The sequence below is a fragment of the Neolamprologus multifasciatus genome, chromosome 6 (genome assembly GCF_963576455.1).
Source record: "Neolamprologus multifasciatus chromosome 6, fNeoMul1.2, whole genome shotgun sequence".
Classification (NCBI taxonomy): Eukaryota; Metazoa; Chordata; class Actinopteri; order Cichliformes; family Cichlidae; genus Neolamprologus; species Neolamprologus multifasciatus.
This window is the reverse complement of record NC_140444.1, coordinates 30,714,341-30,836,028: the sequence shown is the minus strand read 5'-3', so window position 1 is coordinate 30,836,028 and position 121,688 is coordinate 30,714,341. Positions and strand designations below refer to the sequence as shown.

The 121,688-nt window shown below is 41.1% G+C and overlaps 7 protein-coding genes and 2 long non-coding RNA genes across 15 annotated transcripts; 6 read left to right on the top strand and 3 right to left on the bottom strand.

Annotated features, from left to right (window-relative positions):
* The first annotated feature begins 1,901 nt into the window (after positions 1-1,901).
* Positions 1,902-6,429, top strand: LOC146517322 (uncharacterized). The gene is made up of 2 exons (XR_014874498.1): positions 1,902-1,996; positions 2,088-6,429. It is a non-coding gene; the product is annotated as an uncharacterized LOC146517322 (long non-coding RNA).
* A 573-nt stretch (positions 6,430-7,002) lies between these two features.
* On the bottom strand, positions 7,003-16,155 carry LOC146517321 (uncharacterized). The gene is made up of 8 exons (XM_085162276.1): positions 15,704-16,155; positions 14,069-14,143; positions 13,478-13,603; positions 13,272-13,402; positions 12,097-12,158; positions 10,894-10,957; positions 10,339-10,620; positions 7,003-10,172 (listed from the first exon to the last, which is right to left on the bottom strand). The coding sequence occupies exons 1-8, from the start codon at positions 16,018-16,020 to the stop codon at positions 9,550-9,552; spliced, it is 1,680 nt and encodes a 559-aa protein (XP_085018402.1). The 5' UTR covers positions 16,021-16,155; the 3' UTR covers positions 7,003-9,549.
* A 104-nt stretch (positions 16,156-16,259) lies between these two features.
* LOC146517320 (uncharacterized) lies at positions 16,260-31,407 on the bottom strand. Of its 3 annotated transcripts, none has more exons than XM_085162263.1 (12): positions 30,675-31,407; positions 26,969-27,131; positions 26,440-26,867; positions 22,945-23,146; positions 22,604-22,656; positions 22,167-22,317; positions 21,996-22,079; positions 21,820-21,894; positions 21,621-21,707; positions 21,462-21,539; positions 18,644-18,886; positions 16,260-18,221 (listed from the first exon to the last, which is right to left on the bottom strand). In XM_085162263.1, exons 1-12 carry the CDS (start codon positions 30,681-30,683, stop codon positions 17,437-17,439), a joined length of 2,358 nt encoding a protein of 785 aa, XP_085018389.1. In that variant the 5' UTR covers positions 30,684-31,407; the 3' UTR covers positions 16,260-17,436. The 3 variants fall into 3 exon arrangements, with proteins under 3 accessions (XP_085018389.1, XP_085018390.1, XP_085018388.1); XM_085162264.1 differs by having other exon boundaries at positions 21,996-22,082; positions 22,604-22,653; XM_085162262.1 differs by having other exon boundaries at positions 21,996-22,082; positions 30,675-31,405.
* A 2,379-nt stretch (positions 31,408-33,786) lies between these two features.
* LOC146517319 (bifunctional apoptosis regulator-like) lies at positions 33,787-42,878 on the top strand. 3 transcript variants are annotated; one of them, XM_085162283.1, is made up of 9 exons: positions 33,787-34,001; positions 35,418-35,727; positions 36,625-36,723; positions 38,067-38,160; positions 39,157-39,329; positions 39,411-39,555; positions 39,724-39,903; positions 40,185-40,381; positions 41,808-42,878. In XM_085162283.1, the coding sequence occupies exons 2-9, from the start codon at positions 35,426-35,428 to the stop codon at positions 41,998-42,000; spliced, it is 1,383 nt and encodes a 460-aa protein (XP_085018409.1). In that variant the 5' UTR covers positions 33,787-34,001; positions 35,418-35,425; the 3' UTR covers positions 42,001-42,878. The 3 variants fall into 3 exon arrangements, with proteins under 3 accessions (XP_085018409.1, XP_085018411.1, XP_085018408.1); XM_085162285.1 differs by having other exon boundaries at positions 33,787-34,014; XM_085162282.1 differs by lacking the exon at positions 33,787-34,001 and adding an exon at positions 34,022-34,274.
* Positions 42,879-42,991: 113 nt separating this feature from the next.
* Positions 42,992-56,629, top strand: txndc11 (thioredoxin domain containing 11). Of its 3 annotated transcripts, XM_085162260.1 has the most exons (14): positions 42,992-45,536; positions 45,650-45,840; positions 46,952-47,048; positions 47,242-47,361; positions 47,785-47,882; positions 48,606-48,735; positions 48,809-48,902; positions 49,106-49,218; positions 49,337-49,540; positions 50,141-50,834; positions 52,623-52,810; positions 53,039-53,151; positions 53,471-53,551; positions 54,032-56,629. In XM_085162260.1, exons 2-14 carry the CDS (start codon positions 45,716-45,718, stop codon positions 54,549-54,551), a joined length of 2,577 nt encoding a protein of 858 aa, XP_085018386.1. In that variant the 5' UTR covers positions 42,992-45,536; positions 45,650-45,715; the 3' UTR covers positions 54,552-56,629. The 3 variants fall into 3 exon arrangements, with proteins under 3 accessions (XP_085018386.1, XP_085018385.1, XP_085018387.1); XM_085162259.1 differs by having other exon boundaries at positions 42,992-45,840; XM_085162261.1 differs by lacking the exons at positions 42,992-45,536; positions 45,650-45,840 and adding an exon at positions 45,849-46,510.
* Positions 55,049-120,047, bottom strand: mslnb (mesothelin b). The gene is made up of 96 exons (XM_085162255.1): positions 117,380-120,047; positions 115,955-115,973; positions 115,810-115,843; positions 109,818-109,940; positions 109,392-109,591; positions 109,205-109,308; positions 105,560-105,672; positions 105,175-105,402; positions 104,976-105,050; positions 104,634-104,872; positions 103,864-103,948; positions 103,583-103,726; positions 103,264-103,466; positions 103,064-103,173; positions 102,851-102,969; positions 102,575-102,751; positions 102,192-102,223; positions 101,485-101,582; positions 101,330-101,349; positions 101,137-101,158; positions 101,018-101,045; positions 100,848-100,926; positions 100,610-100,756; positions 100,267-100,475; positions 98,724-98,824; positions 98,504-98,622; positions 98,230-98,400; positions 98,107-98,138; positions 97,909-98,006; positions 97,662-97,681; positions 97,549-97,570; positions 97,439-97,466; positions 97,255-97,339; positions 96,063-96,209; positions 95,738-95,949; positions 95,532-95,635; positions 95,169-95,287; positions 94,898-95,053; positions 94,445-94,659; positions 94,274-94,359; positions 93,801-93,937; positions 93,593-93,718; positions 93,319-93,509; positions 93,145-93,239; positions 90,981-91,108; positions 90,728-90,855; positions 90,525-90,642; positions 89,871-90,089; positions 89,602-89,772; positions 89,123-89,272; positions 88,967-89,031; positions 88,695-88,824; positions 88,207-88,286; positions 87,996-88,125; positions 87,659-87,849; positions 87,439-87,529; positions 87,193-87,316; positions 86,911-87,098; positions 85,978-86,139; positions 85,756-85,892; positions 85,352-85,488; positions 85,171-85,265; positions 84,614-84,920; positions 84,302-84,329; positions 84,118-84,202; positions 83,880-84,026; positions 83,555-83,766; positions 83,349-83,452; positions 82,986-83,104; positions 82,715-82,870; positions 82,261-82,475; positions 82,091-82,176; positions 80,598-80,734; positions 80,390-80,515; positions 80,116-80,306; positions 79,942-80,036; positions 78,103-78,230; positions 77,871-77,998; positions 77,668-77,785; positions 72,640-72,858; positions 72,371-72,541; positions 72,096-72,245; positions 71,940-72,004; positions 71,711-71,840; positions 70,897-70,976; positions 70,686-70,815; positions 70,349-70,539; positions 70,129-70,219; positions 69,886-70,015; positions 64,692-64,879; positions 63,758-63,919; positions 63,536-63,672; positions 63,126-63,268; positions 62,945-63,039; positions 62,424-62,694; positions 55,049-61,313 (listed from the first exon to the last, which is right to left on the bottom strand). The coding sequence occupies exons 1-96, from the start codon at positions 117,513-117,515 to the stop codon at positions 61,228-61,230; spliced, it is 12,273 nt and encodes a 4,090-aa protein (XP_085018381.1). The 5' UTR covers positions 117,516-120,047; the 3' UTR covers positions 55,049-61,227.
* LOC146517317 (LITAF domain-containing protein-like) lies at positions 59,106-61,184 on the top strand (the record flags this gene model as incomplete). Its single annotated transcript, XM_085162291.1, has 2 exons — positions 59,106-59,317; positions 60,458-61,184. Coding segments are annotated over 2 exons (321 nt in total), but the record flags the coding sequence as incomplete, so codon positions are not given.
* LOC146517316 (uncharacterized) lies at positions 112,402-114,512 on the top strand. Its single transcript, XM_085163052.1, has 3 exons — positions 112,402-112,650; positions 112,729-114,071; positions 114,131-114,512. The coding sequence occupies exons 2-3, from the start codon at positions 113,047-113,049 to the stop codon at positions 114,510-114,512; spliced, it is 1,407 nt and encodes a 468-aa protein (XP_085019178.1). The 5' UTR covers positions 112,402-112,650; positions 112,729-113,046.
* On the top strand, positions 114,599-115,564 carry LOC146517315 (uncharacterized). The gene is made up of 2 exons (XR_014874497.1): positions 114,599-115,381; positions 115,460-115,564. It is a non-coding gene; the product is annotated as an uncharacterized LOC146517315 (long non-coding RNA).
* Positions 120,048-121,688: the final 1,641 nt, after the last annotated feature.

The window sequence follows — 121,688 nt, the reverse complement described above, 5'->3', positions numbered from 1 at the left end:
GGTCACAGCTGTGTTCCCCAAGAAAAGGAACAGAAAGGTGTTCTCCTTATGACCAACAGCCTCTCGAACGTCGTTGGTGTGGTGTTCCTGGATTTCCGTCAACCCCTTCATGATTATTGCTGTGTTCATGGGATCCATCCTTTTGAGGTGACTAACTGGAGCCCAAAATGCCATGACACTTGAACCCAGTTGATGTTTCCGCAGTCACCGTATCTGTCTCTGCTGCCAAGGATCCTCGTATATCTGTGACCTCGTCTGGTGTCTGTTCCTTTCTCTGTAAGAGACAGAAAACCAAAACACCTCTCTTCCTAGCTCTAACAATCTAATGTTGCTGTCTACTGATCTTTTGGTGATTCAGAATTGGTTTAGAACATTCAGAATGTCCCAAGGACTTATCCTAATTTAGTGTATGTGTGTGTAAGCGTGTTTGCATTTAGCCCGCTGCACTCAAGGCATTTCCTACACTTTATCAGTCCGGACTATCGCCGAACGAAGCTTATGACCTTCAAAAAACCGAGTGCCAACTCATTATAAGCACATTTGCAAGATATGTATAAAAATGATTAAAACCACTCATTCTAATAAAAGACATAAACAAATTAGCCATTTCTAATTCTAACATGTGTCCATTCAATGAAGCTAGAAAATTAAAAGAAAAGGTTAGTGACCTTATATCTTAGAAAGTATCAGACTTTCTCCTATCCAATGTCGTTGCTCCAGTCTGGTTATCCTGTGTTAGGGAATGAAATCAATTTAATTGTCATGTTAGATCTGTTCAACACCTGGCTCCGCCCAGAGCCTGCGTCTTCACAATCGTCTACAAACAAAACCTGTATTAATATGAACTTCACTTCAATATGAACTTGTTGACTACTTTTGACACCTGTAGATAGAAGATTAACATGGGGTTATAACAATCACTGTAATACAAATGTTAATATGTCAATAGCTTCAATAAATGTTCAATGCAATGCTTGTTATATGATTCTGATGTAACAATAATACTGATGCTAAAATAACAGTAAAACACACCCTTTTTTATCCCTTACTGACCACAGCAGGGGCCTCTATGTTTTAATTCAGCCATGAAGCTCACCTGATTCATCACTGAGCCCCACCGGCACTGGCATCTGACAGGGTGGTGCTGCATATTCTTCCTTTAATGTCACTATTTTCAATCTGTTAATTAGAGTGCTTAAACATGAAGTAGACTACGTCCACAACAAGTCAATACAACTGTGAATGTGGCCAATTATCAATCTATTTACCAATCAATAACAAAAAATAGCTTTTATTTTATGCATGCTTTTAGTCAACCACTCACCCACAGGATCTCCAATCCCAGAAAATTCCTTCTCCTCATTTAATGAGTCTGTCCTCCTTCCATGCCCTGGTAACTGGTCCATCCAGAGCTATATCATTATCAAATATACATACAACAAGCCAAACCACACCTTGGTCACACCAACCCTTTTCCGCCCTGAAGATGTCCAACGCCATCTTAGTCTGGACTGTCAAAGGTGATTTTAACGCTAATTGTTCCGACAATCCATTTATAACATTTCCTGGTCAGATTAGCCAATCCCTGCACACTGGAATAAACATAATCAACATGATCAACATTTTTCCTGCGTGTTTTTTGACCATCTTATTGATTCCAATGCTCCATCCTTATGTGGTTTGCTACATTATGTTTATCTAGAACTCCACTCTGTCTCTAAATGTTTGAAGAATTTTTCATGTTTGGGGTCAAGTTTTAAGAATTTGACCATTCGTGAAATTAATGGTGTTATTGTAACATGGTAGACTAGTGTGCCTGTGTTAATTCAGCTCCATATTATTGTGTGAAGTTGCACTGGGTTGGGAGTGGTTTTTTGTGTGTGTGTCACATTTTTGGTTAGCCAATGGCTGGAATGGGGTTGGACTAATTAGAGGCAGGTGTACTTGATTGCACTGATACACTGGTCTACTTATAGCCCACACTACAAACACTGCTGTGTCATTTTGTCTCTCTGTGCATGTATGTAATGTGATAATCTGATATGTTTGGGATGGATGGGTTTTGCACTATGAATTTTATACTGAAGGTGTCATTTTGTCTCTCTGTGCAGGCCAGGGCCTATTATATGCCACAGCCTAAAGGCAGCATAGTTGCACAGGTTGGAGTGATCACTGGCTATATGCTTGCAGGGTGGTGGGTCTCCAAGGACAACTTCTACCCCTGTTAAAGGCAACATGTGGAGTGCAACTGGCCGTGTGGCATAGCTGGCTCTGACCTTGGGACTGTGTGTTTTTATTTGATTCATGAATAGGACACTGGACTGTTTTATCTTTTATCTCTTGATATTTTTTGTCACTAAATTATCTTTTAGAATTTTATTGACTGTCATCGTTTTGCCCACGACTGAGACGGTTGGTCAGACCTAAAATCTTTCTTTGGGTGTGTTACATTATCACCCCCATCGGGGCTTACCTTTCCCACTTCTGATGATATTCCTCCCTATTCTTTGCAAGTACCCGCTTTTGGTGGCGAGAAACTGTTGGTGTGGTCAAGTGGGCGCTGTAAAAACAAAAGCTCAGGACAGAACAGTTATCAGTCACGTACTTCATACAAAATTAGCATATATTGAATTTCATATTGATCCTCTGAGTGTAATGGTACATTTTAATTTTTCTTTATTTTGCTCTTATTCTTGTGCAGCACCACATGCCCCTGTCTGTCGGTTCTATCTTACTTTTCTAAATTATTGACTATTTCAATGGAGAACCTAAATGACGTGGACCAGTGTTTGTCATTACATATCTATATTTTGAATGTGACAAGTCTATCATTCCCCTGTTATTCATAGACATCAGTAGAGTTTTTGACTTTTTCTATCTAAATTAATTGGCTTTTTTTTTTTTTTTACAGTGGCCTGCTATGGTTAATAATAACATGTTCAGTCTTGAGTGAAATCAAAGCTTCTCTTCACTTTAGCATTTAACATTCCCAACAATATAATGTGCTGCATTAATCGAAACACAGCTAATAAAACCCAATTTTCTTAATGGAAACATCAGTAGCTCAAAATTAGCAACCAAAGGGTTAAGTCTGCAGTTCACACTCATGTGACGCTGCAGCCTCCCCCCTTAGCCTCTGTCCTCCTACTCCTGCAAAAACAAAACAAAGCGAGACAAAACATCCACCCTTCTTTTACAGGCGAGGTGAATTGTTTGTAGACATGTACTAATCCTAAAGTCGGTATCGTTTTTGTCTCAGTATCAAGTCAGTTAAAACTTTTAGTCGTCAGTCCATCACAGTCCAGTCACATGCATACATTCACACACATTCATACCAGATATTGCTGATAATGGAGTCTCACGCGGAACCTATTCGAGGCTCCATCACCAGCAAGATGACGTCATCATTTTAAAGGAAAAACAGTTCCTTGTTTTTTGGACTGGATTGACTCGCTGCAATCCTTTTAGGCTCAGGACTTCTCATGTGATCAATGTCCCATATAAGTGAATTTCTCCAGAGCCCATTATAATCATGGAGAAAAATACTTTGCGACTGTTTCTAGTAATCATGTTTTATAGCGCTTTAAAGTTCAATCTCTCAGGCCTGGATTAAAGAGCTGATTTGTTAAATCAGAAACTCACAAAATACCAAAATATCACCACCGGTGGATCACTCCTCTCAGATGTTCTTATTTCAGTGCACTGTGACAAAAGCAAAGACAAACGTAACCAATAAAATACTCATATAATAACAAATACTGGGGCCCGTTGGAAACATGTCCAAGCATAAAACCATCTTTCTCTCTCTTAGAGGAAGAAAACAATCCAAACCTCACTGATAAAATCAACCTAGTGTTAAGCAAAACCCAAAATCAACCAAAACTTCACCAGAAAGTTTTTCTCCGTCCCGGGACAATATTGTGTAAGCATACAGGTACCGTAACTTCTTTTTGCACTGACAAAAACGTGTTGGACTTATTTGATTCAATAGTGGACACTAGTTGCACACAAATGTTTTGCTTTGGTAGAAACTTAAACAACTGAGTTAAATCAACACAACCTTTTCATTTTCAGTTAACCTGTGTATTTTGAGTTCATATTACACGATTAAAACATGTTCAGATGGAGTAAGTTGAGCTCCTGGAATATTTTAATCCTTCACAATTCTGTCCTTTTATTTCAACACTATTCAATAACTTTTATCCAAATTCTACTTGGTCCCTTAAATACTACATGTTGTCTTCATATTGCCTACGGTTCAACAAAGTCTAAATTCTGGTTACCATAAAAATTAAATGGGTCTACAACAACTACCATCCTCCTATCTTTATCCTAATTGCACGAGGGCTGGGAAATAACTCTAAAGTGATAGGTTACGAGGCAGGGTGCACCCCGAACCGGTCACCAGTCTATCACCTAGAAACAAACAACCATTTACACTTACATTCACGGATAATTTAGAATCATCAATTAACCTAACTCTAACAGCTGCATGACTTTTCACTGTGGCAGGAAACCAGAATACCCAGAGAGAAACCACTGCAAACTAGCCAGACTGTGGACTTGCACCCAGGACCTTCTTACTGTGGAGCAAAAGCACTCACCAGCATGCCAACAATGTAGGAAATACAGGGAAGCTATGATTTCCTGTTGAATTTTGTACAAATCTTTAAAGCCTGAGGCAATTGTGTTAAATACATGTAGGATGCTTACATAAATCCGAGGGCTGGCCCCCTTTTCTTCTTTTTATTTTATATTTTATTATTGTTATTATTTTTATTTTTATTTATTTATTTTTAGTGTGTTCCTCCTTCAATTAAATCTCAATCACAAAAATGTGGCGCTCCGAAATAAGGCTCACACCGTTAATTCATCATTTTCACTCTGTACCACTGCTCCTTATCAGGCTGTGTGAAGCACAGTAAACAATTCAGTCGAGGCCTTGAGCCATAAACAGACATCACTCACAGACATTGTTTTCATAACCAAACTGCTCTAGACCCTGTCCCCTAAATCTGCACAAATGCCCTCTGGGTGACATGAAATGCATTTAACCAATTAAACAATCAATGGCTTCTTGTTGTTGTAACAAATTCTGTATTTGGACGTTTGTGTGCAGCATTTTGCGTATCAGCATAGCATTTGTTAGTAAAGCATTCTTCATTGCAGCAGCGTGTGTGTATCACTCTTCATTGCACAAACATGTGTGTGTGTGTGTGTGTGTGTGTGTGTGGATCACTTCTCAGTGAATTGAATCAGCATTTCGATTTGTGTGCGTGTGTGTGTGTCATCTCTCTGTCAATCAACAAGTGCATATGTGTTCATATGTGTGTTTCTCTTGCTTCTGAGTCAGTGTATGTAGATGTGTGTGTTTGTGTGTGTGTGTGTTTGTGTTCATCACCTTCCTGTTCTGGTATTCTGGGTAAACCACGGCCTGAAGCGTACCCTGGGGTCCTGCTCTCCTCCTTTTCAGTCCGTTTGGGTCCATTGGTGCTGCTGCCCAAAGTTCTCTCCATACTGGTTCTGGCCCCAATTGAGGCAGTCCTTTTCTCCAGTTTCCTGCATCTTCTCCTTGTCCAGCTCCTCCTTAACTTGACCCTTTTTGCTTCTGTAGGTCCTTCAGGGTTTGCTCCTGGTGTTGGAGCTTCTCGTCAGGTTTGACAACCTCCTGCTCCAGCAAGCTCCGGCCTGATTTAAAGTCCTGTATCTGGGACTCCAAGCCTGACTGATGGGTTCGATTAGCAGCCAGCTCCTCCTGAGGCATGCTCAGTTTCTGCTCTGATGTCTTGAGCTCTCACTGAGGGCAGAAACCTCAGAGTCTTTTCCGTACACGTCAGATTGAAGTTTTTTGATGTTTTCCTTGCTTTGCTCCACGGCCTTCTGCAGCTCTGCTGTTCGGCTCTTCTCAGAGGTCAGCTCCTGGCTGAACCCCGACACCTGTGCCTTCAGCTTATGTTCTTCTGCTGCTTTTGTCCAATCTGAGGTGCCTTCTGACCTCAGTCACTCCTCGTGTCTCTGGCACGCCCTTTTTGCTGCCCGATCCTCCGTGTTGGTCCATCACTGTCCTGCACAGTTTTAATGCAGAGTTGTTAAGGTCAGCATTCTTTTGCTCGGCCTCACTTATCATCAGGGCTTAATAGGCGTCTCGTCACAGCTCTGTCAGCTGAAGCTGTCTGGAAATCTCCCCCGTGTAGTGAAACGGGCCTTGGATTTAACGTTCTCCGTCTCCGCTGCATGAGATCTCTTTCCTGCAGCACTGTTGACATTCTCAGGCTGTTGTTGTGAGTCCAGCTGCTGTAGCATTTGGTCAGGGTCACATCAAAGATGGTAGAGGGGAGAGCAGGAGTCCAGGTCAGCCTCGGCTTTCAGGGCCGACAAAGCAGCCTGTAATTAAGCATAAAGAGAAAAAACAAAAACAAAACAAAAACAGACGAACAGGAAAATGATGTTGTTTGAAAATAATGTTGTTTTGGCTATGTTATTCAGAGAGGGGCCAGGCCCTGTGTCAGCCTTCTCCCCCCCTTTTTTTTGTTTTTTTTCTCACTATATAATCAACTCATAACCCACCAAGTTGACAGGACAACACAGGTACACGTTAAAATTCTTAAGATCATGTTTAATAATTCAAAAAAGGAATTTTATTTTATTCAGTAATCTCTTGTATTAATCAATCACAGGAACACATGTCACAATTTGACTCTTTTAACCACTAAATTTGTTGTTTCATCACTGGTTTGTGATTTACCAGTGTCTGTCTTTTTGAAGTCAAGTTGTTGTCCTGCAACCCAGAGAGTTTATTTGTTAGTAGTGGATAGACTTTATCATTTAACATCAGGTGTATGTTAAGTTTTGCTGCTTTAACCTTGCTGGAAAATTTTCACGTGTTCATGAGTGTAAGCTGTTTCTTCATTGCGTGTATGTGCGTTTGTGGGTGGGTTATTTTAACTTTTTTCTCAAACAAGGCATTTCTCTAATTGTGTATGTTTTTAATTTTGTTTCCCAAATTTTGATTTCCCACCTTAAATAACAGCATTCCATGTCTTCAGCCAGGAATTAGAGCTTGCTTGTGAGATTCAGGGACACATGGTGCCAAAAACAATTCAGTGAAAAACTTGCCTGAAAATTTCCAGTGATGGTAGCCGATAACTGGAGGAGAAGATGTCCTTTAAGCTTCTTTTTTGGGTGGGGACAAAGTGAGAGGTCAAACTGTAAAATTTTGAGCCAGAGCTTGGCCTGTGTGTCGTCCCAATTTTGTTAATCTATCCTTTTGCTGCTGTACTCAGGTTTCCAGGTTGAGAGAAATCCACCTGTATTAAGAGACTAAAACATTCATTTACTATTTTTCTGAAAACATCCACTTACTATTTCTTTTCTGAAAACATTCACTTACTATTTCTTTTCTGAAAACATTCACTTACTCTTTCTTTTCTGAAAACATTCACTTACTCTTTCTTTTCTGAAAACATTCACTTACTCTTTCTTTTCTGAAAACATTCCTTCGCTTCATCTGCCTAGATTTTACTCTCTCTCTTGGTGCATAGTTCACACAGTCAGGCAGTTGCCTTCTATGGGCATGCAAGTTTCCGGTCACTCACCCCCAGCAGCTGCGAAGCCGTCTCTCCCATATCAAAACTCAGCCAAACATTAAACATTCACCGTAGTGATTTAAAACTTTATTTGTAATATTATAATCAACAAAATCAGCGTTTTAATTACAGGCATGTATCATTGTTTGCAAATCATATTTATAAAACTCAATAACACGCTAAACAGGAAGTCCTCTGTGGGCTTCACAGCAACCACCTCATTTGCATGTTCACACACTATCTAAAAATAGCTCGCAGCACACTGTCGTCACACACAGCCTCGTTTCACACTCAACTCTATATTATATTACAAAGACGTCTTATATTTACAATCACTCTCAGGCCTGAAAGTTTTAGCGCCTACACAATTTTGACAAATTTAAGATAACGGGTCCAACCGAAGAAAGTCCAACTTTTTTGTAATCAATTAACCAGTATCAGACTCGAACTGTATCTGGCCTCATCTCTAAAGTCCCTACGTCAATTTACAGTGCCCAAAAAAGCGCAGATAAGGAGACTCGAACTCCTAGTTATTCTGGAGTGCCCCAAGCTCCACAGTGACCAACTGAACTAACCCTGTTCGCCGACAGGTCAAGGTCGCGCGTCCGCGGCCAGGAGGGAGCGTAACCTCCGGGCTATGCGCCTCTTAGTGGACTCTAACCACCGTTCTAACAAAATTTATAATACTTTTAAACCGCCGTCAACCCTCTAAAACAAGAGTATGACCGACGCAGATGCAACGTTATGGACAATGGAGCCTCTAACTCTCAACATGGCCAACACAGATGCAATCCTTTAAACCAATGGAGACTCTAACTCACAAAATGACCAATTCCCTATCCAACTACCTGAGACTCTAACTCAGTATTATTTTCCTTTACCTTGGGACTCTAACCCAGTATTATTACCTTTACCTGAGACTCTAACTCAGTATTATTACTTTATCTTGGGACTCTAACCCAGTATTATTACTTGTAACCTTACTTCAAGTTTCAAAACTCATGAGATTTTTCATCAAAATCAAAACAGACACTCACCGGCAACTTTTACTGAATAGACATTTAATTTTATCGTCCAATTCAGCACACTTCGGATAAAATCAACAGGCCTGTGCCTACCTCTTTTATAAAGGCGCCTGTCCACTCAGTTCGATTGCCGGATAATGTCTGCCCGTCTGACCACCTCGGACCGTCCAAGCCTCCAAAACTTCCATCCCAATACCACAGGACGAGCCCCCAAAACTGTTACGGATTCAAATATTGGGAATGGATACAAGAGGAAAACCAAAATAACCACACTGGTCCGGCCGGGTCAAGTCAAACGATGATTTAATGAACACACGCGTGGGAGATGGACACCATACAGCAGACAGCATCAGATCTCAAAATGGTGGAGCCTTGATCAAACTCTTATAGCCTCTAGTGGCCCCCACCTAATCATAAAAGCCTAAACATTCACATTCTTTCTCTCACACAGCGCCTAAGCTACAACCTTGGCTCCCTGTTTATCTGCTCCTGCTGATGGGGCAGAATGCTCTGTTCTCTTCTAATCAGACAAATGAGACGATGACTTTCTGTGAACAATATTTTCTTATAACTCAGCAGTATAATGCATCACAAAACAATATCATTCATTCACAATAAATCAACAGTCTAATATAATGCAAATCAGTTTACCAAATGTAATAGTTATCACCTTCTTCTAATTCAGGAGCATAATGCAAACTAAAACTACATAATAATTCACAATCTTTAATTAGGGGTCTAACATGGCATAAAATAATATCATAATCCCACAGGATTTATTGTCTTCACAGTTCTAGTCACATAACAGCAACTGTGCTTAAAAAACACATAACATTTACACTGCTTTTCCAACCACTTCAGAAATTTCTCTGTGGAGAGTTAAAGGTATATTATATAACAAAAATAATTTAATATTTTCTTATCTTTCTAAATTCCCATTATTGATTATTTACCACTATCAGCTGTTGTTTTGGTCTTCCAAGAGGTCTTGTAGCTTTTTTGGGCTTCTTGTTATGAGTCTTCACATGTGCTTGATAACCCTGATAATAATAGAAACACTTCCCGCACATCTTACACGTGTACGGGTTCTCTCCAGTGTGAACTCTCAGGTGGGCTTTAAGAGTATCTGCTCTGGAGTAACGTTTACCACAGATCGAGCACAGGTGAGGTCGCTCTCCGGTGTGAGTTCTGAGGTGCAACTTTAGATAGGAAGACCGTGAAAACGCCCTCCCACACTGATCGCAATGGTAATTCTTTTCTCCGGTGTGAGTGAGCATATGTATTTTAAGCATTTTAGCCGTAGTGCAGTGTTTCCCACAGGCGGAACAGAAGAAAAGGGAATCTCCTGAGTGGAGGCGCATGTGGATTTTAACGCCATTTTCCTGTTTGAATCTCTTGCCGCAGTCGGGACATGCGTAGGGTTTCTTGTGAGTCTCACGGTGTTCCTCTAGCTGATGTTTCTCAGGGAAGTCCATTCCACACTCCCCACACACGTGAACTGTAGCAGGCGATTCTTTGGGCTCGCTCTTCTTTTGAACTAAGGTCCACTTTGGAAGCTCACCTGTGAGGAGGAACAAATACAGTGACCGATGGGCAATTAAATAAAGAAGAAACACCGTGATACACAAGAAGAGAAACTCGACAGATGCTTTCATGAGCACAACTGACTTAATCACATGACTGCTTGTGGTTAAAGTGTCCTGAGCACAGCGGGAGGTTCCTCTCACCTCTGTGAACTTTCATGTGTGTTTTGAGGTTTCCACTCTGGGTGAATCCTCTCCCACATATGAAGCATTTGAAAGGTCTTTTTCCCGAGTGAATCACAAGGTGGCGCTGCAGTGCATTGTACCGAGGGAACACTCTACTACAGGTCTGACACTTGTAGATCTTCTTCGGTCTGCGAAGCGCCTGCGGCGGTTTTATCTCTTCGGTCTTGTAAGCGAGGCCAGTGTGCTCACTGGTGGATTCTGGACTCGCACCTAAAAATTCTCCTGAACAAAAATAAATACCTGAAAATAATAATAATAATAATATTCAGAACATTAGTGTGAATATGGAAGGCATCGAGCAGAAGCAGCAAAACTCTGTTTAGATTACTGCTGCATTAAAGAGATAAAAACATTCTTCTGATTCAATCACGCTTATATGCAAAAATTGAAACATCAAGAGATTTTTCTGCGACCTTAAAAATCTTTTATGGCCAGCAGAGGATTTTTTTATGTCTTGTGGATCGGATCTTATAAAAAGAAAATATGACATCAAAATAAAATAGTCTAACTTACCTGTAGGTGCTGCTCTATGATCCTGCTCCCGTGTTTCAGCTCTGTGGCCTTCCTCTGTTTTCCACTGTGAACACATGAAGTTTGAAACTGTCAGCATTTGCCTGAGCAAAGGCTCCACAGTGGAGTGGTTATCACATTTGCCCAAAAAACAAACGATGTCAGGAGGACTCACAGATCCTTTTGAGGTTGTGCATTTGGTATAAAAGCTTCAACATGTAGAACTACTCGCTGTGGTGCGCTGCATGTTGAAGTTGCGGTACTTCAACATGTGGGTGTTTCCGAAAGGCACAATTCATTCTGGGTGATACATCTGGGTTTTGAACCGACATGCTCTCATATTTGTACAATACTCCAGGGTCTCCTCCCATTAGGAGATACCCAAACCACTTTAACTGGCTCCTTTCTATGTGGAGGAGTAGCAGTATTGACTGACCGAGCTCCTTGCCCTACCTCTAAGGAAGAACCCAGCCAGTCTTCAAAGGAAACTCATTGTGAAATGAGTTTAAATCAACACCTTTGCTTTTACTTTCAGCTCTCTCCAATCTATCTGTGAACTGGTTCCAGAGCCCGAGCTATGGACTGAGGTGAGCTTGACTACATCTAGTCGGTATCTCACAAAAGCGCCGGCTCCTTCCCCACCAGAGAGATCACGTGCCACGTATCAGATTTGTAAGCCAAGGATCAGAAAGCCAGGGCCTCCGCCTCTGACTGCCACAGATCACCGAACACCTATGGCCTGCTCTGTGAGTTGTGGGCCCATAAGAGGATGGACCCACATCATCCTTTTTCAGGTTGAGCTACCAAATGCTTATCCCCAAGCCTATACCCTGAGTCTGGCTCCAGGTAAGACTTCAGTAAACCTGTCCCGGGTACTCTGTCAACTATCGATTTATTTTTCTGTAAAGGGGTCCATTATGGAACAAACAAAATGGAGTGAAGGGCTGCAAGGTAAAGTATAAAATAACGGGGATTATTTTGAACCATGAATCATTCCAAACTGTTCTATGAGAGTCCAATAATAAAACTTTGGAGCTTGTAATCACTGATAATAGTGTAGGTCCCTTTAAAAAGGTCCATCCTCTGAAGGTTTTTAATGCATGTAGTTTTTCTGTGTAGCCCTGAATCACACCCCGCCTCCTTAAATAGGTGCACAGCTATCAACAGTTTAAGAAGTCCTAATCTATAAGGTGTAAATTTGCTCACTTGGAGGTGTTTGTTGGCAGCATTCATTTCCTGGTTTCCAAGCTGATGATGAGGCCTGTTTCCTGTGGGAACAAATGACACAAAAATCAGCATAACATTATAGATACCAAGTTACAGAGAAAATAATGACAACTTCGGTGTTTAACTTTTCTCCAGTGACTTGTGGGGATGTGTTGCCATCGTAACAAAGAAAACCTCAGGAGGATAGCACATGTCAACTTTTTTTTTTTTTTTTGAGAAATCCACTATCAGCGCTGTTAAAACTACAACTTCTTTAAACTACAGCATATTTACAAAAAACGATTTGCTATAGTAATATTGTTTTACTCAACACTTCAAGCAAACAAATTTTAAAAAGAAAAATTAAAGATGTGTAAAAAACTTTGTCAGGTTACATTAACTCAAGGCCTACTTGCCTTTCCTGTGTAAAAGTGTTCAATAACATTTTTAAAATACTGGCTTGAACTCTGTTGTGAATAAAGAGGCTGAACCAACATGGCCACAGTGTTTTTAATTCAGAAGCAGCATTACATGACAGAAAGTTGAAAATAATCCCCATTTATTGCGTACTAGGACCCGGTTCACCCACTCAGCCCAGTGACTCTCTGAAACTGTAACTTCCTTCCTTTAAAAATCTGTTAAATATTCTTTTAATTTTGAGAAAACTTCATGGGGCGATCTCGATATGGCGTCTTAAAAAGCTAAATTTTGACCCACTGCATGTGCTTGAAAGGCTTGTAACTCAGACTTTTTTCATATTGTCAAAGTAACACTTATGCCAAAGTTAAAAGACAGAGTTGTCGGTGATTTACATAATCAGTGTGATCTTCTTGACTTTGTTCACTGTCTTATTTCAGAGTTGCTGCCAACTTTGAAACGACAAATTTACATTGTGGTTGCTAGGCAACAGCCAAAATGACCTGGGCACTCACATGCTAACAGCAGGTATAAGTAAGACTAGGTTTGTTTGGTGAATGCTGTACACAATAACTATCCTACAAATTGGTCCAAACAAAAACCAAGTTATCAGTGAAGACCAGGCTTCATAACGATCTGTTGATACACTCGACCCAGAGACATTTATATAAAATCCTTCTAATCTCACACAACTGCTGCTGGTGTTTAAAGCAGTCAGCAGTAAATAATAGATGCAGGATAACCAGTTTTGTCCTCACTCTGGACTTTCGTTTTTTCCATGCCCCCTGGCAGCTGCTCCGTTGGCTCTGCAGTTTCATGTGAAGCGTCCCCTTTGCTGATAGACTCTGGAGCATCCGACTGCATTTTAGTTTTACTGGCACTGCCACCGCTGGAGGAACAGGGAAGACAGTGAGAAAAATGAAACAACTTTTCATGAACCTGAACTTTTAAATGAAGGGCTTACTGAATGTATACTGGAGGGATGTAGTCCTCATCCTTATTGTCACTGACGCCATCCTCATCCTCTGATGTTGAAACGTCTCCTTTGTCCTCGCCCGGAGAACACACCCAGTCCTCTGCACGGTCAACACTACAGCGAAGGAAAACGAACATTATTGCAATGACTTATAAGTTGATGTAAATATTATGTGTATGGGAATTACAATGAAATTGAAGTCATCATCAAGTTTGAGGGATGACAAATAGCTTTGCAGTTTTATGCATACTTGTTTTGGACAAGTTGATTTTTCACTCATTAAAAATAAGCATTCCATTTACGGTAGTGTGAATTTGTCCAATTACATATGAGACCTTGAAAAATACAAGACTGTATAGAAAAACTTCTGCAATTCTGCTAATGTACTACTTTTTAAAAAAACATAAAAGTCTGCAATTCATTCAGATTATGACTGTTTTATTGAACTTTGTCTGTCAATACAGGATCTAACTGTACAAGGTATGCATATATGTCTGACCTAGAAATGATTATCTGTTACAACAGTATAATTAATTTAAAAAAAACCCTTATAAATACTATTAATAAAAAAACATATACCTTGACATTGAAACCTGAGCAGAAGGTTTTTCTGCTTCACTGAAACTCAGCTCTTCCTTTTCAAAGTCAGCATCTCTGCAGAAAATCAATTCATGGAGGTCAAACTAAAATCCAGAAAAATTACATCTGGTTACTAATTATTTAAATAATTGCACAAAAGCATAGTATGCAAGAGCTAACTCATAACATGGAAAACAAAAACATTATAACCTGACGTTTTGACATTTTTTCCCTTCCTGGTAAACTCTCTCTTCTAAATTCTAAATTTTCAATCACTCAGCATTTTACTTATTAGGGTGATCACTGTCACACTACACGCTGAGGAAGGACAACTGTGTAGGAGGGATACCCACAATCCTTCACTTTGCATAGATAAATGCCCACAAATGGGGTCAGTTGATGTATTTTGAATTCTGCTTTACATAATGATGGCCAAAGCGTTAACGTTGAGGCTTCAAAATGCAGTGTTCCAGAGCACTCGGTGATGTGCTTACATCCATCTTTGATATACAGTCAAGGGTTACAAACAATTACCATATTACAGATTAAGTGTGGGAAAAATATTTATTTGAATAACAAACATTTGCACAATTAATCAAATGTATTGCGGTTAATGAAATATTTACTTTTGTGTGCCATTAATTTGAGTATGATGTCAACAACTCAAAAACTTTCTTAGACTTTATGATGTTTTTCCAACTTGATTAGGGCGTTTATGTTCTTTTTCCTTTTTCCATTTATTGAAACACAACGTGAGTGCATAAGCCAGTGTACACCGGTCCCAAGCCTGGATAAAGGAGGAGGGTTACATCAGAAAGGGCTTTCGGCCAAATCCAACATACAGATAATAAAGAATGAGATTTCCATACAGAGGAGGATGCTAAGGTGAGATGGAGGGAGATGATCCACTGTGGCGACCCCTAAAGGGTGCAGACGAAAGAAGGGGGTCTTTTTGAATGCAAAGGAGACTATTAGGGCTGGATATCGTCACTGATTTCTAGAATCGATTCGATTCCGATTCACAAGGTCCCAAATTGATTCGATCCACAATTTGATTCAATTCTATTTTGCCTCAGACAGTCAGAAATATTATAATTCTGATCAGTACATTTACATATTTTTGTATCTATAAAAAGGAAGCTGACACTCGCAAGACTTTATCAAAGGTGTGAGCATCACAGCAGATGCCTTTGTGTCAAATTAGCTGAAGATAAAACACAGAAAAACATGAAGGTGATTTTCCTGGCCTGGGATTTTATAAAAATATTCTGCAGTACATCAAAAACGAAAGAAAACCATTAATCAACACATGAACATTACCTCAGCTTTAGCTCAGTGAACCTATTTCTAAAGCTCATGCTGCTCTTTATTCACATCTTGTAGCTCCACATGTATGATTTGGCAGTTTTGTTTTGTTTGTTTGTTTTTTTTTACACCGGATGTCCTTCCTGACACAACCCCTCACACTCACGCGCTCATCACAAACCTCAGTACTGGGAACAAGCTAGCATTAGCCCAACGCAACATCCCTCACAAGATATGCGTCATTTCAGCCAGTATGTTGTGTTTTATCTGAAGCAAAACGAAATGAAGCTGTGCTATTATTATTACCATTATATTTAGGGGTATTATTACCTGTCCAGCAGAAATGTCGCGAACTCTGCATCAGTTTTGAACCCTTTCAGTTCCCGTATCTCCCTCCACCTCTGAAAAGCGGCTCCGATGTTTATCCTGGCTTCATCTGACACTCCCTCCTCAACCCGCTCTTTGTCTGCGACCTTTTTCCTCTTATTTTGCTGTGCCGTGTTTGATGTTATGAGGAACAGAGGAACGGGCTCTTCGTTTGATGTCTGAGCTTGCTCCTCAGCCATTGTGTTTGTAAACTTTTGTAAACCTGACGGTGCGATTAAAGAGAGCATGCGCGGAGAACAGGGGCTGCGCAGCGCGTTCATGATCAGCGTCTTCCTCGAGTGCGATATAAATGTTTTTTTTTCTTTTTTAAAGTTCTAATATCTTTGTAATTACATGGATTTGATGGATTTAATTTTATGCAGTTATGTAGTTTTGTTTTTGTATTTAGTGAATAAATTAATAACGTTAGAGAGCTAAAATTGGGCAGTTTTTCTATTAATAAGAAGTGCATCATTATCCTGGAATGTTTTAAGCCAAATCAGAGATGGTGAGGCTGGGAAAATTTTTTTTTAGCTGGTATGAAATGAGTCTGTGTTAAGCTGAGTCTGTGTTTTATTTATGTGGATAAGTGTGTGTGCGTTCTCAGAATATTTATTGCATTCCTGTTGCTGACAATAAGACACCAAAAGTATAACTGTGTGGTGATTGCACTGTAAAAGTAATAATCATAAAACGCAATTAGCCAATCATGTCGCCACAACTTGCATTTAAGCATGTACACATCATGAGGAAGAAAGGTGATTTAAGTGACTTTGAACCTGGTAAGATTGTTGGGGCCAGACATACTAGTCTCAGTAAAAACTATTCATCTACTGAGATTTCCCAAACAGCTATCTCTAGGGTTTACAAAGAATGGTCAACTAAAGAGAAAACATTCAGTGACCAGCAGTTCTCTGACTGAAACTATTGTGTTGATGTCAAAGCTCAGAGGAGAATGGTCATACTGATTCAAGCTGGTGGGAAGGCAACAGTAATTAAAATAACCACAAATTACAACCAAGGTATGCAGAAGAGCATCCCTGAACCTTGACGCACAAGGGCTACAGAAGCAGAAGACCACAATGAGTGCCAGTCCTGCCAGCTAAGAGCAGAAACTGAGACTACAGTCCAAAGAGGCTTCCCAAAATTGGACAATAGAAGACTGGGAAATGTTGCCAAGTTTAATGAGTCATAGCTTCTGTTAACTCATCCCAGGCTCACCCACTGAGCCAGACCGGCACCCTGGCTGGTGGAGCTTTTGAGAGAAACCATCTGTCAAATTCAGCCTGTAGTCTGATATGAAGATGCCATATCAAATACAGAAAACAAACAATCTCTGTTTCTTAAAAATGTCTGTATTCCATCAACATGGATTTTAAAATATCAAGGATATAGTGCATGATCTTTTTTTTTAAAACATTAATTAGTATTTGGCATGCAGGTTACAAAGGCACTCAAATTTACACAGATGAGCTACAAGTGGCGGTAAATAAAAACATGAATAGAAAACATGGATAGAAGAAAAACCACACAACAAACTGTCAAACTCTTGGCAACCCACAGGAAGTCTGGTGTACATTTTTTAGACACAGTAATCATCTTTTCTGCAGCTGTGAGGAATGGAAGGAAGAAAAACACAATTTACTGCAATACTTTAAAACACAGTTAACAACAAAAATTCATCGATAGATTAAGTGTTAGATGTCAAGCCTGGCCTGCTGTTTTGGTCTACCAAGCTGTCTGGTTGGCCCGATGCGTCTTCCAGCATGTGTGCGCTGATGCTGCCGAAGGCCCTGACGATAAATGAAACTCTTCCCACAATCCCCGCACTCGTAGGGTCTCTCTCCGGTATGAAGTCTGTGGTGCACCTTTAATTCCTCTGCTCTGGAGTAGCCTTTCCCACAAATGCTACAAATGAATGGCCTGTCTTTAATGTGGGTCTGGTAATGCGCTGTTAGGTAAGAGTTAATCCGAAATGTCTTCCCACAAATGGAACATGCAAACGGTCTCTCCCCGGAGTGCTGCATTTCATGCAGCTTGAGGGAGGAGGCGGTATGGAATCCTTTGCCGCACTGAGAGCAGAGGAACGGTTTCTCCCCAGTATGGATGCGCTGATGGATTTGAATGTAGCTCTCATTAATGAACCTCTTGCCACAGTCGGGACAGGAGTAGGGCTTCTCCTTGATGTGGGTCTTCATGTGTTCTTCCAGCTTTTCTTTTTCACTAAACTGAATGCCACAGCGTCGGCAGAAGAGAAGAGGTGGTGCACCGGGCTTGACGGGGCCCGATTCAGAGGCTGTCTGAGTGTGTGAAGTGATGTGGTGTGCTTGCAAAGCTGAATGACTGTCACAGTCTTTTCCACATTCCAGGCAACGGAGGGATGATCGAATCCTGGACTCGCCAGGCAGGGATTTTAAATATTCAGAGAGTTCTGACGCTATGGGATTCACCTCATCGTCAAAATCCACAGCACCCTTACGACCTACAGAGAAGTGGAAGATTCAAACCATGTTTTACTCTTTTGCTTTGAGGTATAACAACCTTTGCAGTTCATAGACGTTTAGGCTTACCTCAATTTTACATTGGGGTAAAAGTGCAAATAACTCAGGTCATAGGATTAACAGGTAGGAGATCAAAACTTAAATTGGTTAATTATTATATACTAATCATTACAATTTTCCTAGTTAATGACCAAGACAAATCTATCAGCAGTATACATGGCAAATGCTGCTCTGAAAAACTATAAATCATGCATTTTCAGTTCCAAGATAAAATGCATTTGGAGCAAATAAAACACAGTGCCAATGTTAAAAGTAGTGAAAGATGCCACCATTGCATTGCAACAGTGCAATGCAATGCTTCTGGCTTATCAAGTATTATATTTGCATTGTTAGCAGCTCTCACCTAAGTGGACTTTGTAGTGCGTTTTGAGATTTCCCTTCTGGTTAAAACCACGGCCACAGATGGAGCAGCAGTACGGTTTCTCTCCTGTGTGGATCAGCTCATGCCGCTCTAGTTTGTAGGCATGTGGGAATTCTTTGCCACACACTGAGCAGTGGTACTCAATTTTTTCTTTGGGTTTCTTCAGGAGCTCAGGAGGTATTTCAATTGGTACACAGATCATCTTTCTGCCAGGGCGCTTCTTGCCTATGGAGATGGAAAACAAGAGGAAATTACAAGGTTAGGCCTCTATTTTAAAGCTCAAACATGACGTGTAGCTCACAAACTGAAGTCTTCTTCAAAACGATCTGTTCAAAGTCAAACCAATCCTACATATCTGACACCTACAGGAATGAAAAACAGAAGCAGCAACATTTTGGCCCGAAGACATTTATATACAGATCTCATTACCCCTACACTCATTAAGCATATAAAGAAAGAGTAGAGACTCTAAAGGCCTGTTTCTGTTGCATGTTGAAGACATGTTCAGACAATATTCTGTCTTTAAATGCTTCCAAACTGTTTACACTGAAATTATCATTAGAAAAGCGCTTATACTCTATACACTTGCCAGACGCTTTGTTTGATACATCTGTTCAACTGCTCCTTAATGCAAATATCTAATCAGCCAATCACATGGCAACAATTCAATGCATTTAAGCATGTAGACATCATCAAGAAGCCTTGCTGAAGCTTAAACAAAGTATCAGAATGGGGAAGAAAGGTCATTTAAGTGATTTTGAATGTGGCATGGTTGCTGGTGCCAGACTGAGTATTTCACAAGATCCTGATCGACTGGGATTTTCCCAGAGAACCATCTCTAAGGTTTACAGAGGAAGTCTTGTAAGCATTAACCTGCTTAGCATAAGGATGACAGCTAAAGACACTTTGTGTGTTTTCTCGGTGGAAGCACACCAATAACACAGGATACAGTACAACACTAAGTATGACTGGTTTGGGTATGTTCACAATTGAAATATATATAGTACTTGTACAAACCCAATTCCAAAACAGTTGGTGTGGAAATAAAAACTGAATGCAATGATTTGCAATTCCCATAAGTCCATATTATATTCTCAACAGAACATAGAAAACATTAGGGCTGTGCGATATGACCAAAATCTCATATCCCGATATAAGACATCTATCGTCCGATAACGATATAAATCACAAAAATCGAACATTTTCTGTAAATTCTGTGAATCTCGGGCAGCTCGACTTGCGTGAAGTGTTTCCAGCTGGTCGTCATGTACCTGGAGTCGAGTGTTTTAACTCAGCGGTCCCCAACCCCCGGGCCTCGGACCGGTACCGGTCCGTGAGTCGTTTGGTACCAGGCCGCGAGAGTTGAGGCTCAGGTGTGAAATATATGGTTTTCAGGGTTTTTATCGGTTTTCAGCGTTATTTTGTTATCGTTTTTATCGTTAACTCAGTTTTCCTTGGTCTTTTCACATGTTGTTATGAATAAACCTTCTTTTTTTCGGTACCGGTACTAGTTTTATTTTGTTGTATTTATCCGCGACACCTTAAAGGTCGGTCCGTGAAAATATTGTCGGGCATAAACCGGTCCGTGGCGCAAAAAAGGTTGGGGACCGCTGTTTTAACCGATGCATGAAACGATACATTTTTAGACATAAGTTGTAAGGGCCGCCGTTTTCTTTGTGAGTATTTATTACACGGCGTGCTGCGGGGAAAAGCCTGTTCTAACGTTTGAGTCTAAGGTTTATTTTTTAGCACCTAGCGGCTCTTTTTTGCTTCTCATCTGTAAACACTCTGCATCCTCTTTCACGTGATTCAGTTTATTTTGAAAAATCTCAACAGGATCTTGAGCTTTATTGTGAAAGGTTTATGTGGAAAATAAACAAGTGGACACGCGATGGTTTTACCGTCGTTGTTGCTAACGACAACGCATAAAAACAGGCACTTGTCTGTCAGTAGTGTGGTTATATTAAATATAAGAGAAAGAGAGAACTTTAGGAAATTAATTTAGCCACTACAGTGACCATCAAAACCATGAAAAAATATTGCTGTAAACGGTTTATTTTGACACCACGAAACAAACGATAGCGTAAAATGAAACGATAGATGTTTTTATATCGTCAGCCGATATATATCGTTAAATCGAACAGCCCTAGAAAACATATCAAATGTCTCGAACTAAGGAAATGTATCATGTCAAGAAACATATTTCTTGAAATGATACAGTGGGAAACAGGGCTGTTTTTCCCACTGTGTATCATTCTCTCTTCTTTTAACAGTGTCTGGGAGCATGTGGGACCAATTACTGGACTTTTGGGAATACTGTCCCAATCTAGTCTCTACTAATGAAGCCATGGTGTTGTAATAGATGCAGTATACAGTTTAGTACCGTCTTGGTGAAATATGCAAGGCCTTCCCTCAAAACGATTTCTGAATGGGAGCGTATGTTGCTCTAAAGCCTGTTTATACCTTTCAGCACTGATGGTGCCCTTCCAGATGCACAAACTGACAATTCAACAGGTACTAATGCAGCCACATAGCATCACAGCAGGCTTTAAAACTGAGAGCTGATAACAAGCTGCCCGGTCCCTTTCCCTTAGTCCAAAGGACGTGGCATCTATATTTTCCAAAAGAACTTCAAATTTCAATTTGCCTGACCACTAAATTTTCCACTTTTCCTCAGTCTTTTTTTAAATGAGCATTGAGCCAGAAAAGCTTTTCTGGGTTTTCAGAAAACACCATTTTAGTACCTCAGCTGAACACTGAGCTGGTTATTCACTGATTAGGTCATTTTATTATTTCTTACCTGGTGAAACAGCCATGTTCTCTCCTTCTGCTTCACCAGATGTTTTGGTATCTTTCCTTCGTCTATACGGTCGCTTTGCTGTTGAAAAAATTAAGTCATAGATTTTAAGAATCACAGCATATAAGCAAATATCTGAAGCTTATTTTTTTCTTTTCTTACCGGCAGCATGGCGGGCAGTTTTTGAGTTTAATTCTTCCGGTTCTGCCGCTGCATGCAAATTTCTCTTTCTTCGGGTACGCTGTGATACTTTAAGATAAAGAAAAAGACTAATTATGACTTATGAAGTCATAATAACGTAACTTCAGAGTAGTTAACATACGTTAAGCTGCAGTAGAAAACACAAGAATCACTCACTGACCTCCTGCATCTGTCTCTGAGTCTTCAGCTGGCAACAGTGGAGTTCGAGAAATCTTTCTTCTGCCTCTTCGTTTTGCTTTCGGATGAAGAACAAAGTAGAAAAGAAATCTATTACACTGATGGTCTCCTTCCATCTCTTCTGCTACGAGTGCTACCTTTTTACTTTATGTCACTCACCAGCATTTGCAGGAACATCTAGCTCTGTGTCTGAGTTCTCCACATACACTACTGGAACCTTTTTAGTTCTTCTTGGTCTTTTTTCTGCTAACAAGTGCAAAACAAAATAACCTCAGGACCAAATGTGATGATTATTTAACAGTTTTTTGGTTTTCCTTCACTTGTGTTTACCACAGTATGAGGGGGAGGCAGCATTCATCTTTGCCCCTATAGTTCTTTCCTCTGCGTCCTCCCTTTCTTCATCTTCCCCCACAGAAACAACCTCCATGATGAGCGTCGGGCTGCTGCTGTCTCTCTGGCTTTGGCCTCGCAGCAGAGACTCCTGCATGATCACAATCATTAAAAAACATCAGGAGCCCACCTGTAAAATCTTCCCTGACAGTCAGTTTTTAAACTACTGTATGTACAACATCCCAACTATTCAGTGGCAGTAGGTTTGTGTAGGGCAGGAGGCAAAGAGTGGTGCTGCAGATGCAAATGAGCAATTTTGATTTGATTTATGACACCAACAGTTGACACTACAAGACTAAGCACTCCCGTGGTGACTGAGATGCAGTAATTACCCAATCTTAGACATTAAACTGATAAACTGTGTTAAAATGAATTACCTTGCTAGGTGGAGGACCTGCTGAGCAATCAGAGCCTCGGTCAGAGCTGCCTGCTGTAAAAATCAAAACAGTTACCTCAGGCTAAAGAAAAAACTGACAGTCTGCAATCCAGACAAAGAAGGAATGTCAATGTAGTGATAAACTAAATGCAAACTATGAGTGCTGTGAGTATCTGGGAAAGATTATAAATGCATTTCTTCTGTTATTTAAGATATTCTTTAGCCAATAAGCTTACAAATTCACATGAGAAACAGAATCAAGGAAGCACCCTTGTGTAAATAAATGAGTATTGTTTGCAGAAGTCGTGGGTTTTCATTAAAACTGCGGTGCTGATAACTCACCAGAATCCCATTCAACCACTTCTCCATCAGAGTTGATTAATCCTCCAAACTCTTCATCTTGTTCCTCTTCTTCTTCCTCGCCCACCTCCTCCTCCTCCTCCCCTGCATGCAGTCTTACAGTCAAATGTAGCGTTTGGTCGTTTAAGTTTTCAGATGCCATCTTGAGCTCGCGTGACTTCGGGTGCTTACGTTTAGGAGAATTCTAAAAACAGAAAACAGAGCTAAAAGGAATTCACGACATCAGAGCACATCTGTCGAAAGGAAGTGAAGAAGCTACTGAATGACAAAGTTATCTGCAGGTTCTGGACAATGAAACAGTTTTTGTCATGTTTACTCGTTACACCACTACTGGTGGATTTCAACTGAAACAATCAAGACTGAAGTACAGACCTGCAGCTTTAATTCAGGGGGTTTAAACCAAAGCATTGCATTAACCATATAGAAATTATAGCCATCCAATTTTATACATTGTTTCCCATTTTCAGAATCTAAGAGTAAAAGGTCCATTATGTTGTTATTCTATGACAAATTAGGCAGATGAAGTATCTGGAGTTGTTTATCATTGTTGAATTTGTATTTGCTATCCTTTTATTTGAGTCCAAAAGGGGAAAAAAATGCTGGCAGTGGCCAGCGCTACGCCTCGGCCTCCTGGTAGATACACTTATGTGTCATGGTCCCTATGCCCCGACCCGACCTTTTGTGTTTAGATCGTTTTTGGAACCGGATTCTGAGAGGAGTGACTGAGGAGGAGCCTTTTGTACAGAAAGTGTGGAGCACCTTTTCCCCTAACCCTGTTTCCCACGGACCCTGGCGACCCGGACCCGTTTCCCCTGCACGTTGTATATAGCCACTTGGTGATTGTGTTCACTGTGAATAAACGCACTGTTCTTCGCTTAAAGGAATACCCTGGCCTGCACCTGAGTCTCTTTCGGAAACCATATCATTATGAGACGAATCCTTTCCTTGGTTAAGGCAAACAGCTTCTGCCTACATGAATGCAGTGCAGAGGGTTTACAGAAAGGTGCAAACCACTGGTTACACTCAAGAACAGGAAAACGAAATCAGCCAGAAAACATCAAAATGAGTCTCCACAGTTCAGAAAAAAAAGCTTTGAGTGAAACTTAGCTCAACTTGTACCAGAATGATAGGAAGAGAAAAGTATGGAAGAGAGAAACATCTCATGATCTGAAGCATACCACATCATCTATCAAACAATGATAATGATGGAGACAATATTATGGCATTAACCAATGTAAGCAGGTGATTACTGATAATGTGACCGCTGACAGAAGGGGCAGGATGAATTGTGATGTGTGCAGGGCTACACTGTCTGCTCAGATTCACCCACATGCTGCAAAACTGACTGGTGTCGGATTATAATATTATTTTATGCCATGTTAGACCCCTAATTAAAGATTGTGAATTATTATGTAGTTTTAGTTTGCATTATGCTCCTGAATTAGAAGAAGGTGATAACTATTACATTTGGTAAACTGATTTGCATTACATTAGACTGCTGATTTATTGTGAATGAATGATATTGTTTTATGATGCATTATACTGCTGAGTTATAAGAAATATTGTTCACAGAAAGTCATCACCTTATTTGTCTGATTAGAAGAGAACAGAGCATACTGCCCCATCTCACTAGGAGCAGATAAACAGCGAGCCAAGGTCGTAGCTTAGGCGCTGTGTGAGAAAGAATGTGAATGTTTAGGCTTTTATGATTAGGTGGGGGCCACTAGAGGCTATAAGAGTTTGATCAAGGCTCCACCATTTTGAGATCTGATGCTGTCTGCTGTATGGTGTCCATCTCCCACGCGTGTGTTCATTAAATCATCGTTTGACTTGACCCGGCCGGACCAGTGTGGTTATTTTTGGTTTTCCTCTTGTATCCATCCCCAATATTTGAATCCGTAACACTGGACAGTGCTTTACGGTGTAAATCATTAATACTCAAAGCAAACTGCAAAAGCAACCCAAATGTTTCTCAATGCAAATAAATGAAACATTCCTCAATGACCAGATTGAAAACAAAGAGACCCACAAACAACCAACACCCGTAGGTGTCTGCAGTAAAGACCAAGCAGAGCATCTCAAGGAGGAAACACAGCATTTGATGATGTCCGTGGCTGCCAGACTTCAGGCAGTCATGACTGCAAAGAATTGTTATCCAAGTATTAAAAACAACCATTAAATTTAGGATTATGTTAGTTTGTCAAATGATTTTAAGCCTGCATTTCTTAATGTTAAAGACATAATTTTGTTAAACTTCTTGAATTAAAGCTAAAACTCTGCACTTCAATCACATATTGAATCCTTGATTTCAAATCCAAAGGCAAAACTGCAAAGAATGTGTCACTGTCCAAAAACACCGGACCTCACTGGACCAACTGAAACAAAGGGCCTCACACAAAAACAACTTCCTATTCTCATCCTCTGCCCAAACGCATGTGACATTTCAAATTGGAGCCATCAAACATTCAACTGCAAAAATGCCAAGATTAATGAAGCCTCTTAGAGAGTAGCTGCATATTCGTGGAAAGTCATCATTAGTATTTTGAACCCAAAGGGCCAGATTTATGAGCGTGTTACGTCAGCGTGAGCTGGGTTTTGGAATAAAAAGAAAGTGTTCAAGTGTTCTCTGTATTTACACACAGTGCAGTGACAATACTGCATGTAAGAGGTGGGAGTTAATTTCCAAACGTGCAAAACATAGCAAGAAGAATATAAGCGCACAGATTTTCCAGCATTACCACTAATTTAAATATAACAAAATGCATGTCTTATTTATACAACTAGCCACACTTATCACTGCTGTTTTCTCCCATCCCCATCTCCCAGAGAATTAAAACTGAAGAAAACACTGAGGATTTCTTCTAGTAACATTTTTTTGTACTTAATACAGCAGAGCTGGACCACTCTTGGTAAGGGAAAATTAAAAGCTACATTCTTTGAGTCAGTCTTAAAACAACATGTCATTCCTTTAGTATGCACCACACAAAAACATCCCTTCCTAAACTGTTTATAATGTAAGCAATGTTACAAAGTCCTCGTCTTATCATCGTCCCTCCACTGCAGTCAAAATAGCAAAATATGGATTTCTTCCAGTTAAAAGGGAGTTTTTACTCCTGACTGTCACCATGTGATCGTGTCTAGCAGATTGTCAGATCTAAACCTGTGAGATCTAAACTGATTTGAGACGCACAGCACAAGGACCGATTCTGTACTCATATTCAAAAACAACAGAATGTGATCTTTTAATGGGCAGCATGAACACGAGGGATGAGTTTTAATGGTCACATGACTTTTAAGACCTGATCTTTAAGAACAAACGTGTACACCTTCCTGCACGAGGCCGACTGGGACATTATAAATGCATTCACGAATAACACATAAATAAAATTCACTAAACTAGATGACTAAAAAAAACAAACAATGAAAACTTCATGTGTTGATCTTTTCATAATATCTACAAAATCTAAAACAACATACAGTTTGGCAAGGTGCTGACGTTTCGGTCTGCTGTAGCTCTTCTTCTGTGTGTAAAGATGCTCTCTGGTCTCGGTCCCAGCGCTGCTGATGGGATTTCACGTTCCTTTTGTGACTGGGGGTCATGTCCCGTCCTGGACAGGAGAGGGGTTTCTCTCCTGTGTTATTGCACTGATGTACAGTCACGTTTCCTGATGCCTTCCCACATTTGTAGGAAATCTGCGGTTTCTCATCGGAGCTCACGAGCTTGTGTCTCTGCAGGCTCTCTGTGTCAGGGCAAGGCTTCTCAAACCGTTTCTCCGCTGCACATCTTCTCTGGGGTTTCTTCACGCCATATGAAGCAGAGCTCTCCACGCCACTCGCTTTCTGGTGGGGAAGGCAGGCGTCTACAGAAGCACCCTCTTTTTTTCTCTCTGAGCTGAGGCTCTCATCTGCGTTTAATATATAAAAATAAAAAGTGAAAAATCACCAAGAGCAACGATGTGTGTATCATGTAGTGAAGAGAAGCTATAATTCAAGATTCTCCACTCACTATTCTCACTCACACTCCAGCCATCCTCTTCCTCTTTGATGATTACTCGGATCTCTGGAATCTCACAGGTGTAGTCGGGGCTTGCCGGTGCTTTTTTGGGGGAAGACTGGTCACTGCCGTTTTCATTCAGACTCAGTGATAAAGGACCTTGAAGTTCAGGATCCTATTAAGATATCAAACAGAAGGAAAAACAGGTCATCTACTCTACAACAGCTCAAGTTTCACACAAGAAAAAAGAGCTGCTATATAAAGCCATCAGAAGCTACTGTTTATTTTTATATTACAATAACTTAATCATTTTGAATACTTTTACTTGACATAATACAGCAGTTAAACATCCATTTTGGTCAATTATAAAACAGATAACAACTTTATACTTTCATCAATAAAGTGCAACTTGTACATTTTGTAATATCCATCCATCCGCTTATCCTTTTCAGGGTCGTGGGGGGCGCTGGAGCCTATCCCAGCTGTCATAGGGCGAGAAGCAGGGTACAACCTGGACAGGTCGCCAGTCTGTCGCAGGGCCAACACACAGAGACAGACAACCATTCGCACTCACATTCACATTCTATAGGCAATTTGGATTAATCAATTAACCTATCCCCACAAGCCGCATGTCTTTGGACGGTGGGAGGAAGCCGGAGTACCCGGAGGGAACCCACGCAAACACGGGGAGAACATGCAAACTCCACACAGAAAGACCCCGGCCTGATGGTGGAATTGAACTCAGGACCTTCTTGCTGTGCTGCCCCATTTTGTAACAGGCTCTACAATACAAACATTAGAAGAGAGAGCGATGACACTCAAACAAACCTAGATTAAAAAGTCAGCGAACATTTTGAGCAGCTTTTATCAAATTTCATAGTTGACCTTATATCTGCTTTTATGGCTAACTGACCACTGAAATGAGGTTAATTTAATTTAGGTAATGCTTCAAAATATCTGCCCAAATAGATACCCAGAAGCATTTGAAGATGACTGTAATGTAAGTGATATTGCATTTTGTCAAGTGATTACATAATATGGCGTTACATCCTAGACTCGAGAGTTCAGGTTAAACAAGTAAAACTACTTAGATTAATGACGGCAAGAATAAAAAAAAAAACTCTTATCACTCTTACAACATGGATGCATCTAATTTAATACGCCATACGCCAGTTTTAGCAAATTTACACTGGTTCCCTGTAAAATATCGTATTGATTTTAAGATTCTTTTACTTACTTTTAAAGTTTTAAATAATATGGCGCCTAGTTATTTAAACAAACTCCTCAACATGTATGACCCCAAAAGAGCACTGAGATCATCTAGCCAGTTGCTCTTAGCACAACCAAGGTCTCGATTGAAGCATAGAGGAGATCAGGCCTTCGCAGTAGCAGCACCCAGACTCTGGAATAATCTGCCAGAGGAGATTCGTACTTCAGAGTCTATTCCATAGGTGTCAAACTCTGGCCCGCGGGCCAAATTTGGCCCGCAGCCTAATTACACTTGGCCCGCGAAGCCATACCAAATTACTATTAGAGCTGGCCTACTGGTATTATACAGCAAATATATATATATTGTTTAGTATTAAGCTTTGCTTGTTCCATATTCAGTTTTTCAGCAAAACTTATTTGAGTCCATAAGAAAAGATTGATTCTTATATCTAGAGGAAGATTTTTTTTTTCAATAAATATTAATGTTAGCCCGCGACTTTGTTCCAGGTTTGAATTTTGGCCCACTGTGTATTTGAGTTTGACACCCCTGGTCTATTCAGTCATTTAAAACGCATCTTAAAACTCACTTTTTTCGTTTGGCTTTTAATTCGAGTTCAGTATGAGTACCATCAGGCCTGTTTTATGTTTTTATTGTTAATTCACTGTCTTCTTATTTATCTGTATTTGTTTCTAATTTATCTGTATTTGTTTCTCTATTGTTTTCTCTTGTTTTTAACCGATTGTGATACACTTTGGTCAACTCTGTTGTTTTTAAATGTGCTATACAAATAAATTTTGTATTGAATTGAATAAACATCTGATATAATATTTTCTAGAGCCCGACTGATTTTTTAAGACCAATACAGAAGCCGATTTTTGGTGCTTTTAAAAATCTGATATAAAAGCTGCTTTTTCTGTCAGACAGATGAAACACTGAGATTATATGTTGTGGTTTGTTATTTATGAGTCCTTACTAACATAACCATCTTGTTTTATTGTTATAACAAGTCGTGGATAACTCGATCTGCTTGGATCAGCTGGCTGCCGTTCCAAACACGTTACCAACATGGACGTTTCAGAGTGCCCCCTGGTGGACAAATTATGCAACATCAACAGTAACAACATAACTGAAATATGTCTCTTCTTTAACTTGTATACTCGTTAAGTGCAATACTGATATACTGGTACTCATACTGTGTAATGTAAGCATTATATAATTTCATTATAATTAATATAATTACTTATATAATATAAAGAAATAATACACCTGAGCCACAGGCTGTAACCGCACACATCACGAAAAGGAAATCACCTCAAACATAAACTCTAAAAGTTCACTTTTTGTTTTTTGAACACAGAGGATGAGTACACAGCCTCGATATGACAATGTTAGAGTACATTTAGCAGATATATTATGAAACATGTTAAAACTGGCCTAAAATCAACCAACCATCATCAACGAAACAACCATCAGTGAATCCCACTTAACTAGTTACCTTACTAATTTAACGTTTATGTCTTTAACAACCATACCAACCAACAAAATGTCAAGAAACGTATTAAATATGCATTAAAATGACCAAATAAACTCGAGCATTAACTTGAACTGATTTGTATCCCAGCCTAAAACGTTTAACTGACCCGTTTAACTGGACGTATGAACGACTTCAAGAATCTGCTGTTACAGTTCAACGTAACCCAACTTAAATACTGTATGCTCCAAATATTACCTTTTCCCCCTTCCTTCTCAATTCATTTAGGCTGATGAGGCTAACAAGTGGACTGCACACACATAATTCCCGACAACCCGGACCAACTCACATAAATGTAATGTGGTCTATATTATTCCACCCTGGTAAAATTATAACCTTTCCTACCATAAAGCATTCCTGCAGGATAATGTTAAACTTCTGTTTTAAGTGCTGCAGAATATTTTCTAACACAGTCTGAAACGTGGCCAAAAATTAACCTGGATTTATTCTGATAGTTATATATTAGTGTCCGGGAAAAGAAAAACGCTTTCTTCTTAGATTTAGTTTAATAGTTTAGCAGCAAGTTCTGTGTAGACCTTTCTTGGGCTCCAAGAGTCAGCAACCTGGACAGCCTTTCAAAATAAACTTGTTTTGTCTCGTTTGCTTGCGTTATCCACTGCAGGAAAATATTCTTGACTATTTCACTTGGACGCTGAATATATGCCTCCACCAGTCAGTCGCAGTGTATAAGTCATTATACTATCTTAATGAATGCAGCTCTGCCTTTTTTAATAACAATTACCGTTTGCTAACAAGCTAGCTTTAAAGCTATAATGACATAATTGGTTCTGTGCATGAACGTAAGAAGGTTAACATCAAGTCCACACCGGTGCACTCTCAACTAATACGGTGTCCCTGACCTATGAGGATAACCTGTTTACGACGTGCATTTACCTAACTGGTTAACTACACCAGCTACAGCAAACTGCAGCCAGCTGCACAGTAACAGCCTGAAAGCAGCTGCGCTGTCACGTTACCTCAAACATAGTGCGAGGTCGGAGCCGACTGTGAAGGATGTCATAGGAGAAACAGGGCGAGCTACACACGGGGTTAAGTACAAGCGTTATTCCGGATCGGAGCAGCTGTCATGAACTAACCGTGCACTCTGTGCTAGCTAAACTGTGTTGCGCCACCACTTTTTTCCTTTTTTTTTTTTTTTTAAACAGCGGTTCTTCTTCTACTCCGCCTCCTCCTCTTCTTCTTCGACGCTGAAATTGCTGCTGCTGAATTACTGCCTCCCCGTGATTACAAGGTGTGCATCTCTACAGACAGATGACAAAATTAAATATCCATTTTCTGCCCTCCACTTTTTCAGACATCTTTCCCATTCTCATTCTTCTTCCGGCTGCTTCCTTTAGGGGTCGCCACAGCGGATCATCTGCCTCCATCTCACCCTATCCCCAGCATCCTCCTCTGTCACATCTGATATACACCAACCCTTCACTACATCCTTCTTTTTATTCCTCCTGACTGCAGCTCCATCTTCAGCATCCACTATCCCTCCTGTGCGCATGTCCAAACCTTGCCATCCTTGCGTCTCTAACTTTTCCCCCAAACCGCTCAGCCTGAGCTGTCCCTCTGATGTCTAATCCTGCCTATCCTCATCACTCCCAGTAACAATTCGTGCACCTTCAACTCTGCCACCACCAGCTTCACCTACTGCTTTTTTGTCAATGTCTCCAAACCATATATCATAGCAGGTCTCATTACCATCTTAAAAACCTTCCTTTTCACTCTTTCACTTCTGCTCCCTACTCACTATAGATCACAATGTTGTCTGCAAACATCACAGTCTATGGAAACTCCTGCCTGATCTCATCTACCTGTCCATTACCATAAGCAGTCACACTGAAAGTGAAATAGCTATATGTAAATATGCATATTTACTACTTTCCTGATAATTTATTACTATTATTTCCTGCTGCACACTTGCAGACTGAAATGTAGCCTGTTGAAATATGTGAGGTAAAATCCTTTCCCTGGTTCACTGACGAACAATATTTCCGAGTGTTTCCAAAAGCTTTGCTACTTGACAATAATATTTTATGACCCCCAATTCCCAAAAGGCTGGGATGCTGGGTCAAATGTAAATAAAAACAGAACGCAAAGATTTGAGAAATCCTATACATCCATATCTTCTTCATCAGAGAACATTGAAAACATTAGCATTTCATTTGTAATCTGATAGCAGACTTTGGGCATGTTGGTGAAAAAACACGTTTATGCCCCTCAAACTACCATCTTTTGTGTTTTTTGTAGATTTGACTAAAGAAATTGCAACAAATGATGTGTTTTTCGTTTTGCTTTGTTTCTTGCGGTTGCAATACTTCAGCATCTAGCTAGGACTACAGAAGACGAGGAGCATAAAGGGAGTGACTTTTTTTAAGTGTCAGGTGATTTTAAATGCAGTGTTTCTATCAGGTCAATAAACATCAGCAAACATACTAACTGTTTGTGTGCAGCGTGTTGCTAGCTAAAGGTCCAGCTGTATTTCACAGGATATTTCACTCAGAGATGGAGAAAGATAAGAGAAACAGGACAGGAGAGGAAGATAAGAAGTTACATTTAAAGGTAGAGAAATTAAAAACTTAAAGTCCTCATGTGTCTAAACCAGTTACTGGGTCTGTACATGGGACAATATGCTGCAAAACAAACTGAGGTACACTAACTGTGATATTTAAAGGCTACATGAAAATCCTCTGCAGGTTAGTGTAGGATAAACAGGTTAGTTTTTTGTACTGTGATGGGTTTAACGTAAAGAACAGTGTCTGTGACTGATGCGCAGTGGTCGTGGTTTCATGGTCAGAGTTAAGTTACATCAAGTGTAGCAGAGTATCATTGATATGAATTTTAAATGATGTTGCTGAGATCCGCTGAGATCCACTAACATCTGCTGACATCTGGTTGAACATCTACAAAGAGGAGCAGATCAGCTGGTCACAGCCTGTACAATAAGAAAATCTACTTGAGCTCTCAATAGAAATGATTGTGATTTGTGATTCCCCCCCCCCCCCCCCCCCACACACTGAGTCATTACATCCCTCCACCTGCTGAATCCCACTTTAACTCCTGACTGTACACATTTTCCTGTTTAGAGGCAAAACCACCCTCTACAATGTAGACAACTGAAAATAGAGCTGTATTTTTTATTTTCCTTCTTTTTCTTCAGATTCAAGCTGAGTATAATTAGAATTAAAATAAAAGTTAGACTAGAGTTTGTATTCCCATCAACTGGTATTATTTTATCATTATGCTAATACAGTATTTCAGATTTTTTCCGGGAGTAGCTGGAATAAACTTAAGCATCCATTATTGAAAATGTCTCAGATCTCAAACAAAGTCAAATAGTATTCAAATCAGTTTGGAAGCTAAAATGAAATAAGACAAATTTTGATGAGAAAAAACTATGGGACAGGAAAAAAGATTATTCACGAGAGATTACATTGCCTAGAAAAAATAAACATGCATTTGCTTCCGCACATGATCACAATGTCGAAATAAAACTCTCACAATTGATGACTGAAGTAAAAGCACAAAAAGAAGGTAGTTACTGACTAATACTCAAAGTAGCAAGTAAAGGCTGTGACTAATTTGAAGTACTTTACGCGCGGATTGGGTTCGAGTTATAAACCTTATTCGCCGTCTGATTATATTCACTATTATTCATATTAATCTGCAAAATACCAGTGTTTCCAGGGAATAGAAGCACATTTATTTCCGGTTACTGTAGTAAAGCAGAAGAGTGAAAGCAGCCTAAAATGAACTGATTACACTGTGCCAGGTACTTTCTGCCACTCTGCCATCAGGATGGTGATTTAGGATAATATAAAGAAGCATAACTCACTGTAAACCCGACAGGGTCTCTGTAAAAAGCTAGTGTGTATTTTAATGTTATAATGTGGTGCTGAGGAATAATACAAATAAGCCTCAGGATCTGATCTGCGCTGAACTGACGCAGGTGTTAAAAAAAGTCACGTCCGCTGGATTGAGCTCTGACTCTACCTAGGAGGAGGACACCGGACCTCTTCGTCTTATAGGTGAGAGCGTGACCGGTGACGACATTGTGAGGTAGGCGGGTGGCAGGTACGCATTCAGGCGCGTGCGTGGTTGTGGTTGCTTGCATGTGGGGGTTTCCACTGCAGGAGGAGGCTGTGAGAGAGCAGAACTGCTCGAGAACTGCTACTGTGTGTGTGTGTGTGTGTGGATACGTTGAGTTCTACTCGCGAAATGAGCCTGTAATCTAGTTATTAGCCGGATAGTCATGCCACCCTGCAGTCGGTCACCTGTCAGAGACTAGTCCTGAGGCGAGTAACAACTGTAGGTTAGCCAACTGAACCACACCAGTTAGCAGTTAGTAACTTAGCAATCAGCGCGTACTGTTGAGCTAAGTTAGGCTTACTAGCATGTAAGCCTTGAAGCTAATGATAGCGCAGTTTGGTACTAATAATTGTAGTTAACCAATGTTTACAGATCAGCAGTAACCGATGTGCAACTAGCGCATAGCTAGCAACTAGCTAGCTAATCAGAGAGTGAAGCTAACGTCTAGGGCAGTTAAACTGTACCTGCGTGCTGTCACAGTAAGTGAGCAAACTGTCTGTTTTGTTTATGTATTCAGACTCGGTAATGGTTCACCCTTTGTTATTTGAAAATCAAATAAGTTGCACTGTTTGACCGAGTGCTGTCACGAGCCCCTGTTTGTATACGGAAATCAAGTGACTTTTAAGTACTTGTCATATTTAGCTGCCTTTAAGTCAGAAATCGCACTTTAATTGCTTGCTGACATCCTATCCCAAGTACCATAGTTTTGAATTAATTTCAATCATAGTTCCTCAGCCATAACTAATTCTGGTTATGATGTTTGCTTTTAAATGCTTGCAGTATTACTTTAGATTTCAGATGTGTGGTGATATATTTATTTGTAGCCATTTACTGAGTTTTCAAGTTCACTTTTTTTTGCAAGAGTTTAAAAAAGTGATATGGAAATGAAACGAAAGCTGTCAAATCCAGTGAAAATGCCAACTTCTTTCTGTTTTCAGTTTGTACAGTGTTTTGAGTTTCAAGATGTCATGTCAGAAAAACAGATTCTCGTACATAAAATATTTGTTTACTGAGCAAAAACATAACTGGTCGCTTTACCCCTTAAATCAAGCAGGAGCAAAGCACAGGGCCTTCCAGTTATGCAGTTTTGAAATGTTAAAAGAACTGTTGTTGGCAAATATATTTGGATTGTAGTGCCGAGGATAGGCTTGGTGGAAGTATTGCTATCTCTTTTTCTTTATTTTTTTTTTTAAAGTAAACATTTTTCTACGTGAAGCATTTAGAGCATGGGTCTGAAACTTAAATGAGCTGTGGGTCACTGCTGGCACTGTCATCTCATTGGAGGGCCACTTTGGTGCTCAAGTAGTACGAACAAGAAAACAACGACACCTATTTCCAAAAAGTAGTGTTTAATGCAGACATAAGTGTACACATTAGTGTTTGACTGCTAGTGAAAATTGTTTTCTTTACAAATAACTCTCTCACTGAACTAACACAGCCAATCCAACATGTTTGTACATGTTTATACAACTCAGTCCTCCCTAACAAAAAAACGTAACTTCAAGGGCACAATATATTTCTTGAGTTCGAAACCCCTGATTTACAGCTTGCACCCATATCCTACTTAAAACCTAAAATGTTATAGTTTCTGATTTTGCTTATTAACCTTGTGTCTCCTTCAGACTTGGATATGTTGCAGCAGATGAAGTTAAATTCAGCAGATGACAGTGTGGAGGAATTAATGGATGAGTCTTCTCTCTTATCCGAGTCTTCCAATCCCCCTCAGTTAAAGTCTTCAGCGAGCGGCATCTCAGAAAATGAATTTTCTTGTCACTGTTGCTATGACATCTTGGTCAACCCTACTACCCTGACCTGCGGTCATAACTTCTGTCGGCACTGTCTCGCTCTATGGTGGGAGTCCTCGCAGAAGAATGAGTGCCCAGAGTGCCGGGAGAAGTGGGAAGGCTTTCCTAAAATCAACATACTGCTGAGGTATGCTTCTCATAGCTGTGCCATATCAGTGGGTTAATGTTTGATATTCTGGCTGCTTGATTCACATCTCACAGAGAATTACTGGCGACTTCTACTAAGCTTGCTTAGTTAGCTTTATTAAGAAATGGAAAGTCTGGATGACCAGTAATGATGTGTGCAGTTACACCAGAAGCAGACATTCATTATTGTTTCACCATAACCTCTTATTGAAGAGTAAAGCACTATATAAGATTGGGAAGAAACTAGCTGATATGTCATTTAGTAAATCCTAAAAATAAATTGAGTACATTAAGCCCAAAGTTTGATGCTTATTCTTAGTGGTAGAAGATCCCCATTTCAGTTCTGGGACAAGACTCTAATCTCTTTAGGATTATGTTTCATGGAGAAAAAAAAGCTTGGTGATGTTTTCACCACAGCGAGCTCCACATTAGAGGTGAACACTTTTACAATAATATCTGTGATTTGTTTCACTTTCACTCTCGCTCATACACGCAGCTCGCAGTCACATGACCTGTCTTTTGTTCTACTGAAAGACACGAGAGCAAATGTTAGACACAAATATTTTGACATGAGAAAACTAGGAACTAATGATCTGTGGTAAGGACGTGCGGTTTATAAGAAATGCATGACAACTGATTGACATACTGATGTTTCAACTTAAGATGTGGAAATGTTCTCGCTCAGATGCAGCTGAAAACAGCTGCCAAGATCGAAGATGTCGTTCAGACACTCGTCTCTCCATTGAATTTAAAAAAAAGAAGTATTCATCAGATTGCCCACAAATTTTCCTTGACATTGCTGTGTCAAAGTGGTTTATCTTCATATGCTCCGCAGAGATAAATTAGTCCTACTTAGGTTGATATAGATATCAAACTGATATAATCATCTTCTTTTTAGGGATGCAACTGACAAACTTTTTGGTGAGGTCATACAGCGGAGGAAAGCGGAAATCCAGGCAAACCCCAAAATCTCCCGGAGCTTGTTGGCTTTCCAGAGGTACTTTGATTCTCAAATATGTTTTGAGATATATATAATATATATTGGTGTAAAGTCCATGAAGACTGTCAATTTAAAAACAAGTCTAGCCATTTAGCAACTAATGTTTCACACCATGGGCAGTCTAACATTGCATGCATGTTGAAAAGCTGGGATTTCCAAAGACTGGGTTCAGTGTCACCTTCCTGTAATCAGAGGAAAGCTGCAAACAAACGTGAAGCATTTGATTCACTAATCCTTTTTGCTGACATCACAGCCTGCTTCAAAGACAGCACCTACAAACTGGTGCACTCCGGAGGCTCAAAGCTAAAGCAGCCCTGAGAGTAAATGTAAATGCAACTCCAAGAAGTACCAATTCTGAATAATTCGTTCATTTACAAAGCTGACATGGCCTGGTGGTGCCAAAAAATCCAAATAAACACTGCCAAGAAAATCCTACAGGGAAGATGATACATCTGGAGGTGTGGACAGTGACCTGGTCTTAATCATGCTCACTGGGAAATCTGACTGGTTTAAATTCAGCTTTCCAGAAGCCCAAAGAGCTAACCCTGAGATGCACACTAGCCACAACTGGCTGTGGAGCAGACTCACTAACTCATCCATGAGTTGTCTGCTGATTCTTTACCAGATACAGTGATTTCATTCCTCCATCCTTCAGTATGATGCTGACTGACCCAAAGGAAGCTCGTACAACAGGAGGTTTAGCCATGGATGATCCATCAGTTTGCTCCTCATACCCTCGTTTCTTAACTAAGTTCCAGATGCTGCAGTTTCATGCGTTACGCTTTGCAAAGAGATCTATTAACCCTGGAAGGAATGAGACTCATGACTGGAATGTTTTGGGATTGAATTTTCAGTGCTGTAGATTTTCCACAGAGAACAAATTTGCCCTAGTGGTTATCACACGGCAAACAGTGTGATAACCACTACATTTCTACATTGTGCACACATACTTATCCACATAATCAGGCTGTGGGTCAGATTGTGTAATGTCACAGAAGGAGTGAGTGCTGCTTCAGCACACAAACCAATCGTAGAAGATGGCTGTGAGCTTGGAAAAATGATTATGTGGAAAAAGAGCTTCCATTAGTCTGTCCTCCTTGTGGTTACCTTGTACTTGAAACATAGCATAGCACACACACCATTGTTTGGCACTGACTTTAAGTAGCTTTAAACTCAATGCTGACCCTTTGCCATACTGATCTTATCTTTGCCAACTTGCCTCACGTCTCCTTCATTTTTCACTTGTATTTATTTGCACGTACTTCATTTATTTTGGGTTTTTAATGAAACTGGGCCAGCTTTACAAAGCCCATCCTTCATGTTTGTCTTCCTCATCTTAGATATGGTGACAACCTGGGTAGATCCAAGACAACCCAGCACAAAGGAGCAGGCTTTTTCTTCTCTGGAGTCCTAACTGCACTCACATGTGTGGCTGTAAGTACACACAATCAGGTTAGAAATGCCTCCTTGCTCTTAAACATTACCTTCTGGATTTGCTTGCAACGGCAATGATGAGTTGCCCATTTTATTAGGATTTGTGGTGATTTCATAAACGGTATGTGTAAGGTAGACACGGCTCCTCGTTTTGAAAGTGCCTTGTGTCTTACTTATACTTTCGTTGAACATGTGTCTCCTAGTACCCTAAGTGACTAGCGGAGGGCATGTCCTCCTCAGTCTCAGTTGCTAGTGCCAAGTTACTTTGAATATAACCTGATTTTCCATCTCTAAATTGTGGACCTCTTTAGAATCAAAACATTACTACATTCCTAACCCTACATGTTGCAACACCTGTAATTTTTAGTTTGTTGTCTTTTAACCAAAGCATCAAAATTATGTAATATTGGGGCACTTGGGAACAACGTCCCCCTGTGTTTTGCCACGTGGCTGAAAATGTATGTCTGAGTGTGTACAGTGCAGGGAATAAGTAAACAGATTACAACATAGTTCTGTTTTTGACCTCAGTTCATGGTGATGATTATTGGGTCGTCTTAGGTGAACTAAGTGTTGTCATTTCTGCAAAGCCTCAGTTTATTTTGGATGCTTTGGGCAATCTGTTGTGGAAATATAGACTGGGCCAACTCAGCTGCAGGTTCAAGTTAAACAAATGTAGCGACATCTAGTGATGTTGGATTATTATTGCAAGGTGAGGTAATGGTTAAACCAGGGGTGGGCAATCTTAGTCCACGAGGGCCGGTGTCCCTGCAGGTTTTAGATCTCACCTTGGGTCATCACACCTGAATCACATGATTAGTTCGTTACCAGGCCTCTGGAGAACTTCAGGACATGTTGAGGAGCTAATTTAGCCATTTAAATCAACTGTGTTGGTTTGAGGACACATCTAAAACCTGCAGGGACACCAGCCCTCGTGGACTGAGATTGCCCACCCCTGGGTTAAACTATTCAGACCAGTGTTTCTGTGTATGTTTGTAGGTGATGGTGTTGGTGTATCACTGGAGCAGTGGTCCAGTGGATCAGCATGACCTGCTGATCACTAAGCCCGTGTCTCACTGGACACCTGAAGAGGTTGTATCCTGGCTCGAAAACCTGGGTCCCTGGGCCCAGCTGTACAAAGAACCCTTCCAGCAGGAGAACGTCAATGGAAGGTGAATTATTATTTATTTATTTTTTAAAGAAATGTATTCATTAATGTTTTTAAAATCAATATGATAATTTCTCTGGTTCAGGCTCCTGTTGATGCTGGGAGAAGACGAGTTGTTGAAATCGCCTTACAGCATTGAAAATCCGGCTCACAGACGGGTTATTCTGGCTGAACTGGAAAGAGTTAAAGCTCTTGGGGTCAAACCTCCCCAGAACCTCTGGGAATACAAGGTGACCACACTTCTGCGTCAGAATGGCGTGATGTTGTTTGCTTCACATGCTGATGCTCAGTATTGACATCTTTACAAGTTGCACATTGTGTTTTGCTGGTAAAGCAGCACATCTGCATTTCCACAGTTAAATAACCGTCTCTTTACTGTTTCTGTCACACTCTGTCAGGCGGCTAATGCGGGGAAGTCTCTGTTCTTGCTGTACGCACTGAAGCGCTCCCCTCGTCTCACAATCTTTTACTTGTATTTGTTCGACTACTCTGAGACCTTCCTGCCCTTCCTGCACACTTGTTGTCCAGCCGTCACAGACAGCGATCAACCAGTGGAGAGCAGTTTTGTCAGCTCACAGGTACCAACCAGACAAACTTCCCACTGAAATGACACATAAATAATAAATTGTAATACACTGTAACGAGCTGAAAATGAAAACACTGGGGACCTTTTATTTATAAATTATATGCTATGATTGCTTCTGGTAATTAGATGAAGACGGCGCTGTGAGCATGAAGATGCTTAGACTTCTTTAAACTTTTCTCCATGTGCAATACATATGACTATTCAGGTTACATGTTTTGTTTTGTTCCTGCCCCCCCCTTTCTTTCTTCTGTTTTTTAAAACTTATTAATTTAGGTGGATCCCAGCTGGCAACAATGGGCAGAGTTTCTTGTGAAATACTGTCTGCTTCCATACCAGCTGATTGCAGAGTTTGCTTGGGACTGGTTGGCTGTTCACTACTGGACATCCCGTTTCATCATTGTTAATGCCATGCTGCTGTCTGTCCTTGAAGGTTGCGCCCTATGGAGGCTGTGGATGAGAGCCAGGATCAGGTAAATGCAGTGTGAGGGTTGGGTGATTTTTCTTTTTGCTCTTGTTGTTTTTATTATGCAAACACTGAAATAGATTTTAAACTGTCTCAATCCAGATGAGAGTTCTGCACAGTTTGATAAATACTCTCTAATAAAAATCTAGTTATTAATACAGTTACGGTCATTGGGTACGTGTGTTATGGCAAAAAGGAAGATCAGATTGTACTTTTGTTATACTAACTTTGAGAAGGAAGTGATAGTTGAAATAAAAGATGTGTATACTGTGGTCACGTGGCATACTTTGGTCATCACAAGGCATATTAGTGTTACTGGGAACATTTTCTGGTGCCAAATTAATGGGTATGTGAACCTAGAGAAAAATGTTTTTACTAGATTTCAGTGACTGATAAGACCCAGACACAGTAAGTGCATATTCCTGCCAGTCAGGAATATAAACACTGAAACTCACTGAACACTGAAGCTCCAAAAGTCAATTTTTAATCCTAAAATGCTGGTTAAGTGTAAATATTATCTATCTGAAAGACATGCAGTCCATCCCGCTGAAGGAAAACAGGACCTGCATAAACATGCCTGCAGTTCTGTGCAAACCATTGTATTAATGTCATGTTTTCTGCATTGTATGCATAGACTGTATAAAAGGTGGATGTAGTGATGGTGACATCACCTATTGGCTAATGAAAACAAATGGAGCACACACAACACTACAAGTCTTTTTGTATCCAGAGTCGCCCCCTGCTGGCTGTTGGAAATATTTATGGCACTTCTGCCTTGGCTTTACATTTCAGACCTAGAGACTATGACCATGTTTTATACTGTCTGTTGTGTATTACCTGGAACTGGATTTAGTATCTCCTGTGCAAGATTTGGGTTGATAGCTGTTGAGTAGTGGTTGTAGTGGTTTTATCAAATTCAAATTTTATTTGTCACATACACAGTACGATATGCAGTGAAATGCTTACACAACTGCTCGTGACCTAAAGAAAAAAGAAAGGCTATGAATAAGATAGGAAATAAATATGAAAATTAAAAAGGGTAAATTTAACTAGGAAGGAATAAAATAAAATATAAAAACTAAAGTTAAAAATGAAATAACTGTACAACACAAATTAGAATGAAGGGTAAATTTAACTGGGAAAGAATAAGATAAAATATATAAATTAAAGTTGAAAATAAAATAACTGTACAACAAAATACACAATACACAGTATAGAAATATATAAGAATGTATGAAGAAATATAAATATATATATATATATATATATATATATATATATATATGTGTATATGTATAAATAAAATAACAGCAGCTGTACAAGTATTAACTGGAAATGAAGAATATGTCCAGTGTTGTGCAATCCACATTTGTAAGTGTCTTGTGCAGTGCAAATATGCTTAAATGACACTTGTTTCCTCCCTCTCTTTGTAGGACTCTTCCACAAATGATGTGGAGCCACTTGTGGAAAATGCTAACTCAGGGATTTGCATTTGCCCTCCTTTGGCCTTTTGTCCCGCAGTTTGTGTGCAACTGCCTCTTCTACTGGGCACTCTACTTCAGTCCCATCATTAATATCGACCTGGTGGTGCAGCAGTTAATGCACCCTGAAACAGTAGCATTGTGACAGACGGCACTGGATGAGGAGGTGCCCAATTGATGTGGGACAATTTGCAGCAAATGAGTTGATGAGAAGTGTTTATTTTTAGCAGTAAACACAAGACTGGCTTTATCTACTGTTGGGGAATTTTATCTTGGTTCTTGATTTGTCTCTCTCTCTGCCGGATGGTTGCCGTGTTGAACAATAGAGGCACCGGACTACTGAAGGAGAAACAAAACCAATGAGATGAGAAACGAGTAACAGTGTCTGACTTGGGTTGATCTTTTTGCATCCACAGTGCATTCACAAACCACGATGCCTAAACGGTCCGGGGTGGTAAGCGGAATGATAAGACGTGTTTAAACACTCACTGGAGTAAAGATTGGAATCACGACGCGGTGCTGAAAGCTTTGTAGCCCTGGCATAACTGTAGTCCAATAGAACATGCGTTTTTATGCTTATACAGAGTCAGTGAAGTTGGAACAAGACATGTAAGGATACATGTTTTTGCATCTGTTATCAAATATCATTCTGGCATGTGATCTACTTTTAGAAAAAATAACCTCAGGCTGCTTCAGGATTTCCATCCAGAATCTGAAGCAGTATTTATAACTCTGCATAAATTCTGATGCATTTCTTACATTTTCACTGTGAGTGTGATCTCGGTGATCTACAGAGCTGTGTGAGAAGTCATTCTGTGATGTTTGGTAACATGACTGAGTGTCAAGTGAGGCTTGTAGTTCAGCAGTCTGTTTGGCCTCTCAGGCTTTAGCGCCCTTCCAAGTGCAAACAGAGACAGTCTGGCAGAGCAAATGTTCTATGAAGTTTGTTCCAGCGGTTCCAGCATTTGCCTTCACAAGATTTGTGATGCTTAGATTTGACATTTTTAATATTGTGGTTTGTTTTTTTTTTTAAATCTGTTTAGGTAATGCATAAAACTTCTACTTTTTTTAAAAATATTATATATATATTTTGTTTTTATTTGCTCACACTGCTGAGAAATATTGTTGCACTTTTTAAAAATTGTTCAAGTAAATTACAGTATACGTTTCCATTTCATGGGTGGACCAAGCTAATCAGAAATTTGTTTTTTTGTTTTTTTTTTAACATGTTCATTTGCACTGAAAAATCTTACACTGTGATGATCATTATTATTATTATTATTATTTGTGCTCTTTTGTTCTTGAATGAGACTTTACAAAATAAAGATTTATATTAAATCTGAAGGAGTATTCATAGCCACATATACATGACTTTCTAAATTCTGATTCATTCTGATAAAGGAGCCTCAACCAACTGCTGAGTGCATAAAACAACATTTTTAAAGGGTCTGGATTTAAAATCCTTTGCTACCTTAGGAAATATTTTAATAATGTGAGATACAGGTTTATGATTTTCATGAGACATAAGTTAATCAAATATCTAAAAATATTTCTCATCACATGAACAGAATATATCAAAGTGAAGAAATTCACTTTTCAAAAATAAATATATGTATATTTGATGTTTTTGAGTTCAGTGCTTTGTTTTTTCATTTTCTTTTGTTTTAGTCATCAAAGTTCTGATACAGACTGTATCAACAATCAGCTATCAAAAGTCATTGAGTAAAAGCTAATAACTAATGCCATAAATTGGCATTAACATTAGGGGTATAACTGAATTTACAGTACTGTGCAAAAGTTTTGATTCACTCGTGTCTTTATTTTGCTTTCAAGGCACCTTCTTGTAATTTTTAAAGGAACCTTAAGCAGTCATTCACCAGGCTTTCTGAAGATCTTTCAAAAACCTATTTGCAGTCCAGTCAGTGTACCTGATCATTTTCAGAGGAGAATAGATTTTTTTGTTAAACCACTTATGGAACCATTCAAGGATTTAAAATGCATGATGAATCAGTGTTTCGTCTACGAATAAGAGACAACTTAAATTGCGTATGTATGTTTTGGCACTTTGTTACTTCCTGCCTAAAAAAATGTGTACTTTATTTTCCTTTCTTTGCTTGAATCTGTGAAAATGCTTTACAAAACAAAACAAAACAAAACAAAACACTTTGAGAGATATGGAGGAGAGTTGTACATGTGCACCAACTAACTGAATCAAAGAGCTACTAGTTAAATACCTGGCATGTCTTAGCATGGTGTGCTATTGGAGGAAACTGGACAAGTGGAAGACAAAAACAGGAAGTGGCAGGCCTAATAAAATAAAGCAAGTGTGCACAGCCATCAGTAACACGTGGTGGGGCCTCTGTCGTGGTTTGGAGCTGCATTTCAGTCCTTGGTGCTCGGGTTCTTGTCAAAATTGAGTGAATTATGAACACAGAAAACTACCGTTTTGATCCACCATGCAATTCCATCTGGAACAGATCTTAGGAATGCCTTAATTTTTCATGGTGACAATGATCCCACACACAGCTCCAGTGCAGTAAAAGCATACATGGATGGAAAAACACACAATGGAACACCATCAGTCCTCTATTCGTCTTCCCAGAGCCCAGACCTCAACATTATTGAAGCAGTGTGGGATCATCTTTAGCCAGAACAGAACAAGAGACATTGCATTAAAAAAAATCAAGAAGGTCACAGCATTTTTTTTCAAATACATTAGAACTGTACAAACTCTGTTTTTGTTTTATATACTGGATGTTTCAATAAATCACTGTCCCCATTTCCCATTTTCATAGCAAAATATAAAGAAAAGAGTAGTAGCTTGAGATATTTGCACCGTACTCTAGATCCGGATATTCTACAGACATGATATCCCGGATATGAAATGGCAGGCTCACAGCCTGAGAACTGTGATGCTCATGTCCTACGTGTATTGTTTTAGTTGTATTATGAGCATTTGATATTTAAGACAACCAATGTCTTAAAATTATATCACAATAATTAAGAGTAAGTAGTGATAAGGTAATAAAAGGGTCTAACAATTTACAACATTACTATATTTGGATGAATAACACAAGATTAATAAGAAAGTAGCTCTAACACTAAGACAACCCATTTTATCAGGTGGTGTTTTACCTATAGAGACCCTTAAAAAAAAAAATCTTACAAACCCAGTGTTCAGTTATTTTAGGATAAACTGAATCAGTTCGATGCAGTGATTTTTATACGAAGCAAAGTAACACAAGAAAAGAGTTTTCTCCAATCTCACAATCAGTCACAAGTCCCGGGCACTTTAAATAATTCTACTCTAGATGTAAATAAGTGGCATTTAAATAAAGTTTTATCGATTCATTTTTAAAACAACCGCCCCCTAGTGTTTTACGACTGTCGTAGCAGCAGCGGCTGTCGCCATAACAACGTAGGGACGGTCTGAAAAGAGCGCGTTTTGCGCCATACGGAAAAAGGAATAAAATCGCTTACTAAGGACCAGTTTAAATATTGTAATTATTGCGACTAGTGTCGTTCATCTTTAACATCCGGTAAGCTAACTGTCAGTGACATTTTTTAAAAGACAGCCATTAAAGCGTTAAAGGCACTACGCGTTTTATTCGCGTAGAGGATTTTACATCCTGCCCCTGGTGTCGTTGTTGCGGAAGTGAAAAGTCTACGTGTGGAAGAAAGGTTGGCTTGACCGTATTTGAACACCTTACACACCAGCACTGCTCATGTCCAATCCAGGTTAGCTGTTTCCGTCGAACCAGTCTTCCTCGCCCATCCCTCCTCCCCCCCGTTAGGCAAATGGATGCTTTGAGCGGTAGTCGGGGCGTATAAATGGGACGGAGAGGCGACGACAAGCTGTAATGTTGCGCCGGGTGCGGCAGTCTCTCCGGCAGGTGCTGTTTCTGATGGCCCGGAGACCGGATCTGCTCTGCGGGGCTATCGTGCTCGGCGTCCTGCTCGTTTTGGCCGTCAAGTTCAAGTGCAGGTAAACATGGGCACGAGCTTCTGTTTATCCTCTGACAGCGTGAGCTTGCTTGTGTGTGACCAGGCTAACACGAGACCCCTTAAAACACAAAAGCTAAGTGGAATGGTTATTTAGGTGAGCGAAGAGCGGCGTTGTAACACTGTTAGGTCGTGAATGAACTACTCCTCGTTGTCTACAGTAGTTACAAACAAGGGCTTCATTATTAGTGCTGCTAATCTAAAACTGACGTGTACTCTGGACAATTAGATTAACTAAGGACATCGCCTTAATTTTTCAAGGAAATGTTGGGCGTTTTTTACAGTTTTCTCAGATAAAACCCAGAAAATATTGCAGGGAGATCATAATGAGATCATTAATGTTTAAATGGTAATATCTGGTTACAGCCCTGACACACTGTGCTGTCATCATCTTGCAGCTTTGGTCTTTGCAACTTTAAGGTTCTTCAAAGCTTATACCACTTGTCATTCAGTTATGGTGAATAAAAGTGCTGAAATCCTTCAGTTGTGTAAAAGAGTAGCAACTGTTGCTGAACGATTGACTTGTTGGCTAAGTAGTTACTCAGTCGTCCTCTCGAAAACCCAGCTGAGACGATAATTGCCACAAAGACTGAAACTTGAAACCGACTCCACGCAAATTATACCAGGGAAATTCTGCTTCTCGTCATGTTGAGGTAATTTTCTTCCCCCTGTAACGATGTAGAGACATTTTTGCATAGCCTCTGGGGGAGGCAGAATGTTTAACACGGCACAGTTTTTCACATTGCTTTCTGTGGACGCAAACATATAGCCTTTCCTCCCCTCATACATCAGCTTAGCATACCCTCCATTTCCAAATAGCATTGCTTCTACTCTCATTTTCCAAATTTAACACAAGCATATTCCAATATGTGCAACTCAGAGTAGTATGCAAGGCTGGAGGTTGCTGTAGCACTAACATCAACCGATGATGGACACACTGCCATGATCAGCGAATCTCGTGGAAGTGACACAGAGTTATAGCTTATGGATTTAATAACCTGTTTGAATTCTTTACATATGCTGCATATTATCTTATTATGTGACTGTGATCTCTTTGCACCCCTCAGCGTTACTCTTCTCATTTATTTCTGTAGTCGTGCTAAGAATGTGGTGGCAGCAGCTCGGCCTCCGGTGCGTTTCTTTTCTCCTGACGCCCCGGTGGTGGATCTCTACTTGGGTCAGCTTGACCAGGTGAGATTCAAGGATTCAGACTTGATGGCATTCACTGTATTTTCCTTTGTTTGATACTTCATTTGCTCAAATTGTAAAAGAGAACAAATGGAAAGAGCTAAGAGGGTTTCTAAAGCTCCAGTTAAATGTTTTGGCGTTGTTGTCATCAAACTTGTGGTGCTCTGTGAGACTGAAAGGGTTTTTTTCTTCACAGGTGGAGCGTCTCAGGAGTGTGGCCGAGGTGTCCTTTATTTTCTTCTATGCACCATGGTGTGCTCACTCTATGGCTGCGCGACAGGAAGTGCAGCAGGTCGCTAAGAAGCTGGCCAAACAGGTACAAGTGAACGGAACCTCCACCACTCAGGATTGTTTAAACATCAAATATTTAGATGTGTTTTACTTGGGCAAAGACTAAGGAAGCTGGGGATTGTTCTTACGTGGACGCGTGTTATGTTATCGCTTGATACGCAAAGTGTTGGGAAGAGTTTATAGGAGCAGCTTGACAGACTGCAGTAAAGAGTGACTCTGATATAGTTGAGCTAATAAAATCTGTTCCCTTCAGCTTAAATACACACTCACACATTTTTAGCTTGTGTCTCTCTCTCAAACGCAAATTCATAGTCGACTTGTTTTGGGCCTGTTCGTTAAGTACATGAGTCATTACAGTGTGTGATTTTTACACTGTTTTGTGTGTAGTCTACACATCGTTTTGCTTATCTTTGTTTCTTAATGTGTCTCTTCAAACACACAAACACAGGTGCAGTTTGTGGCTGTTAACTGCTGGTGGAGTCAGGGGAAATGCAGGAGGCAAAACCGCTTCTATCACTACCCCGTCATCCATCTGTTTTATAGAAGGTGAGACGGTGGGCTTGTCTTCACTTGTGGTGGGAATTTGCTTTCAACAGCTTTAGCAGACAAAGACGAATTGGGAAGCCCCATAAACGTTAGCTCAGAGAAGACGATGTTTGCATGTGGCTTCTTCTTTGCATGATAGATTCGCTTGCACACAGAGATTTCTCCACATTCTTTGAATCTTTTGAGGGTATCCTGTCCTGCAGAGGGTGGGCTAGTGAAAGTCTTCACAGTATTATGTAGAGAAAAATTATTTCAGAAGTTTTAATAGCATAGGAATAGTAACTCTGCCTCTTTAAGATGCTCTTTCTTTTATACCTAATCATGTTACTGGCCTATTGCAAATTAAGCAGATTACAAAATGTTTTTGTTGTTGTTGGTTTTTTTTAGTACCACTTACTTTTCCAGCTTCTTGTTGACCCCATCCTAACTGATATGAGACCTGTTGCTGCCATCAAATTCAAAATGAGCTCATGTCCAGAAATGATGAAATGTATGAGTTTAAGCAATCAGTATGTTTTGTTTGTTCTTTTATGAATGAAATAATATTTTATTTTCTTTTGTATTTGGCTGTTCATACACAACTTCAGTCATAGACGCGCATATTTAGAGAGGCTAGAGATGTATTTTAATACAAAACTGTGGGAAACACTTTGAATGTTTTGTTTCTTAATTGTAATTTAATTATAATTTGTTGATATTTATTAGCATCTGTGTTTTCCACAGGTTTGGGCCAATAGAGTATAGAGGCCCATTTTTGGCTCCATACATAGAAAGTTTTGTACTCAGAGTCATCACACCACTGACTTACCTCCCATCAAGAGGTCATGTTGAAGAGTTCCTCTCCTATCATGAGGTATATTTGAGCTTTACACTTCTGTCACTGAATCACCCACAGCCAACTGTAATGATCTGCGTCTTGTTTCTAGCCTCGAGTGGTGGGTTTCTTCCAGTTTAACTCTTCCCCCCAGCCGCCAGGATACATCACATTTCTGTCCTCTGCCCTGCAAGTCCTAAAAAGGGGTAAGAAGTAATCACACAGCTTCAAGGCTGATTGTTAACATAATAAACATTTTGGCTTGTCAAGCATGGGATTAGAATTCGAGGAGAGGCTGCTGTTGACGAAAAGATAGCAGTGGTTGAAACGGAGAGAACCCAAATGTGCATTTTACGATAAAGGGAACATAAATGGTTGAAGTCACAAGTTTCTCTTTTTTATGGTGCAGATTTCCGTGGTGTTGTACGTTTTGGGGTCGTGACCAACAAGCAGGTGGCAGGAGCCATCTCACTAACAGAGGATGAAACAGTTTTTCTCCACAGAAGATTTAACTCCTCTTTGGTAAGCAGCGTCAACACATGTTGTAGATGTGGTTCTTCTAGAAGATGCAATTAAACACTAATGACTTTAAAACTGTGGATGTATATGATGCTGTATGTTTATTGATCTGTTGTTTAAGATTTTTCCCAGGAACGACCTTAACTTTACGTCTGAGGCCATTTGTAGATGGGTGTTTGAAAACCGTGAGACGGTCCTCCAGTGGCTACAGCCCCCGGGAACAAAGTCTCGCCTGTTAGAAGAGGAGCTGACTAAAGGCCCTGCACTGCTGCTGTTTGTGCCGCACGATCCTCTGGGATCACAGCCCAGCCCTGCGCTACGGCAGGTGAGCAGAAAAAAATCAGACGAATATCATTTTCGAAATGATAGAAACACTTTATTCTCTTACAGATTTGATTTGCAGCTATACTATTATTATACACTGAGCTAATCTATCTAACTTATCCATCTTCATTTAGCTGCCCTGTATTTAAAAAAAAAACAACAAAAAAAACTGAGACTTAAATAAATATTAAGTACGCTGGTAAAGGGAACTTTTACAGTGTAAGAAGCAGGAAAACGGGCAAGCATAAGGATTTGAGGGAGTTTGAAAGGGTGACATGGTGATGGCTATACGACTGGGTCTAAGCGTCTCGATGGGTCATGGGTTGATTTGGCAGCAGAATGGGGACAAACAAAATATTAGGGAGGTGGCCATGATGTTATGACCCTAACCCTTTGAAGGCTTTTCCAATTGGACATGGCTTACTGAAGGATCTTGCTTTAATTGTGAGCCCTTTAGAGAGACCTCTTCCTCCTCCTCAGGTGCTTTTTATATTAGAACTTATTTTTTATGTGTATATTCTTTAATCGTGTTGTTAAACACTGTATTATTCTCCTTACGTTCTGCAGATTAAATCATTTTTACCCCATTATGTTTTTCTAGGTTGCAGACATTGCCGTGCGTTACCACTCCTGTGACAACAGCCACCACTCCAGCTGGGACAAAAGTTTCTCCTTCCGCTCACTGTGCTGCCAGTCAGTTGTGCTCCCACAGTCGAGCACAAGCGTGTGTGAGGTGTGCCTCAGCCTTTCGTGGCCAAGCTTCGCCACCTCACCTCCGCATTGCTTGTTCCCTCCCTCGATCCAGGGAGGAGACATTTTTCAGACTTATCTCAGACGCTGCTGCCTCCACCAGCTCCCTTCCCCCGTGTCCAATAATAGTGCAACCTCAATGGGCTGTAGCAATTTTCTGGACAGCTACAGCCCATTTAGTCAATACAGTGCCTGCTGCAGAAAAGTAGAACTTCAGCTCAATGAATCACAAGCCAAAGAAGAGTCAGAGATGCAAAGTGTTCCTCCTTCCTTGATCCCTCCATTCTCTGTCCCTCAGCCGGAGGGAGACGGCATCACTGGGCTCCGTTGTCAAACCAACAGGACACTCAGGTTTTATGTGCTGGATGTTGCCCTGAACTGGCCTCTGGCAGTCAGGCTCGGAGCATCAGGCAACAGAAGTGCTTCTCTTGAGCAAGAAGATGATAGGAGCGGTGATGGGTCGTTTGCTGCTATTGTGAACCTGAAGGATGAAGTTCATTATGTTCTTCAGCACACTCCAGCAGCCACACTAACAGAGTCTCTGGGTAAGACATGGACAACTTTCATTCATGTAACACGGGCTGGTTTTGTTTTGTCCCAAAAGCTGGGAGCTCAAACGATTTGCAATTTTTAAGGCATCTGGTGATTTCAAAATCCCATTTTGTGTCTCTTCGGTCTCAGACTAGTGGGTTACTTGTGGTTTCCAGCATATTTAAAAGTAGAATGGGAGGCAAAACCTTCAGTTTTTGGACCCTTCTTTGTGGAACCAGCTCCCACTTTGGATCCAGCCAACAGACACCTTCTCTAATTTTAAGATTAAAAAGGTTTAAAACTTTGATTGTTGATAAAGCACGTAGTTAGACCTTGATCAGGTGACCCTGAATCCTCCCTTAGTTTTTCTCAAACAGGTCTAGGCTGCTGGGGGTTTCCCATGATGCACTGAGTGTTTTTTCTTTACTCACCCTTTTCCACCCACTATGTGTTTATACACCACTCTGCATTCAATCTTTAGTTATTATTAGTCTCCCACTATTGCTAATTGCTTGCTGAAAGTGAGTTGTCTGATTGTTGGGGGTTTCTCTGTGTTATTGTAGGGTCTTTACCTTGCAATAAAAAGCGATTTGAGGTGACTGTTGTTATTTAGCACCATATAAATAAAATTGAATTGTTTTCAGATCACCTGTTTGTTGTGTGTGTTGCCAACAGGGAAGCTGCAGGAGGAGTGCCCTCTGTTAGACAAACTATACAGTGGCAACACTCATAACATGGTTGAAGGTTGTTATTCAAGTCTCCTTGGCGTTTTTAATTTTCATTCATTGGCTGAAAATGAATGAATTTTTATGGCATTTTTTATGAAATTTCATTGGCCGTCACCATTTATGACGGCCAATGAATGAAAATTCATTGGCCGTCATAAATGGTGATACTGACACTGGCAAATAGTTAATATTAGCTGAAAATATCCACCCTCAATATATCAGTCAGGCACTGGTTTCTACAAATGTCTTTAGGGCCTTTGTAAAGACGAGTCATCTGTCCTTGATGACATTGTGATGGTGCATGCACACATCTGGCCAGATACAGTGTGAAGTCGGCATAAAAGTTATAAAAATTATTGAATTCAGGCCGTCTGGTTTGCAGGAAGTTGGCCTGTAACAACGTTTTAATCGTCCAAAAAAAACACTTTCTTTAAAAGATACTCTTCCTTACTCTACTCAAAATAGACTCAAGCGGCTCTCTCACTACAATGTCGGATATTTAGAAATACTGAAAGAAATCACAACAGTCATATTATCTCACATGACAAGTCAGGTTAATGACCAAAAGTCAAACATTTAGTGGCTGATAAATCAAAATTATAATGAGGGCGCTGGGTTGAGTTCCAGCTTCTTCTAGTGAAAATTCAAGTTGGGGAAATAATGTCTGGTTCTCTTGTTGTTTAAGAGAAATGTCATGGTCCACATTGTCACACCTTTCTATTCCTTAGTTCATAGGATTAATTGAGGTTGTGTTCTGGTGAATGGTGGTATCAGCTCTGTTGATGGGGCTTGTCTTATTATACAGACACTTAACTCAGGCTGACCTGTGATTGCACTGATTCTGATCTGCCTTTCAGGAGTTTGGGGGTTTTTGAGTTGATGAAAACAGAGCTTTGTTTGGCCTGCTTTTTTGAACCTTCACCTTATCTGCTGATGTGACATATATGCAAACTTGTCTCCTTTCTGGTTGGTACATTTGTTCCAAAGTCCCTCCATGACAGTCAGATGCATGATGGTGTACTTGAATCGTATTCTTGGGCTAATTCTGTGTTCATGTTGTGCGTTTCATTGCAGAGGCCTTCATCAGGAACTTCAGCGCTCCCTACAGCCTCTTGCAGAGACACTTGGTTGGAGAGGAGGACAGGAAGGGAGCTGAAGAGGAGGCGACGCGTTCAGACGAACACACGCAGTCACCTCCACGCTTCCTCATCACAGAGTTGACCACTTCCTCCTTCCTGCCCTCCGTCATGGACCTTCAAAAGGTGACTAAGCGTTCTGAAACACCCTCAGCAAATCAAGGCAGTTTGTGAAATTCTGAATTTCTGTAAAGCAACTTCCATGCACCTAAAAATAAAAACATTAAAATATAAAAACGGCTGCTTTTTACAGCTGCAAGCGTGATTTTAATGGAGGCTTAGTACGCTGCGTGCTCTACTTATGGAAGCAGGTAGTTTGCTAAACTCCTGATGATGCCAATTTGTGTGTTGTAGGACGTGCTGCTGTTCTACTACACTCAGTGGTGTGGATTTTGCTCTGTTCTCAACCACATCATCATCCAGCTGGCCAGATTATTACAGGGAAATGGCACCATCACCGTGGCCAGGTACAGTTACTGTCTGTTTACGGTTTTTCTGCAGTCCCAGTTGTAAGTGTACCTTTGATGATAGTCTGAGTAAGAATTAAGGCAAGGTGTACCTAATAAAGTGTCAGGTTAGTGTATACTGTGTGATTTGAGGTGTCTGTGTTTTGAAATGTAACAAAAAGCATATTTTAAAAACATTTCGGAAGCCGGATGACCTGAAAACAGTTTCCCATATATTTATTTTATCAAGCGTGTAAAGCATACGAGAGAATATTAGCAGTGTGACCCTCATTTTTGAAGAAAACAAAAGTGATCACAGCTTTGTTTTTCCTTTGCATAGGGTGAATGTTGCACGTAATGACCTCCCCTGGGAGTTCATGGTGGATCATGTTCCCTCTATTCTTTTCTTTCCCAGATACAGGTAAGAATAAATGCAGAGATGTGCACAAACAAGGGTGTGGCCAAAGAATGGGGGGGGGGGTGGATCTCATATTTCTGCAAAAAATAGCTTTGATCTTCACACTGCCTCAGTGGAACTATAACTGCATAATGTTAAATGATACACACTGAAAAGCCAAAGTGTTCATTCTAAATGTAAAACAATACATTTTATTGGAGTCCTACTCATAGTCCACATATGAGTGATTAGGTTCATGGCCTACTACAAGCTAGCTGCTTTACTTTGTAGATCTCTCTGTTAATGTAGCTAGTAATTATTACATTGCAATGAGTTGCCTTTATTTGTTAAACATTCATGCGTTTAAGACCTATTCGAATACCCGTCTGATTCTTAGTCCTTCTTGACACCTCAGTTAAAAAAAAAAAAAAAAAAAAAACCTTTCATCAGTGAATTTCAGCAGAATATTTTTCACTCTTGTGTTCTTTTTCTCTTCCCTTTAAGAAAACACCTGAGTGTGAAGTTTCCTGACAACCTTCCCATCACATTACCCAACCTCCTCCGCTTCATCCTGCAGCACTCTGGCTCTTTGCATCACGCGCACAAACCGTCTGTTGAGACAGAAGGCCCCGGACACAGTCCTTTCCTTGGGTCAGAGTTTCTGACACTCCAGCGTGAAGTTCAAGCCTTGCATCACGCCCGGGAGCGTCTCTCCCAACAGCTCGCGCAACTATGGCGCGACAACCGAAGACTGAAATTCGAGGCCCGCACCTTAGAGACCGAGAACGCCGAGCTGCAGCGAGAGAGGCGGAGCTTAGAGGAGCAGCACCGGGAGAAAAGCCGGCAGCTCAGTGAGGCAGTGAGGCGGCTGCAGGAGCTGGCAGACGCCTCTGAAAATCTGCTGAATGAGAACACACTGCTCAGGGTCCTGCTGAGGGCGCTGACGGACAGGACAGAGGCTAGAGAGGAGGCGGAGGTGGAGAGGAAAGAGACGGAGCAGAAAAGAAGCCATATGGCCTCCTGAGCACAAGCCTGCAGGGAACCCTGAGAATGAGGCAGAGCAGAGAAAAGAGAAAGGAAACCGGGCCAGGAAATGAAGGGAAGGTTAAATTAGAGGCAAGAAAAGCTGTGAGAAAATAAGGCTGACATGAGGAGATCCTCTTCAACTGCAAAAAATTAAATTTTCTCACAAAAATAAAGAAAAGATGACAGTTACCATCTTCCAAGGAACACTGCTGCTCAGTCGGGCAGGAACATAAGGAGAGATGAGTAGGGCAGGTGGGAAGGCAGTGAAAGAAAAAACACACAGCTCTTGTGCTGTGATCATATGAGCTCGTCCAACTCTTTAAAGTTCCGTGCCAACTTTCCAATTCAGACTTCCCAGCTGTGATGCTGCGCTTGCAACGATTTATCGACTGTTTTAATTGTGAAGGAATAACAAGAAAATCTGGACACACCCTGCAGCCAAATAAAGCTTCCTTTAATTACTGTAAACCAAGTGCAAGATAGTTTCTTTATTAAAAAATTAAAAAACACCATGGATGGGCTGGACTCACCCGCACCCTGTAACCAAAAGTCAAGGTTAGTACATTTGAAGAGCAGTGATATACTATGCAGTGTGAGTTTAAGTGATTCACCCATGACGCAGTGTTTCGCATGGAAAACCTCGCTTGGAAAGGAAGGCTACGATACTCTTAATGTGCAAATCCCAGACTTCGTGTCATATGTCTATTTAACCTTTGGGTGCATAAATGGAAATTGTAATCAAACACTGAGGAAGTCTGGACTTGAAAACAAATAAAGCTCTGAAAGAAGGCCCCGGGCACTTTCCAAGAACTCGCAGAATGACCTCACCTGTTGTTCTGTGAGCTGCGAGTCACATGACTAACCTCCTGGAAACGTTCCCCATTAATTCCTAAAATTCAACCAGCATTGGCTCACGTTGATTCATTATAGTTCATATGACACGTTTATGTTCTTGATTTGTTTTCATACTTGTAGTTCTTGTCTTTTTAAGTTGTGTGTGTATATGATGAACAGATTGGCTTCCTTAGTGTTTTATGAAACATCAAAATGATAAAAACATACTGATAGGAATTCCTTTAAAGTACATACTTTTACACTGAATAACAACTCTAGCTCTGAATCTAAATACCTATCTGCAATGGCATTTATAGTTCAGTGCTAGCTGACTTTTAGGAATTTGACTAGCTTTCATCACATTCTCTGGAAATCTGTATAAGACACCTGTTTTTCCTCCATTGTTTACTTTAAAATGCATTTGCAGTACTGGTGGTGCAGAATTTGGCTGCAGGGAGAGAGGGCTACTAATAAAACTGAGAAGTAATTTCATGCTGAATACACGCTCCCCTCGTTTTGTTTGGAGCTATTAAGTGGACTCGAAACAATCGGTAAGATTTTTTGTGTTTTTTGAGGGGATACAGTTGTTTTGTGAAACTGATCTATTTTTTACAAGAATTCTTGAATCACTAAATATTTCTATGTAACTATTCAGGTATTATTAACATGCTGCAATTGTTTACATGTGAAATATTGCACCGGTTTTTACTGATTAAAACTCTTTCATCTTGTATTGATGTGCGTCTTTGTGTTTGAGCACAGTGTTGTGTTGAGATACAGTTGATATACCAGCTTTTACATGTCAGGACATGATAATAAATAAAATAATGTGGTCCTTTGTAGGACTTAAAATGTTAGATGAACAACAACACGTGACATATGATGCTGTGTCATTGGTTATTTAACACAAATTAGGCCAAGATTGAGAAGCAGAGTGTGGGAAACTAACTACCTCCTTACTGCTTCTATAGGAAATAAGAAGGTAAGTAGCAGCCAGGCGCTGCTGATCAAAGGTGCTTGATTGACTGATGATGAACAAGTGTGAGCACCTCTGTGAAAGCTGATCGTCTGGCAGTTTGTCGGTCTGCAGCATTCTGCGAGGGTTATGAGGCACTTTCCGAACAAACTGTAGTTCACCATTATACATTGAAAACAATCAACTGGTCTTCCCAAGAGTGAACATCCTAGCAACCTTGGCCCATGGTCAGAGTGCAATATTAAAAGGAGCTGCTAAAAAAAACCCAGGAGCTACATCTAAGACTATAGCTGTCACTTAGATTGTTAAATTAGTGTTTAAAAAGTCCGTCACAGTTTAATTAGGAAACCTTAAACAAGTACGGCTTGTTTGGAAGAAATTTAGGTTTGTGAATTTGTATCTGAACAAGGCACAAGACTTCTGGAACAACCAAAAAGCTGATATTTGGCTAATATGCACAGAAACAGAAAACCAATAAGCACAAATACCTCATACAAACTGTCGAGCATGACGGTGGAGGGTGATAATTTGGGCTCATTATAGAGTCACAGGACCTGGGCACCTTGCGGTCACAGTAGACCATAAACTCCTCTGTATACCAAAGTATTCTAGAGGCAAATATGAGGCCATGTGTGCAAACAACTAAAGCTTTGCCTATATTAGACCATGCAACCATCCCAAGCACAGCAGCAAATCTACAGAGGAACAGCTGAAAAGAAAGCGTTGCAATGACCCTGTAACATGGTGGACTAATGTTGCCTGCATTGATTCATCTCCATGTTTGTTGTGGAAGTTGCACTGGTTTGGGACTGGTTTTGTGTGTCACATTTGCTCCATCAATGGCTGTGATGGGGTCTGATTAATTGAAGGTTGTTGTATTTGATTGCACTGATACTCAGGTCTACTTATAGCGCACGCTACACACACTGATATTTTGTCTCAGTGCAGGTATGTCATATAGCCAGATATAAGACGACTTGATTTAAATATATTTATGATGGATATTTTGCTGCTCTGTGAGTTGTAAAATGAAGATGCGGTGATATTTAGTCTCTCTGTGCAGGCCAGGGCTTACTGTATGCCGCAGCCTAAAGGCAGAGTTGGGTTTCTGAGCCTGGACTGATTACCAGCCTTCTACTTACAGGGTGGTGGGTCATGGAGGACAACTCCTGATCCCTGTTAACTGGTCAACATGTAAAGTGTAACTGACTTGTGGCATATCTGGCTCTAGCCTCGGACCGTGTGTTTTATCCCTTCATTTTCTGATCATTGTAGTAATAAGTGATTACTTCAGGTTATGGCTCCTTCATCCACTGTTTAACATTTAGAGTCAAATTTGTGTTGGTTCTTGTTATTAGTGTATTATTTATTTCTGGATTTTTTTTGTTTGACCAGCAATGACTAAAAATTTACACAAGCATCATCTTTTATTATCCAAAGCTTTAGTGCATGTTTAGGGATTTCATATCCTAGGATTTCTTCCCCCTGAAATTTCCCAAAGGTTGATGACTTTTTCCCCCCTATTAGGATCGACCTTTCTCTTTGTGAAGACCCTGGTATGATTTAGAGGTGCGTTGATCTGCTTGTGTGCTTCAATCAAGATATTTATTTCTGCATTTTCCTCTTGAGATATTTAAACTTGAGATATTTAAAAATTTAAACTCCCTCTTGAGTTCATCAAGCCTTTGTCAGTGTGTCCTGGGGTTAATCTGTACAATGCTGTTTAAACTGGACATGACTGATTCTAAATTTGGGATCCAGTGTTTGTTTTTAAATCCATATTTGTCCCAGATCTGTGATCATTCATGTGTTTTGATCACATTACTTCAATAACTGTTCAACAACTGATCATTTTTTATTTCTTGCTCCATCTACCTACTTTTGTTACACATTCAATCTGCATTTAAATTCTCTCAGTTTCCAAAGACAACCACACGTGTGTAAGGGAACATTTGGCATGAAATGATGCTGTTGCACAAGTTTTAGAATGTGGCTTTATAAATGCAGAACAGATATGACACTGTATGAGCATGAATTCAACATTGCTGTGCTCACCAATGGTTAAACGTCTCATTTAATTTGGAGCAGCGGGAACATGTGCTGCTAATTTCACTCTGAATGCAGGATTATGTGCCTTCAGTTACTGGTTGGGTGCAGCAGTCCTCTCAGAAATGTCTCTTCCATATCTTTTTGCATCGTTTAGCTCTGGCTGCATACTTTTGCACCTTGCAGCAGATATGATACACTACAGATACACTACAACACTACACCAAGTTATTGGTGTAGCAGCAGAACTGCATGTACACAGGAATAAGACTACACTGATGGTAGTCAGAAAAAGGGTATAAAAGTACTTGGGTTAGGGCTGGGTCAGTGAGGCTCACACTGAGAGTCCAAGGATCTCATGACTTATTAAGTAAAGGAGGCTGACGGTGAAGTTATCCCTTTCAGCTCTGCACTGAAACCTCTTCTCGCTGTGGTCACATATTCTGTCCCCCCCAAACTGTAAGTACTCTGCTTTAACTCACAGATCAAGTCTAACACTGAATATCTTTTGTTTTTTTGGGTTTTTTTTTAAATTTAGGACAGCTTTGATCATTTTCTTAAGTTTTTATGTTGAAATGCACATTTTTTAATGTGTGTACACAGGCAAAATGGCAAATGTACAAGTTCCTGTTGGTGAGTTTGTGCCATACAGTCCGTATTTATGTAGTGCTTGTTACTCTTAAAGCTGAGCTCTAATTTCTGGTGATTTTATTTAAAAACCTGATTTGTTTTTGCATTTGCTCTTTTGGTGCTCTCTGTCCTTGTTTTTCTGCAGCTAGGGTCGGTCCACTGGGAGACAGCCCGGTTCAGATCGCCTGTCCTAACTGCCATCAGATAGTCCTCTCCAAGGTGGACTACTCTGCTGGTTTGCTCACTTACATTTTCTGCGGAGGGCTCTTCTTCTGTGGGTAAGAAGAGTTCAAGCATTGTTTGCTTCACTATGCCAATAAAAGAATTTTACAGATTTCATACAGCTCCTCACGGTGTGGCTGGAAAACCACATGGAAACTGTTTGAAAGTGAAAACATGCAAAAGCTGGACTAAAGATTAATGTCACTGCAGTGAGTGAGTGAGTTTTTAGCAATGGATGGTATTAATCTGTCAAGCTGTTGAGCTCTCACAGATACAGTGTTTTTAGATCAGTGTTGGTGCTGGAATCTGATGTTAGTCTGATCCTATTCATTTCATCTTAAAGGAATCTTTCTTGTAATTCCTCTAGTTGTTTAGTACATGAATGCATAGGGAGAGCAAACAATAGCATTAGCTGTTTAAGCTAAGCTAACAGCCTCCAGCTGCAGATATGCAAGTTGGATCAATTAATCAATCAGTAATCAATAAATTACTGAGTGATGTAGAATTACTCTCCCACTATGTGCATATTGAAATTTATGCCAATGTGCACAATACTGAAATAACATTAAGACTTAAAAACATTGCTAAAGCACCACAGTGCCACATCTGGTGGTGCAGTGATAGAAAGAAGAAGGAGATGTTTGGTTTTAGTTTTTAAACTTCAGTTGATGTGCCAATATTTTTTTTAAAGTGAGCACCACACGTTGAAAACCCTGGCGAAGTAAAGGTGATTCCTCTTCTGTGGATGGTTGCATGTTTACTGGTGTCCCTATGTTTTTTTTTGTCACAGCTGTGGCATCATACCAGTGGGCCAGCATGTTTAAACTAGCTGCTAAAAATAAACCAAGCGTAATTATGAGAAACTGACTGAAAAATACACAAAGGCTGGATGCACATGTGCAGATACTTGCTTTTAAACTGACGTCCAAGCTCTTGTTTGGGATACATTTTTAATTGAACCTAGCTGTTTTGGATCTGTCGGACCTGATAAATGTAAAAATTACAATTTCATTTTTTGAAAAGTATGTCCAAAAACTGAAATATGATATCTGCTGCTACATGTCCTGATACTGACAAAATATGACCTTACATGGGATAGTCCTGAAAATGAATGAATGGATCTTTGAAGGTTAAAAAAAATGAAAATAAAAAGGATATGAGTAAATAAATCTGACCATCGCTGCTGTCATTTCCAGCTTTGTTTTAGGCTGCTGCCTCATCCCATTCTGTGTGGACCGCCTGAAGGATGCCAAGCACACCTGTCCTATCTGCAAGACTGTACTTGGGGTGTATAAACGCTTATAACTCAAAGACCTGCATCAATTTATACATGGCTTTTTGCAAACAAAACACACTTACAAAAGGTCACACTAATGAACATTTCCTTATAATTGAATAACTGATAATCTTGTGACTAATTTGCTGTTGGTGTACAAATGAAATTAGGTGACCTTTTTAACAATTTCTCTCTCCAAATCTTTGAATATTAAAACACTGACACCAAGCAAATAACGAGCTCCAATGACTGTTTTAAGGCTGTTTAAAATATGTTTATTATTAATCTCTCAAATACATTTTCATAGTAAGACTAAATAAAGAAAGTGCTATCATGAAAACTGCTACCCGTCACCCGAACCTGTCATTTTTCTGTTGAATCCTCATCCTTTTAACAATCTTAATTTAAATGGAACAATAAAAAAATAGAAAACAAGTAAGGCAAAAATATGACCTTAGAAATAGTTTATGAAAAGGTTTCAGGAAGATTTAGTAATCAAAAATACATCATTTACAATTTGTCTTATTGCACCTGCACTATTTTGTTCGTTTGAAGCAAATGCCCTTCTGTTTAACATTATTTCCTTCTATTAATGATAAATTAAAACAAAAAAATTATTTCAAGCCTTTATCCAGTTATCTACCATTTTATAATTCATATTTCAATAATCTTCCATGAGAAAAGTTGTCTTTACATTACAACATACTGAGAAGTGATGAGGAGTACAAGAAGAGCGAAGAAAGAGAAGCCAGCGTCTCGGACTGGAGGAGCATTGCCTGGAAAGAAACGTACAGTCACATTAGGGACCAATAAAACGTTTTGCCCTTGATTTAACTTCTTTATCTGAAAGATTTGTAGAACACTAGCATATCAACCACACAAAAGCCTCAACAAGTGGGCTTTTTAGAAAACTCTGAAACTGCTTGATTAATCACTGCCAGTTCTTTTTAAGCATCTTTTATAATGTATTTATTTATATGGTCCAATTCTGTCTAAAGGTAGAACAGTTTTTTGCATAGTATGCAAAACAACTGACCATCATTAAAAATATATAAAGAAAATTTTACTATGATACACTAAATCTCTGTCTGTCTGCAAATTCCTACATGATCAGGAGTTGAGCAACTAAAATGGGCACACAGGCACAACTCAGACCCTTTAAGGTTCTTATCTACATCAGGTCTTTTGTTGTCATCATGTTGCCTAGCAGCCACATACCGATAGTTCTTAGTGTTTGTGCACCTATAACACCATTTAAAAATGTATCATTTTCATTTCACAACAGTGGTATGTAGTCAACCAAATATTTAATATCTTCATTTTTCATATCAAGTTGTGATCTTTACACTATCAATATGTCAAGTTTGCTGTATTCAGAGCTGTAGTGCGCGCTTGTACTAGTTTTTCTGACTTGGGATTTTTTTTATAATATAAAAATATTAAGTATTTACTGTATTTCATGCTGGCATCATTAATCACACTCCAGATCTTGCAAGTAAAAACCAAGTTCCCTTTCACCACCAATGTGTTTTTTGTTTTGCTTTTTTTCTTGTCAGTGCTTCTGATGTAAGATGATCTCTACATACTCGTAACAAAACACCAGGATATGAGACAAAAATGCTTAAAATGAGCAATTGAAAGATTTAATCTGCAGCAGAAGGTCAACTGCTGGCTTAACATTTCATGTTTTCATGCTTTATTTCGGTTTCCTTTACTTCTTGTACTCCCGATCAACACAAATCCCTTCCTGCCCACACTCTTCCTGCACAAGAATGCTCTATGTGCAGACAGTGTGCCATATTAAGTGTTGAAATGTGGTACTGCTGCTTTATCTGAGGTGTTGTTCTTTGAATGTTTTACCCCATGCTACCTTTTGTAATACTTACCCGTGGTGCTGTTGGATCCAGTTGTTGATTTTGTTGTTGAAGTTGTCGCCGATGTTGTTGTTGAAGTTGTCCCTGATGTTGTTGATGATGATGTGCCCAATGTAGTGGTGGTGGGGCTAACCTTGCCTCCTGTAAGCCCCACTCCAAGACCATTAAGTTCAGACTGAAACTGTGAACTGATCCAGGTTCGCACCACTGTCACATTTTCATACGACTTCAAAAGTGGGAGGTTGGTGCCAAGAAGACCTTTAACATCACTAACAGTCAGGTTCTATGGAGAACAGAGCAGACACATTTTATCCTATGAGCAAATAAACACACTTACTTTATTCTTTGACAGAAAAAAAAAATGTACAATTTCGTTTTAAAACTTATCAGGCCTGTCCAATGGTTTGAGCGAAGTAAATAAATTGAGGAACTATGATGCAAGACCCCCACCCCAAAATAAATAAAAAAATAAAAACCTTTTTTCAAAATTAGTCTAAAATTCCGAATTCAAAGTGCAGACGTGCAGCACTGACCTGTATAACACTCTCAAGCAGCCCAGTGAAGGTCGGGAGGTCCATACTGATATTGGCAGACACTAAACCTTGGATAAACCTAAGATCTGCACCCGCTGCAAGAAAGGAAAAAAAATTAATGGTACGTTAACTTTCAGCTGTTTAAATGATGTTTTTTTTGAATGTGGGTCTGTTTGCTTACGTAGGTAAGATTGTATGAGCTGGTAACTGGAAGTGGAGACAGTGATTGAGCGGGTGATTGGGATAAATGCTTCATATGCGAGGGCAAACAGTTCTTGCTTTTTCTCAGTGGTGCAGCTGGATATGTCCAGGACATCGGCGTTCCTGCAGGAGATAAAACACACAGGAATGGTGTGTTGAGTTTATGGAATTCATATAACGTTATTTATCATTAAATCAGACTTTTTTTTCTAGATATCTAAATAATAATTTAGAGATTTATGTGGGTTCACCAGCCTTTGTAAGTACAGGATCCCTGACAGACCTTTAGCCAACATGTTCTTGTTCAGATATTATCTGCTGCTAATGTGATGTAAAAATAACCTCCAAACACACACACACTCATGCACAGTCACAGCACTGACGTCTTACTTGATGCTTCCAACCGAAATGTTCCTGATAAAAACAACATCCAGGGTGCACAGGTTTGGTCCTCCAATGGCGTTGAGCCCCACACTGCTGAGACTGTTCCCCTTTACACTCAGATACTTGGAGATGATGGCTTTGGCCTTGATGAGGAGAACCAAGCATCGGTGAGAAGACACAAGCATGTAAAGTAAGCTCACGTTCAGATTTTTTCTTCTGTTTACTCACCAGAACCGGGTCCCACGGCCCGTTTGAAGCATCCATCAAAGAAGCGAGTGTGTCGATCTGAATAATACTCCACATGTTGATGTCTGCCAAAGTGGCACTACGGGACATTGCTCCTAAGATCTGAACCTGATCTTCCGGGATGATGCCGCTGGCACTGTAAGCCTATAAATTTGGGAAAGTCAGAAGATATTTAGACTCAAATTTAGATAGCAAACTATTCAAAGAGAAAAACTGCTGAGAACAAACAAAACAATGCAAGAACACCTCTAAAACAAAACAAGGATTTAGGGTTTGAAAAAAGTATAGACTCATGCTTAACCGTCTAAAAGATCGTCAGCAAAAACTGTAAACTCTAATCATTTAAAAAAATAAATAGCCACAAAAAGTAAGAGACCAAGAGAGAAGAAACCCCAGTCAGATGCTGATAATATCACTTAACCTTGTAATGCCCGAATCATGAGGTAATTGCCAGGAAATTATGTATATTTTTTTTAAAGTGGAGTGTTTATTGAACCTTCCGTTTGGATCATCTTTGCTACATCTGACATTTCTCTACAATTTATTTAGGTTTATCAGCAGAAACAAAACTGACCTGGTGATGTTGAGGTCTTAAAGACTCACAAAAGCCATGTATTAAATATGACACATGGTATCACAGAGTTAAAATTTTAAGGCTTAAAAAATGGAAGTAGTCAGCGCTGTGGACTTTGCATGCCCTCCCTGTGTCTGTGATGGTTCTCTGGCTTCGTTCGAAAGTCCTAAAACATGCACGGGGTTTGGTCGAATACTGATTTTAAACTGACCGTAGGTCAGAATGTGTGTTATGTTTTTCTGAATGCTTCTGTGTGTTAATCCTGCTCTCCAGGAGGGGCCTAACCTGCCTCTAAATCTATGCCAGCTGGGATAGGCTCCAGGAGTTTTTTTTGCCACTTACCTCTCGCAACTTGCTGAGAACAATCTTTGTGTAGTTCTGCTCCTGCACCTGGTTAACGAGGGCATCCAAGTTGTCTTTGACAATGGTGGAATTGAGGCAGCTGGTGAACTGATATATATCATAGTTTAAGGGGAACGTTAGATTAACGATAGTAACACGGGTTATGAATCCCAAAGTGCAGTCAGTGGCTGAAACACAGAAAGAGAAACAATTTTTGGTTAAACAGTAAATTCTCTCTAGATTCTAATACAGGGGTCGGCAACCCTGAGCAGAAGGGTTAACTGATGGCACCATCGCTGGACTGGTGATTTTTCATTTTCATGGGCCGATGATTTTTTTTTTTTGGGCCTCATAAACAATGAGAGGTGGTGGATTGGCCAGATGCTGGTCGATGTGTAAAAATAACTCAGTTGTCTTTGGGTGGCTGTGGCGGAGCTTCCACAGAGGCCAGCAGGTGGATGAGGTAGGAGGAGGAGAGACCCGAGGCGGCCGCCGGTCCGAGTGTCAGGTGAGCTGAACTTCAGGTAAGAAGTTATGACCTGCAGTCTATCTGGGTCAGATATAAACCAAGTTTAGATGTAGTTTATTTTTGTTGTGCTGACTTTTTACCGTCAGTTACAATAACTCGTACTGCGTGCTAGCTAGATTGGCGGAGTTTCTATACAGCTGGGTGGGTGCTATGATGTTACTGATAGTGAACTTTATTTCAGGCACGTGCAGAGGGGGGGGCTAGAGGGGCTTGAGCACCCGCCCCTTTCCTGATGGGTGCCCAAAGTGCCCTTTTGTTGAGGCAACTTTTTAAAAAAAAAATTATATATTTTTTTTTTATGTGTGTGGGCGTGCGGAGTCCTGTCTGTGCCCCTCAACAATAATATTTAACTATTAATCACAGTTTTGCTGAATAAAAGGATCTGGCTTGCATCAGTCACATGATCGCTTTTAACCAATGATCGCTCTTGACGGCAGAACGCGCTGGTTACGAGCCGGGAACGAGCTCACAAAGAGCACGCGCATTTTTTGCGGTCCGGAGCTGTAGGAGAAACACAAGTTAACTCAGAGACACAGACCGATGCGACAAAACCAGTAAGTAGGTGTACAGCGTACACTGTAGTGTATAGCACACAGGAGTATTAGCTTATTATGTACACGTTGGTAAGCTGTCTTGTTGCAACTGACGAACTGAAACAAACGAGCGTGCTGTGTGTGCAACAGCGCGACAAACATTACCTGTCCTTTTATTAACTGCACAAGTAGTGCTGGTCATAGCTGCTGGCTACCTGTGTAAGGCTGTCATGGGTCTGTAGCTCTGTCACCGTTTTAGGGAACATATTTAGTTTTAAAGTAAGTTTCCGGGCTTTTCCTGCCTTTTTGGGGAGATTATATTTCACTAAAAAACGATCTAATATGCATGTCCACATAATTATGCAGTATTATAATTATAATATATTCAAAAACACACGCTGTATTTTAAAGAACATACATTAAGAAGCAGATTATATTAGATTTATATTTTAAATAAGACAAAATTTGGATTTTACAGCAGTAAAATTATTGTATCTCTACAGTTTAAAAATGTAATAAGCTTTGCCCCTGCACAGAGTGGATCGTGAAACAAATGGAATAATCATAAATACATTATTTCATATTTATTACTTCCCCCTCCTCATTGCTTTATTATTGTAGCTCTAGTAATAAATAATAATGTAAGGATTCTGGATCAGCACCGTGATGCCCATAGTATATACAGTATTCTGAAGAAGGTCTAAAATGTCACTGTGCGTGCATGTGTGTGTTTTATTTAGATGGATTTAAAAAAAAATATTACTCATGATATAACATTGTCCAGACATGCCTGGTAAGGACATGAGGAGGAAACAGTAGGAGCTGTGTGAGGCTACTAAAGGCAGTGCTATAACATTTTTCTGTCATCATTTTATTATAGATTATGTGCAAGAGTTGTTAGGTGTGGATAATTAGATTATAGTTTATTGCAATAGCAAGTTGTGCCTTGTTCTCAGATAGACAGCAAGTGGAGAGTGATATATGAAATGATGGGATGGAAGGAAGAAGAGAAGCAAAGAGTGATTCACAGGCAGAGCCTAAATTATTTCTCACAGTTTTTTGTTGCTTTATGGTTCCAAGTGCTGTCACCAATCTTTGCATTTTGTTATTATCTCATGACACTTGTTTAATCAGCTACCATCTCTCCTATGGACTTTTTAATGTCTACAGTCTCAGATCAAAACAGCCCTGCCCTCCAGCACTATCAGCAGCAACCCCTCAACAGCAACATTGTATCCATCAGGTAAAACATCGGCTATGTTTGCTTTGCCTTGTCGCCACCTCACAACAGTGATATAGTATGATGCGATCCCATATTAGATTCTTGATGAATGTGTGTTGTTGTTATTCAGCCTGGTTCAATGTGCCCCTTTTTAACTTTGAGCACCTGCCCCTTTAAACCTCTCTGCACGGCCCTGCTTTATTTTATTCATAAGTAGGGATGGGTATTGATATTTTCGATTCTGTTTAACAATTCGATTCTTTATCGATTCTCTTATCGATTATTTTTAAAAAAGGAGAACACTAAGGTCGATTAGCTTAGAACTTTGTTTTATATCTTCTCTTTGATCAAGATAGGGGTAACATGGCCTTACAAACCCAACAGTGAGATCTTAAGAGATCCGCAGCCTACGGCTCTTCAATGGGGTGTCACAGGGTCCCCAGGAAAAAAAATTGTAAATGTAAAATAATAAAATAAATATTCTTCTGTAGCAATAACAAAGTATAACATAAATTATTCTGTAGCAATTACACAAGAATATCCAGTAATGTCCCTGCCTACAATTAAACACATTCACTTACCAAAAATCGTGGGCATCTGCTGTGGCAAATGGGTGCAAGGCTTTGACCACAAACTTAGTCACTGCTCGGTGACATTCGTCTATCCTGGCCTGAATTCGGAGACGCTAACGGTAGACTGCAGTGAGAACTGCCAGCATCTGAGCCAGACTCTGTCTGTCTCACTCAACACGGTCACCTAAATGCACAGTAATGGCAGGTTTTGTAATAAGGCAGATCGCGCTAACATAATATGCACTGTTAGTTGATTATTTACCTGCCGCATTAACGGGAGAGGACGTGCAAACGTTACCGCTGCTGCTGGGTTGATATTCACGAGTCCGGAGCGGAATTAAAAACACTACATTCATTTAAGGTTATTGTGTGTTTTGTGAGCAAATGCTTTTGCATATTCGTAGTTTTTCCTCCCTTAAATGAAATATCTACTTTGCAAGTTGCCCTGTTGTCATCCGTTCTCGTAAAGTATAACCAAACTTTTGAGCGTTTGAGCCTGCCAGGTTTACCTGCCAGGTAAATGACGCTCTGCAACGTGGCGACGTCATTCAGGGCAACTGGAATCGATAAGGGAATCGTTTGCAAAAATGCCAAACAATTCCAAGGAATTGAAACAGTGGGAACCGATTCTCAACAAGAACCGGGTTTCGATACCCATCCCTATTCATAAGGTTAGTTAGCAGAGTTGCCAACCGTCCAGTTTCGCATTGAGCTGAAAAGGAACAGTTTGTCCCGGACTTCAGCTAGGATGAAAAAGACACAAAGCTGGAGTTATTCTGTGTCTTTGCTGCACAGCTGTTTCTTCTTCTTTAATTCTCCCCCCTCCCTCTCCTGTTTCTACTTCAATCATGAAACTGATCAACGATCAGCTGATCGGCTGTTCTCTCTTGTTTGTTTATCGCCCACTTTGCGCAAGAAAGAGGAAACCAGCAGATGTCGCGCTAAACAACAGCAGCACGTTTAAGCTTGATCAGCTGTTGTTAGAATTTATTTAATATTACTTTCTAGTATCAGTTGATGTTTGCTGGAGCCACAGCTGTAAAGCTGCTGGTCATGATATCGGTTTGGTTATCTGGTGAGAGGGAAACATGAAGATGAAACCAGGAGATGTCCTTACTGAATCATCAGAGCTGAACAGGTGATGGAGAAACAGGTTTACCTTTTAGGTGACATGAATGAGTTGAAGGGAAGTTATGAACTGTTTCTGAGAGATAAATAACACCAGGATCCTTTTCTATGTAGCTGACAGCTGGTAACTGTGCAGGGGCGGGTCTAGCAAAGTTTTGCCAGGGGGGCAGGTAGGGCATTAACAGGGAGAGGGGGGAACAAAGAAATGTTTTTCTTTCTTGTTGTCATTTAAAATGTCTCGCTTTTATTAAATAATTATCTGAATCTTACAATCAAAGTTTTTATCTGACATAAAATGTATAGAAATCATACATATACCAACAAGACTGTACATCACTGTCACAACAACATTTGTTTTCATTCAAAGGCTTTATGTCTTTAATACCTGGTGGGCCGGTCTGTAGTCAAAATGCCCGGGCCGATTTTTTTGTCCCAGTCCAGCTCTGGGCACGACACGCAGTGAATTAATCTGAGAAGGTGCATTAAAAAATAAATGGCCGGGCCAGCGGTGCGCATCGCAAATTAGCTCGCACAGACACATTAGTTGTGCTGTTTCTTAATGACAGTATCTTAGCTAACAACCCCAACTACCAGATTCAACTTAATTGGCTAAAAATAACTTAGCCTACCGGTGAGAGGGACGTTGCTAGCTGGCACTACCTGACAAGTTTAACTGTCTTCAGAACATTGCAGAGGCCTTATTAACAGTATTTGGCTCTACATATCTGTGTGAGCAGATTTTCTCTCACATGAGTGTCCTCAGGTAGCCGTCTGAATGCTGGACACTCGGAGACCTGTGTCTCTGAGTGGGACACCAGAGATCACATTAACATGTGTATCCCTGTATTAACAAACAGCCATATTGGCCCAGTTTATTTTTCTTATCATTGTTGTGAGGAGACCATAAATAGCATTTGCATTTTCTGTTGTACAGTTCATTTGCTGTTATGGATAAAAAGTCTTTTTTTTTTGTTTCAAAATAGCTGATAACTATTCACTGATAGCTGCCAACATCTGCGACAAAATATAATTGTATAAAGTTGTTCTATATAGTGTGTAACTGTTAATATAGAGCACTATTAAATTTATTGCTAATGCAATCATATGGCACACTGACTTCTGAGGGAATTTTAGATGGTACTCATCATCAGAAAGGTTGCCTACCCCTGTTCTAATACATGGACCGAGCAGTTGACAGAAAGAAACCAACCTGGAGATTGCTTTGACTCATCCAGAATGGACATCTTTATTGTGCTCTTCAGCTTCCCGATCGTCTGACTGTCCACGTTGTTTTCCTTGAGAACACCCAGGAAGTACCTCAAGTAGTTGTTCTTTGTTTTCTGCTCACAAGAACAAAGGGAAAGCAGGAAAGGCGCATAAAGAACAAGGTTAACAGCAAAAAACAGAAACCAAAATCAAAAAATATAAATGTTTGCGGTCATGTATTACTCACAGTGTTGAAGTGATCATAGAAGGTTGAAGACATATACAGCGGCAGCATCCCGAGGTCTTTCAGAGTTTGCTCAGTCCACACTGAAGGAGCTCTGGTTATCACGAAAACAGAACAGTGATTATTATTATGAAGGACACAAAGGGCCAAATGTAAAAATGTAAATCTGCTGACAAACAAACAGGGATGAAAATCTGCCACAGCGGTGAAGCGTTTTACGTACCCATATCTTGTGTTGCCCTTAGTCAATTGACCCTGAACAGCAGCTGCTTGAGCAGAAGTGAGGCTGGGGCAGCTTTTGAGATTTTCCAAGATGGATGAATCTGAGTTTAGGATGTAGGACGCATCCAGGATGCAGCACATGTTTCCCAATACTGATATTTCATCTTTAGTTAAGCTTGTGTTTGTTATGCCCTTTGAAAATAAAAGAAACAGAAATCCATTTCAACTCAAAACACTAAACAAAACCTTAGTGTGATGACAGTTATTTCCATTTCATGCAATTATTAATACATCTAATCTTTAGAGCTCAAGAAGTGGTGTGTGGTTCGAGGACTCACCAGGCAGCTCTTTGCATTTTCAAACAGGGCAGTGCGCTTGTAGCTGAGCGCTGCAGAGAAGACAGAGAAGTCTGCATTTCCCAACTCTGTGAAATAGGCCCTGCAGCTGCCCTGCGGCACCAGTGAGTAACTGCAAGAGGAAACACAAGTGTGACAAGCTGTAGCATCCACCACTCAGCTTTAATTCAGAACAAACAGACAGGATTCTTACTCATAATACAGCAGCACATCTGGAGGGTAGAGGTTGAAGTTGGCAGCATCGTCTTTAATGTAAATGTACATGCAGGTCAGCTGTTGATTAAAAAAAAAGGCAAAATAATTAGCACCTTGTATCGTCCCCGTTTATGACGGAGAACATGTGTAAGAAAGCTCCAAGACTTGTTGGATGGTAACGCACTTTTGTAATTTTGCCTTCTCCACCAAAGCTGGAAGTCTGCACGTTAATCCACTGTGGTGGTGTGCAGCTGCAACATGCAAAAATTGCATCTTTGTTCAAACATTTATTACCCTAACTCTATGTGCCAGAGTTATATACGGTGTAATCTATATAACCCGATTCACAGGGTATGTGTATATTGTTTTAAGTGTGTTTTAAACAATTGTTAGTTTCTCCTTCGATGTCTCCTTCGATATGTTCACTTTTTAATAATAATAATGGATTGGATTTATATAGTGCTTTTCAAGGCACCCAAAGCGCTTTACAATGCCACTATTCATTCACTCTCACATTCACACACTGGTGGAGGCAAGCTACAGTTGTAGCCACAGCTGCCCTGGGGCAGATTGACAGAAGCGAGGCTGCCATATTGCTCCATCGGCCCCTCTGGCCAACACCAGTAGGCGGTGGGGTAAAGTGTCTTGCCCAAGGACACAACGACCAGGACAGAGAGCCCGGGGATCGAACCGGCGACCTTCCGGTTACAGATACGCTTCCCAACCCCCTGAGCCACGGTCGCCCCCGTTTTAATATTTGAGCAGATATGAAGGACATTTTAAATATCCCATAAATGCCTTGAATACTGTACCTGAGACTCCACTAGTTTAACCTTCCTTCTGCCTGACCTCCGATAGGCTTTGATCAGGTTCTTGACTTGCCCATTGCCAATCTTCCTCACTCCAGTGCATGTGAACCCTTGAAGCACAGAGGATGACAAACTACACACACACACACACACACACTGTTAGCTCTACTCAAACCCATTTGCAGGTTGTTTTGATTGATTTGATTGATCTCCCAGACTGATTTGAACTCACTTGTTTGGACCTCCCAGCTGTGCAGAGGCGCTCTCTGTAGCTACCGACTCAAAGAACAATTCAGCCTAACAAAACAAACAAACAAAAAGAGTCTGTAATAACAGGCATGTAGCACAACACGACAATAAAAACTAAGCTGAGGGTTTCATCTTCTACCTGCTGCCTTTTCCATTTCTTTCTGTTGAGTATGGTTATAACGTCGTTGCTACTGGAGAAGTCCACCAGCAGGGATCGAGGGATCTCAGTGGCCAGGTCATCGGGAACGTTCTGGATCACTTGCACGTTGTTGGTGTTCACTGATATGATCTGAGATAAGATGGGAAGCGTTGTGAGTTAACTCTCTGTGGAAAGCTTTCTATCTTCACCCAAAGCAGCTGATGGAAGTGTGCAGTTCAAATCGTGCTCAAGTTATAACAGAAAACCTGTCATACCTGACTGACAAAGACCTGCTGGATGATCTGAGGACCAGAAAGGAGGTTTGCCACCAGTGAAGGAGTTTGGGAGGCACTTATCAGCTGATTACCAGAGATGCTCAAGAACACTCTGGAAGGTACACCAATGATGAGAGTGCCCAGACTTATCAGCGATGATGAGCTGTTGATCTGGTGGAAAGGATGGAAGCAGCACACGCATAAGTGAGTATGACCACAAAGATGACTTAGATTTTTCTAAAGTCAGGATTCAGTCTAAAATCTGCAACCTGTATGATGCCCGAAGACAGCAGAGACTGGATGATGGTCATGGCCTGGCCTTCGCTCCAGCCCGTCACAGTGGAGAGAGTGCCGATGGAGTTTATTAAGTCCTGGGGTTTGATTGAGCTGATCTGATTCAGCGACATGCCAGTGCTTTGGCTGCCGAGGGCAGAAATGACTGTGGAGTCAATGTTCTGACCAAAGTTTCCTGCCAAAGCAGCTGTGACCTTCACACGTGAGAGGAAAACTTTGTCAGTAGAGTCAAATTTATGTCTACAGTGTAAATATTCTGGGGAACAAAACTTTATTAAGTTAATAAAGGAGAGCTTAGTGCTCTTTTATTCATCTTTCCATTTTAGCGTTCTTAAAATCACGTACCGCCAGAACAAAGAGCTCTAAACAACTCTAAATAATAAACATCAGCTTCAAAACAGGAGCCTGCAAGTGAAACTAAACCCAATTTTATGTGGGTGACAAATTTAAGGAAATAATAAACTACTTTTTACCAAAATACCAGGCAAGATGCTGAATCTCTAAAAGACTGAAATATTATAACATTCATTAGACATGAATGTTGACCTTACCTATCCTTAAATGTAGGTATGTGCATTTCTTAAGTTGGGTTCCCTTTCAGTCGATTCACTCGGTACTAGTGATGGGAATTTCGGCTCGGCACACCAAAAAGAGCTTTCTTTGGCTCTTCAGGTTGTTTTGCTACTTTAAGTAGCGATATATATCGGATGACGATATAAAAACGTCTATCGTTTTATTTTACACTATCGTTTGTTTCCTGGTGTCGCAAAATAAACTGTTTACGGCAATATTTTTTCACCGTTTTGATGGTCACTGTAGTGGCTATATTAATTTCTTAAAGTTCTCTCTTTCTCTTATATTTAATATAACCACACTACGGACGGACAAGCGCCTGTTTTTATGCGTTGTCGTTAGCAACAACGACGGCAAAACCATCGCATGTCCGCTTGTTTATTTTCCACATACACCTTTCAGAATAAAGCTCAAGATTTTTGAAAATAAACTGAATTATGTGAAAGATGGTGAAGGATGAGAAGCAAAAAAGAGCCATCAGCAATGTTCCCTCTAAGCTGCGCGCGTGCGCAATTGTGCACTGCTGGCACAGCCTCTGCACAAAGAAAATCTGCGTTGCGCACAAAAAAATCTAACCTGAATTGCAATTAAAATTAAAACTTTAACAACTCTGTTTTGCAGTGTTAGTCAGTAAGTGACTGGCTGCTACCATATGGGATTAGAACGATGCCACCTTATCCCATAGTCCAGCCAGTGATGCGATTCACATTCGTACATACGCAGCTAATCAATGTCATTGACAGGCTATGACAGCGTCCTTATGTGCCGACACCGGTGTCCCAGCTAGCAAAGCGGCGTGGCTGATGTGGAGTAGTGATGGTAAATTTGATTATTTTTACTGAATCGAGTTTGAATGAGTCACTCACCAAAGATTGGATTTTTGAGTCATTTGAGTCACTGAGTTAGTTGACCAGAGAGTGCAAAAAATGTACATTTTCACTCAAACTTAATTTGTTTCTCTTTTCATGTAAATCCTACTTCTAAGATGAGTGACTGAAAAAGAAAAACAACTATTTTTAAAGAGCAAAAAATATATATTTCTAAAGGGAACATTTATTTTTATTTTATTTTATTAGTATTTTCCTCAAATGCGTCAAATATATATTTTCTCATCTAAATGTCCACTGAGCTGTGTGCCAGGGGGCGGTAATGCTCCTTAACACTGGTTGCCAACCAAGAAGAAGAAGAAGAAGCTGTGAGCCAGGAGGGAGGGGGTGAGTTGAGTCCTGAATGATTCGCTTAAGCTACGATTCAGCACAAGAGGGAGGGGGTGAGTAACTCAAATGTGCTGTTAGCATGTTAGCAGAGCGATGCTACTGTGAACTGAGGAGCTATTTTCTTGATGTCAGCTTCAACTCAGGGTTTTTTCTTCCAGTTCAGAGCAGAAATGTTTTTGTTAAGAAACTGGCTGTTGTTTTTTCCACACAATTTTAATTATAAGCTAGATATATTTCTACTAATGAAATTAGTTTGCTAACAGCAACAGGGATGAGTCAGTGAGTCAGTTGGGCTTGTGAATCATGATTCACAGTCAGTAAAGTGATTCTCGAGTATTGAACGAGTTGTTCATGATTTGCGCATCACTAGCTAATTTCTAGTTTTCCTGTGCAGCGTTTTGCTTTGCGTTTTGGAATGGACTCCAAACTGAAGCGAGCAAAGCAGAAATCTTCTGTTCGCCCTTGTCCTCAGGGTTGCAGTTTCTCTTTGCCTGACAATGACCAGCACAATGCCTGCCCTGTCTGCCTGGGGATCGTCCACGCTAGGAGAGCATTGACGGAGCCCGTATCCTGTGCGTTTTGTTGCCAGCTCCGGCGCTCTTGGAAAGACGGGTGATGTTTGTGAAAAAAGTGCTGGGATGCTCGGCTATCGCACGGCATCACCCTCTCCTTTCCAAGTTTGGAGCCCTGGCGTTTTAGTGGGCTTTTTCCTCCCACAACAACCAAAACCCGCCCTTCCCATGTTCCCAGACTTTGTCTGCGAGCTAATGGCATCATGGGACAAACCTCTGTCTACCCGCATCACTGTGACCTGCTATGGACAGTACATGGAGTTGGAAGGCGCTGAGGAGGCTGGCTTAGCTAATCCACCCCCTATGGAGCCGTCTCTGGCTGCTTATCTGGCCCACTCCCATAACCATGGTTTTGGTGGCCCCGCAACTCTGCCGTCCAAGCACTGCAGATTCTCTGCTTCACAGCTGGAGAGGATTAATTGGGCTCAGGCTGGCACTGCTTGCACCATGAGCTCCGTCACCATGCTCCAGCCATACCAGGCGATGTGCCTGGCGGAGCTTGGATCGCTGGTTCCTGATGACAGCCCGCTTGCACCTCTTCTTAACGAGGTCAGAGTCGCCATGGATTAAATCCTCCGTGCGTCCCGCTGTGCAGTGCTCTCCCTGGGCAGAGGGATGGCTTCGACCATAGTGGCGTAGAGGCACCTGTGGCTGACCTTCTCTGAGGTCCTGGATAGGGACAGAGCTGTATATCTGGACGCACCAGTGTCTGCGGCTGGGTTATTCGGACATTCAGGCTAGATTCGATCTGAGGAAGAAGCAGACAGAAGTTCTGTGTGCCATCATCCCCAGACGTCAGGCAAAGCCCAAGCTCACAGCTAGCTCTCAAAGGCCCGCCGCTCCTCTGCCAAATGGCAAGGGACCGGCGCTCACTGCTGTAGTGGGTGTGCCGCCAGCGGGAGCACATTCTACGGCCCGAGCTCCACACCAATCGGCATGGAGCAAAGGCCAAACCCTTGAGCCTCCGGCAGGACCTGCCATCCAGGAGGAAATAGCCTCAACCCTTCTAGCTGTGGTTTTGAGTGGAGAAGGGGTCCAGCGGCAGGGAGACGCTGCTTTTAACCCTCTGCTGCCGCCCAAGAGGTACCGCTTAAGTTTGGTTCAGGTTGTCAGCCGCAGAAGGCGCGGCACTTTCCTAACACTGTCTCCCAAGCACAAACCCCCTGCACACAAAATGCTCCGCTTCGGAGACAGACAAAAGTTGGGTTCATTGCTGCCACGCTCAGTTTTTGCTGGGTCGCAGACTGCATTTCCAGATGATATCACCTTTGTTGGGCATGATGGCATCTATGATCGCCATAGTGCCACTTGGACTGTTAAAGATGAGAGCGTTTCAATGCTGGACTCTCTCTCACCGCCTGTGTGCATCTCGTCACCTCCTGAGGAGCCTAACGGTAACCGCGTCTTGCATGCTAGCTCTCCATCCTTGGAGGGAGCATGGGCTGCTGCATCAGGGCTCTCGGATTGGGAGGGTTAAGGTTTAATTAAGGTTTATTTAGCAGCTATATCTGTTTGTCATATTGGCTTTGACGGGATGGCACCAGGTGCACATCCCCTTGCCATACGTTTTCTGAAAGGGGTTTGCCAGCTGAGACCCGCGCTTGAGTCCAGTGTCCCTGCTTGGGACTTGTCTTTGGTGCTGAAGGCCCTTTGTAGCCCCCCATTTGAACCCATTGAGTCTGTGGATATGAAAATGATCTCATATAAGACTGCATTACTTCGTGCTTTGGCTTCAGCAAAACGAGTGGGTGACCTTCATGCGCTGTCTGTGCATCCCTCCTGCACAGAGTTCTCTCCTGATGGCCACAAGGTCGTATTGCGCCCAAATGCTGCCTATTTTCCCAAGATCATGCCTGCATCTTATACTGTAGCTCAATGGAGTTTGAGTTGCTGACCTTTTGCTCCCCTCCTTTTGCAGGAGGAGAGGAGGATGCATTCTCTTTGTCCAGTGCGTGTGCTACGCACCTACATTGAGCGCACTCAGAATGTGGCTTATGTGGGACCAGCTGTCTGCTTCGCTAATCCAACTAGAACTCATTCCACCAGGGGGATAGCAACCTCATGGGCTCTTTTTAAAGGGGTGACTGTAGCTGGTATTTGTGCAGCAGCTAATTGGGCATCACCGCATACTTTTGTGCGGTCTTATCGGTTGGACGTTACAGCCCCTTCGGTGGCTCATGCTGTTCTTTCTGCTGGGTCTACTGCACACTAAGGTGGTGGTGGTTCAATTCTGGTTCGGTGGCTGCTCTGCAGGGCGTGTATGTATGTCCCATACTTATGTGTTGTACCGAGTAAATCGACTGAAAGGGAATGAATAGTTATGTCTATAACTTCTGTTCCCCGAAGGAGAGGAACAAGGTACAACACAAGGTGGCCCCACTGAGCAGTTTGGCTCGGTGAAGAGCGGCTATCGAACTGAGGGATGACTGTGATGACAGTCCAGGCGGGGTTGTGCGCATGTCACCACAAGCGTGAATAAAGGTTTCTTCAGCCATGACATGCAAGGGTGTGATATCTTATACCTATGTGTTGTACCTCGTTCCTCTCCTTCAGGGAACAGAAGTTATAGACATAACTATTCATTTTAGCAGCAGATTGCACACCTAGCTGTTTTTCTTTTCTTTAAATGTTAGTGTCTTACTTGTGGGTCCAGGTTCGTACAGAGAACTGTGAGATTCTTCAGAACTATCATACTGTTGCTTGGACTCAGTTGGGTAAATGCTGGACCAGGAGCGACACACCGAAACAAGAGAGGAAGGCTGAAAAGAAGGTTAAACAACACTTACAGAAAAATGCAAGATTTGTGGCTGGAGAACGCAACATATTGTATCGATTTAAACTCACAGTAAGGGGTTGAAGTTGCTGTCCTGTTGATATAAAAGGGTGGTGTAGTACTTTGTGAGGTTTGCAGGTAAGACAGAGGTGTTGAAAAGAGCGATGTTCTGAAGGTTCACTGTGAAGACCTGAATGACCTGCAGGGAGGGGAGAAAAGCGCGTCTGTAGGTCATGAAATGAATCCAAGTAGAAAAAGAAAATGAGCGTCAGTTCAAAATTTCCACCAATGTTGATTCTTTACCGACTCAGATCCAAATGCCACAACATCGTCCAGAGTGAGGAAAGAGACGAAAGACCCGATGTACTGAGCAAACCAAGCTGTGGAATTCAGTTGTGGGTTGCTGGGGAAGTAACACTTTGGATTTGAGGCTAGAAAAAAGAAAGATGTTAACAATAAATAATAATGATAAAGTTCAGAATAAATAAAAATACAATCTATTAGGGCTGGGCCATATCATATCATTCACGGTAATACCGGTATAATGTCGGGCTATGATAAGAAAATGAAATATCGCAATAGAATATGGGTAAAACGCGCATGTGCAGTGCCTTTGTTTTCATACGCACATGGCGGAAAAAGCGTGCCGCCAACAGAGAATGAGAAGGGTGAAAGCGGATCATTGAATGAAACGGATGAACCAGAATCGGTTTGTAAAAATGCTGCAACTTGAGTGGTGTGGAAATTGTTTAGCTTTCGTCCGTCAGATACACAACAAAGCACTATTTTTGGTAGAGCATGCTAGCAGGCTGTTGTTACTACCGTGTTTTTTGGAAAATACGGCACACTTAAAATCAATCCTTTGATTTTTCTGAAAATCGACAGTGCCCCTTATAATCCCGTGTGCCTTATGTATAAATTCTGGTTGTGTTTACTGACCTCGAAGCGATTTTATGTCGTACACGGCGCTTGAAAATCTGTGAAATGTTTTAGTACGACTTTGCTAAGCTACGAACCCGCACCGCTTGATGGATTGTCGGAGCATTACAGCTATCGTAGGCAGGAGCTTCGCGGAGTGATACGTACTGTGCTTCATCATAATATTACCGTATTGTGTGTGTATAACCTCTTTTTAAGTTTTGTGGATATTATACATGGTTATGCTGAGGATATGTCGGCCAATTTCTACTGGAAATGCCTTTTGGTTAAACTGTCAGCAAGGAATTTGCATTTGCACTGTTAAATTTTTATATAACTTTAATGCACATAAAAAAACAGCTGCTTGTTTAAGTGAAAATACGTTGATTTTTTTTTTTGCACGAATAAAGTTGTGGACTTATAAAGTATTTTGTCAAGTGTAAATTATGTCGTCAGTTATATCGTTATCGCAAATTTTCAAATGTATATCGTGATAAATATTTTTGATCATATCGCCCTGATCTACAATCTATAATCATTTTACTCCAGCGTAGCGTTTTTTTTAATTGCTGTGAATTCTTGAAGTCAAATGTAAAAAGTAAGCAATGAAAAATGGTGACCATAACAAAATGTTACTACAGTAGCTGGCAGATTTTACTGGAATTAACATTGTTATCCAACAGTCTGCCGATTGGTCTAAATATAAGCAAATCGAAAATAAGATGTCCTTATGGTTTATTTAAAATTGAAAATTATTAAAGCAGGACAAAGTTATAAAAGACAAAGTCTTTGAACCTTATTAAGAATGATGACGGGGATAAGCATCAGTGAAAGATTGATGCTGTCTTGCTTTTAATGTATTTATATTGTATGTGTACTCTATTGCCATTTTGTACTACCACTGTTCTACCTACTATACCTTTGCTCTACTGTTACACACAGATGAGTATTAGGTATATACAGATATATCCAAAGCACAGCAATCTGTGGTGCTGCAAAATGAAGGGAAACTGAAAAAAAATTGCAATTACCTGAATTTTGTATACAACTAAATTTTCCTTTTAATTTAAATTCTGCTCAGGCAGTTGTGTTTTTTTTAGGTGACATGTGGTTGCTGTTTCATGTAGAATTCATGTAGAATATCATTTGATCAATGTCTTTTTTTTTCCCACTTGAATTAGCATCCCACTTGATCCTTGACCCTGGCATGCTTGAAAGACTTACTTGAGCCGACGTAAAGGTAAGTCCTGATGGTGTTGTACACGTCTCCCCTCACAAAGTCAGCAGTAGTGTAGTTGTGTACCCCAAGGACTGAGACACTGAAACACAACAAATCTAAATTAAAACACAAAACAAAAAAATATATAAAGCAGGATTTAGTGCTGTAGTAAAACACACAGTTTTTGGAAGGCCAGGCAGGAGCTGCTGTTTATGACACTGGGACTGATCAGGCTCTTTGTGAGGAAGGGCAAGTAGTTCTTGAGGCGTTGGTCAAACCAAGCATCCACCTCCAACGTTTGGGTGCTGCTGAGGGCCATGGGCCAGACGCAGGGCAGGATGGAGCGCCTCACCGCTTCCGGCAGAGACTCCTGGAGGCAATGCACAGATTAATGTGTTTAATCATTGCATTGTGTTTGCATTTGTGTGTGTGATTGTGCCTTGGGCTACGTACAGTTTCTAGAAACAGTGGTGTCTGGCTGTAGCTGTTGAAGAGCATGCAAAGCTGTGCATTGTTGTCGACAACATTAGGACGTCGTAGGTAATCCCCAAGCTCCGATGGAGGGATGGAATTTATGATCTAGAAGATTAGAAGACATAAATTAAGACATTCTCCTCTTGCTTTATCATATTTACTCCTGATATCTTTCAAGTCAACACACCAGACTCATTCTGTCAGGAGGCATGAGTGACAGGAAGGCGGTGAGGTTGGGAAACTGGAAACCCATGAAAGATTGCTCCAGGAAACCATAGAAACTGGTGTTGTAGCTGTCACTGTAGCAGCGGAGAGGTGTTGGACCTAGAGGAAAAGGTGGAGACACAAACTAGGTTATAATATTGGAACTTGCCTCATGCTTTGTTAAGCCATCTGGAATAAAATAAATAAATAAAGCTTCACTTGTTGTTGTATTCACATAAAATGTGACAAACATACATGTTTAATGAAAAAATAACAAGAGCGAGCATAGGAGAAAACTCAATTGCTGTGTCCCAATTCGGGGTATGCACGCTTGAAGTACGCACACTACGCGTACTACGGACGGTGCGTACTATAAGTACGGGAAGTGCGGAAGTGAGAGGCTTGTGAAATGGGACGGTATATGCTTCGTCGCGCTGTTCAGGTTGCCTAGCAACCATGATACTAACCGCGTTACATACAGCTTTGTTTGACAGAAATGAAGGAGAAAAATGTTTTGTTGGTCAATCATTTTTGTCATGACATCACTTTGATTAGTTGAGTATCTGAGGCTGAAACCACAGGACTGTAAAACATGATTCAAGGGCTTCATTTCTGTACTGAACAGTCATTTAAGATTAGCTAGTAAACAATAATTAGTTAATGTTGTTCATGAGACTAAAGTCATCTCACTGTGGTAATGTAAATATAATATGGCCAATATTATAGTATTGTCAGATTTTATATATATATATATATATATATATATATATATATATATATATATATATATATATATCACTGACTTTCAGCTTGTTGTGTTTGTGGATATATGACTGACTTTAATTATCCATAAAATCATCAGATTCTCTGTAAGATTAAGGTCGACTATATGTATATTTACAAGTAGAGGCTTTAAAACCAAGTTAATGCTGAAAGTACAAACATCACTAGTGTCACATAACTTTGCCGACATGTGGCCAACAGCAATGTTTTAATGTTCTTCGTTATTAAACATTCGCACATGAATAAGTGACGTCATATTCAGTACTTACTTTTGACAGTTCACTTTTCGGCCGCTCCCTTCTGCCGTATTTTGCGGCAAAATTATCCACACCCACCGCCGCGCTATGAATTGTGGGATATATGGGACCACGAAGCGTGCACCGGACCACGCTTGATATTTGGGGAAATCGACGGCGCATTTGGAGTATGCATTTCAAGTACACTTCGAATTGGGACAGCCGTCGTCGCGTGGCGGTGACGTAACCGCACTTAAAATGCGTACGTCAAGCGTGCATACCCCGAAATGGGACACAGCAAATGTCTGACTCCTCCCTCACTTTCTCAAGGCTGGCAGCCATTTTGTTAAGAAATGTGAATGGACTACTCGCTTACTGGAATGTTACAGCCCAATTTCATAAAGCAGCCAACAAAAAAATTAAAGCCGAGTTTACTGGTTTCCTGGGTTAGCTTTACCTCTGAGGGTCTGGAGGATTTGATCATAGATTTTCTGCTGTGTGTCTGTGCTGAGCGTTGAGATAGTCACGTTCAGGTTCAGTACACTGAAACAAAAAAATGCAAAGGTTTATTTCCAGTCAGATTGCTTAAATACTTCCATAGTTTGGTGCTTGAAGCTTTGTGCTCACCCCAGCTGCTCAATGCTGCAGCTCCGTCCCGCCAGTATTCCGAAGTAAGGTGCAACTTGTCCTGGTGGAAGTTGTAGCAGCAGGGGTGGCAGCCGGGAGGTAAGCCACACCTCTACATCCGCATCACTCACCGAAGGAAGGGAGAGGTTTGCACGATCAAACACAACTTGCAACATGGCTGACCTCACGACTGAAGGCAATGCGTCTTCAGGAGCCTGCAGAAAAAACCCAAAAGTAATAATCATGTTTTTTAGATGTAACAGGTGTAACAGGACCTTCTTCAACTTCTGTGTGAGAAGACTAACCAGAAAAATGTTAGAGTTTACCATCATTGCAAACATAAACACAAAACGTATGAATGTTTTACATCTGATGAACAGATAAACTCAGCTTGACTTGACTTCTAGTATCAACAAAACACACCAGGTGACTTTATAACATGATATATGCTCACCAGGATAACAGATGAGAAATCATCAAAGAAGGCAGCCAGAAACTGGTCAGGCACATATTTCATCACCATGTTGACTTGCTCAGAAGTTGTGAGCTGGCCAGGTGTTGCGGACACCTCGGCTAGCTGTCTGACTGTGAGCTGTGACAAGGCTTCCATCTGCATATGCAAACACACATGTTGTCAGTGACAGTTGTGGTTATCACAGAGGGAAACCCCACCCCACGAGAAAACAGATGTATAAAGACAGAAAATGCAGTGCATCATAACGCACCGCTGAGAAGTTGGAGTAGATCGTCTGAATGTCCCGGAACGTCGCAAGATAGGCAAAACCTCCCATGTTCACCTGCAGCCATTGTGCACTGGTGGCAATGCCTGAGCTGCAGGCGGGGTCTGAACCACAAACACACACAGAGGAAATTCAGCTTTACTGTGCTGAAGGAAAAGCATCTATCATACATTGTTATGTCACTTTGCAATACACGTGACCACCCTGGATTACTGTATTCCTGAATCCCACTAATCTATCAACATGTTTGAATGTTGGATTAATTCAGATGTGACGTGAACAATACATAGACTGTAACTGTTAATAGGCTGCCATTGATTGTTACTGGGCTGTAATACAGCAGTGTACCTGTGCTGTTGTTCCTGGTCAGGAAAACCTTAATGAAGTGCGTGTAGACAGACATCTGCCTGCCAATTGTCAATTGTGGCTGGAGTTGACTCAAAATCTGCAGACTGAGTTGAAATTGGGATTAGATTAATTAAAAAATGGCAGGCTTTTGGTATACCAAGAAAGGCAGTCACATTTGATGTAATTTGTATGGTCTAATTTCTTACATGGCCTGGTAGGAGCTGCAAGTAAGTTCCCTTGTGGCCATATGTGAAAGGAAGTCAGGTGAAACAGCTGGCAGAAATGGGAGAAGGCGGCGGCCAAACCACGTCTGGATGAAGGCTGGATCATTGAGGGTGGCCGTGCTGACAGTATCTATTCGGAGTTCTTGTATGGTGTCCAGAATCACGGACACTGCTGGGTTGTTGGCATCCAGAGTCTATAACAAAGATCAAAATGTGATGTAACTACTGACTTTTCTTATCTTTCAACAACAGACGGTTTGCAGAAGGTTCTTCTCGTCATACAAAATATTGTGTAATGCTTTCATACCGTGTTGACGAGCAGATCCAGAGCCTGGTCCAGGACCTGAGAGGTTTCGGAGAGGAGAAGTTTCCAGACAGGTCTGGACCCACTCGAGCTGGAGTAATGGTTGCACTTCAGTATCGTTGCCAGCTGTTCTGCTGTTATTGTTGACAGCTGCGTGACGACAGAGAGCAGTTTAGACTCTACAGTGAAAGTGAAAACGAGCTGAATCACAGACGGCTGTTGACTTATGTGACGCTCTTACCGAGGCACAAGCCAGTTCCTCAACGGCCAAGTCACAGAGGTTCCCGCTCGTCTGTGCACTGGTGAGTTGGAGCTGGACTGCTGTTCTGTGGTTTCAAAATAAAACATGTGATTGGTACTTTGTTGACATCTGGGACAATGTTGCATAAAAAGTAAACTCTCCAACAGGTTCATGTAAATCCTACCTGTTCACACCGATACAGATATCTGTTGCTGTACCAGAAAAGAAAGAGAGAAAAAAAGTTATAAATTGACAAAAAATTACATTTTATGCATCAACACAGCAGGATATGAGACAAAAATGTTTAAAATGAGCAATTAAAAGATTCAATCTGCAGCAGAAGTTCCACCGCTAGCTTAACATTTCATGTTTTCCTGCATTATTTCGGCCTCCCTTCCTGTGCTCTCGATTAACACTTGGGCCCTGCTTGGGTACTGCTGCTTTATCTGAGGTGTCTTTGAATATTTTACCCCATGCTACCTTTTGTAATACTTACGCGTGGTGCTGCTGGATCCAGTTGTTGAATTTGGCCCTGATGTTATCGATGAAGTTGCCTCTGATGTTGTTGATGAATTTGGCCCTGATGTTATCGATGAAGTTGTCCCTGATGTTGTTGATGATGTGTTCGATGTAGTGGTGGTGGTGGGGCTAACCTTGCCTCCTGTAAGCCCCACTCCAAGACCATTAAGATCAGACTGAAACTGTGAACTGATCCAGGTTCGCACCACTGTCACATTTTCATACGACTTCAAAAGTGGGAGGTTGGTGCCAAGAAGACCTTTAACATCACTAACAGTCAGGTTCTATGGAGAACAGAGCAGACACATTTTATCCTATGAGCAAATAAACACACTTACTTTATTCTTTGACAGAAAAAAAAATGTACAATTTCGTTTTAAAACTTATCAGGCCTGTCCAATGGTTTGAGCGAAGTAAATAAATTGAGGAACTATGATGCAAGACCCCCACCCCAAAATAAATAAAAAAAATAAAAACCTTTTTTCAAAATTAGTCTAAAATTCAGAATTCAAAGTGCAGACGTGCAGCACTGACCTGTATAACACTCTCAAGCAGCCCAGTGAAGGTCGGGAGGTCCATACTGATATTGGCAGACACTAAACCTTGGATAAACCTAAGATCTGCACCCGCTGCAAGAATGGAAAAAAAATTAATGGTACGTTAACTTTCAGCTGTTTAAATGATGTTTTTTTTGAATGTGGGTCTGTTTGCTTACGTAGGTAAGATTGTATGAGCTGGTAACTGGAGACAGTGATTGAGTGTTTGTCTGGGATAAATGCTTCATATGCAAGGGCAAACAGTTCTTGCTTTTTCTCAGTGGTGCAGCTGGATATGTCCAGGGCATCGGCGTTCCTGCAGGAGATAAAACACACAGGAATGGTGTGTTGAGTTTATGGAATTCATATAACGTTATTTATCATTAAATCAGACTTTTTTTTCTAGATATCTAAATAATAATTTAGAGATTTATGTGGGTTCACCAGCCTTTGTAAGTACAGGATCCCTGACAGACCTTTAGCCAACATGTTCTTGTTCAGATATTACCTGCTGCTAATGTGATGTAAAAATAACCTCCAAACACACACACACTCATGCACAGTCACAGCACTGACGCCTTACTTGATGCTTCCAACCGAAATGTTCCTGATAACAACAACATCCAGGGTGCACAGGTTTGGTCCTCCAATGGCATTGAGCGCCACACTACTGAGACTGTTCCCCTTTACACTCAGATACTTGGAGATGATGGCTTTGGCCTTGATGAGGAGAACCAAGCATCGGTGAGAAGACACAAGCATGTAAAGTAAGCTCACGTTCAGATTTTTTCTTCTGTTTACTCACCAGAACCGGGTCCCACGGCCCGTTTGAAGCATCCATCAAAGAAGCGAGTGTGTCGATCTGAATAATACTCCACATGTTGATGTCTGCCAAAGTGGCACTACGGGACATTGCTCCTAAGATCTGAACCTGTTCTTCCGGGATGATGCCGCTGGCACTGTAAGCCTATAAATTTGGGAAAGTCAGAAGATATTTAGACTCAAATTTAGATAGCAAACTATTCAAAGAGAAAAACTGCTGAGAACAAACAAAACAATGCAAGAACACCTCTAAAACAAAACAAGGATTTAGGGTTTGAAAAAAGTATAGACTCATGCTTAACCGTCTAAAAGATCGTCAGCAAAAACTGTAAACTCTAATCATTTAAAAAATAAATAGCCACAAAAAGTAAGAGACCAAGAGAGAAGAAACCCCAGTCAGATGCTGATAATATCACTTAACCTTGTAATGCCCGAATCATGAGGTAATTGCCAGGAAATTATGTATATTTTTTTTAAAGTGGAGTGTTTATTGAACCTTCCGTTTGGATCATCTTTGCTACATCTGACATTTCTCTACAATTTATTTAGGTTTATCAGCAGAAACAAAACTGACCTGGTGATGTTGAGGTCTTAAAGACTCACAAAAGCCATGTATTAAATATGACACATGGTATCACAGAGTTAAAATTTTAAGGCTTAAAAAATGGAAGTAGTCAGCGCTGTGGACTTTGCATGCCCTCCCTGTGTCTGTGATGGTTCTCTGGCTTCGTTCGAAAGTCCTAAAACATGCACGGGGTTTGGTCGAATACTGATTTTAAACTGACCGTAGGTCAGAATGTGTGTTATGTTTTTCTGAATGCTTCTGTGTGTTAATCCTGCTCTCCAGGAGGGGCCTAACCTGCCTCTAAATCTATGCCAGCTGGGATAGGCTCCAGGAGTTTTTTTTGCCACTTACCTCTCGCAACTTGCTGAGAACAATCTTTGTGTAGTTCTGCTCCTGCACCTGGTTAACGAGGGCATCCAAGTTGTCTTTGACAATGGTGGAATTGAGGCAGCTGGTGAACTGATATATATCATAGTTTAAGGGGAATATTAGATTAACGAGAGTCACACGGGTTATGAATCCCAAAGTGCAGTCAGTGGCTGAAACACAGAAAGAGAAACAATTTTTGGTTAAACAGTAAATTCTCTCTAGATTCTAATACATGGACCAAGCAGTTGACAAAAAGAAACCAACCTGTAGATTCCTCATTAGGAATGGACATCCTTATTGCGCTCTTCAGCTCCCCGATCGTCTGACTGTCCACGTTGTTTTCCTTGAGAACACCCAGGAAGTACTTCAAGTAGTTGTTCTTTGTTTTCTGTTCACAATAACAAAGGGAAAGAAAGAAAGGAGCATAAAGAACAAGGTTAACAGCAAAAAACAGAAACCAAAATCAAAAAATATACATGTTTGCGGTCATGTATTACATGTATTACTCACAGTGTTGAAGTGATCATAGAAGGTTGAAGACATATACAGCGGCAGCATCCCGAGGTCTTTCAGAGTTTGCTCAGTCCACACTGAAGGAGCTCTGGTTATCACGAAAACAGAACAGTGATTATTATTATGAAGGACACAAAGGGCCAAATGTAAAAATGTAAATCTGCTGACAAACAAACAGGGATGAAAATCTGCCACAGCGGTGAAGCGTTTTACGTACCCATATCTTGTGTTGCCATTAGTCAATTGAGCCTGAACAGCAGCTGCTTGAGCAGAAGTGAGGCTGGGGCAGCTTTTGAGATTTTCCAAGATGGATGAATCTGAGTTTAGGATGTAGGACGCATCCAGGATGCAGCACATGTTTCCCAATACTGATATTTCCTCTTTAGTTAAGCTTGTGTTTGTTATGCCCTTTGAAAATAAAAGAAACAGAAATCCATTTCAACTCAAAACACTAAACAAAACCTTAGTGTGATGACAGTTATTTCCATTTCATGCAATTATTAATACATCTAATCTTTAGAGCTCAAGAAGTGGTGTGTGGTTCGAGGACTCACCAGGCAGCTCTTTGCATTTTCAAACAGGGCAGTGCGCTTGTAGCTGAGCGCTGCAGAGAAGACAGAGAAGTCTGCATTTCCCAACTCTGTGAAATAGGCCCTGCAGCTGCCCTGCGGCACCAGTGAGTAACTGCAAGAGGAAACACAAGTGTGACAAGCTGTAGCATCCACCACTCAGCTTTAATTCAGAACAAACAGACAGGATTCTTACTCATAATACAGCAGCACATCTGGAGGGTAGAGGTTGAAGTTGGCAGCATCGTCTTTAATGTAAATGTACATGCAGGTCAGCTGTTGATTAAAAAAAAAGGCAAAATAATTAGCACCTTGTATCGTCCCCGTTTATGACGGAGAACATGTGTAAGAAAGCGCCATGACTTGTTGGATGGTAACGCATTTTTGTAATTTTGCCTTCTCCACCAAAGCTGGAAGTCTGCACGTTAATCCACTGTGGTGGTGTGCAGCTGCAACATGCAAAAATTGCATCTTTGTTCAAACATTTATTACCCTAACTCTATGTGCCAGAGTTATATGCGGTGTAATCTATATAACCCGATTCACAGGGTATGTGTATATTGTTTTAAGTGTGTTTTAAACAATTGTTAGTTTCTCCTTTGATGTCCAATATGTTCACTTTTTAATATTTGAGCAGATATGAAGGACATTTTAAATATCCCATAAATGCCTTGAATACTGTACCTGAGACTCCACTAGTTTAACCTTCCTGCTGCCTGACCTCCGATAGGCTTTGATCAGGTTCTTGACTTGCCCATTGCCAATGTTCCTCACTCCAGTGCATGTGAACCCTTGAAGCACAGAGGATGACAAACTACATACACACACACACACACACACACACACACACACACACACACACACACACACACACACACACACACAGTTAGCTCTACTCTACATTTGCAGGTTGTTTTGATTGATTTGATTGATCTCCCAGACTGATTTGAACTCACTTGTTTGGACCTCCCAGCTGTGCAGAGGCGCTCTCTGTAGCTACCGACTCAAAGAACAATTCAGCCTAACAAAACAAACAAACAAAAAGAGTCTGTAATAACAGGCATGTAGCACAACACGACAATAAAAACTAAGCTGAGGGTTTCATCTTCTACCTGCTGCTGTTTCCATTCCTTTCTGTTGAGTATGGTTATAACGTCGTTGCTACTGGAGAAGCCCACCAGCAGGGATCGAGGGATCTCAGTGGCCAGGTCATCGGGAACGTTCTGGATCACTTGCACGTTGCTGGTGTTCACTGATATGATCTGAGAGAAGATGGGAAGCATTGTGAGTTAACTCTCTGCGGAAAGCTTTCTATCTTCACCCAAAGCAGCTGATGGAAGTGTGCAGTTCAAATCATGCTCAAGTTATAGATTTGCATGAAATCTGTATGACTGACTCATAGATTGAAAGGGTAAACTGGATAGTGAAACCAACATTTGTAATAGTGGGTTGTGGTTAGGTGTACAAGTACCCAGAAAAACGGTAAACTTTTAGTTTTCTGAGCTGTCCCCATCCCATGTGTTTTTTCTTTCTATTTTTGTCGAGTTTGTGATCTACTTAAACAAAACCTGTAACAGAAAACCTGTCATACCTGACTGACAAAGACCTGCTGGATGATCTGAGGACCAGAAAGGAGGTTTGCCACCAGTGAAGGAGTTTGGGAGGCACTTATCAGCTGATTACCGGAGATGCTCAAGAACACTCTGGAAGGTACACCAATGATGAGAGTGCCCAGACTTATCAGCGATGATGAGCTGTTGATCTGGTGGAAAGGATGGAAGCAGCACACGCATAAGTGAGTATGACCACAAAGATGATTTTGATTTTTCTAAAGTCAGGATTCAGTCTAAAATCTGCAACCTGTATGATGCCCGAAGACAGCAGAGACTGGATGATGGTCATGGCCTGGCCTTCGCTCCAGCCCGTCACAGTGGAGAGAGTGCCGATGGAGTTTATTAAGTCCTGGGGTTTGATTGAGCTGATCTGATTCAGCGACATGCCAGTGCTTTGGCTGCCGAGGGCAGAAATGACTGTGGAGTCAATGTTCTGACCAAAGTTTCCTGCCAAAGCAGCTGTGACCTTCACACGTGAGAGAAAAACTTTGTCAGTAGAGTCAAATTTATGTCTACAGTGTAAATATTCTGGGGAACAAAACTTTATCAAGTTAATAAAGGAGAGCTTAGTGCTCTTTTATTCATCTTTCCATTTCAGCGTTCTTAAAATCACGTACTGCCAGAACAAAGAGCTCTACACCACTCTAAATAATAAACATCAGCTTCAAAACAGGAGCCTGCAAGTGAAACTAAACCCAATTTTATGTGGGTGACAAATTTAAGGAAATAATAAACTACTTTTTACCAAAATACCAGGCAAGATGCTGAATCTCTAAAAGACTGAAATCTTATAACATTCATGTCTAGTTGACCTTACCTATCCTGTATTAAATGTAGTTAGATTTTAGCAGCAGATTGCACACATAGCTGTTTTTCTTTTCTTTAAATGTTAGTGTCTTACTTGTGGGTCCCGGTTTGTACAGAGAACTGTGAGATTCTGCAGAACTATCAAAGTGTTGCTTGGACTCAGTTGGGTAAATGCTGGACCAGGAGCGACACACCGAAACAAGAGAGGAAGGCTGAAAAGAAGGTTAAACAACACTTACAGAAAAATGCAGGATTTGTGGCTGGAGAACGCAACACATTGTATAGATTTAAACTCACAGTAAGGGGTTGAAGTTGCTGTCCTGTTGATATAAAAGGGTGGTGTAGTACTCTGTGAGGTTTGCAGGTAAGACAGAGGTGTTGAAAAGAGCGATGTTCTGAAGGTTCACTGTGAAGACCTGAATGACCTGCAGGGAGGGGAGTAAAGTGCGTCTGTAGGTCATGAAATTATCAACTGTTTTTTTTTTTTGCTGCATTTGAATCCAAGTAGAAAAGCGTCATTTCAAAATTTCCGCCAATGTTGATTCTTTACCGACTCAGATCCAAATGTCACAACATCGTCCAGAGTGAGGAAAGAGACGAAAGACCCGATGTACTGAGCAAACCAAGCTGTGGAATTCAGTTGTGGGTCGCTGGGGAAGTAACACTTTGGGTTTGAGGCTAGAAAAAAAAAGATGTGAACAATAAACACTAATGATAAAGATCAGAATAAATAAAAATATAATCTATAGTAATTTTACTCCACCATAGCCTTTTTTAAATTGCTGTAAATTCTCGAAGTCAAATGTAAAAAGTAAGCAATAAAAAATGCTGCCCATAACAAACTGTTACTACAGTAGCTGGCAGATTTTACTGGAATAAACAATGTTATCCAACAGTCTGCCGATTGGTCTAAATATAAGCAAATATAATTTCCTTAAAGTTAAAGCTATCATTTAAAATCCAAAAATGTTAAATCAAGACAAAGTTACAAAAGACAAAATCTTTGTGTCATCGTCCAGAGTCTGTGACTCCGTGTTTATGTTTAAGTTTATTATTATTCTGTGGTTTTGTTTATTCTGGGTTTTTGTACTCTCCTTTCATTTCATGTTCCTGTGTTCTGTGTCCCCCAGTCTGTGTTAAGTTTGTGTGTGTTGTGTTCAGTCTGTGTGTTTCCTGTTTTATTTTGAAGGTTCGTGTCTTTTGTCAGTGTTTCTAGTTTCACTCCCCTTGTCTCGTTACGTCCAATTACTCCCAGCCGTGCCTCCCTCCTGTTTTCCATTCCCTGATTGCCCTGTGTGTATTTAAGCCCTGTGTTTTCGTGTGTGCGTTGCTGCTTCGTCTGCGTTATTCCCCTCTGTCATTCTGTGCATCTCCCTCTGGCTCCCTGTGCAGTCTCCCTGTGCATTCTCCCCGCGCTGTCCTCCCTGCAAGTTACCCTCACTCATGTTCAGGTTTTGTTGTTTAAGTTTTAGTTTTCCCAGTTTAGAGTGTTTTCAGTTCTGTTTCTTGCCACCCGTTCCTTTGTTTGGTACGTCACTGTCACAATAAAGCTCGCTCACTTCAGAAGCCACCTGCATTTTGGGTCCTTTAATAATTCAGATGGCTTGCCCTGGCAACCCGTGACACTTTGAACCTTATTAAGAACGATGACGGGGACAAGCATCAGTGAAAAATTGCTGCTGTCTTGCTTTTAATGTATTTATACTGTATGTGTACTATACTATGTGTATGTGAATAAAGTAATATTTTTTTAAGAAAATGACTCTAAAGGAAAAGTCCTGAATAAAGGGTTGCTAACTGCAAAAAATGAAGATCTACCAGTGACAGCAAAGGAACTAATTACTTTATATGTGTAGGGTGGTCTGAGCTCTTTGTTATCATGTTAATGCTTTGCTTCTTTCTCGGGTATTAATGTAGCAAGGCAGAGAGTGACAACGTTGGCTAATATCAGCAAACCTTAAGAGATATACTGTATCCTCATAATTCACATTACTGAGTGTATTGAATTTGTTCTACTGTTACACACAGATGAGTATTAGGTATATACACATATATCCAAAGCACAGCAATCTGTGGTGCTGCAAAATGAAGGGAAACTGAAAAATTGCAATTCCCTGAATTTTGTATTGTTGGAATTAAATAATTTGCAGTGCCTCAATAATGCTATGCTTTTTTAATAATAAGTGTTATAAAGTTATATAGTGTAGTTTAAGTGGCCACAGCCCTGAAAAATAAAGGCATGAGACCAGGTGTCCTTGGGAGTAGAAAGCTGCAGACTCTCGCTCATGTTTGCCTGTAGATAAGAGGGGACCATCTCCAGTGGAAAGTTACTGAGACACTGTTGTTTAGACTAGAATCAGAGCGCTTCTGTAATAAAACTGTTAGGGGCACAGCAGCATTTTGGGATCGGCAGCCTGTCATGCAGGACGCATCTCCCTTGTAGAAGTAATAAAGTATTAAATGGTCTACTGAGCAGTGTTTTGTCTTCCATCGGATGCCTCTGAGGAATCAAAAGAACTCGGTGAAGTGTTGTTATTAACAGTGTACAACTAAATTTTCCTTTTAATTTAAATTGTGCTCAGGCGGTTGTGTTTTTAGGTGACATGTGGTTGCTGTTCAGTTTCATGTAGAATATCATTTGATCAATGTCTTTTTTTCCCACTTAAATTAGCATCCCACTTGATCCTTGACCCTGGCATGCTTGAAAGACTTACTTGAGCCGACGTAAAGGTAAGTCCTGATGGTGTTGTACACGTCTCCCCTCACAAAGTCAGCAGTAGTGTAGTTGTGTACACCAAGGACTGAGACACTGAAACACAACAAATCTAAATTAAAACACAAAACAAAAAAACATATAAAGCAGGATTTAGTGCTGTAGTAAAACACACAGTTTTTGGAAGGCCAGGCAGGAGGTGCTGTTTATGACACTGGGACTGATCAGGCTCTTTGTGAGGAAGGGCAAGTAGTTCTTGAGGCGTTGGTCAAACCAAGCGTTCACCTCCAACGTTTGGGTGCTGCTGAGGGCCATGGGCCAGACGCAGGGCAGGATGGAGCGCCTCACCGCTTCCGGCAGAGACTCCTGGAGGCAATGCACAGATTAATGTGTTTAATCATTGCATTGTGTTTGCATTTGTGTGTGTGCTTGTGCCTTGGGCTACGTACAGTTTCTAGAAACTGTGGTGTCTGGCTGTAGCTGTTGAAGAGCATGCAGAGCTGTGCATTGTTGTCGACAACATTAGGACGTCGTAGGTAATCCCCAAGCTCCGATGGAGGGATGGAATTTATGATCTAGAAGATTAGAAGACATAAATTAAGACATTCTCCTCTTGCTTTATCATATTTACTCCTGATATCTTTCAAGTCAACACACCAGACTCATTCTGTCAGGAGGCATGAGCGACAGGAAGGTGGTGAGGTTGGGAAACTGGAAACCTATGAAAGATTGCTCCAGGAAACCATAGAAACTGGTGTTGTAGCTGTCACTGTAGCAGCGGAGAGGTGTTGGACCTAGAGGAAAAGGTGGAGACACAAACTAGGTTATAATATTGGAACTTGCCTCATGCTTTGTTAAGCCATCTGGAATAAAATAAATAAATAAAGCTTCACTTGTTGTTGTATTCACATAAAATGTGACAAACATACATGTTTAATGAAAAAATAACAAGAGCGAGCATAGGAGAAAACTCAATGTCTGACTCCTCCCTCACTTTCTCAAGGCTGGCAGCCATTATGTTAAGAAATGTGAATGGACTACTCGCTTACTGGAATGTTACAGCCCAATTTCATAAAGCAGCCAACAAAAAAATTAAAGCCGAGTTTACTGGTTTCCTGGGTTAGCTTTACCTCTGAGGGTCTGGAGGATTTGATCATAGATTTTCTGCTGTGTGTCTGTGCTGAGCGTTGAGATAGTCACGTTCAGGTTCAGTACACTGAAACAAAAAAAATGCAAAGGTTTATTTCCAGTCAGATTGCTTAAATTCTTCCATAGTTTGGTGCTTGAAGCTTTGTGCTCACCCCAGCTGCTCAATGCTGCAGCTCCGTCCCGCCAGTATTCCGAAGTAAGGTGCAACTTGTCCTGGTGGAAGTTGTAGCAGCAGGGGTGGCAGCCGGGAGGTAAGCCACACCTCTACATCCGCATCACTCACCGAAGGAAGGGAGAGGTTTGCACGATCAAACACAACTTGCAACATGGCTGACCTCACGACTGAAGGCAATGCGTCTTCAGGAGCCTGCAGAAAAAAACAAAAGTAATAATCATGTTTTTTAGATGTAACAGGTGTAACAGGACCTTCTTCAACTTCTGTGTGAGAAGACTAACCAGAAAAATGTTAGAGTTTACCATTATTGCAAACATAAACACAAAACGTATGAATGTTTTACATCTGATGAACAGATAAACTCAGCTTGACTTGACTTCTAGTATCAACAAAACACACCAGGTGACTTTATAACATGATATATGCTCACCAGGATAACAGATGAGAAATCATCAAAGAAGGCAGCCAGAAACTGGTCAGGCACATATTTCATCACCATGTTGACTTGCTCAGAAGTTGTGAGCTGGCCAGGTGTTGTGGACACCTCGGCTAGCTGTCTGACTGTGAGCTGTGACAAGGCTTCCATCTGCATATGCAAACACACATGTTGTCAGTGACAGTTGTGGTTATCACAGAGGGAAACCCCACCCCACGAGAAAACAGATGTATAAAGACAGAAAATGCAGTGCATCATAACACACCGCTGAGAAGTTGGAGTAGATCGTCTGAATGTCCCGGAACGTCGCAAGATAGGCAAAACCTCCCATGTTCACCTGCAGCCATTGTGCACTGGTGGTAATGCCTGAGCTGCAGGCGGGGTCTGAACCACAAACACACACAGAGGAAATTCAGCTTTACTGTGCTGAAGGAAAAGCATCTATCATACATTGTTATGTCACTTTGCAATACACATGACTACCCTGGATTACAGTATTCCTGAATCCCACTAATCTATCAACATGTTTGAATGTTGGATTAATTCAGATGTGACGTGAACAATACATAGACTGTAACTGTTAATAGGCTGCCATTGATTGTTACTGGGCTGTAATACAGCAGTGTACCTGTGCTGTTGTTCCTGGTCAGGAAAACCTTAATGAAGTGCGTGTAGACAGACATCTGCCTGGCAGACGTCAATTGTGGCTGGAGTTGACTCAAAATCTGCAGACTGAGTTGAAATTGGGATTAGATTAATTAAAAAATGGCAGGCTTTTGGCATACCAAGAAAGGCAGTCACATTTGATGTAATTTGTATGGTCTAATTTCTTACATGGCCTGGTAGGAGCTGCAGGTCAGGTTCTTTGTGGAGATACATGAAAGGAAGTCAGGTGAAACAGCTGGCAGAAATGGGAGAAGGCGGCGGCCAAACCATGTCTGGATGAAGGCTGGATCATTGAGGGTGGCCGTGCTGACAGTATCTATTTGGAGTTCTTGTATGGTGTCCAGAATCACGGACACTGCTGGGCTGTTGGCATCCAGAGTCTATAACAAAGATCAAAATGTGATGTAACTACTGACTTTTCTTATCTTTCAACAACAGACGGTTTGCAGAAGGTTCTTCTCGTCTTACAAAATATTGTGTAATGCTTTCATACCGTGTTGACGAGCAGATCCAGAGCCTGGTCCAGGACCTGAGAGGTTTCGGAGAGGAGAAGTTTCCAGACAGGTCTGGACCCACTCGAGCTGGAGGAGCGGTTGCACTTCAGTATCGTTGCCAGCTGTTCTGCTGTTATTGTTGACAGCTGCGTGACGACAGAGAGCAGTTTAGACTCTACAGTGAAAGTGAAAACGAATCACAGACGGCTGTTGACTTATGTGACGCTTTTTTTTTTTTTTGCTTGGTCAGGCCACTTCCGGAGCAAAGGGGGCTCTCGGGCCTCCGACCTCTGGGCCTGCGGCTCGGTTCACTCTGGCACAGCTGGCACAGCTGGCACAGCTGGCTGACGGCAGAGCTGGCGTGCACGCCGGCTCTGCCGTCAGCCCCCTCTGGCTTCTGCTCCGTGGCTACTGGGTGACCCCTCATCTGGGGCTCTCCTCAGCTCTTCCCAGGAGGGTGGCACGGATGCCCCTCCGGTGGTGCTCCATGAGGCTCTCGCACTCTGGCGCCTCTGGATGTCTGGAGCCTGGATCTCCTCCCTGCCTGCTTCATGCCCTGGGGGACAGGGCTATGGCTCTCTACATCCTCTAGCAGACCATTACATGGGGAAACCTTTTGAATACAAGCGCGCTGATCCACACAGGTGTGCACACGGGTGTTCACTGTTCATAGACATAAACTACACCTTTATTGGCTGCTATTTCCAAGCACATTGTGCGCTGTCGGTCCTGCTTGCTACACAACAACATTCAATATTAGGTATTTACTGCTGTTTACACTTAGCTAGATTATGGTGTTGTGTTTAGTATGTTGCTCTGTTTTTTTGCTTGTTTTTTCTTCTTTTTCTCTCAACAGGTGATCCAGGAGATTTTTTTTCTTTTCTTTCTCTTTTTAAGTGCCCTTTCTCACTGTCCCTCTTCCCTTCTGATTTTCTTTTCCTTCATCTTTCTTTCTCCCTTTTCTATCCCTCAGTCATGTCTGTCCCGTCTGTAACAACTGAAAATAAAATAAAATAAATAATAACAACAAAGGTCGATCAAATGGACCAATACGGCAAGGCCGTGATGATCCATTTGACAAAATAAATCCATTGGGTATCCTTGTTGGTCTTCAGGCAACAATTCTGATGGCTAAAGAACCAAATGGGACAGGAAAAATAAAAAAATAAAAAAATTATGTGACGCTCTTACCGAGGCACAAGCCAGTTCCTCAACGGCCAAGTCACAGAGGTTTCCGCTCGTCTGTGCGCTGGTGAGTTGGAGCTGAACTGCTGTTCTGTGGTTTCAAAATAAAACATGTGATTGGTACTTTGTTGACATCTGGGACAATGTTGCATAAAAAGTAAACTCTCCAACAGGTTCATGTAAATCCTACCTGTTCAAACCGATACAGATTTCCGTTTCTGTACCAAAAAAAGGAGAGAAAAAAGTTATAAATTGACAATAAAAAATTGCATTTTATGCATAAAGAAGTGGAGAACTTACCATTTGCCGTGCTGACATTACACTTGTAAGAGAAACAAACACAGAGCACATTACAAATCAACTATATTAAGAATAATGTAAGACAAAACAAATAATCTAAAACATACAATTACCTCTCCAAAGATGATGCAGTCTGAAATAAAAACACAGGAAATGCAAATCAGTTTAATGTATTTAAAAAAAAAATCAGTTCATTCCTGACGCTTGCTAATTATTGACAATTTACATTTAGCGTGTCCATAGAGTAGGTGGTGTGTGGAATAAGATGAAACAGTGAAGAGACAAAGCTGGATATAAGACTTTGATTGATTTGATATTATTTGAGACTGTTCTAAATCTTTATGTTGATGTAACACTCACCAGGTGGTAGTTGGTGGGATAGAGCCTCTTTAGTCTGTGTGATAGTTGCAACGATGCCAAGAGAAACCACAGGTATGGCCAAGTCCAGTCTGGCAAACCTGTAACACGTAAACACACAGATTTTAATCATAGTGCCAGATTATATAAAATTGTTTAACCACTTCGAAAGTGCCGAGTATATGTAGATGTGAAACTCACAGCGTTTTGTATGAAGAGCAAGTGAAGTTTTCCTTGGAGGAGAAAGAAAGCAAACATCATTACTTTAACAAGCACAGGAAAGTAAAAATGATGACTTAACAGGAAGGCAGTTGCTCTTTTTACCGGGTGAATGAACACGGTGAGGTTGGTCAGGAACTCTGTGAATTTATTCTTTTCAGCAGACACGGTCAGGTAATCAAAGAGCGCGTTGATGATGACAGCTTTGTCCGGCAGATTTGGAAGCGACAGCAGCTCTGCGCTCTGTTGTGCAGTCAGGAGTGTCAAGACTTCAATCTAAAAGGAAATACGGAACAAGTGAGAGTTATTTCTATTAGTTCACAGCTTTGTCTGTTTGTATTTTTTAAAATCGTGTCAATTAACCGAAGTCCCATCTCACAGGGTTGAATTGTGGGTTGAGATGGATCAGCTCAGTGAGCGACAGAAGTGCTGAAAATGGACCGAAATTCTGCTGTATCCACACTGCAGTGCTGTTGGAGGTGGACACACAGCTGGAATCTAGAATAAGTTTTTAAAAAGTAGAAATAACTGTAAATGATTGAATTTTTATTTATTTAATTTTTTTAGTTGTTAAATTAAAACACGAAGCATGCGCGTACCTGAGTGTGGCTGCGTCAGGAACTGCAGTATGAAATCCTGCAAGACCAACTGCTGCTGGTTTGAGGTCATCTGGTTAAACTGGCCGATAAACGTCTGCAGTCTGAAAATGAAAGAAGAAAGAAAAAAGGAAAACACTAACTAACCAATAACATTTTGTAATTGAAAAACTAATTTATATTTGTGCTGCATGGATATAACAGAGAACCCTTTGGAGGATTTTTGACTAAACCAACTGTTACAGTGAGCTGAACACAGAGTAACCACGAGATGGGATTTCTTTTTTCAAATCAATTTCTATAGATTATCCTGTCTGCTCAGACCTCTCAGCTTCAGGCCCTGATAGTTTCACTGTTGAATTCATTGTCCCATTCATGACTGGAGAGCCCAAGTGAGCCGTAATCCCAAACCACGATGCTCCCTCCACCGTGCTTCATAGTTATGATGAGGTTTTGTTGTTTTGGTTTTTTTGTTATTGCATAAAAAAGTTTGACTTTTATCTCATCTGTCGTCATTGTCTGTGCAGGTGAGTGTTGTGTAAACTTGAGATGCGCTGTATGTCTTTGCTCCTGTGTTTAGTGTTGCTTTTGATTCTTGGAATTTATTCATTTATTTATTCATTTTTTATGCTGTATTTTGATGCTGTTTGGACTTTGGTGCCGTTGAAGTAATTTTTGTGCTTGAGTTTTTTGGCTTTCTGTTTAATATATTTCAGTTTTTACTATATTGTTGTATTTCGACTCTTGATTTAGTCTCATCTGCGTGCCTTCTACACTTCCTGTCCTACTTGTCTTTTTGTTCTTGATGTTACTGCGAAGGTTGGTTTTCTTTAATGACATGTGCCAGCTTTACTGACTTGTTTGTGATTTTCCAGACTGTTTTCATCTCACTCCTCATCAGCCATTTTATCTGATCTGATAATGAATCATTATTATCGCTTCCTTACATTTACAACAGATTTTTTAAAAATGTAATTACTCATCTTAAATATGAAAAATAGCAAACTAACAGCTAACTGGGATTTCATTGTAAGTAAAACTGTGAACTTTTGCAGATTAATTCTCTCGGCCATGCCCTATGATATAGATTTTATGAATGAGGAAATGAAAATGAGTGTCAGTCAGCTGGCTGAGGTGCAGCAGGAGTGGAGGAGAGAAAATGAGAGTTGAGCATAACTTTGTTTATGCAACAACAAAAAAAACAGAGTTCCTTTCATCTCACGGTTAATAAACACAGAGTTGTTGTGTAAACCTGCTTCCTGGAATAGGGCCGAGGTTATTCAGCGAAAAAAAAAAATCTTGTTTTCACTTTTACCCTGCCTACCTTTGCGTCTTTCTTTAACAACTCCACACTCTATTCGCTGACAGTTTTTTTTTATTAATGAATACGACACGAAATATTCTAGACCTGAATGAAGTTCAGATCAAATTTAGAAATATTAATTGCAGAAATCCTCTGAAATCTTGGAACTCAAAATGTGAACTGTGAACCACACTGGAGGCATGCTGTTGGGCTTGTTCAGCAGCAATTCTGACAAATACTCACATTTCCTGGTATGACTGACAGGTCAGGTTTGTGCTGCTCAGACAGCGCAGAAACATTCCTGATGCGTAAGGCAAGAAGCTCCTCAGGCGGCCTGAGAACCACAACCTGATAACTTCGCTGTTCTGCAGCTGCTCATCTGTCAGCAGCGACACTCTGATCTCTCCAATCACATCCAAAACCTGTGACGCTGATGGAATCACGGGCATCGGCTAAACAAGAGATAATTGAGTTATTTTAAAGGCGGATTAACTTTTCCCTACGTCACAATTCTTGTAACTTAGTGTTTGAATGATTCATTTCATGAATCCTTATTTGTTTGTTAAAGCTTATTAAAGTCATTAACCATGTTAGCCAGGATGTCCAGGGCTGGGTTTAAAACGTTGGAGACTTTAGTGAGCAGGATTTTCCACAGTGTTTTGGAGTGGGCGCTGTTCCCAGGAAGATTACACATCAGAAGAGATGCCAGTTGATTGGCTGTGAAGTTGTCCAGCTGGATGTGTGAAAGAGACAGAGGACATGTAGTTATTCTCTGCAATAAACAGTAATGAGTCCTCACCGGCTCTGTTAAAGTAAATCATTACCTGTGCACAGGCATATTCCTCCAAGGGGACGTTGCAGGGAACTTGATTAAAGGTGTCCAAGTAAGACAGCAGATCAGAGCTTTGGGTCACACAAGACAGGAAATACACGTCAGAATACAAAACAACTGCAGTAGCATTGCTTACTATGTAAATCCTATTAAAAGGGTTACCTGTTGACTCCTGCACAGCTCTGAGTTTCTGTCAAAAAACAGAAAATTATTTTTTTTCAGAAATCATACAAACAGAATGTATTAGCGTTTACGCTGGCAACAGTCAAAAAAAGTCTTACCATTGAGCGGGTTTGCAGGGCACTGTAAAAGACGGGATTAACAAATTAAAACAATGATTGAAATATTATTCAAAACGTTGTGACAACCACAGCTTAAAAGCATTCAAATTAAGATGTGATATGAGCAGAAAAGACAACAGTTGTTGTGATTTGTTGGGATTTAAACTAAATTGTATAGAAGAAAAAATCTCACCCTGAGGTTCGGCACGCACTCTGTTCAAATCAGAAAATCAAAAATTTTCAGTCAGCAAAAGCAGAGGTTTAGGTCTACTTACATGGACTAGCTTAAGCCATTACATTGTGCACTCAGTCGTTTTGACTTTGTGTTTGTGAGGCAGTGAAACGTACCGACAGGTGCAATGTTTATCAGGGCTTCTATAGTGGCCCAGGTGACTGGTTCCATTTCTGGAGGCAGAGATGGTATGGCTGCATAGAGCTGTGTAAAGCTGGGATACAAAAGAACACAAAACAAAAACACACACGTAAATAAAGAGTATATAGCGCTACCAACAGAGCCAATCAGACCTTCAGCTGTCTGCCTACAACACAAATAAATTTTTATAAAATGTGCCCTAAAAATTGGTTGTGGGTTTGTTTGTTTTTTTAAACTTTGGTGTTTGTTTTCACCTGTTTAAATTACAAACTTCTTCTAAAGTTACGAGGTAAGCTGCTAGATGCTAACTAACTGGGTCACCTTGTGAAGTTGGCCGCAGTTTTTTTCCCTAAGTTTTTGTGATGTCCACTATTGAAAGCTGAAATTAAATCTGCATTAAAAATGACTACCTGTCATGTAATTAATTTTCTACATTATCCTGTATTAATCCAGTTAATAAGCTATATTAATGCCACAATGTATATTGTAATCTCATTTCTTTCTCTTTCTGATTTTTTCTGAATTAATAATAGCAATAGCAGTGGTTCAGTTTTAGCCATTAATGCATTGCTACGAAGCCTTAGCTTGAACATGGTTGTTCTTCTGATTCATACAAAGAACAAAACTGTTTGGAAAGAATTGTGAGGCTCATTTAGTCAGAAAACCGGTTAAAGTTACTCACATTTGTTTGTAGATGTCGCAGGAAGGATTGATCTGAAAAATTGCATATTTTATGATTAATATTTGAGAAAGGCTAAAACATGCTCGACACCTACACAGCAAAATCTCCAGTGTTAAATTAACACTAGAGAGTGTCTATATGGGTCCACTCCTCTGGGTGTTAAATATAACAGTGTTGAGTGTTAAATTAACACTTTTGACAGTGTTATATTTTTAAAAGTAACATAGTCAGTTTTGAAGATTAACAATGACTAACACTGAGCAGTGCTGATGTTCTAACACTGGAAAATAACTCAAAAATGTTAGAAATATTCCAGTACACTCTCTAGTGTTAATTTAACACTGGAGATTTTGCTGTGTGCACATCTCAGCCAAAGCTGTTACCTCTCCAGCGAGCCTGACCAAAGCGCTGAGGACCTCTGGGTACTTCCTGGCTGCAGGTGACTCCGTCAGGAAGTTAAACACTTGTCTGATGACAACGTCTTTCTCTGGTGGAGTTGGGAGAGTCAACAGCAGCAACTCTACCATCTGATTTGGAGTCAGGAGGTCAAGAGCCTCCAGCTGAGCGGGTTACAAAGCAGAAGAGGAGAGCACAGTTACTGTATAGTAAAATCACTGCTTCCCGTTAAGTCTGAGCACATCTGTGTATTGCAAACTTACTCCAGAGAAATAAGGGTTGAGTGTGTAGAAGTCGATGATAGAGGCAAAGCTCGAGAAGAAACCAAAGTTGAGTTGCAGCCATTCTGCGCTGTTATTAACTGCAGAGACACACTGGGGGTCTGAAGCATTTGTACAAACATTAACATAAATGCCAAAAGAACTGGTTTTGTAGTATCTGTGTGTTAATCTGTGTTGTCTGTGTCCTCTTCTTACCCGAGGTGTTGTGATTTAGCAGGAAGGGGTAGATGAAGTACTCGTAGATGTTGCTGCTGTACATCGGATCAGCATCCAAAAAGTTCATGCGTTCACTGAGCGCCGCCACACTGCACACAGCAGGGCAAAGACAAAGTGAGAACGACTGCACCAAACCACTATCCGGTTAAACAAAAGAGAAATGAAGACGGTTGACTCACAGGGTTTGGTAAACGGGGCAAGAAAAGTTCTTGGTGCTGAGGCAGGAGAGGAGCTCTGGCTGTACGTCGGGCAGGAGGGGCAGCAGCTTGACCTTGAACCAGAGCTGGATGAAGGCTGGGTCCGTCAGGTGCTCCTGGGTCAGACTTGCTGAGTTTGACTCACTGAAGATCTGCTTAAACTCGGATTCCAACTGCGTGAAGTTCTACAGAGGATGAAGAATGAGGAAGCATTGATTTGCTGAAGCTGCGATGTGTGTAGTGAAAACACAAGCCTATGAAAGCAATGTTGTGAAGCTATAAGTCACCGTGGAGTACTCACTGCTGTGGAGAGCTCCTTGATCAGCAAGTTCAGACGTTGAGTCAGCTCTAGAACCAGCTTCAAGACGACGGCTTCTGTCATGGTCAGGTTGTTACGAGCAGCGCAGTGCAAGACATGAGCCACGTTTGCCACCGCGTCGGTCAGCTGACGGCACGGAAAGAAAAATCATCGGCACAGAAGTTAGAAACTTTTGACATTCAATTTTTTTTTATATGTCAGGAATTTAAGTGAAGAATTCAAAACATTCGAGTGTCAATAATCAAAGGTGAATAAAACCTCACCCCGCAAGGGCTCTTATCGAGGGTGATGCTACAGACATCCTGGATTTCAATCACTGTCATGTTGTCCATACTGTTGTCCAGACGGCTGCACAAAAGTAAAGAACACGCTTGAACACAAAAGACATAGTGATGCATCATCTTACAGCACAGCAACGTTCACACTGACCATGCTGGCAAACAGACACATTTTAAAGGGCGTTCTTGCACATGTGAAATTGATAAAAGTTCCTCAAAGAGTGACAAGTACGAAACCCAAGTTCTACAAGGAACGTAAAACTGCAAATTGTAACACTGACTTAGTAAATTTCTTCTGACTTTGAGTGACTATGAGATGCTCTTATATATATTTTTCTCACATTTTGAAATCAGATAATTACTTAATTAGAAAAAAAATCATTCCTAAATGATGTTAAAGCCTCTGACTGCTAATTACTGTGGTATTTATTTAAAGATTTGTTTTAGTTGCAGACTGGCTTTCCTATACCATTTTCTCCACTCTTAGTTTAATTTCAGTCTGCACTAATACGTAAGAAGAAATTGAGCTTTTAGAAGCACAGGAAAGAGAATGGGGTCACTATACAGCATAGCAAACCAAGAAAACAAGCTAAAACAGACTTAACAGAGCGTTGCTGGATAGAGCTTTAGAGCCGCTGATGTGTCTACATCACTGATGCATTATTGATTCATTGCTTGTTCTATTTTTAATCTCTTGTCTGTGTTTTCCTATTTTCAATGGAAGCCATTAATGTAAATGAGGAATGCTGACTTACAAAACTTCGTGGAAAGCGAGCGTGATGTTATCATGCATCAGGAGTTCTTCATCGGGCAAAAACCTCCGTAACAGCGGCTTCACAACGTAATGATACCAGTCTACCACATTTGTCACATCAAACTTAGGTCCCTCTGGGACCTCAGGTGCGCTTGGCTGGTATTTGCCAGCCAGCTCAGAAAGAGTCCAGTTGAGCAGGAACTGGGTCAAAGTGGTGCTTCTTATATTTGACGGATCTCTCTGGGAAAAAACAGGTCAGGGGTCATTTTTTCTAACTGGCTGTAGAGCTGTTTAGACAGCTTAGAGAGTGGCAACACATGAGTGTGCGTGTGTGTTTGTGTACCTCACGTGTGAAGGACACAAAATTATGAACAAAGCTCCCGATGGGTTTGAAGGCTGACATGAATCCATTTACGACCTGGATGTGCAATGAAGCAGAGGCTGTTAAATTTTACTGAATTCAATTTTTTATGAATATTTTTTCTAGAGATGAAAACATCTTCAGTTATTTTTGCAGGTGGATGCACACCCTGTTACTGTACCTGTTGGAGGCCTGGCTGATGTGACAGCTGTACTGGATAGGAGGGTGGGTACCCAGGGGTTGTCCAGTTGGGGTCCCATCCAGGGCCAGCAGTGGGTGATGGGCCAGATCCCCCTGTTAGCAGACTGTGGAAGACCAAGGCTAATGTGCCATTGTCTAAACTGGCAACATAAGGGCTCATGAGCAGCTCGGCCTTTTGTGCTGGAGACAACAAGTTAAGAACCTCCAGCTGTGAATGAAGAAAAAAAAGGAGTAAGAGAAGAAGAACAGGAAGAAGTGTGGAGCAGCGATATTTGTTGTGGTGGAGTTCTCTGTAGTCTCCAGATCGCCATAAAAACAGCCGTATAAAATTCATAAAATCTTAATTAAGGCTCAGTTTAACTCACTCCATTGAAGACCACATTGAGCTCTGAAAAGTCCTTCAAGCGGGCCATGACACTGAAGGCACCGAAGTTCTTCATCAGCCACTCCGCACTGCTCTCATCTGGCCTCACACAGCCTGCACACAGATCACACATTGACCGACTGTGTACATACTAGCAGTTAGCTCCAACATTTGAACAAACTGAAGCTTTAATTGTGAATTAATGAATTTCAGTCTGTCTGCAGACAAATGCAGATTGTCAAAAACAAAAACTGCAAACATATTTTAGTAAAACGTAGCACTTGATTGGTTCTGATGCTTTATTGTCTAACATGAGAACATTGCTTCTTCTTTTAAATGTAATTTTATCCATTTTAAAACCCCAAATAACTTAATTATAGAACAAAACACATTATTAGTCCTAGCTGCACTTTGACCCTGTCCTCTGATGTTTAACTTCTGGACAATGATTTTCCTCTTTATCACAGAAGAATGCAATCCCCACCCCATTCCCTGCTCAGTGTTCCCTGTCGGGGTTTTTGTGTGTGTGACTGCTCCAAATCTAGTGAGTTTGGTGCCTCCTTTTTTTTTTGTTAAAGCCTTTAAACACAATTTCTATTTGTCTTTTCTGTCTACAAATGTTGTATAATACCTCAAAACCCACCAAATAAAGACCTCAAGAAAGTAACACAAGTTGTTGCAAGAGGCTTATTTGGACGTTATTATGCAAACAGGCTTTTTGCATGCATGACATTTATAACATCATTGGCACCTTCAGTTAGTGACAGCTGCTAATTTGGTACAGATACATTCAAAACTTTTGAAAAAACCTATTTATTTGTTGTTTTGAACACATCCACACACCCTTTAGCAAAGCTCAGTAAATGATTAGATGCTTAGCTGTGTGATGTGCTGTCTCCATGACAGTACAAGCAAAAAGCAACTTTGTTGCTTGTGAGAGAGTTGTTGAGGGTCACATGATAATGGGAGACACTTCTAGAAAAAAGTTGCAGGAAATACCATTGCATGCCTTTGAGTTGTAAATATGTAAATATTAAGGAAATGTTAACATGTTTGATCTACAAAGACTGGCACTGTAACTTTCATGTAAAGGGCCACGGTGTGAGTGTCTGAAGGGCGATACAGATACATTTCATGGCACACGGTCATTTCCAAATCTGTTTGCAGTACTTTAACAGCTATTAGCCCTCTACAGCATAGCGTTGCCCTGAGGCAACAAACCACATTTTCATGCCTTACACTGGCCCTTCAAAAAAAAACAAACTTTTTTTTTCAAATAATGCTACCAGACACATCTCTTTCCAATAAAATGATGAGTTGAAGGTGGTGTGACTTTCATTTTGGTGGGGGAGGACCCCTTTCTGCAAGCTGCACTGCATGAGGGACATCTCCATTAGGAGGCAAGATAAAGATCACTATTTTACATGTTTATAGTAAAATAAATGCATATTAAAAAATACTTGTATGTGCATGAATATGTTAAGAAGCATATTTGATTGTTTGTTCTACTTTTGTAAATTTATTTATACAGTAAAACTGTTAATTTTCATTCGTTGCCTCAAGGCAACACTGCGCAGTTAGCCCAAAATTTTTCAGGCATTATGATGCATTTGCATATGAGTGTAGAGATGTGTTTGTCTGCATTTATATGATCATAGTCAATGTTTTTTACTTTACAATCTACTCATAATTACAGGACATGGATGTAAATACCTTTTATGGAAGGAAACCAAGGGAATGTGCACTTTCTGTCCTCAGAAAGTGAGGACAGTGAGCTTTCAGGGAGTGACATTGAAGTAGAGTAGTGGATCCCTGAATGAGGTTTGGGGGATACTTAGGAGCTCAGGGGTCAGTTGGTAAAGTAACTGTGTCTGTGTGTGTGTTAGTGCCCACATAGCAAGCAGGTCTGGCCAGGATCTGGTATCAAGTCGGCACTGCTGGCCGACTTCTGGCATGATAAGACGTATGTCATCAGGCCTGGCATAGATGGCACTGTCTATGTGATGGCATGCCATATCTGGCTTGATTGTGGCTTGGTTTATGTGGCCCAGGCCTACAGAAAACAGGTCTGGCCCAGATCTGGCATCAAGCTGGCACTTCTGACTGACTGGTGTTTTGACAGAGTGTATGCCAACCAGATGTGTGCCAGGTCTGGCAATGACGCCACTGTTTATGTGATGGCGTACCATATCTCAGGTGGTAGAGCAGGTTACAAACTGATCGGAAGGTTAGTGGTTTGATCCCTGGCTCCTCTAGTCTGCATGTCAAGAGTGTGAATGTGTATGAATGTAGTTAGGAAGCACTCGTGGGTGAATGTGGCATGTTGTATAGAGCAATTTGGGAGAGTAGAAAAGCGCTATATAAAAATCAGTCCATTCACTGTCTGAAGAGAGTTTTGGCATGTTACTTTTGCACCGTTTTGCATGTTCTGGCACATGTTGTTATTGCATGGCTTGATTAAGGTACACATTAGTCTGACATCTGGGGCCAGAGCTGAAACTGTTCTGGGCCAGCACAGGGCCAGCAGTGTGTCTACAACTGGCCCGTGGCTGCACATCGCCTACAGATGGCCCACATACTGCAATGAATGATGGCCCTTTGGTGGCCCAGATCAGGTTTGCCAGAGGTAATCCACACATGGGCCAGCACAGGACCACCAGTGTGTCTGAAACTGGCCTTGTGCTGGCCCATGTGTGGGCCACCTCTGGCAAACCAGGTCTGGGCCACCAAAGGGCCGTCATTCTTTGCGGTATGTGGGCCATGTGTAAGCACATTGTGTGGGCCAGATCCGTGCCATACCAATTTTGCTGTGTGTGTGTGTGGAAGTGTATTACTTATTGTTGTGGGGACACAAATTTGTTTACACACTCCCATTGTGAGGTCTCGCCTACTTTATGGGGACAAATTGCAAGGTAAATCATTTAATTTTAGGGTGAAGGCTTGAGTCAGGGTTAGGGTAAGGTTCAGGCAGGGACTTGTGATGGGTAGAGTCAGGATAAGTCTCCAGGAAATGAATGTAAGTTAATGTAATGTCCCCAAAAGTGATGGAAACACAACGTGTGTGTGTGTGTGCGCGCGTGCGTGCGTGCATGGGGTTACGGTCAAATGTTGGATGTATTTTGGTGTTTTATTGTTCTGTGAAATGTTTGCATTGTTTATTTGTTGTTTATTTATTTGTTCATCCTTGTTGTACTAATACAACTTATTATAGAATAACTTGGCATTTTACTACCCTTGTCGCACAGTGTTGCCTTGAAGCAACAAACCCATATCTGTTTGGGGGGGGGCAGGGTGTCAAATTTTATGATTGATATATTATTAGGGACCCTAAAGCTCCCCCAAAATAGGGAGAAATATTTTTTTCCCAAAAAATTAAAAAGTCATGCAGTAGAGGGTTAAGTAACCCTTTGATAACCTGTGTAAGTACAATTTTGATAACACATGCACAATGCAGAGCTTAGGCCTATAGCAGCAGTTACGATAAATTAAGGTTTAGCTGGAATATGAACGTGAAACAGTTTCTATTTTTGACCCTAACTTGCAAAGAGTGATTAAATGTTAACCTCAGAATACCGTGTGACATATTTGTACTGAAAGTAAAGTCTAGTTTATAGGAAGAAAAAGTTATTGGTATTAGACACGTTACCATCAACTGTTGCCGAAGACAGGAACGGGTACATAAAGAATGTGTAGATCCACTTTTGCCTGACTGGATCCATCTCAGAATAGTGTTGACTGAGCTCCTCCACTCTGCGAGGAGAGGTGGGATGTTGGATTATTATATTAAAATCTCAAAATTACAGAAATAAAGATGAGGACAGTAAGAGGCATACACAGTCTGGTAGGTGGAGCAGCTGAAGTTCCTGGTGCTGAGACAGGACAAGAACTGCTTGGTGATGGATTTAAGGAGCGGTTTCATGTTGACCTCCAACCACATCCTGACCAGATCCTGATTTTGTAGAGCGTCTGCAGTCAAGTCTAATTCCAGAGCGCCCTCCACGCTCAAAATTGGTCCTCTTGTCATGCTTGATTTCTGTGGCAACAGTGATGGAGAGGCTTTATACTCACGTTTCACCAATAAGCTACTCAGCATTCATCTGCTTACATGAAACCTACTGTCAACAGGACTTATAAGTTAGTGACCAACAAATAATGTCAGTGTTGTGACAGAATAAAAAAACAAACTTAGTCCATCCCTGACTGGTCATACTGAAATTTGTAACATGTGTTGTTCTGCTAAATGCTTGTTGAAGTCATACCATAAACGTGTACACATCCATTGTGGCTTCAAGAATTTCTTTCAGCTTTCGCATTTCATCTGCGCCGGTGTCTGTTGAAGGCAGGCCCACACACTGTAAGAAGTTCGAGGTGGCGTCTGGGACCTTGAAATTTATAACAAGTGGAAAAATTACTAAGATGGAAACCAAAAAGAAATAATTTCAATAACTAAAAAGCAAAAGCAATGAGATTAATTGTGCCTGATTGTCTGATTGTGATTCATTACATCGATTGCCTGGTTGCATGATTAATAATTCCTCTCATATAGTTGTACATATGAATGCTTTACTGATCCCGCAAAGGAAATTGCTGTATTATGGCAGCAGCATAAAGAATAACAATAAAAACATGAATGTTTAAAACACCACAGCACCACACTGAAGGCCTTATTATGTGAAGTAACTGTTAAAATAAAAAAATAAAAAAATAATACAATAAAAATGATCTGAATTATTATAGCAAGATATATAAAGAGTTTGTTTTTAAATGTGACTATGTCAGAAGTTCTGAAGTTACTGTTGTCATTTAGTTTTAACAACAGGTTCACACCATAGATGACACCGTTTTTATGGCAAGGGTATCTGATTTAGGTGTGCTGAATCTATGCTGATCGTTGTTATATACATATACATATATACAAATGCAGCACTTAGTTTGTTTCCAGTTGCCCAGGGCAGATTTTGTTCAGATGCATATCTTAGCGAACTTTGGGCTGACACTACAAATCGGAACAATATTATGCTACGCTGTGAGATTTATGCCACTTGAATTAATTTCTAAACTGTCTCCTGTTCTTATAATAAGGTAGGTGTTGTTAATTTAGCTGCTAGCTAGCTAAATTAATCGTTTTACAACATTTGCTTAATGCTCTTAAAAAAGGATATGTCACAAAATAAAAGTTATTAAAGTAGAAGTGATTTAATTTAGAAATAAAATGTATTCATAGATAACACAGAAAAATCTTTTCAATATTAAAGAAAAATCTTTAATATTGAAAATATTTGTCATGAAACATAATCTTGATATTGCCACATAAAAATCAGTCTGGTTTTGTTACAAACCTACTCAGCGTTTCTTCTACTTAAACTCCTTAAACTGCATTTTCCTTGTCAGACTTTAAGCATGACAGAATAGATTCATATTTTTTGACAAATTTTGGGATTCACTTTGTAACTCTGGTTTTAAAAAAAGGTGCTATAGAAAGGAAGTTTATAATAAATATTATTATAAATATTATTAGGAATATTATTAGGAATTCACGGTTAGTGGTATCAATTATGACTAAGTCAAGGTAAAATATCAGCTCAAAGGTCTTTAAGATTTTTTTCAAGCCTCTTTAACTTTCAATTCAATTCAGTTTATAATACCATCACAGCGACAAAAAACGCAACAATCAGACAAGTCCTGATGAGCAGTGGGAAGGAAAAGCTCCCTTTGCCACTTCCTGATAAAAAAAAATGCTATATTACGTTCCTGAAATGGCAGCGTGAGGAAAAAATGAATAAAACCTTTGACAAGCTTCTTAACGTGATAAAGCATTTCGCCATACTCGCATCAAATACTGGGAAATCTATTGTTTGACATGTTTACCCACACCAGTGCACTACTCGGTGTTTTCACAGTCACTCTTCAAATGTATGTAATCAAGCTCAGTGAAAAAACCGATGTGAACAGGTCATGAGCTGATCTTTTTGGTATGCGTTATGGGCAGTTTGACAACTGTAGTCATAACAAGAATCTCATGACGGTACCTGTGATCTCACACCCACGCTAACAAAATAACATCCTAGCCATACTGACTGTTTGCGTATATTCAAAGTCAGCTTAACATATGTTGCATGAAAAAAATGTTTTAAAAGAATAGAAAGCCTCTGGATATCTGGGGCCTGGATCTCCTCCATACCTGCTTCATACCCTGGGGGACGGGGCTATAGCTCCCCACACTCCCTAGCAGATCGTTACATGGAGAAACCTTTGGAATACAAGCATGCTGATCCACACAGGTATGCACACAAGTGTACACACGGGTGTTCACAGATGCGGACTACACCTTTCTTGGCTGCTGCCTTAAAGCACATTGTGCGCTGTCTATCTTGCATGCTGCACAATATCATTTAATATTTAGTATCTACTGTTATCTACTGCTAGCTAGTTTATTGTGATGGTGCTGTTTTTATTATGTTGCTCTTTTTTTGTTTGCTTTCTCTTCTGTTTTTTTTTTTTACTCCATACAGGTGATCCAGGTGTTTTGTTTGTTTCTCACCGTCTCTTCTCCCCTCTGGTTTTCTTTCTCTCCCTCTCTTTCTTTCATTCTTTCTCCCTGTCCTATCCCCCAGTCATGGCTGTCCCGTTTGTAGCAACCGAAAATAAAATAAATTCATAATTATAATAAAGGTCAATCAAATGGACCAATATGGCAAGGCCATGATGATCCACTTGGTAAAATAAATCTGCTTGGCATCTTTCTTGGCCTTAAGACAACAATTCTGATGGCTAAAGATCCAAACTGTCACGGACCCGGTTCCGGGGACTCGGGGTCCGTGAACAGTGTGGACCCTTATTATTATGATTATTATTGGGTGTATGTTTGCTGCACTGTGCTCTTGTGTTCCATGCTGGTGTGTGTACGTGTGTGGCTGCGGGTGTGGCTGGAGGATGAAGGACAGCCACCTGCAGGCCCGATGGGTGTGGCCCTGCCAGCTGCTGGTCACGCCCAGGTTCCCACACACCTGCTTCTGATCAGGCTCGTCGGGGGAGCTACTTAACAGAGCAATGGAGCTTCCTCCGGCGCAGGATCGTTGAGTTAGACTCCATGTCAGTGTCGCAAGTACTGTTAAGTGTATGCCTGCTGGAGTGGTACCATAACGGCTGCGTCTGTTGGTTTTTCCTCAGGAGAGCGGAACACGGGACTGCAGGACGCACGGGGTGTGCGTAGGCACAGGAGCAGAGAGCACGGAATACCAGCACTTGGGAGAAGGCACGACACAGGAGTTGAGGGAGCACTCGGGAGACTTATTGTGTGGTGTATATTTACCCCCACTGTAAATAAATGCACTGTTCATTGCACTAAGTCCAGCGTTTGGGTCCTTTCTCCAACATTCCCCACGGCTTGCCCTGGCAAACCGTGACAGAACGATCCTGCCAGATGGACCCAGCGGACTTTTCGGAGAGGTTCAGGAGGGAGGTGACAGAATAATCCCACCAACCGCCATGGACCCAGCGGACTCGGGAGTCACCATGGAGGAGGGATCGCTCACACAGCTCTGGGGTTACTGCCGAAGCGTAATCCAGGCTGTTGATCCACACAAAAGACACATACAGGTAGTGTTTTTTGACAATTACCTCTCCTCCACTACCTTCTCTATTAGCTTTCCGGACATTGCAAAACTAATTCAAATTGTAACTGTGCTGAGGGCAAGCACTAGCTTTGAACTGTTTGGTTTGGGCTGTCCGGGCAAGGATGATGCGGCTGCCTCCCTGGCAGCCCTTGCTGCCTGGTTTTTTCTTAATAGGCGGAGAGTTTTCCCACCGCCGCTTGCTGCTCACCTATTGGACCCTCCACCGCAAGGAAGACTGCGCCCTACTCCAAGTCCTCTCACTCCTTCAATGGCCTCTGTGTCGGCAGTGCTGGTCACCACAGTGAGTAAACCGGACCCTGTCATTTTAATTAATCCAGTCACAGAAGAACAGGGGACAGATTCCTTTGCCCCGCCATCACGAAAGAGACGGCGCCGGCGTCATCTTCGCCAAACCGAAGCTCACCTCACTCCTGTGGTTTCGGAAGAACCAGCTGACTCTGGACTAGCCGCACAAAGAGCCGCATCAGACTCTCATCTACATCCTCAGTCGGAGGTCTATTCACCGGCTGCACCCACTCCACCAGCGTCCCATCAGTCTGCAACCATCACAGCACTCTCGGCTTCACCATCCACATCACCTGATCTACCATCGTCTCCACCGCCTGCAGCTGCTGTATCACCATCTTCGCCTCCGGATCAACCATCTGTAGCTGCAGCGCAGCCGGCGGAGCTCAGCGAGCGGGAGGAGCCCGCGCCGCAGCCGGCGGAGCTCAGCGAGCGGGAGGAGCCCGCGCCGCAGCCGGCGGAGCTCAGCGAGCGGGAGGAGCCCGCGCCGCAGCCGGCGGAGCTCAGCGAGCGGGAGGAGCCCGCGCCGCAGCCGGCGGAGCTCAGCGAGCGGGAGGAGCCCGCGCCGCAGCCGGCGGAAGACCTCGGCGAGCCGGAGGGACCCCCACGTCTAGCGCGCCCTCCACGCCATCCTCGCCGCCCACGTCTAGCGCGCCCTCCACGCCATCCTCGCCGCCCACGTCTAGCGCGCCCTCCACGCCATCCTCGCCGCCCACGTCTAGCGCGCCCTCCACGCCATCCTCGCCGCCCACGTCTAGCGCGCCCTCCACGCCATCCTCGCCGCCCACGTCTAGCGCGCCCTCCACGCCATCCTCGCCGCCCACGTCTAGCGCGCCCTCCACGCCATCCTCGCCGCCCACGTCTAGCGCGCCCTCCACGCCATCCTCGCCGCCCACGTCTAGCGCGCCCTCCACGCCATCCTCGCCGCCCACGTCTAGCGCGCCCTCCACGCCATCCTCGCCGCCCACGTCTAGCGCGCCCTCCACGCCATCCATGTCCAGTGCGTCCACGTCAGCGACCAGCGCGTCATAGGCCATGTGCCACACCTCGCTGTTGCTCACCGGAGCAGCGCCGTTGCCGTCGGACCCGTGGCCAGCCACCGGAGTTGCAGCGCCGCCGCCGCCGGACCCGTGGCCGCCCGCCGGAGTTGCAGCGCCGCCGCCGCCGGACCCGTGGCCGCCCGCCGGAGTTGCAGCGCCGCCGCCGCCAGATCCGTGGCAGGCCACCAGAACCGTTTCGCCGCCGCCACCGGACCCGTGGCAGGCCGCCGGAGCTGCTGCGTTTCCATCAAGGGGTTAGAGGTAGGCCACCTGAACTGTTTTGCCGCCACTGCCTAACCCACAGCAGGTCCCGCTTGTTTTGCCGTCCTGCGGGTCGGCCGCCAGAACTGTGTTTGCTGCCACTGGACCGGGGGATTGGACTGTTGAACTGTGTTTTTCTTTTGTTGCTTTGTGGTGGCTGCTTGGCGGAGAGGTTTTGGGGCCCTCCGTCCTGGACCCCCCGCCGCCCGCCCTGGGTTGGTTGTACTGTGGTTTTTGGTTTTGGTGTTTTTGTTTTAGGGTCGTCGGGAGTCGACCCTTAGAGGGGGGGTACTGTCACGGACCCGGTTCCGGGGACTCGGGGTCCGTGAACAGTGTGGACCTTTTATTATTATGATTATTATTGGGTGTATGTTTGCTGCACTGTGCTCTTGTGTTCCATGCTGGTGTGTGTACGTGTGTGTCTGCGGGTGTGGCTGGAGGATGAAGGACAGCCACCTGCAGGCCCGATGGGTGTGGCCCTGCCAGCTGCTGGTCACGCCCAGGTTCCCACACACCTGCTTCTGATCAGGCTCGTCGGGGGAGCTACTTAACAGAGCAATGGAGCTTCCTCCGGCGCAGGATCGTTGAGTTAGACTCCATGTCAGTGTCGCAAGTACTGTTAAGTGTATGCCTGCTGGAGTGGTGCCATAACGGCTGCGTCTGTTGGTTTTTCCTCAGGAGAGCGGAACACGGGACTGCAGGACGCACGGGGTGTGCGTAGGCACAGGAGCAGAGAGCACGGAATACCAGCACTTGGGAGAAGGCACGACACAGGAGTTGAGGGAGCACTCGGGAGACTTATTGTGTGGTGTATATTTACCCCCACTGTAAATAAATGCACTGTTCATTGCACTAAGTCCAGCGTTTGGGTCCTTTCGCCAACATTCCCCACGGCTTGCCCTGGCAAACCGTGACACAAACGGGACACACAAATAAAAATAAAAATAAAAATAAAAGAATAGAAAGCAATAACAATATGACGTTTGTACTTGTAGCTTTGTGCTGTGTTGTGCTACAGTTACACTAACCTCTGTGCAGGCATCTTTTGTGCATACTCCACTACTGCAAGATCCACCAATTACAGAAAAGAAAGATTATACAGGTTATTGCATTTAGAAGAGTGTAAAATTTACAAGTGTAAATATTATGTCTGTTTCTGTGTCCTGATCTTACCTCTGTGCACTGGATCCTGCTGTTGGGATAAGACAGAGTTGCATGTTAGAGCTGAATTCTACCGATGCATTTCCCCAAAACTTGTTTAAACAGCAGAGTTTGGAAATTATTTAAGTCCTATTTTTAATGCAAAATCAGCCAGGATATAGCATACCAAATGTTTAAACTCTTTTCTTGTTTTTTAAATTGCTGATTTAAGGGTTGTGTGGGGCTAATTAGTGACATGATTAAGTATGAATGATTTGGTTTGAATTTTTCAGAAACATACAATTCACACCTCTCAGTTACAATTTTACACAAAGTCCCAGCTTGTTGTTTAATGAGGTTGTAGAAGGGCATCAAAAACCACCTGGATTTGTATATTTTTAATAGTAAAATGCTTTTATTTCTCTCTGAAGAGTGTATATTATTAAAATGCTGATGCTAAAAAGAAGCTCCTATTCTATTCTAAGAGGCTGTTTACAGACAAGTGTTGAAACTGTCAACAATACTGGCATCATATAAGGGAGAAGACGTCACAAAATGAGCAAGAAGGTACACGTAGCTTTAAAAGTGTGCTGCTGAAATAATATTTGGTCAAAATGTTTCTGGTTTTGTAATAACAATAATATTAATAATAATACATTTGGTTTCTGGACACCTTTCTAAAGCCCAAGGCCACCTTACAAAGCATAAAATATAAACAGTAAAAGGATAAAAAACATTTTCTGTAAAAGCAGTGGTAAGAATTGATTCTATGAAATAACCTATTGTTATTTATCTGCTTAAGCCCCTTATTGTTGTCTAGAAACGACCTAAACACACCCATGAACCGCACCATTGTGGCACCATTTTGACTCATTCTCATTATTCATGGCTTAAATAAATACTGGTGTCATGAAAAAACAAATATGTATAAATCCACAGCTGAAAATAGTCCTCATCAAAAGCATCAAAAGCAAAGTTGACAGTTACGAGAAGTTCATGAGCCACCTGAACACGAGTGGGATTTTTAAAAAAGAAAAAATGATATTATCTTATAAATATTAATACGTTAATTTTAGATTATAGTATTTAAAGTGTATCATGTGTAAGTTTCTTAATCCACTGTCCAAGGCAAAATGGCCATTGGTCTTATGTAAGTGTCAGCAAAGCACATCAGCTGAGCAAGATTTTAATCAACATTAACTGAACCTGAGCAAATAAAGCTTGTGTGGATGCAGACTTATTGTTCTAGTGAGTATTTAGTTTGTGGGGCTACAATAGTCATGTTCCTCATGATTCATAGGTCATTGGAATAAAGGAACATGAAAATATCTCAACAACATTTGTAATGATATGATTTTATTGTCAGTTTAGGAGATTTTTCCCCCAATCATGCCACCAGTCTTTCCTTTTAATGAGCTGCTGATTCTTATACATTAAACACACAAAACTTCCTCTTACCGAAGGAGCCTCCCAGTAGGTAAACCAATAGGAACAGGTAGCGAGCTCTCATAATGCAACCAGTCTCATGAGGTGTGAGGGCTTTGTGTTGAAAATCACTGGGGAGAGAAGAAGAGAAAGCAGCTGACACAGTCATCCAGGCATTACAGGAACTACAGGCATCACATAACTAACAGGTGGATTAATGATCGGGATGTTAAAATAACTGGCACTCAGTACCAAAGTGCTATACAAATGATCTTGGTCAGACATCATCAAATTAGGGGTGAACCGCTTGTGGCTCAAGCCATCTAAAGCTTTAAACATTATATAACCAATCTTTTTAGGCAAACAATGAAAAGTCAGTCTATTACTGACCTTTCACTCTAATGCCTGTGTGTTTAGTGGCTGAAAGGAATCAGGGAGTGGCTGTTAGATGTCTTACATTCAGCCACCTAAAGTAACCCTTAACATGGTGACATTAAAGAACTGAAGCATTCGTGGAAAGAATGCTGAAACCCTGCCTCACACGGCTTATAACAATGAAAACAAAGATAACCTTCACATAACCCTGCTCATAAAACACATTGCAAATTGTCATCACTAGTAGAGTGATTCCTTTAACAAACCTTCTAATTTTGACTTTTGTGGCAATTTCCTTCAGAAATGACCTAAAACTTTATCCAAATCTGCTGCTGCTTTTCACAGAACTGTACGTTTGTTTGGGTACAGTGAAATCACGCAATGCACCGATGAGTTCATCGTTACGCTTGGCCCTGTAACAATGTTAGTCACTTGCTTCTGTTCCTTGAGAAACATATAAAGAAGTTCAAACATTCTCGCACGCAATATTGAGAGTCATACTGGTATCTTGAAATGCTGCTCCTTTATACGTTAGCCACTCAGACCAAACATGTGCCTCCACCTACATGTCAATTCTTCTGTAAGGGGTTTGATATGGTGACCAAAAGCTTTATCGATATACATGTGATTACTTTATAAGGAGCAGCTTTGATCTGCATTTGGGAGGTTTGTTTGTTTCCACAAAGCGGCCACACACTCACAAAACATACAAAACCAACATGACTTATTTAGCTTTTTGAGTTTTTCCTCAACTGTTATTTTTCATTTTACAAGACTTTTGTAAAGTTGAAGTTTCTTGTTCACTTTATTCCAATTTTGGTGATGATAAAACTTTCTGTTTGATTTGTACACCAGACATCCTTCCTGACTCAAAACTTCAGTTTTCTCAACCTTTCTATCTTTTTTCTTTTTTTAAACACCCTATTATATATTATATCATTGTGATTACAGCACTAGAAGACTTGTGTAGCTTGGATTCATTACCATCAGCGCAAACAAATTTGCGGGGCTGCCTGAAAAAGGACTGCTCGATTTATTTCATATGTTTTGGGGGATTTTTGTTGTTGTCTTTATTTATTTATTAATTTTGACAGGAAAGCTGCGGGAAAAAACAGGGGAAGATAATCAGTAAAAGACCCATGTGCTAGAAAATATTTTTTTTTAAAAAAGAGGTCAAATTAGATTTTTTTCTATGCCACACACAATGACCATTTCTACTCCAGCATCAGTCAAAATATAATCATTTACTAAAAGAAGAGAAAAACCTATAATGTTATAGATAAATTGTGCAGTTCTTATCATACAAATATTTTACACATCGGCTCCCCCAAAACTCTCGCCCTGTTTATGCCTCATCATACGTTGCAACAGCGAGAACAAATAATTATTTAAGGTTTAAATGTTTGCTCAGTATCAGTCCTCCTCCTCCTCGGCCCTTTGTACGCCTGCCAGATGAAAGACCAACACCACTGAGACACTTTGGTTGCCATTTTCAAAGACAGAGATTAAGAGAAGAGGTGTGAACGTGTTGGAAAACTTTAGTACTTTTAATGCTGGTTACACAGCGTTTTAAACATTTCAAAATAAACACATGTAATATATATATAAAAAATGACATTTCAGGATTGTTGTTTTTCTAAATGTTAGCTTGAGATATATAAAGTAAATAGTACTGCGTTGTTACTGGCAGTCATTTGAACTGTCCGTTTATGCAGAATAAAATAGAGAATAAGAAAACGTGAAACAATAAAACACGCTATCTTGGCTAAGACTGCTTTTATGTTCGAGTAAAAATAAGTAAATATAAGAAGTACTTTATTTTTATGCTTTATTTATAGACGTGTAATAACTTGTACCATTTGCTGTATGCACTTTAATATTTTCCTGCTTCTGTGTTTAAAGATTTTTCAATGCAGTATATTTTCTTATGAACAAGCGTAAAATATTTTGATCTCCTTTAGAAAGTCATATTTTTTTATTGGTACCACTGTAAAGAGCACAGTGATGCCATTTCTTCGAGGATAACACACCAACCTGAAGACTCAGTTTAATAAGGTAGCTGTTATTCCCATGCATGAAATCCCCAAATAGCGCGTTGTCACTGGAGGTAAACCCTCGCAGGGCAAGATAGACCAAATTATTATGAGCTGAAGGGATTTTCTGCTTTATCTGCGCCTGTTTGCTACTGAATAACAAGCCTACATGCAGCAGTGATTAAACATCTCTTGAATAGAAGTAGATCTATGAGTTAAGTTAAGTCTGTGATAAGCTTTAAAATGAGCAATATGTTTTTTGATGGAGTTTCAGGGCTGAGTAGGAACTTAAAATGATATAACAGCAAATCAAATCAAAGCCAGATTTCTTACCAGATCACGTCTGTAGGTAGAGTTGTTCAGGTCTTGTAAATCTCTGTTAAACACTGTCTTCTGACACTGGAGGCACCGGCGCACGAGTGAAGGGTGTGTTCCCTGTTGACTGTGACACCGGTGATGATGGCTGAATCCTACCTGTTGCTCAAGAGGGCTGGCCCTTTTTCTTTTTTTGTAGGAGTGTATCATATTGTAATCAGAGCTTTTATGTAGATGACGGCAAGGAATCTGCTGCTTTGTGTGTGAATGTGTGTATAAAGTGGAGCAAGAGACATACAGCATAAAGTGATTTCTGAATAGCAGGTTGCACTTCCACTTTGTTTTTTGGATTTCTTTGCAATTTGGTGTAGACACCAAAATAAAGGCTGACTTTTTCCCAATGATGAAAAAGAGATTTTGTCTGTCTTCAGGCTTTCCTCTGTACATTTAGTAACTTTTGTCGTTCGCTCTGTAAAATCAAGATATCTACAGTAAATGCTGCGTCCAATAAGTTTGAAAACAAGTTATTTTGGGTTTTTAGAGGCTTCATTTGCCTTTTATCATAAACATGTACACAGCATAGCATGCACACGCAGATCCAGTTAAACTGGTTTGCTGCTCTGGCTGGAAAAAGAAATGAATACAGGTTTTATCAGAGGTAAGAGGATTCAGGAAACATGGCGTCTGACGGGTACAGTGAGAACATAAGTCAGAGTTATTTCACAATATGAAAAAGGAGAAGAAATCCTGGCATGTCTCCATTACCTTTTTTGGCTCACTATAATCAAGCCATTTTCACACACGCAACGCAACCCTGAACTATTTTTGATGTCACGCACCAGGTTCTTATTACAACGTGATGTCCAGATGTACTAATTTAAGCCGGTGAATTAACGGCGAGTGGTCGCGCTGCCTCTTACTGCCAACACTTTTTACTCACCTGAACTAACATTAGTTCATTATTAAGGACATGTGTGAACCTTTAGACAGCCTCACAAATCTGTCAGTTCATCTGTGAGTGACACATTCTTGTGCACTTCAACAAAAACAATACTAACTCACACTCGCTGGTGTATAACAAGTCTTATTGCTCCTGTTGAAGTTGACGGTTTGTTTATGCACATTGTCTGTTTTCAGTGTATCGTATTACATCTCTCTAGCTACTTATGAAAAGAACATGGCTACTGATATTCATGGCTGTTTGGGAGGCATTGGGCTATCTATTTGATGAATCACAGTCAGATGTTAGGTTTAATTAACACATTGCTTTCAGGTCATGTTCAGCTCTCCTGTAAGTTTCTTTTTTTCTTCCCATTTAACTTTCCCACTTGTCATAAATTCGAAGGTCCCAGATGCTATCTTGAACTTGTTTTTCTTGAACACAACAGACACGTGCATCATTTATGGTATGAATTCAACAAGCTTTCTTCAGAAAACCAGTGAGGGATAGAATGAGTTTTTCTGCTCCTTCTTTTGTCACAACATGGATATTTTCCATCCCATGATATGCTAACTTACTGCTCTAAACATTAGGTTATATGTAACCATATGAATGCTGATTAGCTTTTTGGTGAAACACATGAATTCATGCTATAAAGCCTCTCCTTCACTGCTGCCAC

Coding starts and splice junctions, on each gene's coding strand:
- LOC146517321 (XM_085162276.1), bottom strand. CDS start 16,020: ATGAACGCGCTGCGCAGCCCCTGTTCTCCGCGCATGCTCTCTTTAATC. Junction 13,604..14,068: donor GCTCAGGTTTCAATGTCAAG/GTATATGTTTTT, acceptor CCTTCGCTGTAG/TGTTGACCGTGCAGAGGACT. Junction 13,403..13,477: donor ATCCCTCCAGTATACATTCA/GTAAGCCCTTCA, acceptor CTGTTCCTCCAG/CGGTGGCAGTGCCAGTAAAA.
- LOC146517319 (XM_085162283.1), top strand. CDS start 35,426: ATGTTGCAGCAGATGAAGTTAAATTCAGCAGATGACAGTGTGGAGGAA. Junction 39,330..39,410: donor CAGGAGAACGTCAATGGAAG/GTGAATTATTAT, acceptor TCTCTGGTTCAG/GCTCCTGTTGATGCTGGGAG. Junction 40,382..41,807: donor TGGATGAGAGCCAGGATCAG/GTAAATGCAGTG, acceptor CTCTCTTTGTAG/GACTCTTCCACAAATGATGT.
- LOC146517320 (XM_085162262.1), bottom strand. Junction 26,868..26,968: donor CTGGAGTGTGAGTGAGAATA/GTGAGTGGAGAA, acceptor TATTAAACGCAG/ATGAGAGCCTCAGCTCAGAG. Junction 18,887..21,461: donor GAACATGGCTGTTTCACCAG/GTAAGAAATAAT, acceptor CCATCTCCATAG/GCAAGAAGCGCCCTGGCAGA.
- txndc11 (XM_085162260.1), top strand. CDS start 45,716: ATGTTGCGCCGGGTGCGGCAGTCTCTCCGGCAGGTGCTGTTTCTGATG. Junction 45,841..46,951: donor GCCGTCAAGTTCAAGTGCAG/GTAAACATGGGC, acceptor TTATTTCTGTAG/TCGTGCTAAGAATGTGGTGG. Junction 52,811..53,038: donor CCGTCATGGACCTTCAAAAG/GTGACTAAGCGT, acceptor TGTGTGTTGTAG/GACGTGCTGCTGTTCTACTA.
- LOC146517316 (XM_085163052.1), top strand. CDS start 113,047: ATGGACCCAGCGGACTCGGGAGTCACCATGGAGGAGGGATCGCTCACA. Junction 114,072..114,130: donor CCGGCGGAAGACCTCGGCGA/GCCGGAGGGACC, acceptor GCCCACGTCTAG/CGCGCCCTCCACGCCATCCT.
- mslnb (XM_085162255.1), bottom strand. CDS start 117,515: ATGACTGTGTCAGCTGCTTTCTCTTCTTCTCTCCCCAGTGATTTTCAA. Junction 89,273..89,601: donor AGCAGGTCTTTGTCAGTCAG/GTATGACAGGTT, acceptor ATCTTCTCTCAG/ATCATATCAGTGAACACCAG. Junction 72,005..72,095: donor AGAAATGGAAAAGGCAGCAG/GTAGAAGATGAA, acceptor TTGTTTTGTTAG/GCTGAATTGTTCTTTGAGTC.